At 37.8% G+C, this 121,896-nt stretch overlaps 1 protein-coding gene across 2 annotated transcripts; it reads left to right on the top strand.

Moving 5' to 3' along the window:
- The first annotated feature begins 4,256 nt into the window (after nt 1-4,256).
- On the top strand, nt 4,257-70,507 carry DTWD2 (DTW domain containing 2). Of its 2 annotated transcripts, none has more exons than XM_068177230.1 (6): nt 4,257-4,433; nt 28,209-28,299; nt 34,275-34,369; nt 43,788-43,977; nt 64,676-64,804; nt 66,935-70,507. In XM_068177230.1, exons 1-6 carry the CDS (start codon nt 4,270-4,272, stop codon nt 67,103-67,105), a joined length of 840 nt encoding a protein of 279 aa, XP_068033331.1. In that variant the 5' UTR covers nt 4,257-4,269; the 3' UTR covers nt 67,106-70,507. The 2 variants fall into 2 exon arrangements, with proteins under 2 accessions (XP_068033331.1, XP_068033332.1); XM_068177231.1 differs by lacking the exon at nt 4,257-4,433 and adding an exon at nt 23,684-23,715.
- The last annotated feature ends 51,389 nt before the right edge of the window (nt 70,508-121,896 follow it).

The raw sequence follows: 121,896 nt of genomic DNA, 5'->3' as shown, positions 1-121,896 counted from the left end.
AGCTCTGCAGAAGACTTTTCATCAGGTAGAATAAAGGCATAATCACTGCTGCAAAGCATTTTGGACATGATTGCACAAATTTTAGTTCTTGGTTCAACAGAAAAAATATACAAAGGAAGAATATGCAACAAACTGGATGTTTTTATTGCTGCTGCTGTTTCTCTAGTTTATGTAAAGGACATTTCCAAGCCCCCAGTAGTAACAAAAATAGCTGAAAAGAATTCTCCATTTCTCAAGTCACTTGCTGTCAGTATTTACAAAGCAGTGATTTATCATGAATGACAAACAAATCCAAAGCCTTTAAACATAATGAGTAATGTCTGAAGCCCATAGGTGAAAAGATTGGGAGATAACAACATGCACTGTACATAAATGTTACACAGGCCTGACCACGTAATCAGTTTTTTAATACTGGATAGTTAAATCTTTGTCATTGCTTGTTTCTTTTGTTCTGATTTTTTTTTCCTTTTTCTGGTGTGTGTTCTGTTTTGTTTGTTCGTTTTGTTTTAGTTTCTATTTTTTGTTCTCTGAAATGTAATCCTTAGCTGCCCAGGCAAACAAGTAAAATGGGGTGCTTTACTCCCATCCTTTGTGTTGCAAATCTGTTATTGAACAGAATCTTCTGGAATAGAGACAGGCACAGGCAGTTTTTGCCCTTAAGTCTCACAGGATCTCTCTGCATGTGGAAAAATACAGTACCTCCAGCAATAGTCACCAAGTCCTTGGTGGGAAGTTGGAGAGGATTATTCTGGGCAGCTATCTGGTCTCACTAAAACATTCTTTTTCCTTCAAAAAGGCCTGTCTTGGGAAACAAGTGGGCTGACAAATCAGGTCAGTACATGCTTAGGTCAGACAAAAAGCAAGCTCTTCACCAAAACTCAACAGTTTCTGGTTTTGAGTTCAGACACTCCCACACTTCTCCTGCACTGAGCTCCATTTCCACCCTCTGTGGTATTTACCAACATTGCTCTGGAACCCCCTTATCTAATATATTGTCTTCCATATTGCACATGGGCTTCTGTTTGCACATGTTGCCAGCTTAGAAGGTGCTTCGTTGACACCATTGTGCTGTACAAACACCAAGGTGTTTGTCTGTCTTCTGTTGTGAGGCAGTGAGGCAGAATCACACAACAAACAAAAGCCTTCTTTTTCATGGCGGCCTTTGTATAAGCATCTTCCAGTTCACCTGTCTCAAACTTGTTCCCCTTGGCTCACATTTCTCAGTGCCAGTCAGTTCTCCAGGCTCATCTGTGGTGCCCTGAGACAGCAGTTTAGCTCAGCATGGCTTCCAAGCTCCCAGCTCCCACTGCACTTACGCAGACTGTGCCTCTTGCTGACACCAGTGACTGCAGCAAGACAGCTCAGGCAGCCCCTTCAGCTTGAATGCTGGATCAATCACCTGAATGCATGGACAAGGATGGGGATGGACAGGAATCATGAAGCACAGCTACACAAAATCAACATTTGTGAGATGCCATGAAGGAACACTCTGTACAAGGACACAGCTTTTACAAAGAAAACAAAAGAAAAAATATATTGTATCCAGTAGGATTTCAAATTACTTATGCTGGTATTTGAAACTCTGAGTCAAACCAGGCAGTAGAAACATGGGACTTGGAATTAAACTGGCTAAAGCTCCCTGGAAACTACACTTGCCATTTGCATATGCTTCTTTGAGAACTGCAATCCTGACAGCTTTTTCACATCTCTTAAAATAAATGTATATTAAATTTGAACTTCTTGGCAAGGAAGGGATTTTTGGTGACTTGTAGCAGCAGGAAATGTAACTTGTTCTTACTCAGTAAGGGCTAACCCTAAAATAAAATAAATACTAAATTGTAGACTAAAAGAGAAATGGTTTATAAAAGAATGCAGAAGAGATTGGACATGCAGAAGAATGGTACTTTCCATAAAATTTAATGGACTTTCCACACTACAATGAGTCACTAAACATGTGACCACTTATTATCCCAAAATGGAAACAGTGCAGTACATCCAATGTATTAAATGCAAGCAATAAGCTCCCAGTCACCCCATCATTTAGGTCTGTGAATTTACAAATTGTACATTGGTCCAAAGAGATGCTGCGAATTCCTCAGGTTTCTAATATGATAGTGGACATGTTAATTTGCACTCAAGTCTGCACATCGAATACTCAAGCTACTAATGCATTAAAAAGATAGTGTGAAAATAAATACCTATTAGCCTGCAAAAGATTATCAAGATCTGCCGTAAAATATACTTTGCTTTTTGTCTTAGACTTCAATATTCAGTCATTTTTCCTCTTAAATCCCTCTTTATTCAAACAAGATGCTTTGGCCAAAAAATAATGCTTCCAATTTTTAAACATTAGTATTTAGTGTTAAATTTGTAGTTTTTTGGCCTTTAGTGAGAAAAGATGCTTTGAAACAACATAGATATAGCAGAACCTAGCTCAGTTTAAAAAAAAATGCTAGGGTTCAGCTGGCTTTTAATCCCTTCTACTGTTGTTGGCAGTCCAGAACAGCAATGTTCTGCTAACAGGAACCCCCTGTCCTCAAGCCTAGGTTTTAGTCATGGTCAGGTTATCCTAACCTTATCTCATGTTTCCATTTTCCTTCAGTTTCAACTGACTCACTTTGTTTTTCAGATACACGCATACAAAAATATCCTCTCTCTGCTGAACCTCTCCATATTCACTGCCACATTCACCCATTTTCTTGGCAATTGTTACATTTATTTTGGGCATCTAGCTGAAGATCTATTTTCTTCTTTTGTGTGGTTCGACCAGATCAGTTTACAATGGTTTACTTTCTTTCAAAGCTGATTATACTTAGCAGAGCAGATAAAAAACTCAAGTCTTTGAAGATTTGTGGAAAGCTGTGAAGACATATCCAGGCTGCTGCTGGTAGCCCTGCATGGAGACCCTTCTCAGTAAGGTGGAACTAGGAAAGTAGTCTTTAATATTCCTTGTCCTGTTCACTGCAACTGTGATCCTTCTAACAATAGGCCTAAATAAGCTGTTTGTAGGTTATAACAACTTACCCTGTGATAAGGCTTTCAGCTTAACTTCAGCCTTCCCCACCACCCACATTAGTCTCCCTGTCCTAAAGTAGGTGGCCTATAATACTAGCAATAGATAACTTTATAATTTAGAATTTGCATAGAGGGATTTTCCTTTTTAATCTAGGTTTTTTTAGTTTTGTTTGGTTTTCTTTTTTTTTAAATTTCTTTGGTGGTTCTTTTTAATAGTTTTTTTTTAATTTACATTGTGCAAGTATATAGCCAGCTTCAGAATCAATGATCTCTGATTTTTTTTCAATCTTGTGAGGAAAATTTATTTTAATGGCTACACAAGAAAATCAGTGTATGTGTACCTTGAGCTACAAATAGAGTAGTACAAAAACACACAACCTAAAAGCAAAACTATGTTAATATTGTGCATTAATCTAATAGCAGGAGGCCTGAATTACATCAAATGGCTCTGATGATTGTAAATACGTAAACACAATACAGTTTGTTTTGGATACAGAACAGAAAACAGGAAATAACAGAACCGGCCCACTCATCTGCAGATGCTAATTTTAGGAGAGCATCTCCTGTGTGGAAACTTACCGGCTGCTATATACTGCAACAGCTTTGGAGTTGAATTTCATTGTAGTGTACAGTGGACTCCAATATATGTTATTACGTCTACAGTTATACTGTGGTCATTAAGGTAGGTATGTTAATAACATGTCTACCTTAATGACCACAGTATAACTTACATTTTGTCTTGGGCTGCAGATACTCTCCCGGAGTTGTGTGAGCCCAAGACAGGGTATAAGGGATCTAGGGCATTGAACTTGGAATAAAATATCAATTAAAGTGGTCAGATAATTACTTAACAACCAGAAGTCTGTGATTCAAAAAAAAAAAAACTGTATCAAGAATTCACTCTCCCACCCGAGTGTCACTAGTAGCACGAGGAGCGGGGCGGGGCGCTGTCAGCCCCAGCCCCGGGCCGTCGGTCGCTGTCTCTCGGCGGTGCCGGTGCCGGTGCCCGCGCGCCGGGGCGGGCCCACGGGGCTCCGCGCCACGGCCGCGTGCTGACAGCGCCCCCTGCCGGTGGCGCCCGCTGCGGCGCGCGACCTGCTCGCATTGGCACCGCCCTAGTGGGCGGGGCTCCGCCGGCGCTTCTATTGGCCGTGCCCCGGGAAGGGGGGGGTGCCGCCTCCTCACGTGAGTGGGGGCCGTGCGCTCTCCTGCCCGTTGGCGCGCCCTGGCGGTCGGCGGTCTCGCCACGCCGGCATGGAGGGCAGCGGCAACGGCGGCGGCGGGGCGGCCCCGGCCCCGGCCCCGGCCCCGGCCCCGGCCCCGGCCCCGGCCCCGGGCGAGGAGGGCGAGGGCTGCGAGGGGCTGTGGGAGCTGCCGGTGGAGCGCTGCGAGAGGCGGCCCGTGTGCGGGCGCTGCAGGTGACGCGGGCGTGGGGCCGCGGAGGTGCCGCGGGGCCGATGGGTCCCGCCCCGCTCGCCGTGAGGCGGCGCTGAGGCCCCGGGCGGGCGCGGGTCGGTGGTTCGGCGGGGACTGAGTTGCCCTCAGGGACACCCGCACAGAGCGGGTCGGTGTGAGCGGGGTCTCGCTCGCCCTGTGCGCCCTCCAGCGCCTGTGGCATCGCACAGTCACGGAACGGGTCAGGCTGGGAGGGACCGCACCGGGTCACCTGGTCCAAAGGATTGCATCCAGGTGGTTCTTGGATATCCCCAGTGACGGAGACTCCACAACCTCTCTGGACTATCTGTTCCAGACACAGTGGAGGTGTTCTTCCTCATGTTCAAGTGGAACTTCGTGTACCTCAGTTTCTGGTTGTTGCCTCTTGTTCTGAGGCCATCATGTCCTGAAAGCATGTGCACACCTCTTGTGTAGCAATAACATAACATCAATTAACTCTATTGTCCAAGGAGTCGGTAAATGTGGTGGGGAATACCTAGAGGCTCAACACACAGAGAGCGCTACACCTTTTATCTGTATGCTCACCTTTGAAAAGCAAAGGAGAAAGGGAAGATGTGTCCCCTCAGTGCCATGCAGCAGGACACATGAGGCTCAATACATCTAGGCAGTCTTTGGTGCTTTGTCAAAAAAAAAAAAAAAAAAAGAGAAACTAGCCTTACCTAACAGCTTTACAGCTAATTTTGAAATCCATTTAAGTACTGGTTAATACAGCTTGTGAATTCAGGTGTCTTTTTTAAGCAGGCAGTGACTTACGGTCTTACAGAAATACCTCACAACTTAATTTTATACTTACATATGTATGTCCCTTTAGTAAAATGAGTGCAGGTTCCTGAACTGAAATGCTTGTGCATACCTGCCAGAAAAAAAAAGTTTCTCAGCACCTATACTGAATCATCTGTTCTTGGTCATTGGTGAAACGAGTGGAAAGGCATGTAATTTTGCTAACAGTGTAGTTGCAATCTCGAAATTTCAAGTGTCAGAGTTCAGAAGCTTATTGCTGATAAGTTTCCTATATGTAAGTTGTAATAAAAAATATGTACTGTGCAAGTCATAATATTTGTAAGTGTTCACTGTTAGAAAAAGTAGTCATAAGCAATAGTTGATGCTCAAAGATGAAAACCAAGCAGGTGAGTGACACTTACCTTTTGCTGCCCTCTTTTTCACCAATGACTTTTAGCTCAAAGAACTTCTTGAGCTGGATGTGGTTCTGTATCTAATATCCCCTAGTAAATACAGGGTTTTTTTTAATGTTAATTTCTCCAGTCCCCCTTGAACCCATGTAAATTCCATGTATCAGCAACATCTGGCTAGCAAGGACACACTACAGGCCTACAAACCACAGTGGGGAAGAATTAACTTTTAGTTTGACTGTGGCTTCTACCTTCCTCCCTTGCACATATTATTCCAGGTATGAGCAAGCCAACTGGAGATTTATACCTTGGGTGATGTGTTTCTGCTTATATTTATAAGGATTCTTCCTTATCCTATAGCTGCTTAGTTTCCTAGTAACCTTTTGTGAACTCTTTTGGAAAGCCAAAGTTGATTTTTGTCAACTGCAGTGCTCTTACCCCTGTATTTATTGACTCTTTCAGAGAACTTAAATGGTTCTGAAAAGTAGGGTTTCCTTTTCCTAAAGCCATGCCAATTCTTTTCATATAAACCATGTATTTTGGTAAGGTTCTACTAACCATATTTTTATTTTTAGTTTCTGTTCACATTAGCAGGCTTCTTTGTTGAAGGTTTTTTTTTTTTTAATAGTTGCTTACTGCTCAGCATTTCTAGTCCTTACATATCAAGGAATTGGCTGAGTAAGAGTTAACCCACTGTCATCCTTACTGAGCTTTTTAATGTTGAGGTGGAGTACTGCCATTGTTGTTGTTGTTTATTTTGTTAGTGTGTTTCACAGTATCTACTGCAGGTCCTTAAATTTTGAACAGATTGTCTGATGAGTTATGTACAAAAATGGTTTCTAGGATAGGTATCTCTCTGTTTTCTTTCAGAGTAAGCATGATGCAAAGTATTTGTCCAGCTCCTCATTACCATGTAGAGTATTAAAACATCAGCTTCCTAAAGAGTTGTGGATGAATTACAGCTCCTTGTGAGGAGCATGGGAGCAATGTGCACAGACACTGAAAGAAATGCAGGGGCAGAGAAACCAGGGAGAATGAAAAGACCACAGAGCTGCTTTTTAAGAAAAAAGGAAAATGTTTGGGGTTTCTTTTTTGTGGTGGTGACAATGCAAGACTAAATTGTACATTCAGTGTATTTTTGCACTGTATCCTCTCCATGCTATTCTTCAGGATTATAGCTAAATTATGCTCTTCATTGATCATGACTTTCTGTGGCATGGCTTGGAGTTGAAGTGGGTAGTGCTGTAATTTAGGGTGCCTCGTGGGAAGCAGTATTACCCTTAACAGTATTATGTTGATTGGGGCCAGGTATATTTAATTGACTTCCTCAATTTTCTGAACTCTAGATTTTGTCATAAGGTTCCTTAATGAATGCGGTTTAGGTCTGAATTCAGTACAAAAGCATGGAAAAATGGGTTCTCTTTAGCATCATCTGGTGATTCCTCAGGGCAACTGACTTGAGGTTCTGAGTTTTTATAGAAATGACAAGACAGCTGATTGACAACTTGCTAACAAGTGCTCAGTCAGTCAAGATGTGAAATAGAAATGTGGGTGTAAGGTAGATAAGTTTTCATTTTGGATAATGTGAATGTTCACTTGTGTGTCCTGAAGGAGCAGGATGTTTCTAAGTGTTACGTGTTTGAGACTTCCTATTGCCGGTGGCGGTGGTGGGGAAAATATTAGCATTTGCAATAGCTTATGGGGGAGAATTTGAATGAAATAATGTAATACAATTTTACCTTTTGAAGGTGTTGTGTGTGTAAGTACTAGTTTAAGAAAAAAGTTTAAAATGACCCTGCTTATGATTGGTGTTTGAGATGGCAAGCAGCTGATGCAAATGAGGTATGTGCAGTTGACTGTTTTATTCTTGAGGAAAGAATTTAATACATAGTCTGTCTGCCAAAACTTGCTTTCAGAAGTTAAAGCCCCACACCCAAACATTTATTTAGGAGAATAGGCTTAATATAGTTTCCAAGTTGCTATTAGCTTGAAAAAATGAAGTAATGTAGGACAGCAATTTTATTTTGTGGTGTGATGCTGATAGTAATTTAACATTTTGAAATTGTGAACTTCTGTGGGTCAGATTTCAGTGTTTTCTAGATACATGGTGTTCTATTAGGGAAAAAGCCTTTTAGTAGTACAAGAGTCATGAATACACAATTGACTTCTTGCTACAAATCTTGACTGTACATATGGAAAATTCCATTGTTATGGGAGAACTTCTGGGTAATATTTTCAGGAGAAATTATGACTTTAAACTTTGAGTATTACCTATCATCTCTGAACATTGCTAGGTCTCATGTAGGCCATCACAAATACCCACTGATAACAGTCCTCTATATTTGCAAGACGGGTTTATGTTGTAAAGTTAGGTTAACAACAGCTGGTATTTTCTCAGTTCTGCTATTATATATGCTGCACTGCTGTACATGTATTTCAAGGGTGGGGGGCAAGAAAAAAGAGTAACATTAATCTGTTAATATAAGTACCCCCTTTGCCTATAACTAAAATAATTACAGTGAATTTGAGTGCTGTGAGGGCTCTTGATAGTATTGATAATTCAATGATGACTTGTGATGACATGGTGCTGCTTCATATTTTGAGGAAAAATGTAGTGTTCTTATATAAATGCCACATATTTATTAATAATTTTGTTATGTCATATAAAGGCTGAGTCTGAAGAAGTAATTGGGCTTTCTTCAGCACAATAAATATATGCATTTGCTTTATAGCACGCTGTTATGGTATTTAGTTGCAAACATGAATTTTTGAAGTTTGAGTAACAATTGCAGAAAGTGAAATAAGCATGCTTTAAGTATTTTAGCCATGGCTGTTGCAAGAAAATAGCTTTGTAGCCTTTTATTATTTGTACTTTGGGATGATTTTTTTCCAATTGGCATGTTTTTGTTATTGCTGTGTGGAGATGAATACCCACTTCCTATGAGGACATAATTGTCAATTACCACCCTAACAGTCTGACATACTCATCTGGGACTGTAGCCTGGTCACTCTGTCATGTCAACATCGCTGACATCACAGAATCTTACATACAGAATGGGTGAGGTTGGCAGGGACCTCTTGAGATCATCTTGGGTCCAGGCCCCTGCTGAAGCAGGATCAGCTAGACCAGATTGCCCAGGATTGTGTCCAGCTGGGTTTTGAGTATCTCCAAGGATGGAGACTCCACAACTGCTCTGGGAATTTCTTCAATGTTTGACTCCATCTGTGTTCAGATGGAGTTTCATAGTTTACCTGTGTGTTTTGCCTCTTGCCCTGATAGTGGGTGCTGTTGAGAAGAGCCTGACTTCATTCCCTCCTGTCAGTCATTTATACACAGGCATAATGTCCTCCTTAGCCTTCTCTTTTCCAGGACAAAGAGTCCAACTTCTCAGCCTCTTCTTATACAAAAACATCCCTTAGTCATCTTTAACTGTGTGCTGGACCTACTCCAATTGTTATGTTCAGGGAAGCCCAGATCTGGACCCAACACTCCAGACATGTCCTTAGTAGTGCTGAGTAGAGAGGACGGATCACATCTTCTGACCTCCAAGCAGCAGTGTTAAATGCAGCCCAGTTTGCTGTTGATGGCCTTTGTGTCAAGGGCAAGGACAGTTTGCTGGCTCATGATTAGCCTCTCTGCTAGTTTCTTCTCTACAGAGCTGTTTTCCAGCTAGCTCTTTGGTTCCAAAGGATGTATTGGTGCCTGAGGCCGATCTTCTTTCTATGCAGGGCTTTGCATTTACCTGTGTTGAAACTTCATGCGGTTCCTTCTAGCTCATTTCTCCAGTCTGTAGAGGTCTGTCCTGCCAGAGGCCAGTATTCCCAGATAGGGTTCTTTTAGATGTGCACTGTCCATCCTAAGTTACCAGAAGGGAATGCATGAGTTGAACCCAGCTAAAACTCATTGCTCTTTTTGAAGTTCATTTTGTGTTTGTTCAGCTTTTGTACTATGCTAAGCCATGTAAATAATTCTTCTATGCTGGTCTGGCTGGGTCAAAAAGATAATTGTCTCTATTGGTTTTCTTGGGGTCAGGAAGATAATTGCCTCTATTGATTTTCTTGGTGGAGGCCATTTACACAAGTAGTTGATCCTCAGAAGTTTATCTAAAGCAAAGGCCACCCTCCAGTCCCTTTGTATTGAAATAAGTCCAGCTTCCTTTGTGATGGCCAGGGTGACTTCCTACATTTTTTCTGAACTTTTTTCTTGAAAGAGTTATTTTATCATCAGTCAGACCTCTGGATGGCCAGACTGCCATGTACTAGCCACTCCTGTCAGCTGTGAGCTTTCTAAGGGTATGATCTGTCCCAGCATACAGGTCAATGATGAAGAGGTTAAATGGTGGTAGCCCCAGTATAAGTGTCTGGAGTACTCCGCTAGCAGCTTGTCTCCACCTGGACTTTATCCCACTGGCCATGCCCTTAGCACCCGGCTGTTGAGCCAGTTCTTTTCACTGTCAGTTTATCCAGGTGAAACTTTATCAGATTGTCTAGGAGGGTGAGACACTGTCAGAAGAAGTATCAAAGCTGAGGTGAACAACATCTACTGCTTTCCCCTCATCCACCAAGGTACTCACCTCACTATAGAGGGCCATCAAGTTGATTAAATGGAATTTCCCCTTTGTAGATCCATCTGACTACTCTCAATACCCTTTTTTCTTTTGTTTGTTTAGAAATGGTTTCCAGGAGGAATTTTTCTACTGTCTTCCCAGGGGTTGATGTAAGGTACTGACCTGTACTTTCCTGGACCTTCTTGCAGAGAGGAGTGATATTTGATTTCTTTCAGACTTCAGCAACCTCTCTTGTTATCTGGAGATCATCAAAACTGTCCAAGAAGGATCCAAGAAGGATCCACTGCATGGCAAGGCTGAACGATGGCAGCAGCACCACTGTGATTCCCCTGCAGCTCATGGTGAAGACCACTGTGAGGCAGGCTGTCCACCCACAGCCCATGGAGATCTGTGGTGGAGCAGAGCTCCATCTGCAGCTCTTGGAGAGCCCCACAGCAGAGCAGGTGGATGCCCAAAGGAGGCTGTGATCCTGTGGGAAGCATGGCTTCCCACAGTAGACTCCTGGCAGGACCTGCGGACCCATAGGGCAAGGAACCTGCATGGGAGCAGGTTTGTTGGCAGGACTTGAGACCCCATGGAAGGGATCCACACTGTTTCCAGTTCATTAAAAACTGCAGCCAGGGGAAGGAGTCATGTTGGAGAAGTCCGTGGAGGGCTGTCTCCTGTGGGAAGGGATGCTGGATCAGGGGAAGACTGTGAAGAGTCCTCCCCTTGCAGAGAAAGGAGTAGCAGAGACAGTGTGTGATGAAGTGACAACACTATTGAGGGTAGAGAAGCTGGGAGCAAAGTTGAGCCACGGAAGAAGGGAAGGGTGGGGGAAGGTGTTCTTAGGATTTGTGTTTTGTTCTTGTTGTCCTACTCTGATTAATAATAAACTCATTTCCCTAAGTTGAGTCTTCACCTCCTATGGTAGTTGGTGAGTAATTTCTCCCTGTCCTTGTCTCATCCCATGAGTCTTTTGTGATATTTTCTCCCCCTGTTAAACTGACAGAAGTGCTAGAGGCTTTGGTGGGCATGTGGCACCTATCCAGGGTCAACCCACCACTGATAGTAAAGAGGCAATGGTGAATATGAGATCTGTCAGAAGAGCACAAATAGCTGGTAATAAAGTTTTGTTCTGAGGCAGAAACTGCTAGAGATAGTAATCTTTCGTTAAGCATGAATCTGTCTTTACAGTTCTTAATCACAGTCAAAGGTTATGTTATGGAGATGCTATGTAGTGTAGTTTATGTGGCTATCTCTAGAGTGTCTGCAGCATCAGCGTTTGCTGAGAAAGATATTTTGGTAAGTAGTAGTATTTAGCAGATAACAGAGCATGTGTGAAAAGTGATTATGTTGATGAAATTAAGTCTTATATTTGCTTTAAGATTTTTGTAGAAGGACTTTGGAAGTGGCACACCTCCAGTCTGAGGCCTGGGAAGAGGGGATTGCCTAGAAGGGAAGAACTGGAGAGAGGAACTAAGTTATTTAAAGGTGTCTTCAGGTGTTGCTTCTAATAGAAGAGCAAGTAAATTGTTCTTTGTGTTCCAGTATAGCTGAAGGAATCAGAAATTACTTATCTCTTAATAGATTTTTGGCCTATGAACTGAATTTTCTTTCTTGTGCCTTTTTCATTTATTACTTTTCAACAAATATGGTGCCTTTGCAATTCTATTGTATCCTTGTGTTGACCCAGTAATTGTTTGCATAGGTTTTCCAAAGTGTTGTCCAGACCTGGGGACATAATAACTGGAATGAGGCTTTTGTAAGCTAATTTTAACACAGAAAAGCCTGATAAAATGTTTGAGGCCCTTTCACCTATAGGTTGTATTTCTTGAAAAAATAGCTAGAAGTATTTGTCAAAGATTTCTTATCTCCTTACCATTAATGTATTGTATGTGTTTATTCCCAACATTCAGTGGATTTATATAAATAAGGAATTCATTAGGGTAGATGAATATTTTTGTTTCTGTAAATGTGGTTATATAGGCAGCTGAGAAGGTAAGAGAGGCCTGGGTGTCAGGTGTCTGACCCTTCTCTGGAGCTTTGGCAGCCCTGTAGCCAAAGTGAATTGCAAGACAGACTCTGCTGCCATGACCGTATTTTTTGGTTACTTGATTTATGTTTTCTTAGCCAGCTTGAAAGCATTTTCATGTGTGTTTGCATTGAGAGAGACGGAGCACTGCACTTAGAGAGCTAGAAGGTGAGTTAAGTTCTTAAGCAAGAAAGTGTTAGTGTTCTTCTCATTAAGAGAAGAACATTTCTGAATGGTTTTACAGCAGATTGCAGATTATTTTATCAATAAGTGCCTATTTTTGCAACAGCAGAAAGTTATTTTAAAAACTGAAAATTTATTTCAGCATTAAGTGGTTATGTTGATTTTCCTGTCACTGGAGAAGCAGAGATATTTATGCCATAATATATCAACTCTTCTGAAGAGGCTAAGGAATTTGAATAGGGCTGGGGGCGTGAATAGCAAAAGTATACAAATAAAAATTTTCTTCCATTCAAGAATTACCCTTTTTGCTTGATAGGCACAAATGTCTTTTAAGTTTTTTATTTATTTTCAATAGAAGATGCTCAAGGAGATTTGAGGAATGTTAAGAGAAGGTCTTGAAGTTGTGCACTTGGTAGTAAAAAAGATGCAGAATTTACCAACGACAAATTAAGATGTAACTTGTTTGAAATTGATCAACTACAATATATGTAATCTGTACTACATTTCAAGAAGAATAGCTAAAGGTAAGTGGAAAAATTATCAAGCATTAGATAGGAAGTTCAGTGCCTTTTATAATCTTAATGTGCTTCTGGTAATGACTGCTTAAAGCATTCTGCTTTAAATGACTGTAGTTTGCTCACTAAATTCTGTATCTTCTCTTGGCTAGAATTATAAATATCAAGCTAAACATTGGGGGTTTTTTTTCTGTTTTTAGCGGTTACTGTATATGCAGTAGTTTCTTGTGCTGCTGTTTCTTTGGTCTGTATTATCCATAAAGAGTGGTGCCACAGCTGTTGCTGAATTAAAGATTTTGTGACTTCATTGTTACTTATTTGTGCTACACTAATTTCAAAGGCATTTATTAATTTAATACTATATTGTGATCAGATAATGAGAAGAGACCTTTTTAGGCTGCTGGTTTTGTGCTTCAGCTGACTCGGTTAGCATACTTTTTGATCTATTGGCATTAAAAAGGGAAAAAGAATATGTCAGGCTGGCCACATAAGGTCTGTGGATAACTCAAGGTTAATAGGAGCACTCCCAAAGACAAGAACTGCATCAGAGTATAATCTTGTTAGTTAAAACAATGTAATATGTTTGATTGGCATCTCTTCTGTAATTTGACCAAATACACCTTTTCCTTGGGGATGGTAGTATATTGTAAAAGAGGTCAAAAATGTTTCGACATTGATCAAGCCTTCCCAGTTTAATTGTAAGGAATACTAAAAAATACCAGTGGTTATTTTTCTTGATTTGCTTTTGATTTTTGTAAACACAGCACAAAGTAAAAACCTAGAAAAATATGAATTTTACTTTCCAGTCTGTGGGGGTTACTAAAGTAGCTGAAGACTGTTATGCATATACCCAAATAAGAGTTGGTTTAAGTGCAGCAAATCCAAGTGCAGTTGGTTTAAGTGCAGCAAGTGATTTTTCATGTAATTTCTGGGGTTTACTTCTGATATTGGCATACGTAAATTTCAGTTGCAGTGTTATCTCTTTTGAGGGTAGCCCGCCCTGACATATCCCAGAGTTATTTATTATGTAATGTACTCCAGAGCTTGTCTGAGCACCCTGTGACTAATTGGTCTTAATTCAGTCAGATTCTTTTCAATTACCTATTGTTTGTTTTTTCTTTTTTTTTTTTTTTCTTTTTTACGTTTTCCCTCAGTTTGAGGTTTGTTTTTAAAAAAGTTTTCCTGTCATTTCAGGTGCATCACTCAAACCTTCTTCCTTTGTTGAAACAGTATGTCTAGAATTTCTTAGAATTTATTTTTCTTCTGAGTAGTCTGAGAATGATTTATCAGAGTCATCTGACTTCTTCCACCTGATTTTTTTCTGATTTCTTTTATTGATAATTTTTTTTGGTTTGTTTTCCCTTTCAGCTGTGATAATTGTTTGTTGGAGTGTCATTCCACCCCCCGATCTCCCATTCACTTTTATCCTTTGCAATGCACCTGTGTGTCCCTTTCTCATTTTTTAAAAGTCAAATAGTGTTCTGAACACTGGATTCAGTTTGCACTTGGCACTTTTATAGCTTTAACAGAATTGTATTTTTGCTTCACAAGCTCTGTTTTTCATCAAAATCTGTATTGCTTTTTGTTTGGCATAAATAATCTCTGTTCAAACTCCTGTATCTGTTGGCCTAGTAGTTGTCTCTGTTGTTACTAGAAGCATACCTGTCTTTTGGCTTGCAAGACATAGTCAACAGATGTTTTTTTCCTCCGTCTTTCTACATACAATTTCTGAGTTACACGAATTATGCCTATGATGTATGATACAAATTTTTTTTGAATTATTGAACTCAGTTCCTAAATCTGTTTAGCATGTCAATATGGAAGACTGCAGACAGTCTCTAACATAAGATTTTTATTTAATCTCAAATTTAGTTTCATGGAAATGTTCAGCTGTATTAGTTATATGAAGGGGTATGTGTCCTTACAGTACTTAATTTTTGTTTTCCTGTGAACATGTAAAGAAAATGGACCAAACGAGTTCTGGAGGCCTCATCCTATGGCTCTTCTGGCACAAAGTAGTAGATAGTAGGTAATCTATGCTGTAAAGTTAACATGAATTTTAACCTAGTGAATAGTCAAATACTTACTGTGGCTTATCTTTGTTTCTTTCTACATATATTCCTTAGTTTTTAAATATTAATAATTTATAGTACAATTTTCTGAGAACTTTTTCCTTTTTTACCCTTTTTTAAGCAGTCAATCAACTGTTGTCCAAAAGGCAAAAAATATTAAATAAAATTGACTATGCATGCATCCTACATTTGGAAAGAGCGCCTTTTAATGCACACTTTTATGTGAATTGACAATATCAGCTTATTCAGCCTTACAAGGTTTATTATAAAATACTTTTATTTTCTTATGATATCAGGGAATTGGCATTGTTGACTGTATTTCTGTTTAGCACTTTAGCACTTCTATTTATTCCAAAGTCTGGTTTACTGAAATTGAAAGTAGGCAAATTGTGCACTAGGAAGGGAATAAGTGGGTTAAATTGGAATGAATATGAAATGTTCAGGAATTCAATATTTTGATGCTTTTGTCAGATAATGGAAAGAAAATACTCCTTATCTAAAAACCTCTGAGGAAATCTACTGCCAGAAAAGTGAATTAGAGATAAGGCTAGTTTTGTTAACAATGGATTATATTCTTAAAAGCTGTGAAATGGTAAATCAAGACAGTGGTATTTTATAAAAAAGGAAGATCTGTAAAAAGGTGATTCAGAGGTTCTTAGAGTTTGCTATGTATGTGAAACAGTAGTGGTCCAATTCAATTTTATAATGTATGGAACTTGTTTTTCCTGGTATTTTTGAACTCAGTATTACACTTAAGCAATTTAGGAACAAGCCACCTTTCTCCCCTCACCCTTGATTTATTAGAATTGTTGGTTAGAAACTTCAGAATTTCTCCTTGGGCTGTAAAATCATTATAGTTTAAATTTATCTTGTTTTTAATAGAAGGTCTTGTTAATTGTACTTTCTAGTAGGAAATTTCTTCATTAAAATACCAAAGATAGATCAATGAATTCCAATTGTGCTAATTCTTCTGGAGATCTAAGTCAAATTCTCCTTGAGCATCAAAGTTCTTTTAAAAATCCTAATGCATGGAAAGCAGGCAGCTAATACAGTGTATTAAGTTGATTTTAAGTGCCTTTTAGAATATGTCACCTCCAAGTAGGTTAAAAAATAACCCTTAGTGTACACCAAGCCCACTTACACGTATGGCTGCTTCATGCCTTACAAAAGCAAACAGGGATGCTGATGAATATGTGCTTTAAACTCAAGTGGTTTTAAAGAGATGCTTCAGTAATGTATGTCTTTGGTGTTTATAATGGTGCAGTGGATATAATCTCTAAAAATCTATGAAATTGGTTATGCTTTAATATAATTCTGTTCTGAGCCACTGCTTTCATTTAGTATTCAGTTCACGTTGGCAAATGCAGATTTTGTAACTGTTGGGAGAGGAGTCAGGAAGAAATTTAGTAGGGGCGCTATTAGAGAACTAGTGAAGTCATGTACCACTAAAACAAATGTGAGTAGGGGACAAATGGAAGAGTAGCACGCCCTGCTTCGATAGACTGGTTAATGGATTTAACTGTATCTAGCCATGATGACAGGTTCTGGGTCTGGAGTAGGGGGTGGTTATGTTTGTCTGAATTTAAGAATATTAAGGGAGTGTTTGAGAGCTTTCTACGAAAGTCAAGCTGGAAAGATACAGACTAGGTAATAGGTTTATAAAATAAACAAAATAAAGAGAGCCTCCCGGTCTGTTGAACTCAAGCAATCTGCAGTTCAAAGTAGGAGAGGTCTTTGTGGGGGTTTATGCTACAGGCAGAGCTATTGAACATGGTCCCAGTACCCAGGTGGGCAGGGTGGAAGGCGTGGGCAGCCAGCTTGCAGGTGACAGCCATGTGGAGGGAGCAATTGCTGTACTGCAGGAGGTTAGAGCTGCCGCTCAGAGAGACACTGACAACTGCCTAGTCATGAGGAACTTCAGGAAATGCAGCACATTTGAAGCTCAGTTTCCAGGGCTAAATGAGCCCTGGTATCACTATCAGCCTGTGTTCTGGCATGCAAGGGAACTACTCCGCAGCAGAGATGGGCAGCAGGGCAAGCGTGGGCCGGCAGCATCTCCTGGTGGGAGAAGAGGCCTTGTCCTGTCAGTTTCAATCAGAGTGTAGCTGTGTTTCAGCTTCACAAAAAACGAATAAACTTTCTGGGAGTGGTTAAATGCTAGAGCTGGTTGCCTGGTGAGAATCTGGTAGGCTAACATCAGTTGGCTCAAAGCCTTTGAAATTATGCTTGCTTTGAGTCCAAAGCTGTCCAACTTTGAATTATTTTATGAGTCTGTTTATAGCTTTTTACTGCTGTGCTCTGTTTAATACCAGTGGCCTCTCAGACCATGATACTTTTATGAGCGTAAAATTAACTATTAACTGTTGTGTTCCTTCTTATTCCTGTCAGCTTCTTAATGAGGTACTCAAGTGCAGTCTAACCTCGTTTTTTTTTGTTAACTTTTATAAGCATGCTTGCTAAATATATACTGTACTAGTAATAAAACTAGTGTTTTCAAGTTACACAAGAAAGTTGCATTCATGCAACAGACTTCTAACTTTGTTATTTACAAGAAAGCATTATTGTGGGGTATTTTTTCCTAGGACCTGAAGCCCGTAAAGCACCTTGAGGGGTAAAAATCAATGTGGTTCTGAGGTTTGATGTGGTGACTGCTGTATTAAGCATTAAAAAGCATTTGTGCTGAATTGTTTGTTTATCTTAAAAAAGGATCATCCAGTATCCGGAAGATGCTTTAGAATGGCTTAATGAATTTGATGCCTAATTAAACAAAAGAAATATTCTATATTCTGTAAAAATCAACATATTTTAAAGAAATAACTGTTTTAAAATACATTTTTTTTTGCATTATATCAGGAAATGGACTGACTGCTTTTTAATAAGATAGATGCTAGATCAGAATCAGTGTATTTGACAGAAGTGCTGCTCTTCAGAAAAAGGACACTAGAGCGCAGTATAGCATTTAGAGTGCTCTCACAGCTAAGTGGCATCCGGAAGTCTGAGCAGAACATTGCACATAGCCTTTTTGGTATTGTTTTACATTGTTGAGTTATACTGAAGTTTTCTGAGTGTCTAAACACAGCTCCATTCTTCTACCATCTATGGCAGAAATTAATATTATACTGGAATACTTTAACTGAATATTCTATTTCATATTTAAGCATTTTCCCCATACAGGTTGTCATATGAAGCTCCAATAAATGTATTTTTGCTTGCATTCAGTTGAAGATAGACTGCAGAATCTTTCTTTTAATAGGAATGTGTAGTCTTTAAAGGAGTTTTGTCTGATAGACGTTGTCTACTTTCATGTTAATGCTAAATATAATCTAGGAAGGGAATTCTGCTGTGTGCTCTGTCTTACCATATTAAATTATAACAATTCCTTCATGTAATAGGGTTTTAAAAAAGTTTTTAAAAGAAATAAAGGTTAAATTCATAGCTGGAAGTAACAGGATATAGCATTGCTGTGTGGATTAAGAGACATAAGAATTTAGCTGTTTTAACTTCTGAGATATGTGTGGGCACTGATCCTGTTTTCATTAAAAATCAATGACAGAATTCCCATGACTTCATTTGGTGCAGAAGTGGGTTTTTAATTTAACTCCCTTTTTTCATCTGCTTGTTTCAAACTAGGACTCAGACTTGGTTTTGTTATTAAAAAATAAAGTATATGTTTCAATAGGTTCTGTGTTTAAAATACTATATTCGATAAGATGAAGTTGCATGAGAGACCTAAGTTTCAAATGTGAAATTACCTATTCCTTTTGTGGAGATAGAAAGGGCGGTTTTATTGAAACTTGGTCAACATATTTTGAAGATACTGTTGCTCATGCAATTCACACTTAAAACTGAAAAAACCCCATAAACTGGGACTTAGTGTTAGAAGTTTTTATTCTTGCCGGATAGATTTTTGCAATGTTACCCTTAATGAAAAATTGTAACCATCCTTTTTTGATCAATAGACAAGAAAGAACAACAGTGCAGTAAGATTTTAGGTAAATTTAACTTGAGATATGTAGACTGCATTTACACAGCTTCAGTTGCTGTTTGAACCCCTCACTGCACCTGGAATGTTCTGTCAGTGGCTCCTGTTAACAGTGTCTTAATCTCAGCTTCAACTGTCTCACTGCAGTTTTAGTTATGAACCTTTATTACACATGGGATGCTAAAGAACCTGTGTTCCCTCACACCAAGCTACCAGACTGAGAAGAGGGAGAGTCAGCCACAGTTTCTGAGAGTAATGTGTGGAGAGGCTCTTTGTGTAGGCATGCAAAGGACTACCAAGCCTACCAGACCCAAGATGATGGTGCTGTATTGTTGGAAATGTTTTCTTTTTTTCTTTTTAAATTTTTTTCCTCTTTCTTGCTTGGATTGGTGGGTTCCTCTCTTCCTTGGGAAATTCAGGACTTTTTAATGAGATGTTTTGGTTACACAGTCTTTCTGCTTTGTCTTTTCTTGTGGTAGCATCTGAGCTTGTGAAACAGATTGGGAATTATAAGCTGGCGATGTAAGACTTGAGTTTAACTTCTTAATGTCTCAATGGCACACTTTAAATGCCATTATTGCTTCACCTTCTTCAACAAATGTAAAGCTCTGCTAGCTGTTTGGCATCAAGCTTGTCAGGGTGCCAGGTATTTTGCCAGACTGTAGAGCCAAGATGCGTGAAAATGTCAACAATCTCAGGCTCATTAGTTTTCGGCTTTCCTGGCCTTTCTGTAATGACTGCAGTGCTGCATAAGCTAAATAATATTTTATTTATTTACTCCTATTAGTTCCAGTGGAAACCACAGCCAACTTTAATGTAAACAGTTAAGCTGTTGAAAGAATGTTCTCCTATTGATTAGTTAATTTAAGTTATTTACAAAGAAAGCTGCCTGCCAAAGTCTGCTTCCTTGTTACGAGTTCCGAAAATGATAGTGTGGGTATTTTGTTTTTTTTTCTTCTTTGCATCTTTTGTCTTCTAAAGCACTAGAAGATACTTGTTGTACTGGATATGTTTTGATTAGGCTTGTAAAGCTGCCATGAACATACCAGGCTGGGAAAAAAAAATCCCCAAACTAACTCATTTGTCATTTATTTATGATTTAATTGGTCAGGCAGAAAGGTTATTTGCCTTGGGAAATGGACACATGAGAACACAGCACAATTTAAAAGCCTTTAATAAGGTTTGTGCTGCCTTTGTCAACATTTTTGAAATATATTGACTTTTGTCTGTATACTTTCAGCATAAAAATATACAAAAGAGTGCTTATTAAGGATAGCATACCCTACAGGGGTCATACACATCCTGTACTAAAGAATCTGCTAATTTTGTTGGGTAACCTGTTGATTCCTATTGTAATGTCAAAGTCTAAAGTAAATGTCAAAATTAACTTAAAATTCTTCCAGTATAATTACATGTCACTGTAGTGTTATAAACTTCTCCATAAAAGCCACTTCACCCATAATTGGTAATTCTCTAGATACTACGTCTTCAATATGTGCTGCTGCTACTACTACTGATAATGAGGATAAAAGCTCTTGTACTATTTACTTCATGTTGAAAACCATTGTGAAAAATATGGTAATGCAAAATAGAAGTTCAAAATGATACATAAGCTACCAGACACTTGGAAGGAAAGATGCTTTTCTTCATTAATTTTAGATTTTTTTTTACAAATACACATTTTCTAAAGAGAAATGTATGTATGTATATATGTATGTTTATTTGCCTAATTTTTGAAGAACTGCACTAACTGATGCAATTTTCAAAAAAACAGGAAGGTTTTCTTTAATGAGAACTCAGAGCTTGTCATGAACCAAGTGACTGGTTCTGTCTCTTACTTCTGGAAAGTTGCCTTTTTAGTCCAGTTTTAGTCTTAAATCTAGGAAAATAATATCCTGTAATCTTTGTAGGTAGGGCTTCTGAAATATGTTGCTACTGTTGTTCAAATCTAGAGCAGTTGAACTTTGACTGAAAATCATTACAAGCTGATTGTTGTTTGGTGCTGAAGATGAAATGAGTTGGTGATGTAAATCCTGTTTCTAGCAGCTGGTTGTCAACAGCTGAAAACTTAGCTGTTTTTGAGATATATTTGTTGCTTTTTTTTCCCCCAGTAAGATCTCAGGTCATGATCCCTGAAATATATTGGGTTGCTCTGAAATAAATGTTAGAATGAAACCACATATAGTCTCTACTCTTGTTTTCAACACTTACATTGCTGAGCTTTATGTTCTCTTGCTGAATGTAGGAGCTGGATAATGGTCTATTGCTTCTTTTTTTTTTTTTTTTTAAATAGAGATTTGTGCCAGTAAACCATAATCAGAGCAAGTGGGTTAAACATGAGGTTCTGTGGTGGAGAGCTAAACAATGAATAACAGGTACCTGGGGATCATCATAAATACTGGGCACCTGTAGAGTGATATTTCTGGCTGATAGGAATAGTGGTTTTGTGATTTTCTGAACTAAAAAGCGTATCTTCATGCTGTAGTAACTTTTGATAATGGACAGCTTTTTATTGCTGTGAATTTCTCCCCCTGCCCATTATGTGATGTAACATAATGTTAATGAATGTAATAGGTAATATATGTAAATAGGTGTATTCCTTGATGCCTCTGTGAATTAACTACTTTATTCTTTATTCAGGTTTACTGAAGTCCAGTGCTCTGGGCAGAGGTGCAAGATTGTTTCGAATTTACAAGAAAGCAAAGTTTTCAAATTGATTGACTATGATGGAAAAACAGAAAGAGGGGCAAGGGGTCTATCTTCTCACCATACCATGTATGAATACCAACTCTTAGCAGTTCTCCTGCTCCTACATAGAATCTGAGAAATCTGCAAGAAATTTCCTAAGTGCTAGGAAATAGTTCTGTGATCTCCCAGCTGCTCACTAGTAATAACTCTGTTGAGAGGCAGGGAGCTCTGTCTCCAGGTCCCCTTCTGAACCTCTTTCTGTACCTCTTCTCTGAAGTATCTCTGCCTCCTCCCATTGCCTTTTCCCATTGCTGTATCTCTTGACCGCATTGCTCTAGTGGGATTCTAGGTCCATCCAAAGGCAGTTTTTGTCTAAAACTACTGCATTGTTTTTTGAATGCCTCTTTACTCTGTGACCAAGTTTGCTGAGTTGATAGTACCTTGTGGCAAGAACAGATGTAATGTTTTATCAACTGTACAACTATGAGGAAAGCGCTTTGGAAATAAACTTGTTGAATACAATGGTAGCCTCTATTTAATTGGTCGATTTTATGGTCTTGTTGGTTTGGAAGTTTGTGATACTGCCTTAAATGTGTTCTGGTACAAAATGCTAAGTTTAATCTGGCATATTTTAGTGAATTTAATATTTAGTACTGCAAAGCCTTTTCTTGGAGCTAGATAGAAAAGTCTTGGAACCTGTACCAGAATATATTACAGGTTTAAAGTGTAAAAGGAGCAAGATCTAGAAGTTAAGAGATAAAATTAGGCTTAAATTAGATTTGAGGGATAAATTCTTTGCTGTGAGGGTAGTGAGGTGCTGGAACAGTTGTTCCAGAGGAGCATCTCTACAAGCGTTCACGGCCAGAACAGGGCTTTGAGCAACCTGATCCTGAAAGGTGTCCCTGACTGTGTCTGGGGAGTTGGAATGAGATGATCTCAAAAATCTTTTCCAACTCAGGCCATTCTGCTGTTGATCCATTGAGTGTTGATCTAAGTGAGTGTTTCAAGGAGGATGCTTATTTTTTTCCCGGCTGGTACTCTGGAGCAGTAAAAGGACGAAGCTGATAGTGATATGGTATTATATGAAGTCCTGACATTCAAACTCGGGGGCCTCAAGCTCTTTAGCACAATGAACATTTGATGTGCATTGGAAAATGATCTGCAAAATGAAGAGACACCAAAGGACACCATAGCTCTCTCATGATAGCATGAGAGCTGTGGTAGAACTTTTCATATGAATTAGAACAAGTATTCTAGATTTCAGATCAGCTGAGTTAGTTTATTTCTGTGTTCTGTTGCTTAAAGTTGCTGTCTTTATTGTGTTGAAAAGGTTACAAAAGCTTTTGTGCAGGATAACTACATTTTCTTTAAATAGTTACCTTTTTACACCTGAAGGCAAATCATTTGCAGAATAGATTATTTATATTGTTGGGTAACATATAAACAATTTTTTCCATTATTGCATGTAGTAATTTCTTTGAACAAAAGATTTCACTGTGATTTGTATTAGATACTTTTCCTGTGCATACACATTTAAGTGAATGTTTTTACTTTGGGAACAGAAGTATGTTCCATTAAATTCACTGGTTACACCATTAAAAGACTAAAGTGCTGAAACAAAACCAACCCATACACCTGCTTTATTTATTTATAACTTCTTGTGGGAAGCAAAATTATAGCAATATGCTTTTTTTTTTTTTTAAATTTCTTTTTCCTTTCTTCTTTGCCAGGAAGCTGGTGTTACACAGATTATCAAGTGGAAAAGGAAGTCCTCTATTATTTTTCTTGATACTTCTTTCACCTGTGTTTCTGATACTGTGTTTTATGTGGCTATTGACTCTAATGAAGTTTGTAAGGATTTAATTTTACATTTTTATGCCTCATGACCAGTGACTTTTTAATTTTTTTAAAAGAGTTGGAAGGAAGAAATGGGAGCTGGAACACAATAAAGTCAGAGTATGGATCTTCAGTGCCTGATTTTTCTCAGGAAACCCCATTAAAAATAAGGCTTGAAATGTTGCTTGAGTAAAGAATGTCCAAAATAAGCCTAGAAGAAACCCAGACAGTGCTGATGACATGACAAATTACTCCAGGTATTTTTGATCTAGCTTCTTAAGCACTCAGAGTGCACACCAGATGTTTGTGTAGTGTCATAAAAATGTTCTGTGTTTAATTATTAGTAACACTTTACAACTGATCTGCATTTCTGAGAACTGCCTGGTATTAAACTGCTGTTTTCACAGGATTATTTATTGAAAGTTTGTACTATTAAATGTTACATCATATTAACTTCAGACAGTGTTTTTTTTCTAATTGTTGGGTTAGGATTGTTTCTTCCTAAATGCATAAGTTTATACATATCTATGTATAAGATCTACTTATCTATGTATAATCCACTCTTTCTTTTATGTTCCCTCTATAGCTGTAGTGGTTAAGGTGGAGAATGCAAAATGTTTTCTGAAATCAATTTTTAGTTTGTGTTTGTCCTTTAACATAAAAGTAGCAAAAATAGCATTAGTTTTCAAATTTTTAAAAATTAATGGGTTTCTCCTTTTAAACTTCCAACCCTCCCCCCACCCCCCAGCTTTGTAAAACTCCCGAATGTTGTTTTAATACATGGGAGTAATGGACTTGTGTCAGTATAAAACAAACATAAAAGCGTTAGTAGTATAAAACAAACATATGGTAACTTGTGGCTTTTGTTCAGATTTCTCAGGTGGGTTTTGACCTTGAAACCATTGGTGTTTTAACAAAAACATTAGAGAAATCTAATTTACTTGAAGCAGCCATTTCTGTGTTGGTAGGCATGTTTTTTTGAAAATGCAGTCTGTGGCCTGACCTTGGCAATATGTGTTGGAACATGAACATGTTGCTACAAGTGTTAGTAGTTAATAAACATCAGCTTCTTCCTTATTTTAATATTGGAAGCATTGTTTCTAGAACATGTGCTTGGCACACTTAACCTCTGTATGTTTACATAGAAACGTCTACAAATGCTGAGCATAAATCTGCAGCTCTTAGTTTTTGCTTACTCTGGGTTTAAATCCTTGAATAACTTTCCTGTTGTTTTCTGAGTATGGGTATATGAGTACACTCACTTGCATTCACAGAATGATGCTTGTTCTCAGAAGAAGCCCTTTGACATGTAGCAAGGTAAAGTTCTGGAGCAAGTTGCAGTAAAATAATACAGAGACTTGGAAAGAGCTCCAGAATTAGCTCACTGTTTTCCAGACTATGGCATATTTACTTTTGGAGTATCTCTGCCCAGAAACTAGTAATCACACTAAACCTGATACCACAGTCCCCTGTCCAGATTCAGTTCTACTGGGAAAATAGACTTAATGTTATTCTGATTATCATTAGTTGTGGTATAAATAATGGAAAGAAAGCTATGAGGTCAGTACATGTACATGGCTGTCTTTTTCATATGGAACATTCTTGCGAGATACGGAATTTTTTTCTTTTTTCTTTTAGCCATGCCGTTGTGATACGTTACTTCATCATAATTTTTTAGGCTAGAAAAGCTGTATTGAAAAACAGGTAGGAATCCACTGGGTATCTCTGCACTGTGCTGAAATCGCATACAGGAGAATAATACAACAAAAATTATCCTCTGTAAAATCCTAATCTCAACCCACAAACCTTTTCCTTAATATTCTGAACACTACCGCTCCTGCCTAGAGCTGATTGCTCATTTGATTTCCAGAAATGAGAAAAAGATGATGTTCAGTGTTAAAGAAGTTCCTGGTGCTGCTTCTTTTCTGTAATATCAGCTGTGTATGTAGGGCAAGAATAAAACAGCAGCTTTAAACAAAAGAAAAAGACTAAATGCCTTTTCTGACTAGGTGGCCTTTCTCAGAGCAAAGGCAACTTTTATGGGGGTGGAACAAAACTTGGTTTGTTCTGCAGTGCTTCCTGTCCCACAGATATTGACTGGTAATGTTGGTTTCACGAATGAATAATGTTGGGGTTTTTTTGTCTCACAAATAACTGTTAGGTTCCGAAGTAAAATTACAGAAGTAACTCTTGTGCCCTCATGGTGGGGTTGTAAAAGTATGTATTCAACATAATTAGGTACCTAATTGAGTGCTTAAAGTGCTTAAGTGATGTATATGCATATATAAGTAATTAAATTACATTGGGAAATTCTTTATTTATCACAGTCTGTGCTGTGCTCCCTACAGATCAAATTATAGGCAGAATTTCTTTTGCAGCTAGTTGAAAATACTTAGTTTCCAAGTAATTTCCTTATTTTTGTTTGGGTTTGTTGATTTTTTTTTTCTGTGAGGTTAACAAAGCTTAAAAAGCTATCTGTGAAAAATCCAAACCAGTGTGGAAAATAGAAAAAGCATATACCAAAGGGAGACTTGAAAATAAGTTATGTCTAATGAAATTTGTTATAATTAAACACCCTGAGGTCAGAAATCACTGGAAGTTCTTTTGTGTGCTTATGAGAGGTAATGAACAGTGTAGCTCATGCGATTGAAGTCAACAGCTAAATGTTCTGGAACAGCTTGCTTTAGTAGATTTTCATGCCTTCATCTCTCTTCAGCAGAAAATGCTATAATGGGAAGACCTTTAACAACTTATCTTGTAAGTGAAACCAGCTATTGGAGTGAACCAGCTCTTGGGGAGAAACCAAGGAGTCACACTGTGTATACACACCTGAGTTTCTGATAAACCTGATGATCAAAAAGAGAATGAACTTTGACTTAACAATCAGGGCACAGGCAAAAATCAATCTTCACAGTATTTGCTGCTTCTAGGTTGTTATCAAAACAAATTTTTGTTTAAATTACTCACATCTGAGAACATTTGGGAAAAAGATAAAGGTATTGCACTAGAGAATAACCCATCAGACCCGGAAGTGAGGTTATTTTCAGTTAATTTGCAATGAAGGTCCCTTGGGTAGCCCACTTAATGGTTAGGTTACTGAGTACTTAATTTTAGGCCCGATGCTTGGCCATTAATACAGCAGAATATGCCAAATTTATGCTGCATTAGCAAAAAGAAAATGCCAATACTAGAAGGAAAAACAGACAGCAGGCTGCTGGAATGGTACACCAGAAGAGTGTATCAGAATAATTTCCAGTTTGTCATTAGGTTGATGTATTGTGTGTGAGCCTTTTTGTTTAAATTTTTAACATTTATTTTTGTGGTGCTTATTTTGAGAAGTACCAATTTCTTGTTTTGCATCAACATTCTCCCCATTCTCACTTTGTATTGTGACTAGTATTGGTATATCCTGTGGAGAAGGGAATAGCCTCTGTGCCTCAGTAGCTGGGGCTTGAAGTACAGGTTTTAAATTAGCACAGTCAACTGATAAAGAGGAGCATATCAGTTCTTACTACCTTTTTATAATGCTGCCATTTACTATTAAATAGTATGGGGAGCAGTTATACTGGTGTGGATCACTGTAACATTATTTACTCCACCTGTCTGGGTGCATGCTCTTGTGAGTGAGCAAATTCATTCCCTGTCAGCCTTGTCTTGAATTTAATCTGAACCTGTCTTCAGAATTCCCTTCTTTGAATCACATCTGCTGCAGTGATTCATTGCTTACTGTCTCTCCTGTGTGGTCAATGTATGAACTGTTAACAGTAAAGGTTACAAGGAGAGTGCAGGTGAAATTGTGCTCCAAGTCCCTATCACTGCTGAAAATACTGACTTTATATGTTTTAAGTGTATAGAGTTTTGTTTGCAGAGATGGTGTGATTTTAATTGATGAATACATGTAGCAGTTTCACTGTTAAGAAAATTCTTCATTTTCCTGAGTAGTTGAATAATCTATGCAAAGAGCTAGAGTGACATCTGTCTATGCATGTGCACGTGAATGCGTTTTTTTCTGGAATGACAGTTCAATTTCTCTGTGAGAATCTTCAAGCTTACTTCTTTGCTTCTGTTTATTCTTGATCATCCACCACATCAGTTTCATACTAAGCATAAGTTAATTTCTTTAGACACTGTTCTTCAGCTAGTAATTTCAACAGCTTGAGATAGTACACTAAAGAATTTTAAATAATTTTTTTTCTGACTTAGATTAGATGTTCCTAATAAGGATTTTCTGTTTTCATTCTATAAGTCTGCTACATATTTCAGTATAGATGGAATTATAAAAAATTAAAGTACAGCATGTCTGGGTTTTCATGTGTGTATACTTCTAAAATGTTACATTCTAATCAATCATTATAATTATTATATAAATTGTGTTGTATATCCTATAATAGCTCATCATATTGTTGAAACAAACTTGTTAGGAAAGCACAAACAGACTTGCCTAATAAGGATATGGATACTAATAGGCTGCTCAACTTGAAGATGACAGAATAATTTTTAGAGTGCTGTAACCCTAACCAAACCACAGGAAGTGTCTGAAAACTGTTCTCAAAATGCTGTTTCAATGAAAGCCTTGCCTCTTTATTTTTGGAAGTGAAAGGAGTTTCAAACTTAAAATTACATGAGGTTTAATACAATGGTTAGGGGAAGTTCTTAGGGAATGTGATGCGTATTTGTGCAATGTAGTTATATCTTCTTTCATAAACTGCTGATTATTTTTATTGTTTTCTCACTCCCTTTTGCCGTGTAGCCGTCCTCAGAAGGTGTGTTTGTGTCCTTTCCTGCCTGTACATCCACTAAAGGTCTCCACCTGCTTGTATATAATTCAGCATCCAGCAGAGGTGAGTAAGGCTATGTAACTATGGGACTTGAGCTCTAATCCTAATGCAGCAAATGGTGGGCAGGAGGAAACAGCTGTGCTGTCAGTTCATTGTCCTGCTTCAACCCCAGCCATCAGCTGAGTACCATGCAGTGCCACAGTACTTGCCCCTCTGCCAGATGGGATGGGGATGAGAAGCAGAGGGAGAAAATGTAAAACTTTCTGTGAGAGAGATAAAAGCAGTTTAATAAGTTAAACAAAGTGAAATACAGGAGTAGTAGCTCTGCTACTATTAATAGTAGCAAGTGATGCATGATACAGTGCTTACCACCTGCTGATGCCCAGCCCATCCCTGAGCAGCAGTTGGCAGGTCCTGACCATCCACAGTTTAAATACTGGGCATGATATTCTATGTGTGAAATAACCATGTTTAGCCAGTTCAAGTCGTCTGACCTGGACATGCTCCCTCAATATTTCTTGTGCAACTCCTCACTGGCAGAGCCTGAGACACTTGAAAGTCCTTGGCTTAGATAAACACTACTTAATGTACTGATATTTTTGTTGCTGCTATCAACATTATTCTCATCCTGGATCCGAAACACAGTATTGTATCAGTTGCTGGAAAAAAAATTAATTCCATCCCAGCCAAAACCAGGGTAATCATATAATGATTTTTTTCCTTTTAAACTTCATGACTGAATGCCAGTTCATCTGAGTTGCTGTATTTGTTCAGTTCTTCTGAATTACTGTATCTTCTGAAATCACACCATATTTCTGTAATGCCATGCATGTATCTCAACTGTGTAGTCCTACTGGAATTGACATCTACTTATCTTTGTACAAATTGCACAAATGAAATAGCAGTATTAGAAAGTAACACTAAATAAAATAAAGGCACATGGGTGTGATTTGTGGGGTATCCTGTACAAGGCAGGAGTTGGACTTGATGATCCTCATGGGTCCCTTCCAACTCAGCATATTCTGTGATTCTGTGAACACAGTGTCTCACAGAGGTGCTTAGAGTTGATTCATGGAGAAATGTATTTTGATTACAGCAGTGGTCTTTTATTGATGTTAGTGTTCTATTAAAAATGTGAATTAAGCTGTCCATCTTAGTGATGACTATTTCCCCAAAGTAAAACTACAGTTCAGCTTTAGAACAGTATGTTTTGGTTTACCAATAGGAATACATACATTGATGTTTTTCTCTTTGGTTAACAGTGGAGGTGGATTATAAGGTGTTTAGAAATTGTACCACAGTTACACAGATCTGGGTAAATGGTGGATCTGCAAATTAGACTGTAGAATTCAGAAAACTGTACTCTCATGGTCCAGCTGTTTGCTTGACATCACACAGCTGCTCAGTCAACATACAAAGAGTTACTTCCTGAAGGAATTTAAGCAGAACTCAAAAATATCAAATTTTATAAAAAGTCTTCTCTCACAGGGAAATAAAACAGAAGCCATGACATGTTTGGGCCCTAAATGGGAAAACTGATTTTTAATGGACTGTGTATAATAGAAATACTCTTCCACATTACTTCCTTTTTCAAAAGTACCTAAATATACACTGAAGTCACTTGCTGGGAAAAAGAAGTTTAAAAATATGCCAGAGATACTGAATTGGCATTTAATTGTGTTGAATTTCCTGTTCATGGTGGAGAGTATTAGAAAAAGACTGAGGTTTTTCTGGATTTATACAGCATTCTTGTGTCTGTCTGGAAGGCTATCTACAATTTTTTATTATTTAGCAACCAGAACAGCTGTCTGTTACAATGGGATGCAAGTTTTCCATTACTCTATATTACATAATGATAATTCATAAAATAAACTATCATTGGAAGACCACTATGGAAACTGTCCAACTATATGAGGGCCCTTGGCTTATCAGAGATAAGTCCTATTAAATAGTAGGAAGCTAAGAACATCATCCAGTGATCTTTGGAACTGGTCACAGGTGGTGCTTTTGACTACATAACTGCAGAGGCATACATGACAAAAGGTAAGTTCCCTTTTCTTGTAGTTGCTCATACTCAAAATCCAATCAGTCTTGAAGGCAGATGAGCCTTTTGGACTGTATCTGATCCTTCAGTCTGCCATTGCATTACAGATAGACTCTTAACAGTCCGTTTCAAAAATATCCCATTAAACTAACCAGGTAGAGAATATCTTTCCCTTGCTGCACGTCATTCCTAACTGTCATCCACCATGTGCTTCATTGCTGGCTTTGGAAGTCTGCAGTGCGTTGGACTAAGCCTTCAGCTATGATCTAATGGTGCTCTTGAGACTAGTATTTAGGGAAGATAGTAATGTAGAAAGTCAGGAAAAACATTTACTATGTTCTGATTAATGTGACTAATGTCTTCACATTCACACTATCAAGAGGCCAAGCACCTGTGCACATATCAGGTATTGTGAAAGGGAGAAGAATCACTTGTGGAAGAGCAGATCACATGTGAGAAATTGTACTGTCAAACTTCCATTTTGCATAATAGCTACATGAATTATTTAGATTTTTATTTGTAGAGGAATCCAAGGATAATACAGCATTCCATGTTAAGGTGTAAATACTTGGTTTCAGATCAGTGTTATTGCACCAGCTCATCATGAGACTAATTTAAAAACTGAAAATATAGAAACCCAGCATCAGGGTGCTGGGTGCAAAGGTGATGAAATTATTTGCTCGGTCTGATTTTTTTTTCTTTGCTTATATGTAAATATATATATATATAAGTAAATAGAATAATTGTCATTTTTCCTTTTTTCTGCCTGCTGTTAACGATCCATAGGTCAGTGGCATAGCTAGTTGTACCAGCCCCTTTTTTGTCTTACCTTTGACTTTGATTATTCTTGAAGTGATTGCAAGTAGGATGTAGACCAAAATGTACTTTTCAAAACCTGAGTGATGTGTGTAACTCAGGACAGAACCCTGAAGCATAGCAGAGGGTATCTGTTTAAGTTTCTTGTTCCCTGCTTTCTTTTTGTAAGAATTTTCCATGTTAACCATCTAAGAAGAAAATTTAGACTGTGTGTATTTAATGATTTTGTATATTGATCTAATGCCAGTAATTAGCTTTGAGTTGCTTATTATAATACCTCTTCCATATAGTATTTCTTAGTGAACAGTAAAAAATGTGAGGGGGAAATTCTTTCTGTTTGCCCTTAAAATTCATAAGCAAACATGAAGGAAATGTATACCCACTTACTTCAATAAATATTTGTATTAGTTTGAACTGTTGTTTCATTGTAGATGGATAATCAAAACTATCACAAACTCCCAGAAAATGGAAAAAAAGCCAGTGCAAAAGTAAATTGCCTTGAGTCTGGCAGGAACTTAGCTTTTCACACTGCCGGTCTCAGAGATCTGTGCCCCCAGTGTTTGGACTACTGCTGAGCAGTGCTCCCTCAGCATCAGGGCTGCGCCTCGAAGACTGCCTTCAAAGGTCAGTAGCTTGGGGGTGGGCAACAGATCGGAGGGCACATATCCAGAAAAGCTAAGCTGGGCTGACCAGGGGGATATTCCATACTGTATGACAACACAGTAAGAGCTGGCAGAAGTGGGTGGCAAATGGCATCTCTCATTGAGGCTTGTGTAGGAACTGCTACATGTAGCAGTACGTGAGGCCCTATTTCCCAGGAAGTGGTTGCACTTTGCCTGCTGATAGGAAAAGGAGAATAAAATATATTTATTTTCCTTCTGCCCTTTGCTTCTGCCTGTCAGATTCATTTACATCTTATTTCCCCACCCTATTCCACTGAGAAGAGAGAGAGGCTGGTGGGCTCTAAGAGGCCAACCAAAATCAGCCCACCATATAAGTCCTTTAGTCCTATTTCTATCTATGTACTTCAGTAGTCACATAATGAATAAACAAAGAGTTGCAATTGACTATTATGCAGAGAGTTGCAAATGACTATCTCTGAGGAGAACAAAGGAGAGTAACTTCTCACTTTCAAACCAGTAAATATAAAATTGCTGGTATGATAATGTTACATACAGACTGGATTAATACAATTTTTTTAATGAGGACAATTATTAACAAATTAAACCTTTTATAATGTTAGTTTGATTCAGGTCTTAAGTTTCTGTTCTCAATTCCTTTCTGCTTTGCATTTTATATTTTAGCTTCCTATTTATTTAGCTTCCATTGTTTTTAGATTGGAAAATTCCATTTCCTGTGTTAGTAAGAGAATGTATTTCTTTGATAGGAAAGGTAATTCTCAAGTAGGGATATGACATAGCAGGGAGCAGTTGAATAACTTTCTCCTGACTGATGACAGCTCTTTTGGTTTTGCTTATCAGAGACAAATAGTTGATTTTCTTCCAGTTCCTATATTACCACTTCTTAAATTCTTATGAAAAAGGGAGGCCTCTGACTACTGAATTGGAATGTTATTTAATTATGACAAAATAAAAACAAATAATACTGTACCACTGTTGGTGGCTTATTCTGCTGTGCTGAGGTAGAAGAAATTGATGGCACTTTGAAGTATATTTCTCCCTCCCATTGCTGGCACTTCACTCCCAAGTTACTTTGATCATCATCTGTCCCTAGAAGACATCATGCTGCTGCTGCCATGAAAAATGACGGTGGATGTAGCAGTACAGCTACTTCTTCAACTCCATGATGTTTTATTTGTAGAGGATCAGTAGATAAGGTTCAGAAAAAGCAAAATTAATGGAAATTTTAGGTAAGAGTAATAAGTCTTCAGAAAACTATTTTAACAGTACATTGGTAGCAAGACAATGTGAGAATGCAGACAGCTGCACATTGATATTTGTGGAAGTAATATATACCCAGAATGAGTTAATCAGGGCCTCCTGTGTTCACAAATACTCTATTGTTGAGATACGGCTCTTAAATCAAAAGGTAAACCAATCCCTGCACCCCTACCCCCGGGTTTCATTCATTAATCCCATTTAAGGACTGATGTTTGGATGTTCATTTTCTGAATCATCTGACATTCAGGTTGAGAATATTGTTAGAACTTACTTATTTTACTGGGTTTAAGGCTTTCATGATCCTTACCTGACATCTAGTGTCTTGCCTCCTGCTAGATTCAGCTAATAACCTTCCTTTGTTCATCTCATGACTAAAAAACTGAAATTTCCATTTTTGTTGTTGGCTTGCTGTCTTCACTAAGTGCAAGATAAAACTATTCATTTGCTTCCTTGATAGGAAAACAAAATCTGACATCCCACAAGCTGAAGCTCAAATTGTACTAATTATTGTCTAGACAAAAGTTCATTGTCAGCTCTGCTAAATAAAGCACAGAAATATATTGCTCTGTTTCAGGAGTAGGTGGTTTGCTTCAGCTGTTACTACTTCCTTCTTCCTCAATTTTCTGAAGTCCTGCTTCAACACAGGTTTCTTTAATGCTCTTTGAGAAAAGAAGAGCTCCTGCTCTCCACCCAGGCCTGGTGGACACCTTCCTCACCTGTGGCACAAAGATGTATTCAGGTGCCTTGTCACCCCAGCTTGAATGGCATGAGACAGAGTCTTTGTGGCAGTGTAGGTGTCATTATCCAGGTAACTCTGAAATGAAGTGACAGCAGTACATTTGCATTTCACACTCTCTCTTTTTGCAACTCATGGGGTTTTTTTAGCATCTGCTTGTGGAAATTGAGTCCTACCTTAGTTTTCTACTTATCCTGATACTATTTCATAAATGCTAATGCTTTTTTTGCCCACTGTTTATTATTCTATGATTTTCTCTGAAGTTTTGTTACTGTTTTTTATACTGATAGCCTAATTCAGATTTATGATGATGATTGTAGATTAATTGAGACTGAATTCAATATTGTCAATCAAAACAATACAATTTGAAGCATCAAGATTGGGGGGGTTTGTCCTGAAGATTTTTTGTCCTGTTACCTGCGAAAATTTTTTCTCTGTCTGTAGTCAACGGAGTTAGAAAAGAGATAGAAAATGAAAACATTAACAATTCATAGAAGCCTTTATTGACTTTATTCAAAAGTAACTTTTCTTTTTTTTACAGGAAAGTCGAGTGTTAAGAACAGTACCTTTGCTAGCAGCTTGTCTCCCTCCAGACAAATGTAAAATTTTGGTTGGCCGACGTTTTAACGAAGATAGGTGAGCAGGATTGCCTGTGCGTTTTCTGGTTCTCTGTAAATTATAGGAATATATCTTTCAGTGTCTTTTTAAATAGCCAACAGCGTTCTTAATTTTTATTTCAAGTGTGCACACTCACTTTTGATATAAGCTTCTGATTTCCAAAGATTGTCAGAAGCACTTGATAGTCTTCCTTTAGGTTACACTTTCAATTCTGTGCTCTTGGAGTGTTCAGATGGCTGCTTTCAAACTCTTACCTGTTTCCAGTTCTGTTCTTTCCTAGTACTAGGTCTGTCTTGCTATTCTGTTTTGTTCTTTTTTGATTTGCTTTATGTGACTAACCATTTGGTGTCACTGAAGTAAAACTAATAGTTTTTACTCAAGTGTGAGAAATTGAGAAAATAGCCTTGTGGTGAGAACTCTTTAAAATTTGAAAAAAAAATATTCATTTTTTCTTCATCTTAAAATTAATCATAAGAAAAGAGCTCTCAGATTTTTTAAATTATATTTTTTCTAATATTCTGATACGTTGGAAAATACTGCTTTCCCATATAGCATCTTTAATCTTGATTAGATGAAGCTAAATCTTAGAAACGAGGTCTTGGTGCAAAGCCAGTGAAGTTTTACTACATACATTTTCAGTAAAGCAAATAAGCAAATAGAAATTGCAAATACTTAAAAAGGAAATTAATTGTTGAATTTAGTTGAATCCTTAGAGGAAACTCTCTGTAGAGTTCAGTGTACAAAAATGTTGGAAGGAAATACAGAATGAGGCTTGCGCATCTTTGTGCTGCCTGTGTATTAGCTAGAAAACATTAAAAATACATTACTTTTCTTTCAATCTTCTATGATAACTCTAATAATTACCTCAAAGGTTTTAAGCTACAGGGAGATTTTACTCCCTTTGTGTTAAACCTGAAAATTAAGCATCTTTTCAATTTGATACGCATCAGGTAGAACACTGTCAATACAGTCTGTGCCTAGTAAATCTTTGAATTCTTTTAGAATTGATGATTACAATAATAAAGCTGCTTCAAGTTTGAATCCAGAGATGTTTCTCTAAACTAGAGGATTGTCTTCAGGTCACAATGTCTTGTGGAACATCTCAGCCTCAAACTCTGTTAGATTTTTGTGCTATAAACCGCACTGGAGGTGGTGATAGAAACAAACATTTTCATTAGGTTAATATGGATTTTGGTGATCTCTGTTACCCAGGTGTGGGGCTAAAACGTAACACTTTCAGCATCTGCATTGTCTGCTTTGTACTGTACGTGTAAGACTGTAAAAATTGGGAGTGCTCGTTACTGAGTTTATGTCAACCTTCTTGGGAAGAGGGAGGAAGAGTGATGGACAAGAGTTACAATCCAGCTTTGCAGTGTGTTATTTCTACATGTTTTTTCTTCTTAGATATAAATTAATTCAGTCAAATGTTTTAAGCAATATTCCTTCCTTGTAAAAACAAAGGAACAGACATTTTGCAGACTTGTAGAAACATCTCAGTGTTTACTGTAAATGGGAAGGGCTGTACTGGTCCTTAATCTTCTCCTAGGGTGAAAGTCCCTGCTAAAGGATCTTGTGAGACTTCTAAAACCTCATAAATTGCAGTGCTTCATCTTACATTTTTTGCCACATCAAACTAAACAGGATTTGTTTGTTTTCTGGATTTCTTAAAAGCCATGCTGTCTGTAAGCAGTTTGGTACCTACTGTACAGGCAACTTAATCAACCTTGACCCTTGTCAGGGCAAGACTTCTGTCTTTGATACTTGGAAGAAATAAATTATTACAGAATGTTTGCTGATATATTTTAGAAGTATCATTGTTTTGAAGGACATTAAGTCTTCAAATTTGTTGACTTGGCCAAGTGATAACCTGGATGGTTTCCCATACTCTTATAAATAATCATAATAGAATGGTAGTGGAAATATTTGTATTACTGGGGGATCCAGGAGCTCTTGGCAACAGCTCTGAAAACTCAGAACACTTCTAGGCAACCTTTGTGAGCATAAGTAATGGTCATTATGGATTTGAGTGAAACCTAAGCCATGTGCAGCAGTGGAATTTCTTTGGAAGTCTCCAGCACAGCAGCTCTAGCAGTGGCATGCCAAGCAGCAAACTAACAGCAGTGAATCTGTAGCTGGCAGAGGTTTGCTTTTAAGGGCAAGTGTACATACCATCTCAGCTGGGTAGCTCTCATTACCCATCACTTGAAGGGGAAGGCATGTTTGCTGTCCAAGTGTATCTTGGTTATTTTTCCTATGCTTTGTAATCAGCATCCAAAATGCATGAGAAGAACAAAGGGATTTTATAAGGAGCTCCATAATTGGGTCCTATGGAATAATTGGCATGACCTGAATGAAAGTGTAACATTTAGATGTCCGGTGGTTATGACAGTAAGACTGAAAATCAGGATTTTAACTTTTTTTGGTGTTCAGATGAAAGAGTAAACATAAAGCACTTTTTTGATTTGTTTTGTTTTGCTTTGCTTTGTTTTGTTTTGTTTAGAATTTCCTCTACTCAGTTCCTTCTTGGGTATACTTTTTTCTTGTGGTTGAAAACTGACATACAAACTGGGTAGATTACATTTACCTTATTCTTGATTTGCCTATATTGCAGAAAAGCTGAAGAACTAAGTTTGGAAAGTCTTTCTACAACTTGGTATCTTCAACATATATTTGACACCATAATGGTGTCAATTATATGTTGAAGAAGATGAGAAAGGATTAATCCAGTTTTTTAAGAGCTAGTATGTGATTTTTTTTCTAGTCTTCTCTGTTCTTCCTGCAATCTGGCATTTTAATTCTACTGGAACTGTGAGGTGTTTGCATGGTGACTTGGCTTATCAGACAGCATTTCTCAAATAAAAGACCACTTCTATCAGTTATCTAGATTTTTTTAACTCCAAATAGTCAAAGACTTTAACTCTGAGCTTTTTTATGGTATTGATTACATTAATGTCAGATACTGGGTTTTCTTAGATGTACTAAAATGATTAAGCTAGAAGTGAACAGTTTGGCATGAGTACTTAGAGCATGGTGGTATTGTAAAAATAACACTTTTGTGAGTTGTTAATATTTGCTCTTTTCTTTTCCTTCAATAAAAATTGAATATTATTGTTAATAGACATGATGTGGTGAGCAAGGGAAGTTGAAATATACAGAAGTGTGGGGGAGAATAGAGGGGTAGCTAGGGCATCTGTTGTCTCAAGTCAGTAAAGTGATTACTTATTCTGAATACAAAGTTAAGGTATAATTTACATAGCTGGATATACACTGTACAGTATGGTTTTCTGAAACTGCAATTACAAAAGCCTTTACACTTGAAGAATATCTATTAAAATGCTCTCTACAAAGATACAGAACTTCAAAAATGTGAAGTGTAGTAGGATGGGCAAAAAAAGTGCTAATGTCTTTTCCCTGGATTGTTCATAAACTTGTACAACTGCAATATATTAAAGCAGTATATTTGCTATTCATTATGGAAATGTTAGGGCAAAAACAGCTATTGTCTCTTATGCATGAGTAAAATACAATTTATTGGATTAATGCTCTTTTTAGGCTACTAATAAAATTCTGTAGGCAATTGTTTTTGTATAATAATACTGTTCTACTCAGAAGTAATTTTGGGTGTATATTGAACAGAGATAACAACTGTATCTAATATCTAACATGTCAAAAGTTTGAATTATTTTGGTACCAGACTTTTATAAACAACCTTGTCACTATAGTTTTTAAGTTTAATTTTATATTTTGTGACTATTTGGATGGGGTGATTTTGCCTTTATTTTATTTTTCTGGGAAGGTAATCTAATTCTCAAGCCTTCCCTCCTTGCAAATATTCACACTTTGGTGATTCTGGATGCTGTGATAAAATTATAGATTCTAATGAAGGATCACTTACAAGACACCAGATGCAAATATTTCTACATCCACCACTTTGTTACTTAGAACAATTACAAATTTATGTACACTGGTCTCTGAAATCAAACCACACAAAGTGCTGGTTCTGCACCTGGGATGGGGCTGCTCTGGCTGTGTGTGTAGACTGGGAATGAGATGCTGGAAAGCAACGATGTGGACCTGGGGGCCCTGGTTGATGGTGAATTGAACATGAGCCAGCAGTGCCCTGGCAGCCAGGAGGACCAAACGTGTTCTGGGGGCATCAGGCCAACATTGCCATTGGGCAAGGGAGGGATTGTCCTGATCTGCTCTGCACTGGGGCAGCCTCAATTTGAATATTTTGTGTGTAATATTTTGATATTTGAATATCGCCTCAATTAAGTTTTGGTCACCACAATATAAATGACATTAAGCTGTTGGAGAGTGTGCAGAGGAGGCCATGAGGATGGTGAAGGGTCTGGAGGTGAAGCCGTGTGAGGAGTGTCTGAGGTCGCTTGGTCTGTTCAGCCTGGAGAAGAGACTGAGGGGAGACCTCACTGCAGTTACAACTTCTTGTGAGGGAAAGAGGAGGGGCAGATATTGATCTCTTCTTTCTTGTGATCATCCCAGGGGAATGGCCTGAAGCTGTGCTAGGGGATATTTAGGTTAGATATCAGGATAAGGTTTTTCATCCTGAGAGCACTTGGGCACTGGAACAGACTCCCAAGGGAAGTGGTCACAGCACCAAGCCTGTCTGAGTTCAATAAGCATTTGGTCAATACTCTCAGGCACATGATGGTGTGTCTCTTGGAGAGTGTCCTGAGCAGGGACAGGAATTGAGTCAATGATCCTTGTGGGTCCCTTACAATTCTGCATATTCTATGATGTTATGGTTCTGTGATTCTATGAAATATCAGTATATTTGCCAGCCCTCCTGCAGTTCAGTAGTTTAGATCAGAAGTTAAATGGACCAGTTGGGAAAATTTGTAGTTTCACTTTAAAAATAATAAAATGCAACTTGTTTCTGTTGATTTTGTAAAGCTGTTTAAGGTGATTATATACAACAGATATGGCACTTTCTAGTGCTTCTTCACAAAGAATAATTCTTACTATATCAAATATCAACTAATGTAAAACTGTTTACAGGTTATGATTCTTTATTCAGGTAACTTTTTTGTGAGCTTTTTGTGTCCTTTGGTGTCATTAGGCTATCAAACTAAATTTATGCATTTTTGCCCCTTCAATCAAGAATGACTAGATGCAGGCAGAGATCATCAGCCTGTCACAGCTTTTGTCATTCTGTGTGTGAAAGTAATTAGTGCTGGTTAACTGAACATGTGCTAATTTCCATCCGCAACTGTAGTTTACCATGTCAGATTTCAGATTTCTCAATATAATTTAGATAACATTCTCTCTGGCTATTTTTTCTTTGAGTGATATAGACTTCATCTTTGCAGGAAGTCCAGAACAGTTCCTTTCTCCCTTCTTACACCTCCCCTCTCCCTCAGCATTTGTGCTCTCCCCAGGCTGCAGTGCCTTTCTGGGCATATTCACAGGGTGCACAGTAACTCTTGAAGCTTGCTTACTACCAAAACCTTGACATGAACCCAACACAGTCTGTGTCACATATGGGAAGACCTTCTCAGTCTCTACAGCTAACTGAAAAGAGGTTGTAGTGGGATGAGTGTTGGTTTCTTCTCTGAACTAACAAGCAACAGACAGAAGACATAGCTTTCAAGATGTGCTTCAATGAGAGGTTTAGATTGGAAAATTTCCTCACCAAAAGGACTGTCAGGCAGTGGAACAGGCTGCCCAGGAAAGTGGTTGACTCACCATCCTGGGAAGTATTTAAAAGACTTGTAGATAAAGAGTTTGGGGATATGGTTTAATGGTGGACATGGCAGTGTTAAGTATCCAGTTGGACTTGATTGTCCTTGAGGTCCTTTCCAATGGAAACAGTTCTATGATGATCAATGTGTTAATGTTTCTGTTCTTAAAGATTATGCTTTACATGCAAAGAAAGTAGATAGATGATAAAAAAGTAGGTAAAACAGAGGCACTCTTTCTGTCAACGTCTTATGCTTCAGTCCTAATCCTAAGAGCCTCTTTCTGAATGTGGAAATGACAGAGGGTAGTTACCTTTTTTTTTAATGCATTTTATTACCTGATGGAAATTACTACCTTATAGGAATTACAGCAGTCCACAGTCTTCCAAGCACAGGAGTACTGAGGGAGGCAGAGCAGCCTGGTCTAGTGGGAGGTGTCCCAGCTTGTGGCAAGAAGGTTGGAACGGGGTGATGTTTCAGGTCCCTTCCAAGCCAAGCCATTCTATGATTTTCTGATGATTCTATGATCCTTGGATGAGTATGTATTGAAAACCATTGTTTTCAATTAGTTGTCAACTAAAACATCAGTTGTGGTGTTCATAATACGAACTTAAAGAGCTTCATAATCAATACGGATTTGGAATAGTTTTACGAATTCATTTTTTTAATCCTCTAAGAGGATTTAAAATCTCTTCTGTCTCAGAATTAGGATAGTTTGCTCTTTGAAGACTTGGGTTTTCAAGGCAAACATGAAAATAATGACAAGTTTTCTAGGTTTAAACCTTGCGTACTAGAGACCATGTAATGGGAAAAGCCCCTTACTTTTGATTTTATGTAACAAGATTGTTGTTTAAACTAAAATGATACCAAATTACTATAGTGTAAGTAAGGTTTAAAAAAATAGTGGGCAGAGAAGTTTCCATGTACTTCTGTTTGCCACAGCTTTATCATACAGATTTCCAGTTTCTATTTACAGTTATTTTCCTGTTCATTTGGGAAAGACAAATCATTATGTTTTGGTTTTGTTTATTTGTTTGTGTGTTTGTTCTTTGTAGTAAATGATGTTGACAGGAAAGAAACATACAGTGTTGAATCAGTTTGGACTTTTTGCTGGAGGGAGGAGGCTGGCAGTGAGGGTGGTCAGGTGGTGGAATACTATCTCCAGTCTTACTGGTATACTGAATTCCATTCCACATTCATTATGTACATTCTGTATGGTCCCATTTAAGTCTTAATCTCAGGATCTCAATGTCTTGCACTTCAGTCCTGTCTGAATTTAACATTCTCAAAATTGTTTTTTTACATGCTTCCTCAGAGAGTGATAATGGAGTGCAGGTTTAAGTATGCCTCTATATATATAAACTCAAAATCCATTCTGAACCATTTCTTTCTTCCCTAGTTCTCCCTCCTCCTACCACTGCTTCCCCCTACAAATACACGTTATTCTTGCTTGATTTTTGGAGAAGTCGTGCAGGTTCCCAGTTCCTGGAACTTAAAAGCTCCAGGTGACAGTGACAATAGGGATTCCTCAGTGTGAACTTATATATTTACAGCATGCCTGTGTCTGTGTCCATGATCTTGCACCTAGTGGATCTTGATAGGTATCATGAAGAGCCCACTTTATGTGCTGGCTGTTGTTAATCCCATTCCAATACACCTAAGGTGTGCTTGCTTCTCTTTCTACTTCACGGAGTTTCAACTGCATGTAGCTCTTCTCATCTTACCAAATCAGTTACACCTTATAACCACTGAGGTACTATGTAGAATTAAATTCTTATTTGATGTCGCATACTTTGGACAGTCAACCCTTGCTTTATATTTCTTCATGCTTTCTGATTGAGGTGAGACTGAAGACTGAGAAATGAGTTTCAGACAAGTAATGCAGTCTTTATTACAAGATTAGCCTTTTCCTGGGTTCTCCCTTACCAGTTTGCTTGACTACTCCATTCTGGTGAGACCCCATCTGGATTACTGTGTCCAGCTCTGGAGCCCTTAACACAGAAAAGATATGGGCCATGGACATGTTGGAATGAGTCCAGAGGAAGGCCATGAAGATGATCAGAGGGCTGAACACATCTCTTATGGGAAAGGCTGAGAGTTAGAATTCTTCAGTCTGGAGAAGAGAAGGCTCCAAGGGAGAACTTATGTAAGCCTTTTGGTACCTAAAGGGGATTTCAAGAAAGCTGGAGAGGGACTTTTGCAAGGTCTAGAACAAGGGAAATGGTTTTAAACTAGAAGAGAGTAGTAGGTTTAGATTAGCTACTAGGAATAAATTCTTTACCCTTATGAGGGTGAGGCATGGAAGCAGGTTGCTTACTTATGGCTTTGTTGGCCCCATGTCGGGCCTCCCCCTGGGGGCTCCCCTGACAGGGGAGACTCTCCTGGAACAGTTTTGTGTCAGGAAAAGGAGATGCACAGGACTTTCTTGGTCTTCAGCTTCTTGTTTTATTGTTATCAAAACTTCAGCACTCTGTCTACGCCAGACCTTGCATGCACGAAAACAGCACAAAACTGGCTGACAATCTCATGTTACAAGGCCTTTTAAGCCTAATCAAAAGCTAAGTTGCCCAATTAAGAAGTGACACCTAGATTATTTTCCCTCCTAACCCAATAACTGACCCCTAGAGACTTGCAATGCGGATTTTTCTACCCAATTACAAGATACCACCCAAACCCATGAAGAAGAAAGAAGAAGGAAGAAAAAGGAACATGAGACAACACCCTATACCCTGTATCTTGTCCCCATCTACAACATACTAAAAATCCTAAAACCTAAATTTCTCTCCCAAGTGACATACTATACTATTCTCTATAATTGATTTCATGCTTTTGTGGTCTCTAGTTTATTTTGAGGCTTTGGAGGCTTTCTCCATGAATGAGGGTCAAAGTCAGTGCTTCCCTGGGAGTCAGAACCCCTCAGGGCAGACTGAGAAATATTCCCGTTGCCCTAGGTTTCCACACTTACTAGAAGCTGTGGCTGCCCTATCCCTGGAGTGTTCAGGCCAGACTAGTTTAGGCTTGGCTTTTGAGACCTGGACTACTGTTTAAATGACAACGTCTTTCACAGGTTTTTATAGACTAAGACAGTGGTGTCCCGCAAAAACTTCAGGAGTTTCCATGTACATTAACTGTACACTTAATAGACAGTTGTTACTCCTGTGGTACCATTGACAAATGTAGAAGCCAACAGGAAGGAAGAAGAGAGTGTAAAAGTATGGGAACTATAACTGTACCAGTTAGCATAAGTAGTAATTAAAAAAAACCCAAACCAATGGAAATTATAACATTTTCAAAAGTGTCCTGTAGGTGTGGACCATGAATTGCTAATATGCTCTATATATAGAAGGTTAAAAATGGGATAATTGCAGTAATTTTATGCCAAGTGTTTGAACAAATTTTTCTAGAATACATGTATTAAATTTTGGTAAACAATTCAAAATGTCTTTGGCTCCAATACTCATTAGACTAGTGATTAAGCATTGGAAAAGATATGATACATTGCTTTATTCAGCTTTCATTGGTCACTTTTGTGGTTTTTTTTTTTTTTGACTGCCCCCACTTAGAAGCTGGGGGAAAACCAGCAACTTCTGAAGTGTTGGAAGGTGAAAGTGATAGATGAGAAAGAGACATTCTAAGGAAAATTTGGTGGAGATGAGTGGGAGCTAATATTTGAAAGTATGTGTATGTCATGAAATCTTTCAATAATTAATTTAATTTTGTGTTTCTGTGCATTGAAGGCATCCTGAATTAGCAACTGTGTGTAGAAATCCCAATACTCTAATTTTGTATCCTGGAGCTGAAGCAACAAATTTGGAAGAAGTTGCAATGATATCTTCTAGTCCATCTGTTACGATTATCATCGATGGAACATGGAGTCAGGCTAAAGATATATTTTACAAAAATTCTCTCTTCCGCCTTCCCAAGCAGGTGAGTTATAAGTTGTAAAATAAAAATTCAAAATTTGTCTAATAGATGCTTACTTCTGATCAATCAGAAAGGAGTGGTTTTAACAGCTTAAGCAATTATTTAAGCAATCTGTAAGTTTGTAAAAAAGATGATTGTAAATACTGAGGGTTTCTACTTTCTCACTTGAAATTTGCTTTTCTTTGTTTTTGAGTTAGTGTATGTAACTTCATAGTGAATCATTGTTTTACAAAATTGAAAACTAATTTGTGTAGAAAATTTTAGTATCTTGTTTAAGATTTTAGAATACATAGATTGAAATAAGCGTTTCTTTTTCCCCGCATAAGTATTTTACATTGCAGAAATAGGAACGCTGAAAGTTGAATTTTCATCCTCTTAGGAAAGGGTCACACTCTTCTCATATGTGGTCTCCACCATATTAAAAATTCTGTCTCAGGTAACATGTTACAAATACTGTCCATTTGACTGTATGAATAATTTTGTGTCTATATCTTAAGTATTTTCATCAGACTAGGATTGTTTGTCTACATTAAATTTTTTGATAAAGCTGCCATTTTTATTCAGGGACATAACTGAAAGTGTATTTTAGAAAAAATATTAATACCAACAGTTTTACTAATGGAAAAAAAAATCCCTTCATCATTGGATCATAATTAGTATCTCTGAGACTGCTAAAATATTTATTTTATTAAAATAATGGACAGCAAACTTATGGAACATTTTACATACAAGTAATGCTTTTAAAAGTATTAAATCCTGCCTAAGGCAAATTGGAACTGATAAAGACTTTGAAGTGATAGAACAAGTAAAGATAATGTAATGAAAATGTGCTAAGATACTACACCAAAAAACTCTTGCAAAATTGAACAGTAGTGTTGACTATAATGCATGAAACCTTATTTAACAAAATTAATAAATATATAAATAATTTATATTTAAAAAAAATCCATAATACCTAGTTTGTTACTTTACATTTATTTTACTGTTGCAGTAGATTTCACCAAGATATTAAGATGTATCTGTCCACTACAAGAAATGAAAAAAACATTTCAGGTTTACAAACAGATGTGTTCCTATCATAGGAGGTTATTGCACCACAAAGACTATATATAAATCACATCTACATGTGATTTTATAGACACATAATTTGCCCATAACTGTTTTCTGTATGTTAAGATGTTTTGTACAAAATTTTATAGCTGTAGGAGCAAATTTAGGTGTAGGGCATTAATCTATAACCCTCTGTACATGAACATGGATAAAAACATATAAAGATGTGACAGCCCAGAGAGATTTTCTGGATGGAAGTTGATAACTGGGTACTTCCCTCCCTGCAAGCTGGCACCTCTGTACAGGGTGTAAGACTTTGCAGAAGTAACGACTGGATGTGGTTTGTCACTGGGGTAAGTCACAGACTTCATTTCTGAGGAAGTTCAGAGGCATTGATTTGTGACACAGTGATGCAAAGGATCATACTTCAACCTCTAGGGAAAAACATCAGCAGACAGCATGAATATAAAAATATTCTTAGGAGATTTGCTTCTTTGTGCATACTTGAATTCTGTATTGCATCGATTGCAGTCTTTAACATTTGCATTTATTCATCAACACTCTACTTCTTATCTGGCCCCTTTTTCTGCCATCCCTATCCTTCTTTTGAATTGGAATTGCTTTGCTGCTCTTTTTTTAAAGGGTTTAAATCCTTGAATACAGTGATACAGTGATTCTTGAAGTATTAAGTTAATAAAAGTATTAGTTTTTTCTTAAACTATGGTAGATGGTTTAATCCATCTGGTAAATATATCACATCTAAAATCAATATTTGGTTTGATTTTATTTTATATGCTACTTGATACTTTCTATTATTCAAATCACATGGATGTGTTATGGTGGCATTGTTGGAGTTCCCAAGTACAAAAATAGCTTCCTGCAGGAAAAACTGTTTTCCCATGTTGAAGTGTGACCTGGCTGACTTCAGTCTCTTAGATCAAGTGTATGGGTTACATTTAGTGGTTTAACTGTTATTTTAGCTTTATTTTTCCTGTGCTGTGCCAAGTTAGAACTTGTTCTGTAGCTGCAAACAGTCACCTGTGAGACAGGTAAGGTTCAGTGAAGACACCCACTGAGTGCAGAGCAGTACAAAGGCTGTGTTGGAGCGCTATGTACACACCTGCATGTTAGACTAAGTTTGGTCATTTACTGTTGAAATTAGCTAGAGGCACCTGTGCAGCCCCTAGAAACCTCTTAATGGTTAAAATTAGCAGTAATGTGGTAGACGGTAGTTATAAAACTGTCTGCAAGTAAACACCAGCACTGTTAGGGTCTAAAGTTTGTTCAACCTTTGGCAATGTTCTGTTTCATCTTTCTCACTGAGCTAGATATAATGGCCAACACTTTAGGGTTTTTCTGGCTTTTTACTATTTCTACATTATTTCTGGTTTTCTACATCATAATTCATATTTAAATGAACTATGTAAATGGTTCTCTATTTGAAAAAAGCTTTTGCTGATCATATCTTCAAACTTTGGGTTGGTATTGCAATTTTTTGAGACAAAAGTAAGTAGAATATTCCTATATTTGAAATTCAAGAAGGCAGGCTTTGGCCCCAGAGAGAGAATGAGGTGGTTATGACAACAGCTATATAGAGGGGATGTTAAAAGTGAAGAGGATGTGATACCTATTGGCATTATCTGTAATACAAAAAGAAACTAGACTTATTCAATAAATGGTGATTTGTGCTTTTAATCAATATTCTGGAGGTAGAAAAGAGATGTTTTAGTAATGAAGAGGTTAGCAGTTCTTAACTACAAAGACACAATAGATTGGAGGCATTGAAAGGAATATTTAATTGTATTACTTTACAGCTTCGCTGATTTTGGGTAATACAAACTGCTATGTTGAATGATTATTAAGATACTGTGGGATATTTTAATAAACTTTGCTGTTGTTTTAAATTAGTATTAAAATCTTGAGATCTCCAATAAAAGCTGTGTTAATTAACAGCTCAGTCAGCAGAGCATTTTTCCTTGAAAAAAATGTTAAAAGAAATTTAAATTGCGCTCTTCCAGAAAGCCCCAGAGGAAATACATATATATGAATCTAACATATTTAACTTTGTCAGAAAAATGCAAATTTATGTCTTGATCCAGAATCATTCTTCTGGTATGGAATTTTTTTCATAAATTACAAAGCATGAACTCAGACAAACTTTTTAGCAAAAACCTATGATGCACTGGGCTTAAGGTGACTTTACAGAATAAATTGGATTGGAAAAGACCTTTGAGATCATCAAGTTCAACCTAGGACAGAACACCACCTTGTAAACTTGTTGGCACTGATACCAAACACCACACCCAGTATTTCCTTAAAAGTCTTTTCCCCTTCAGGGACAGTGACTCACTCCACTGCCTTTCTGACCAGCCCATTCCTGTGCCCAGTCACCCTTTCTGTAAAAATAATCCTCCTAATGTTCAGCCTAAACCACCCCTAGGGCAGTTTTAGACTGTGTCCTCTTGTCCTATTTTTAATTGTGTGGGAGAAGAAAAGAGCCCCACCTGGTTACAATCTCCTTTCAGGAAAGTTGTGGAGAGTGATAAGGTCTCCCCTGAGCTGCTCTTCTTGAGGGTAAACACCCTGAGCTCTCTCAGCTGCTCCTTATATGACTTTAATAGTCTTTAATATGATTATTACATTGATTATATAGGGTACTCCATGAACTAGTACCCTCTGGAGAAGCACATTATCCCAGGCTGTTTTGCATAGCCACAACTGAGGAAGAGGTCTGCAGGCTTTCGTGCAACAACTGCCGTTGCAGAGGGGATATAGAGAAGGAATTCACTTACCTTGGAGGAGTTGATGCAATTAGTTTGAGAGAAGAACTAGCCATTTGGCACAGTTCATGTGGTGGTGTATTGTGTGAAGCAATCACAGGCCACTGTGGGTGAAGCTGCTTCTGTTTATGCGGAGATAAGCAGAGCATAGTGGGAAGAGATGACTAAACTCATGCTTTTGGCCTTCTATTCCTTCAGCACCAAATAAGACTTGAAAAAGTTAACCTGAAAACCATATATATAAGAAGAAGACAATCTATCCCAAGTGCTTATTGTTTCATCGGAAGTAGGCAATACAGAAATAATTTTTATTTATGGATATCTGGATCACTGTTGTAAATCCAGGAATCTGCTATCCCAAACCTGAGTGAATTATTTCTATCACTTGATATTGTTTTCCTTTTTTAAAAACCCAGTGAAAATCTTTGGGTTATCATACTTATGCTGGATAATTGTAGAAAATAAATACCCATCCCTTAAAAATGTATGGAAAGTGCTATGCAGCGGTTGTTGGCTTTGCTGGCTTTTCTTTGGAAGGGATGGGAAATAAAGAGAAAAAGTTTACAGGCACTTTCTGGATAGTTCAGTTTTCTTCTTTCTTATTGTTTTTGCCATCTTCCTGGTCTTGTGGCTGCCCAATGTGCAGCCAGCTCAGAACAGCTCCCTCCTTCCCCACTCTTGGGGTATTTTGAGGATATCTTGTTGTGACATTGAGGCAGAGCTGGGTTCCAGGGCTAAATGTGGTGGGATCTGAGGAAGCATGTGATTGTTCTGAGGCTTTGATGGGCTTTGCACTGAGCCCTGTGCCCACTGGTGGGGAGATTGGTCATCTTTTAGATGAAGGCTTTGAATCCCTTGTTTGTTGTATGTGTTTGCCTCCCATCCTGGACCTCCAAGATCCATGCTTGTCCCAGAGGTACAGTGCTTCTTTCTGTGTGAGGCCATGTCCATGAGTCCTACTGGCACACATCTGTCCTTGCTCACCTGTCATCTCATCTGGCTCAAACCTGGGGACAGGACAATAGGGTTCTCCCCTTGCCTTGTCTGCCCTTCTGGCAGTGACTAAGCCCTGAGGGTGGCTCAGTGCTCTTTGGGGCACACTGGCTCTAATTCAGGGCTCAGCAGAGCTTTTGCACCTCTTGGATTCTGTTTTTTCCTGGTGCCCATGTGCTCCCTTCTCAGGCGAGAGGAGGTTTGGGTCACGAACAATGCATATTAATGTGCGTGATGAGACTGAGCAGCGAAGGCACTGGGAACTGCACCATGCCGTGCTGATGCCAAGGCGACTGTCCCTGCCCAGATTCTGGAGCAGCTCTCACCACCTCAGTGTCATCACATTTTATTTTGAGAATATTGAGGGGTGGGAAGAAGAATTCATTTTCTGGTATTCACGTACAAATAAATAGTTTAAGTGAATGTGGAAAGGTGCATGGAAACTGTATTTCCCTCTAATTTTAAGCTGAGGCATCAGCATTGATCTAGCCAACAGTCAAGAAAAATTCTATTTTAGACAGTCAGTTATGGGGCAGAAAGTGTAGTTCACTGTTAATTTTTTTTGCTTTTTCTGCCTATGTTGTTATGTGTTACATTTTTGCCTAATAATCTGTAATGCTTTGACATTTTGTAATGACAAAATACTTTGTAAATATCTCAGAAGACTACAGAAAATTTTCATCAAGTTAGTGTTCCAGTTTTAATGTTACCATTTGCACAGACTGCTTAACTTCTTGTTTCTGCCCTAACTCACTATTAGTCTGAATGGTGTGTCTGCTTGTACATGAGTGGGCTCAGTTGAAGGTTGGGGGAAGCTTTATATTCATTGTGACTTTTTAATTTTTTGTTGATGCACTCTTCTGCTACTTAATGGGCATAATAATGTCAGAAGCATTGTGTCAACAAATTATCCTATTTATGCATTCATCACAGCTATTATTGCTATTATTCATATATTCAACACCTCATTTTCTTTTCCCATCATGCCTTCACAATTTCTAACACATCTATTTTGTTTTCCTTATACTTTCTTCACTGCATGAAAATTGGTATCATCATCTGAAATCTGGTTTCTTACAGCAAATTTTTAACCTTTGAGCTTTACTGTTTAGTTCAGCTTGCACTGTGTACTTAAATCTGCTTGACTAGTCATGAGCATTTGTAATGTATGCTTGTATTGTCAAGCACTGGTTCTCAAGCAAGTTGATATTCTGATATCCAACTTTAGATTATGCTTGGGGTCTCTTGCTCTTTCTCTCTCTTCCTTCTCACCCTTCCTTCCCTGAGGTGGAATTTATTTTCTAAGCAGCTTTCTTGGAGCCCAAGATGTCACTTCTAAAAGAATTTGACAGATCTGTCTGCAGTCCTGCTTGAGCTTTTAAAAAATAAGAGGTAGTTTTGAGATGAGGGAATCATCAGTAAATCTGACTAAATGTAACTGCTCTTTTAACATTTGAAAATAATTTGCTTATTTCTTCTCCTGCAAGAGAATTCAAATTACCATTTTTTGAATTTATAGCAGAACCATCCAGAAACTGCAAGAATGTATGTGTAAAGACTAATTGTTATTCAGAGATTTTCACGAACACTGCCTATACCATCATTTTAGTGAACATTTAGAGATTTGGAGACTAGAGTTTTTTATCAATACCAAGAGCATCTATTTGCAGTAACCCTTGTAGAAAAATAACCTTTAATAGAAAGTATTTCAACTGATGCAAAGCAAACTTTCTATAAAATCATTTTTACTGAGGGCCATGTAATTAATGTAATTTAAAATTGTAATTATAATTTTGTTGATTTATTTACATATCTGCATCAGAAGAGTGCTAATCTCCTGTGTGTTAGACTGCATGATATGTATATAAGGTGATGCATGACTTTTCTAAGGAGGAAAAGTTATTCCTCCAATACTCAAAACTTCCAGGGCAATTGATGCAAAGGAAGTTCTTGAAATAAGGATAAAGTATCCAGAATGATCTTTTGGCCACAAAATTTATGTTCAGCTCTAGAACTGTCAGTTTTCTGAGGACAGTCGTGTGTCCATGCTTTCTTACCCAGTCAACAGTGAAGACTCAGAAAGTCTTAACATCACAGTTTAACACAGTCCCTGATTATTGCATGAATACTTCATGTTGTTGGCTGTGTTTCTGCTTATCTTTTCACATATCTAGGTACACTGCAGTAATACCAATAACTTGGCAGAAAATCTGGTTAAGAATAGGATTAGGAGATCCAGGGATATATGTGCAGTATTGATCTAGCTCAATGCAACTGTTGAAAACAACTGACATATCTTATAAGTCTACTGAAGCTGTTTACCCATCTGCTTCATGGCTCCTTCAGAAGCAATCTGACTGAATCAGTGTGCAGAGGTCACTTTTTGCAGATCCCTCACCAAATACCCTCAATAGAACTAAGTGTCATACAAAGAAATGCTGTCTTGTATCAAAAATGCTGAACAAGGCGCCAGTAATTGGTCTGTTTTCATAGTGATTGTAATTTTATTTTATGGTTTGTAGAGAAATTGTTAGTGGAGCCTGCAGTGAATCCGTGTTGTTCAACATATTCTGAAGTAATACTGCAGGTATAATAGTTAAGTGACAAAATGTCATCATGACAGTAAGTTATTGAAAGTGGTAGTGATAACTCAGTGGAGAGTTCTGTAAGGAGTGTGAATTTCAGTAACTGGACATTAATACAGCACAGAAAATTCACTGGAGATAAATGTTAATGAAAGCGTATTAAAAAACTGGTTTTTTACATCTCTTAACTGGGCAATTTACTTATCAGCAATATGATTTTGGGATTATAATAATAAATTTGATGCAAACTTCAGTGCCCAAGAGCTAGATGCACATCTGCTTGCTTGAATGCAGGCATGCTGTTCCTCTCAGGCCTAGAAACCTCCTATTGAAGTGCATAAAAATTCACAAACAACTAGAGGAGAACTCAGGTATCTAACTATATTATCTATGTACATTTTGGAATTTTCATACATAGAAGACAATATTTCAAATCCTGAACCAGATTTGGAATTGTTAAATTGTCATGCATTTAGGCAATACCATTGATGATGAGATTTTTTTTCTGCATTGAAATCTTTGCACAAAATACACCTGGAACACTTCTTGTAGTAATACAAATTTAAAAACTGTTGATTCAGTACAGAAATTCTTTTAATTGTTATTTGTAACTGGGATTCCAATTTGCTGACCTTCTGTTTGGTAGTAGTAATCCAATATGATGGCTGATCAGCTTTATGCAAGACTCTCTCTTAATATGCAGTCTTTGTAGATTTACTTCCATCACATGTAAAGTAATACCTGTAAAGCCCCCAGAAAAAGGTTTGACAAGCCTCTTAAAAGAGGGGCTCACAGTTTTTCACATACTTGGAGTTAGATGCATGGGAGAAATGCTGACAAGATATCCTCAAGCAGTCAAACAAAAAAGATAGCTTTAATGGCAACTTCAGAAAAGCAAAGAACTGGCAAAAAGTTTAAAACAACATACAATCAACATAAAACACTTCACAAAGCATTAACTTGATGCCCCATTCAACTTAGCAGGCTCCAAGCCCATCCAGTTTTTTAAGTTTCTCAAAACTCCAGGAAGAGGAAATTAGAAGATGAAAGAGAGAAAGACAGAAAAGCTGTAGAAAACAGCATACACTTCTGGTTTATGGTGTTCAACTGATAGGAAGTCCAGCAGGATAGAGAGTCAAGATCTGTGCTTGCTTCATGTCCTGGCTGAACTACCCTTTAGCTTTCCTGTGCCCTTTCCCCAGGTGGGACTTCCCTCATCTGGCTGCTCTGGGGTGAGACTGGGGCTCCAGGACCAGGTGTGGAGTATTGCATCTGTCATGCCAGAGACTGGTGGCCACTGTAGGGCTTGGGTACAGGCCCGGGGAGGGGGGACATGTGTGGTGCAAGGCATTGCCTCAACAAAGGCAAGGCCCAACCTGCCCTTTATCCCCACATGTGCCCAAAATGTTCCAGTCAGCAATCCGCTCAGTCTCTTGGATACGCTCTCCAGTATTTATTTGTACCTGAGTTCATTGCAGCTCACCTTACTTGCTTTTTACTGCCTTGGCAATTAGTTCAAGGTCTTCTGTAGTGTATATAAAAATTTCTCTTGCAAGTTGTAGAACCATAGAATGGTTTGGGTTGGAAGGGACCTTAAAAATCATCTAGTTCCACCCCTTTCTACAATGAAGGGGCTACCTCAGTAGACAGGGCTACAGGAAAGTGCTACAGGTGTCATCTGTCTGGACTCCTGTAGAGCTTTTGACAGGGTCCCCCACAACTTCCTTTTCTCTAAAATTGGAGAGAGATGGATTGGATTGTATACAGTTAGATGGATGAGGAAGTAGGTGAACAGTCACATCCAAAGGGTAGTGGCTTAGTGAGGGTCAATGGTTCCAATGGCAATCAGTGGCAAGTGGTACCCTCAGTGGTCTCTACTGGAAGCAGTGTTATTTAGTATCTTCAGTAATGACACAGACAAAGGGATCAAGTGCACCCACAGCAGATTTGCACATGACTACAAGCTGAGTGGTGGGATGCCACTCCTGAAGGATGGGACGTCATTCAGAGGGATCTGAACAAGCTCAAGAAGTGGACCTATGGAACCTGGCCTTATGAGGTTCAGCAAAGCCAGGTGGAGGGGGGCTGGACTAAATGACCCTTGAAAAGTGCCTTCCAATTAAACTGTTCTATGATTCTGTGAAAATATATACATAAATAAACCTGAGTTTTTTGTCTTCCTATGTATGATGGGCTTTCAGCTCAGGTATCCTAGCCAAATTTTGCCCAGAGTAGTTAAACATTTTCTTAAATTCAGTTTTCCCCATTTTTCCTATTGAATTTATTTACTTCATTATACAGTCTGATGGGCTTGAAATGAACTAGAAAAAATGTGATCTGCTAGTAGGCGAGGTAAATGCTACCATATGCTTACTTTCTTCAAACATTTTTTTTAAACTGTTTGCTCATATTTATATGAGATCCTAGGAATCCTGTGGTAAAATGCATCATCATTAAGCTGTTAAAATAGGTTATACATTTGCTGCCTATTAAAGGTAAACATAATGGTTTTGAGGCAAGATCTTCAGGGTGATTTATGAACTTGTTTGTGGCAATAAACTGCAAAGTTTCAAGGTACCACACAAATGTTTTTACTCAGCACTGCACTTGTCAAAGGGTCATTCCTGCTGAGTTTATTTGCTTCCTTCTGTCTGGCCTTTTTGTGATATTTTCTCTGCATAAGGTGGGTACAGTCTGCTAAACATAATTCTGTTTGCGAATAATATAATCAGGTTGTTAAGAACACTTACTGTTAAATTACAATACCATAGTACTAAAAAAAACCCTCAAAATGCTTCACTGTGTTCCATACAAAAGAAAAGTGTACAAAAGGTGTTACCAATGATAAGAAACTGTGTTCTTTGACCTCATAAACTGGTTAATTAAAGCAATGATGCCACTTTATAGTTGATGTGCTGTCTTCTGAAAAGGCCCTATAAATTTGAAATGTCAAGGTTATATGCTGTCTAGAACTCCAGTCAATGGAAGAGAACTTCACCAATTTGTCAGGCAGCGGGTGCTTTTCTTATCCTCAGCTTCTGAGAAACATGGCCCAAAGCTGATACAGTTTGGAAGATGGTGTGATTAAATATTTATTAAACACTTAGACATTTCTATTTATTTTCAATTATCCACTGACCATCATGTAATATGCCGGAGTAGTTATCAACACAAACTGGTCTTTGAGATTCCAGAGTTTTGATCTTTCACCAGTCAGTCACATTAACATCTGTGTTAAGAATTCTTTGCAAACTTTCCTTGTTGCTCTTGTCAAAACTTCATGTTGTGCAAAGTGAGTAGCACTTACTGGATTGTGTTTGTGGTTTCTGTGTTGCCTCTGCTGGGTAAGCCTGGATTCACATATGGTATGGGATGTCTGAGAGTAAGTCTTATCAAACAGCTTGCTTGAAACTCTGTCATTATAGGGATTCTTCGGCAGAGCATTCTAAACCCTCTTCTGTAGGAATCAGTGAAGGGACATGCCAGTTATTCTCAGGATCTCACTGAGCACTAAGAAAGAAAGAAAGAAAGGAACTGCTCATGGAGTATGGAAAGCAAGGGACAAACTCTTGCCACTCTTTTTATTTAAAAGAAAAGACATTAAAAAACCCCATTATTCTAGGGGTCTACCCACTTTTCAATTGAAGTGCTGCTGGAGTTACCAGGTAGGAGAGTCCCATGGGTTTCCTCTGAAGGAAGTCATAAAATGCCACCTGGTTTAAAGCAAATTGTATGGCAGATGTGATGAAATGATAAAGTGTCAAAAGATGTAGGACACTGAATTGTAGTTGGCTGTAGGGTCTTCTGTCAGCAATTCAACTTGCAGCAATACCAGAACTATCAATACAAAATTAATGCATAATTTAATTTGCTCAGCTATGCACTATACATAGCTGAGAAAATGGTGAATTTAATTTTTTATTTTTCTATTAATGATGGGTAAAGTCATGAATGAGTTAGTGGAGAAACTGTAATGGTTTGAGGTTCATTGAATAGTTATACTTTTTAACAGTAAGTGGGGTTTGTGATCTAGTCCTCTGGTATATTCAGATAATAAAACATTATTTGGGAATTTGACATTTTCAAGCCTAGAGGATTAAGAAATGAGTAGCATTTTGTTTCTGAAAGCATGTTCAAAAATCAGAGGAGTTTCACTGATAGAGCAAGCCGTTACTCTAAAAGTGTACTATGCCATTTAGATAAATTCCTTCTAGAGAAAGTCAAAACTTCCTTCTAATGCAGTTAGTGCTCACAGACACAAGTGTTATACAGTTTATGTTGTATAGCAAACTGTCCTAACACTCTGAGAGTGGATTACAATTAATGTAAAAGTAGAAATATAAAATCATTTGTTCATCTTCACACAGAAAACACCCAGAACACAAGTAAAAGCAAAATATCAAGAGTCAGTATTGTCATCTGGCTGTATCTTAATTGAGTCTTATTCTGATTACTCTCTGAAGTTTTTATAAAATCTCCTATTCAATGAGTTCAGGAGATGCAGAGAAAAATACTTTTTCTTATCTCCACAGTTACGAGACTTCAGCAAGTGTTTTATGAGGGCTAAATAATAAATAGTGCCAAGTAGTAAATGAATTTTTTTACAGTCTACTTTTACCTTTATGCTTTGCTCTCTCTATTTTTATTTGTTGCAGATTACAATTTGCACGAGAGAAATTCAATACTAAATTTTGCCATAGAACCTAAATAAATGAACAATGCCCAGTTTAATTCTGCAAGGGAAAGAAGTATGGCCATGAAGGAAGAGTGCAGGTGGGCAGGAGGCAAATTAAAACCCAAGGCAACAAAGGCCAGCCACAGTGGTTGCAGCAGGAAAAACTGTAGTAAGGCTGGTCCTGGAAAGTATTGATTCAACCATCCATCCATACTTATGGAAGAAAAACAGTGCATTTTCACTGACTTGTTCCAAACACATTTCTTATCTATCTGTGTATGACACTGGTGATTTTACTAATAATCCCACAGAGTAGCCCACTTGTCCTCAGAGTGAAGGAGGCTCTGTGAGCCTTGATAGTAATTTTTTGTTTGTGTGTTACATTGGTTTTTCTCCAATTGTGCAATTTTTGCAGTAGCAAGAAAACTTGTTTTCATTAAGTAAGTAGTTCTTAACCTATCCTGTGTATGGTGACTTGTAAGATAAACATAATAGTTAACATCTGTTACATATTGTGAAATGTTTGATGTGTTAAGTTTTTAGCTGCTGTCTTATAACAACGAAAACATTAAAAAAGTTTCGAACTCAAGACAAAATGTTTTATGCTAGGACTGTCAGAAATTGCTGTTTGAGAAAACTGAGATCAAAGGGAGAGAACTGGGGATTATTTTGGGTCAGGATTGCAGGCATAGTTGAGATATGATGCTGAGCAATCAACAGTATTTTGTCCTTGAACATGTAGGTTAATTTGAATTACACTGGTCACTGACATTTTTCTGGTCATAAGTATGTATTTATTACCTCTCAATACAGTGACATTTTCGTTGTGACTGAAAGGTGTGAGATGATTTACCAGATGTCAGAAGTGTATATTTCTTTATCCTTGGTGTCATGTTCCATTGGGGGGAACTGCGAGGAGTTCTTTTAATAATGATGGTTGGGAACAAAATTAAGCTAAGCAAAGCAAACATTGCATCTGAGAACCATTTCTGTGTAACAGGAGAGCAAGATATAAAGGAGTTACTCTACCAAAGAGGGCTAGAGAAGACAGAGCAAGAGGAAGAAAAGAGTGAGAGGAAACAGAAGGAAAGAGAGGGCATTACCACTGGAGGTGGGGGAGTGCTGTCGATGTCCATGAGGCACGGGCTCAGGCAGGGACACAGAGATGCCTCAGGCAGGTCGCTGGTTAAGGGCACAGGGAGGAAGGGCAGATGCGAGGGCGAGCAAGAACCGGTGAGGGCAGGAGAGCCAAAAGGCTGGGCCTAGGGCAAAAGTGTAAGGCTCAAAAAGCACTCGACTCAAAAGCAAGTTTTGACAAGGAAGTCTCAAAAAGCAAGTCTCAAAAAAGCCCCTTGAATCACCAAGCCTTAAAAGCAAAAGCACAGCCCCAAGCCAAAAGCCCACACTCAAAAAGCATGTTTGAAAAGAGTCAAAAGGCAAAGAACAGAACAGAGCCACCCAGAGCTCCACCCAGAGCTTCTTGTGAAGTTACTTTTTACGCCCTGGCTCCTCCCAAAGTCCACCTGCTGACAGGAGACCATTGGCCCAATGTCCCAGGGCAGTCCATTGGCAGAGACCTTTTACCGTCTGACTGGAGAGTGTCTCTGGGGTACAGTGTTTGCGGTGTTCCCCTGCTGATTGCCTGTCCCATGTGAGACATGAAATGGTTGCTAAGCAAAGTCTCCCCAGAGACAAGGCTTTCCTCCATCTTCTCCTAGCTGCCTTCTGGCCCTGTGCAACCTCTCCCCCACATGCCTCTGACAACCATTGTTGAAACCAAACAAAACTGAATTGATGCCTCACACTTGGGCAGAGGCTTTGCTTTTATTTTTTTTTCCTTTTCTTTCATAATTCTTGTCAAACCCTTCAACAAATGTCTGAATATCCAGGTGCTAGAACAGTACAGGAGCATTTGCAAATTTTGTACTGTTGTACCCATGCTGATATTCTCATGGGATATGAACATTTTGTAAAAAGTAAACTGGAAATATATTTAATTTTGATTTAATTTGCTTTCAAATATTAGATTAATTTAATACTTTTTTATTCTTTTACTCTTTCTTTTCATGTTCCCTTCTGCCCTTGCCAAAATTATTCTCAGGAGCTTCTTCTGCTGTTTTTCCCCTATGCAAGGAATTGCTTACTGCTATTCACGTGCAGTAAGAAAACAAGAAATTACATAAAGCAAAAATAATTAGTAGGTTCCAAAGAACAGTATCATTGCATTGATGCTACATTTTTACACTGAAGTGTTTAATTTACATTTTCAATTTTCTGATATTTGCAAGTAATCATAGTTAAATGGCTGTGACAATACAAGTAATTAATTTTTCTTTCTTCATTTCATGACCCCATTCTCTGTGTTTATACTCTGCTCACTGACTGAATTTACTTGCCACACTTTCCTGTTGCATTAATTATTAAAAGAATAGTGCATAAAATATTGAACTGTTGGCTGACATTAATTTTTAAAATGTAAGCAGAGCAAGAGAGATATTACCAGAAATATTTTTTAGATTTTTTCTTCTCTAAATACAAAAAAAATACAATGCCTGGAAATTAACTGGAGATGCATAGTCATTTTACGAAGTGGCATGAATAGCCTATATGACATGTACTTAAATATGAGAGCAGAGCAGAGGGGCAGAATCCCTTCACTCGCCCTGCTGGCCACGCTGCTTTTGGTGCAGCCCAGGACACGTCTGGCTCTGTGGGCTGTGAGCACACACTGCTGGCTCATTTTCCATCAGCCATCCCCACCAAGCCCTGCCCCACAGGGCTGCTCCCAATCACTTCTCTGCCCAACCTGTGGGTGTGTCTGGGATTGCCATGACCCGGGTGTAGGACCTTGTGCTTGTACTTCGTTGAAGTTCTTGATGTTCACAATGTTCCACTTTTCAAGCCTGTCCAAGGTCCCTCTGGCTGGCATCCCTTGCCTCCGGCATGTTCCTGCCCCACACAGCGTGGTGACATCAGGGAGCTTGATGCGGGTGCTCTCAGTGCCACTGTCCCTGTCACCAACAAAGGTGTTGAACAGTATCAGCCCCAGTACTGACCCTGAGGAACACCGCTGGCCACAGGTCTCCGTGTGGACATGGAACTCTTTGCCAAAACTCTTTCCATACAGCGATCCAGGCAGCTGTTTATCCACCAAGTAGTCCATCCATCAACCCTATGTGTCTCCAATTTAGAGACAAGGATATCCTGTGAAACAGTGTCCAAAGTTCCAAAGTAAGTACAGGTAGACAGTGTCAAATGCTCTGCCCTTGTCCACCAGTGCTCCCTTATCCACCAGTAGCTCCATGGCAGAAGGCAAGATTTCCCCTGTTAAGCCATGCTGATTCTTTCCAATCACCTCTTTGTTTTCCATGTGCCTTAGCATGGTTTCCAGGAGAACCTGCTTCATAAGCTTGCCTGGCAGATGAGACTTTGATGTAGATCTCCAGATCTTCTGCTTTCCATTTTTTCAAAATTGGGGTTTCTGTTTCTCTTTTTCCAGCCATCAAAGTCTTTAAAGTCATGCTGTCATGGATCGAGGGTTTTGTGACAGCTATCTACTTTTTCAGGCTGTCCATTTGTGACAGTTGCATGGCAGTTATTCCCTCCAGTATTTTAAAAAGAGATTGCTCTTAAGATGTCACTTTAAATTAAAGCCAAGGTTTTGAACAAGATAATTTATTTATATTCTTGATTTAAATTTCAGTAGCATGCTGAGACTAAATTTACTCAGCCTGTCTTTTCTGGCATAAAGGTAATTTTACTTAACTGCATGAAATTTCTATAAGATACAGAAAACTGTTTTGGCTTACAGGTAAAAGGTGTTTGTGCAAACTGGATACTGAGTGAAAGATCTTCCCCTGCCTGTCACCGATATTCTGTCTGAGGTTGTTTTTACAGTATCTTCCAAAGAATGCTCTTACTGCCTTAAGCACCTTAAAAGCAATTTTTTCTTAGCTTCTAGAAGGATGGGCAAGATAGCAGGATGTAGTTGTACTCCTTCTGAGATTTTTTTTTGTGTCTTTTGAGTTAAACAAATGACTAATTTTTTTTTCTAAAAGGTATTTATTAAAGTAGTAGAACATATGACCAGTAACTAGTGCCTGTGTTAAGCAGGATGACAGATGGTACTTTTCTTGAAAACTAACTTTTCTTGAAAAGTTAAGCAAATTAATTCCCAAGCTGACATTCCGATTTTCAAAAGACACTATCAGCATTAAGAGGAAGGGATCTTAAGTATTAAGTATTTTATAGAAGCCACAGAAAAGTATATTATGCCTCTGCCTTTTTTGAGATGCCTGTAGAACAGGAAGAATTGTTTAGTGTGCCCTGTGAGACAGATGGACTAACTTTTTTGAATTCTTGGTGATGTGTGGAATTATATTTTAGTTAAATGGTATGCTCTGTCTCACCCCTGGAAAATATACAGTTTATTCCAAGCCTGTGATCCTCCCCTGCAGTATCCTGTGTCTGTAATCCCATTGGCCCGATCTGTTCCGTGCCCACTTTGAATCTCCCTGTTCAGTGTGCCGGGGGGGACGGTTCTCTCTCTCTTCGCCGGCTCTCCTGGCTGGTGCTCTCTCAGCCCCTCTCTCCCCCTCCCCTTTCCCCCCTCACTCCCCTTTCCCCCCTCTCCCTCGGAAACCATGCTGCCTCCCGGGGGCAGGACCCCCAATAAACCCTCATCTAATGAGCACCCCCAGAAGCCGTGTGGAGTCTCCTTGCTGCCTGCTGCTACCGGCAAACTCACAGCTTAGGGGGGGCCCCCGGGGGGTGTCCCCCCCTGAAACACTCTGCAACAGTGATGCATTATTTTCCAAGTATAATTTTGCATAAGGTTGGGTTCTCTTTGGAGAGTAAAGCTGGTGAGAGTAAATCTTCTAAGAGTAGTCACGGCTGCTCTTTGATGAAGAAATTAACATAGAAAAACGTAGAAAGATGCTGATATTAAGGAGAGGACTTAGAGCTTTCTGCTAAACCTCCAGTTCTATTATTTAAAATAAAAGTAGAAATCAGTTTCCTGTCTTTACTGACTTAAATTTTTAAAATTTCAAACAGTAGGTCTTTGACCCCATCAAGGCAACACTTTTCCTCCCATCAATTTTGAACAGCTGAACAAGATCAGCTGGGTCTTCAGTGTCCTGGAGCATGTCCAAGGAAGACTCAGGAAGAAAAATTCTGCCCCAAGAAACACTGAAGGGTCACAATTTTTATTGTGGTTCAAATCCTTCGTAAATGCTCAAAAGTTGTAGCATTTGCTACGGGAATGGTGCGTTGGCAGATAAGCCAGTGTTAAGTTAGTGTAACAGTTTGTGAGAATTGCTGAAATTCAGGCTTTTGGAAGCAGAAGTCTTGATTTACAGATAGAAATGAAACTTTATTTTATGCGTTGTTTCCTACTTCATATGGCTTTGAAATTAAGTCCCCAGACTCCTTCACACTTACAGAGAATAGATACACTAATTTCAGTGTCTTGGCTGAATTCCAGTGAGTAATTGCATTCAAATTATCTAAATTCATCTCTAGTTTGAGTTGGTTGAGATAGTTTCCATCTTCTTTCTTGCTATTTTGTTGAGCAATATTAAATTGGCTGCTGTTTTTTCAACTTGTCATTTCTGTATTTTGTTAGAAACTGATATTATTCCAAAGTGTGCATATGATTTTCAAATTACTTTGAAGCAAAAACAAACAAGATGTTGTATTGTAGTAGCTATCATTTTATGGAGAAGTGCTTCTAAAATACCATAATTGTTATTTTGAAATATATTTAAATAGGATATTTCTGTATACTCATTTTGAACTGAGATTGTGAAGTCTGGTGTAAGAGATAGTGTGATTTTATTTAAATTAATTGTATGAATATTTCTGTAAATATGAATTAAATTTGTTCACCTGGATTTCAGATACACAGGTGACAGATAAAGAATTAATGCACATAGGTAATGCAGAAACTTGGATGAAATTGTTGCAATACAGTATCTGAAATTATTAACTGCACGAAAGACAATGCAAGTTTAGACCTCTTGTTGAAAAATGAAATAAGTCATCTTCTTACCCAATCAAGTCTGAGGACAAGCAAATGTTTCATATGTCTAGGCATTTTTTTACAACAAGATATCTTCCTATGTCTGGAATATTTAGTAACTATACTAATTTGTTTTGGTTTCTATATTGTTTCTGCTCTATTTTATCATTCAGTTTATGCTCAGAGTGGGTATTTTGTGTTTTATTGGTTCAATAAATGTACCTTGTTTCAGATGTGAGCTTTGGTATGTCTATCCAATTTGCAGTAGACAAAGACTACCCTGACTGTATTTCAGGTGACTAGGGATCTTTTATTTAGATTGTGCTTCTTTAAAGAGTATGGTTAAATGCATGCTGAAAGAAGCCTAAGAGACAAACTGTAGCTGGCAGTTGTCTTGATCAGGTATTCTTCCTCTGATCTCCACCACTCTCTATGGTATTTTAATCTTATCCCAGGGAACATGTAGTTTTTCAGAAAAATGGATGGGGATACTTGTTTCCATCCTTTCTCTTTCTTCTCATGAAAGAAGAAACTTAGTTGCTGCTGCTGTTGTTGTTAGTACTAGAAAGTTGCCCTTTTGTGTCTTGTCAGTTGTTTGAGAGCTGCAGTTACAGCTGCATTTAAGTTTTGGCACCCTGGTTGTGTAGCAGTTTGCAGGTCGCTTTTCTTTATAGAAGTTGTCTTGCAGTCATTGATAGGTTTTCTGTCACTGGAATGTAGATTATTTCAAATGTTTTTCAGCATGAAACCCAAGGAATGAAGTATAGAAACCAGCAGACAGAACTATTCCTAAATCCTAGGAAGAAAAGCCTCAAGGTGCTATCTAAGGAGGAGGAAGCCAGTGGGCCTGCAGGTGCTCCATCAGGTGGTTTTAACCTCTAGAGAGATACTCCATGAGGAATGTAGCTGTCAGCTGTTGAGAAAAATATGAAAATATGTCTACCTTGCTGCTCAGGACGTGTTGAAGAAATGATGGACTGAATTCACCCTGTTTTTTGATACCTAGGTAGAAGTTTCTAAGCAGGGACCACTTCTTCCATCATAGTTTTCTGTATACTTCAAATAACTACTCTGTTGTGGTGAAGATCTCTACATGGTCACAGAGAGAAGGCATAAAACCAAAGCAAACCTTGAGGAGTAACAAATTAAAATACTATCTTCTTTTTCTTTTCATTACCTACACTGATGTCTAAATTCTGTTTTTTTCCCTCCTAAGTAATTTTATTCTCTTCTGGTTTTTCCCTACCAAATTGAAGAAGGTAGGTGAGAAAGGCTTCATTTTCCTGAATTTTCCTATATTTGCGTAAATTAAGTTTTTATAGCTGTCTTACTTGTCCTTTCCAGAATGCCTTCTGCTCTTTTCTTGTTTCCTTTTTTTTATTTTACTATTTTTAATTTCCTTTAAATTGGGATAGGTAAGGCAGTGGAATTTCATCTTACTCATTTATGTCTCTTCAGCAGTCTGGAGTTTTCATTTTATGAATAGGATACCTTGAACTTTAAGGAATTGGTAATTGCTTGTAAGAGAGATGAAGGAAAGTGAAATAATTCAAATAAAAGGAAAAACAAGAAAAGTGAAGGAGGAAAGTATTGAATAAAGTGAGAAATTATGAAAGACTTCTGGCAGGTAAATTGGGAACAATATTATGGCCACAGAGATCACTCACTCATTTTTTCAAGAAGAAGAAAAATAAAAGACAGTTGATGGGATGAGTTTAAAAAAAGAAGATTAACTTACTCTTTTATGAGGATGTGTCTGGGATTTTTTTATTGCACTAAAATGTTGTTGGAAAAAGAACTGAGAATTTTTGTTGAAGAATACTGACACTGTTGCTAAAACATTATTTGTTTTGCAAATTGCATTTTAGATAGGTGTGGAGATGGAATAAAGAAATAATATCTGAATTTTCACACGGAGTCAAGTAGTGTAAATTCTGTGTTGTTACAACTACTGTTTAAAAACCTGGTAAAAGCTTTTGGAGCTGTTGGTTGGAATAAATTTCCTTTTCTTAAAATCGTTTAATTTGCAAGATAGTGTAAAAGTGTTTATCACTTCAGGCAGAGCCAGTAAATTATTTTCAGACATGATTTTGTTAAACAAATAGTTCTAATTGCTGACCTAATGCATTGTGTGAATAAATACAGTTTCTAGAAGTCAGATTCAGAACTTTGATCAATAATATTTTGCCAAGATACAAAGTGTTAATGACTATATAGCTACATATTGTAGCTTGCATGTGTGTGTGTTTAGAGTAATAAAAAAAAGCATCAGTGAATAATTCTATTTTTGTTATAGCATATCTATGGCAACTGAAATCAGTTGCTAAAATTTCACTTAGTCTTTTTCTAACAAAAATTGTATTTCCTTTCCATGTTCATATAGTAACAGATGTGCAGTTTTTGTTTGTGATGGTGACTCACTTCTATTACACTGAACAGTAGCATGGCATTGGCTACTGGGAGACTAAACAGCAAAAAGAAAAGACAAGTGAACACAGAGGGAAAGGGGATGTGTTTTGTTTGGTGTAGAGAATAGGTATCTCATGTTACCCATTATCCTGGCCTGTTTATTTTACTAGAGTTTGCTATTTTTCAGGTGCAGTTAACACCCAGTATTTCAAGTCAATATGTAATTCGTACACAACCAACAAACACCTGTCTGTCTACCCTTGAATGTGCAGCTGTTGCTCTTTCCATCATGGAAAAAAATAAGAGTATACAAGAGGTATGTAAACCTAAATACCTGAGTTTTTCTTTTATGTATGGTAGAGGGGCAGCAAAGGTACTTAGCTATCAATGTAAAACTTGGCAGTTAAAATCTTAATGACATTTGTAATAGTTTTGTTGCATAGCAAACTAGAACAAGACTGCAGCAGTGGATACCATTTTTCATTTATTAACTCTGGAGTGTTCAGATTACTGTGACTCCTTCATGTTGTGCTCCAAAAGCGAACACAACAAAGTGATCTTTAACTCTGAAAAACATAATTAATTTTGTGACAGGAGATGAAGTATGTTACTGCATGGAAAGAAATAAATTGTTTTCTCCAAAAACTAGACAGCAGAGACGATCTGAATACCCCCTCACAGCTATCTTGAAGATTAAATGCTTTTTAAAGCCAGGTCCTCTGATCTCCTGCACTCCTCAGCCATGGAATTTAACCCAGAGGGTTATGTCTGCCTACCAGCCAGCTCACAACTCTTACATGTCACTGAAGGAATTTGGGACTTAATAGTTCTTGAATATAAGTTTATCCCAGGTCAGAGAATACTAATTGGACATTAGCCTTTCCTTGTAAATTGTGATCCCACTAGTCTGTGATGGAAGAGGTCATTAAGAAAATAATCCTTTTTAATCTTTTGTTGCTGACATTAGTCATATCAATTTAATAAGCCCTCTGAAAAACACCTACAAGTACTTTTACACCGCAGAGCCAAGTCTGCAATTCAATTGTGTGCCCAGAATTTAGTAGTGAATGATCTTGAAAAAAGATTTAAAGCCCATCCATGTATCCCCTACATGCTAGTCTTCACCCTGGAGTGCTCATACTGCTCTCCATCACCTAGCTAATATTTTTGAAATCAAGATCTGCCTACTAAAAAAGGTGCCCAGGTCAAAAATTTCTCCTACAACTAGCATAATATGTAGTATGCCACCTCTGTGTCTGCTTCTGTGACACTAGACTCACCTTAATATTAAATGAATTGGATATAAAACTCAGACTTGAACAAAGTATGTGGACACACAAGAAAAAAAGGCTCAGAAATTGGAACTCCAAGTAAAGATGGTTTTCAAGAAACTTGTGTATATATATGGGGTTTTATACTTACCTTTTCCTTTGTTATGCTAAGACAACCTATTTTTCCTTCACTAGGACTTTTACAGTGAATGCTTAGTTAATGTCTATAGTTGCCAGTCCTATATTCTGACTCACCCTTACTACTGAGAATTGGCTCAGCCTACTTCTCAAAGACAAAATTTCTGTTTTCTCTAAGCATTGCAGTAGCCAAGAGCTACATTCATGCATTTTTTATACCATCTCTGAACTGAGTGCTATTTCCAGCTTATGAGATAGTGAACTGAAGTTGAGAGCCATGGAAATGAAAAATGTGCACTTGGTTTGATACCCAGTATGTCACTTGATTTTCCTGTGTGCTCTTAAGAGTAATATTTTTCTCAGTAGAATCTCAGCTCCTGCTGACTGCAGTTATACATGCGATTGCTTTACACATCTGCACATGGGCCCCCCCGACTTAGCCAGGCAACCAGAAAATGAAGAGTCTACAATTAGGAACCACTTGAGATAAATTTGGCTTGTGTGGCTTCATTTATCCTACACAATACCTCTGCGCAGAAGCATGGACACAGTTGGGTCTCCAGGATTGCAGTTCAGCTGCTTTGATCATGAGTCCTTCCTCTCTTCCTAAAACCCTGCCTCAGGGGATTTTTGTGCAAGCAGAAACAGCTTAGTTATTGTGACTTATTTTATTGCAGCTTGTTGACTGAGCCACAGTAATTAATTGTAGTCCATTGCTGAGGTCAAGTCAAAGCCATAACTTACAGTAATGTGGCTGGGGCTGAAGTCAAGATTGAGTGGTTCCAAAGGAAGGAGTGAGGGATGGCACTACGCAGGTGGTGTATGACTGCTCTGTGGTTCTTTTCAGTACATCTTCTATTCAGGTCCACATTTTGTGTCTCCAAAGGTTATATTTTAATGACATTTATCATCCAAATTCTATTTTATTAGCATTTTTAAGTAGTCATTGACTAAAAAAAAGGGTAATAATTGATGTCTCTAAAAGCTTACTAAAAGCTTGGGGTTCTTTTGTCCCCCACCCCTTCATGTTTCTGCAGACTATACTCCATCCGCTTCAAGCTTTATGCTCTTTCCAGCTTCAGCATGGTGCCCAGATCCATCACAGCAAGGAACATCTTCTCAAAAATGGCTTATATAACAAGCCCATGCCAAAGAATAAACGCAAACTCAGAAGAATGGAGCTTCTGATGAATAATGTTAAAATATAAGAAAACTGTACTGGCTGTACAGTGGAATTTATTTGCAGCTAGCAAATGAATATGAATCTGGATTTGATCCAAACAGTTGACTATACTCTAATAAAACAACTTTTAGGCCCTGTTTAGGCAAGAGTTTATCTACCAATGCAACAAACAGTAATGGAAAAGCTTTTTCATTTATGCAGTAATCCAGGAGCCTTTGTTCAGATGAAGGAGGAGCATTCTCATTTTCTGTACAGAAGAGGAAGAAAACTGAACATCATTTAGATTTACGTTATCACTTGGGTGTCAGATACGATCCTCAGTATGACTGGATGAATTTATTTTGGAGAGGCTTTTACCAGTACAAAAAGACAAGAAATATGAATATGGATGTGATGGAATGGTAAGGCTTTAGCAGTTAGAATTATGTTGAATTACTAAGGAGCTTTTTAGCGTCAGCATCTAACTACAGTAGACTTTCAAACCATAATTCCTGATATTCTTTAGTTCAGATGAACATAAGGCATGTTATTTGGACAGTTCTTTCTAACTTTGAGATTTTTATTTCTTCTATTATTAGAACTCCTTTTTTGTAAATTTACATATATTTTACAATGCAGTCGGGTTTAGTTTCTCTCAGACTTAATTTTTAAATTAGGTCTGCATATGTTTTTACAAGAAACTGAGCAATTCTGACTTACAAAAAGAAAAGTAGAAAAAGTGATTTTTGGAATTATAACTCAGGTGCTTTGCTTTTACTTGAGCAAAAATTAGTCTTCCTCAGATGGGGAGATCTTGTGGATATAAATACATCATACCCATACTCTGACATACAATGATTATGCTACTAAAAGGATTAAACACGCCCAGTGTAAACTGCTCTGAAAGAGGTATGATGCGATGATAAATGATTATGTCTGGTTACAACCAACTAACATAATTATAGATCCTCTAGGCTTCATGTGTTTAGTTTTTCACTTCTAACAGTGATATAAACGTACCTCTTTCTAATGGGAATTGCTAGAAGCAGAAGAATTAGGTATTTTAACAGGCTTTCTGAAATAATATTTCATGATCTGGAGGGAGAAGTAAAGTGAAGTAAAGGTTCTGATAATCCTTTCTTCTACATAAATGCTTCCTGCATTTAAGAGATTAAAATGCTTAATGTTTGTCTTTACTATCAGTTCCCCTCTAGGTAACAACATGAAACTAATTGGGTACTAATTAATCTTAGAAAAATATATTTTTTCTTTAATTTATGATCTGTAAGACAAGAAACTACAGAAGTGGGGTGGGGGCAGGATGAGGGGATGTGTAAACACAACTAACCAATATTTTACTGAAAGCTTTTCTGCAATTAATAAGAGAGGTCAAAATTAGGTCAGAGATTAGCTAAGAAGTTTTAGTTAACCCTGAGCTAATAGTGACCTTTTGTTTAGGCATGGATAAACAATATAATTTGACTGGCTATGCAAGCAAAGCTTATATAACCTTTCCCTTTTCTCCCGGTCTAGATAAATCCTGTATCTCTCACTAAATTCAGCAAAGCTGAATTAGTTTTGACAAATCTGAAGCAAACCAGTCTCATATGATTAATGATAGTGTAGATGCACTTTTGTTCACATTGGAACAGAGAAAGGGCATGTTTATTCCTGTAGCACACCATTCTCCAGTCTAACTTGGAGTCCCAAGTTGCAGTCTTGTGCAATTTGTGTGCGCAGCCTTGTGTGTGATGCTATGTCCAGTTTCCTGCTGGACTGGTAATCTTCTTTCCCTGTGCCGTGGGACATGGTCGATAATTCCTTGAGGAAACATGGGTGTCAATTAACCTTTATTGTTAATATCATATTTACATATATGGATGATGCTCACATTTAATGTTGTATACATTAATTTAATTTACCTTATTTTAAATTAATCTCAAACAGCAGTGTATCTTTTGTCCGACATTGTGAAGTTTATTTTCCTAGGCAGAAGATTAAATGTGTCTTTACATAATATGTGACTTTATATTATAGAGAACAGAAAGAAATTTGTATTACAGCCTGGGATTCATAGCCATCTGCAAAATGCCTTAGAATTACAGGATCAGAGAAATAGTTGCCTTAATTGAGTTATAATTCTACATTAAATAGTCTTGTACGTAGAGTCTGTGCAGAGTTTTCATGTTTTTCAGCAAAGGACAAATTCTGCACAGCTTACAAAAAGCACTTTTTAGCTTTGTTGATTCCTCTTGTTCTTTTAATTTTGCTCCTGTGAATAATAGGATTTTGTAGGATCTCATGCTACATGATGATGCTTCCATGGATGCATGGAAGCCTTTAATTGCTGATTTCCTTTGTTATACAATACTAGATTGATTAATATGCAACAGTTACTGAAGAAATTAAAAACAATGCATTGCAAACCTCCAGGCATTTTATTTTTTTGAGTTTTTTTGTATGTCCCAGCTCAGCTATAATGTAATGAACATTTAGGTGCAGCACAGTAGTCACATGAAGTTCAGTTTCAGATTTGTTTGAAGGTATTAAACACAAAATACAGTATTTTTAGGTGAAACTTGCATGATTTTAAAAATATGCACAGTGTAAGAGAAGAATTTAGAAAGTTTGTTTTTAGGTCTTTTGGATTCATAATTTGCCAATAAATACATTAACTTGAAGAAATGAATACTCTGAAGTCCAAACTCTTTTGACAGAAGCTGTGTGTGATGAAGTAGCACTCTCTGTAAGCAATTTCATTAGAATGAATTTAATTTGCAATTTTACTTTTCTGTAATGGTAAATCTGTTTCATTTTTCTCTTACCAAAAGATTAATGAGTGAAACCCACCAGTCCAACAAGATATTGATTAAAAAGGAAGGAATGTGTTTGCTTCTCATGTTTGGTCCTTTGTCCTTGTCCACTTTGTACTTCCAAATGTTGCTACCAAAATGAAATCTGCTTTCTGTGTGCCGCAATCTCATGTGTTGGAAAACTGGTGGCATGGATAGCAGGCTTTTGAACACATGCAAATATTTTTCAAAGGTGAGAACTGTTAATTCACCATATTTTCATAGTCCGTAGGAGTAAGTCTATGAAAAAAAACAAGGATGGAAATGTTTTAAAATAAGAACACAAACCACACCTCCCCTTTTGTTTAGAAAGCTTTCTTATTAAAGAAATGCTCAGGACAAATATAAATGTATTTTTCTTCAACACTGTACTTTTGTTGCCCCATAACCCCATACTACCAATAATTTACTCTTTTATTAGTTTTTCTTGAGATAAAAAGGAAACTTTTCAAGTGACTTCAAAAGAGGCAAAAATTATTTTAAGACCATTTTCTTCTCAACTGCTACATTAGATAAAAAATTGCTTATGCTGCATTATTTTCTACAAGTACCCTGCTTGTTTTGAAATTTAAATAAAAACTGGACTTTTTAAAAGATAGTGGTTCATGCTTTTCTCTTGATGTTTGTGTGTTTTATGTCTATATACATGAATGCACATAAATTATATATTTGTTTCTGCCTCAAAGCAATAAAATATCTGTGGTATGTTCCACTGCATCTCTACAGAACTGAATTTGTTCACATGTGCTGATATTACAAATTCTAGTCCTTTTTTTCTCTCTTTTTAACACCATTCAGTCAGTTAATGAAGAGATGTGGCTTTGTGTATGCTATTTGAAGAAATGGATTCCTTTGTTATTCATTGAAACCTGCATGAAGACTGAATTGCTGTGGCAATTTCTCAAGCATTTTAGTTTCAGAGCCCTCTTCTCTTTTTCTGCAGTGGTGGCTGACTCCTGTTTGGTACCACACAAACATGCATATCTTGCCACACTGAAACAGCACCCAAGTGCTGTGTCTCCAGCTCTGTGCCCTAGTAGGTGCAATGAGATAACCATTCTATTTCTCACCACAGTTCCCAGATTGCTATAATCAAGTATAAAAACCAAAAAAAAAAAAAAAAAAAAGAGAAAACCAAAATAAAAGACCTGTGCAGCCATTGTGCAGCCATTTCGTATCTTCTAAAAAATGTACGCTTCAGGGACTTTCATATTGCTTTGGTTATGGGGTTTGTTCCTTGTATTCCAATTCACAATCCTTCTAGACTCTAGAGCTGCTGCTTTTGTCTCATAGGCACAGATAACAGGCAAAAATAAAAAGGAGAGAAGTGTATGTGTTTTAAGTAGGATGAGAGACTGTCGTGGTTTAACCTGACCCAGCAGCCAAGCCCCAGGCAGCCACTTTTTCGCTCCCCTACCAGCAGGATCAGGAAGAGAACTAGAAGGCTAAAAGTAAAAAAAAGGCATGGATTAAGGTAAAGACAGTTAAATAGGGAAAGCAAAAGTTGTGCACAGCAGCGAAGCAAAATAAAGAACTAATTCACTGCTTCCCATGGGCAGGCAGGTGTTCAGCCATTTCCAGGAGAGCAGGGCCCCATCACATGTAAGAGACTTGGGACTTGGGAATAAAAATGCCATCACTGTGAACATCCCTCTATTCCCTCTTCCTCTAGCTTTATGTGTTGAGCAGGATGTCATGCAGCCTGTAATATCCCTTTGCCTGGTTGGGGTCACCTGTCCTGGGAGTCTGTGTCTCCTCCCAGCCTCCCATGCCCCCCCAACTTCCTCACCAGTGTGGCAGTACAAAAGCAGAAAAGGCCTTGGCTCTGTGTAAGCCCTGCTGAGCAATAACAAAACATCTCTGTTATCAACCCTGTGTTCAGCACAAATCCAACACACAGGCCTGTATTAGCCACTGTGAAGGAAATTAACTCTACCACAGCCAAAAAAAGTACAGAGTCTTAGGTAAAAGTTGTTTCTGTTGTTAGGGTATGTCTGCTACAAAGCTTGGTACTTGTCATTGTGGCTTGGTGTTCCACACAAAACCAGGATTGTCCTGTTTATGAAGTATATCTTAGGTTAGCTGAATTGGTTTAGTGGTTTAATATTTACAAAATATTTCTTTGAATCCCATTGTATTTCCTAAAAGATGCTAACTACTTTTGTATGTGAGAAGGTACTTCTGTCACTAAGCAGCAGAATTGCTCTACCTATGGGACCATGGAAGCAGTAACTGAGAGCCTCAGTAGCTGTAACTGAAAGATTCTTTTGGACTTGAATGCTAAGAATTGCTCTCAGTAAAGAGAGATATGAAAGAATATATACAAATAACTTAAAGCACATGAAGACATACAAACTTCATGTGTTAATGGAAGAGAACTACACAAATATTTTGCAAATTAATAAAATATAAACCATTGCCTGCTTATATACGTGGATGGAAATATAGATAATGTATTTGCAAAATGCATTTTATTGTTTATCACCATATTAAAATACACCAGAAGTAAAAAAATCAGAAGTTTATCACCATTTAAAAATACATTTTAAAACAAAAATTAAATTTTCTGAAACAAAAAGTCTTGCTTCTAGTTGCTTGTTTTCCTTTTATTGTTGACTCATATATATATGTATATAAAACGCATAGATAAAAGTAAAAATAAATTTCTAGTTGTATTTTTATATGTTATTTTTAAGAGATTTTAAGATGGATATACTGAGAAATGGATCATATACTTGTCGTGATTAAGCATTTGCAGAACTGAGGTCACATACATTAAGTTTGATTTTTTTCCATAATTACCAGCAGAAGGTAATGAGGAAAAAATTATACTGTTTTATATTAATGTTTCAGCTTATGGTGCTTCATTACACTTGAAGTAGTCCTCTAAGGGATTTTAAGTTCATCCAAAATCAAGTTCCCTATTTTTTTTCAGGGATTAGATAGGATGTCTTCAGTCAGTGCTAGATGTGCTGGTGTATGCCAAGTGTGGAGTCAGTATTGTGGGGAGCACTAGGTTTAGATGAAAAGTTCATTCATACAATTTTCCCTAGAAAGATTATGTGGATTTTCTTTTCATGGCAAATTAAATTCCAAACAGTAGTGCCTGGTTTGCTTTTTTCATGTTTTTTTAATGGGAGTTTAATAGGGCTATACATAACTGGAAACTTATTGGTCATTCTCTTTCATTCTGAAATGTATCAATAATGGATTAGTTAATGAAAGGTGCTGGTAGTCAGATATTTGCCAAAAACAATGAACAGTTATGGTCTGAGACCCTTGCCTTATCCAAAGACATTTTCTTTCAGTTCTTTGAGCGGGCATTTTTAGTAGATAAAATATGTACTTCAGTTATCTTGAAATTGTTGTGAGATTATCATTCTCTTGGCTTTGTTCACCTGTGTCATGCCAGACAGACAACAGTTCTCCCCTCTGGGGAACACTTACCTCCCTCTGATCAGTGAGAGTTTCTTTAGCCCAGCAAGCTGAACCTACACCTCAGCCTGCAAAACTAAATCCTCCCTGCCTGTTCAGACAGCAGTGATGTTTCCTTTTGACCCTGTTGTTACTATGGAATTGCACATGATATTTTGCAGAGCTATTCTGGTACTCTTGGGGCATTATGTGCTTTTGATATGAGAAAGATGAACATCGGTTTCTGTTGCAGTTACTGTTTACTAGGGATTTATCTGAAATGGAAAAAAAAGTCAGTATTGTCTGATAATAACAGACCAAATATGAAAGCAAACTTTTAAGGGCCAGATTTTATACTTTACCTAGGAGCTCCTAACAGGAGGTCTTTGCTTGTATGCCCTTCTCAAGATGCATGGAAAATTACAGCCATTCTGTTGCAGAGAATAGAAAAACAGTTCTTTCTATCTCTAGAAGCATGTATCACTTCAAAGATGGGGGAAAGGGGCATGACTATAGTGTAGCTCAAAATTGTAGTGCTGAATATCACAGCTTTAAAAGTGAATCTGTGCATGGATGCAGCCTCTTTTTAGGATATGTATTCTTTAACTTTTTCAAGGACATCAAGAGAAATGTAAGTGTACTTAATAATCAAGCAAGAAACATTCACTTACCTGTCAGCATTGTTGACCTTAGACATAAATTGCTCTAAATTATTCCTGTTGTTTTCATTATGTGTGTATGAGAAGATGGTGCTAAGTTAAAGTGATAGTGAAGTTTGAGGAGAGGGAATAGAGTATTTCTGGTTCTTTTTTTAAATATCAAAAATTCAGAAGCACAGGAAAAATTGTTAGAGGAATTGAATTAGATGTGGAGAGCTGTATGAGTTACAGAATAAGAGAGCTTCTGTGTCTTGATTTGCATCTGCTCTTCCTAGCACCTTGAAATCAGAAAAAATTGTAATGTGAATTTCATAACATTTTAGAAAATTTAATAACATTTTAGATTCAGTCTTGTTCTTTATATTGTTGAAATAAATGATTTTAAAAAAATGTCTTATGCTCCCATTTTCAGAGATAAGAACTTTTGTGAAGTTTTGGAGTCTATTCTAGTGATTTGGACTAAATTCACTGCAAGTTTTATTGTTAGCAGATTTTTTTTTTAGTTACGAGGGTTTTTTGCCTGTAAAACACTGAGTATATTCTGTCCCCAAAATTACTGAAGCAACCACAGAAGACGGAAAGCTAGTTGCATGCTGTATACGTTTTCAGCTTTCATGATGAAATATCATCCTCCTGAAATAATTGTATAAATTATGTCTATTCAATATCAACAGGTGGGTTTTATTTCCTTTATAAGTTCATCCAAAATTACAGTCATATTAGTGCCTTTATTTTGAGACAATTACTACTTCATAAAAGTAGATGTTTGCAAAGTAGTTACTTATACCAATTTTTATTTATATAAAAATGTTACTAATATCTACCTATTTGTATTTCTTCACTAATTCTTAGGAGCTTTGTCCTCTGTCCAGCAGGTTATCCATCTTCAAGTCTAAGGTTCTGCTCCTGATGTGTGGCAAGTAATCCATGATCATGAATAAATTCTTCATTTACTACTTCTTCACTACTTCTTTCTTGGGGGAAAAATGCAGTGCTTTTGATTAGCAATGGAACTTAATAAAGGGGAAGAAATAAAATATGACAGGGTTGTTCTGCTGAGTGATTCTTCCAGTTAAGTTGATGATTTCTACAGGAACATGCCTCATTAATAATTCAGGCAAGATGGAAGCAAGTGCTTTGCTGGCCAGTGATTCAATGAAGAAATCGTGTTAGAACCAAAGCATTCAATGTAAAATGCATGATACTCTTAATGCTTATGTTTAAGTATTAATAAGTTTCATCCTATAGGATAACCAGGGTGCAGTAGGGTTGAACCCCAAACAGGATTCGTGTATATCACTTCAGGAGCTGTCACAAATGCTCTGTTTTAAAATGGAACGAAGGGGAGGGTCATTGTTGTTTAACACAGCAGCAGGCTCTAGTTCTCAGGCAACCTGAACTGGTTTTCAAAAGAGAGCCAATATTTTACAGATGGCTATGAAAGCTCTAGTGAAGAAGCAGTTACTCCACTCAATGTTGCTCTGCTTCCCGAAGAGTTAAATTTCTTTGAGTAAACAATCTGAGCAGCAACACAAGCAAGCTTTAATAGAAACATCTTTCAAAAACGATCTATGGTAGTTCATGTAAGAAATGCATAGTAAATACCAACTGTTGTTTTAATTTCCATATTCATTAAATAAATATATTTGTTATACAAATATGCCTTGTGAATGCAGCCAGTGGATGCTTGAGTTATACAGAGGATAATGACTTTTATCTGAGAATCTTTGAAGAGTTTAAAGAGGTTTCTTAATTTCTGCATTTTCTCTGTGGTGCCAAAACCTGCTAACTTGCTTCTTATGCTTGAAAAGGAGTTTTTGAGAAGTTAATGGATTGGTTGTGCCAATCCAGTTTGTTTGTTCCATTAGTGCTGTTTGGTAAGGCTAGAGTTCATGCTGCATTATGAACTATTTGTGTTGGAGGCTTCCCTGAGGAATGTACAGCTGGAGACTGCCTTTTGCTTCTGCTTTACCTTCACAATGGCATTGCACTTTGGCATAAGGACTCCACTGCAGCATGTAAAATTTGTTTAAACATCCCAGAGCTGAAAATGTGTTATAATGTGCAGTGGCATTCAAAATTTCACTGCAATATCTGGATAGTTGCTGCAGAAGTTCTTTTCTCTTTCTTAGCTATGTTATCCCAGAAGTCCTGCCAGCATCACTAACAGGCTCAGTCTTGGCTAGCAGTGGGTCCATCTTGGAGCCAGCTGGACCTGGCTCTGTCTGACATGGGGGAAGCTTTTGGCACCATAGTACAGAATCCTGAAGCTTCTTCCTTTCCCTCTCCCAAACTTGCCTCAGAATTGCAGTACTGTGTGCTTGCACTGCTGACAGCACAGCTGCAGGACAAGGTTCCCAGTCCCAGAGCAGCACATCCATGAAAAAAAGACCAAGTTCAAGGAAAAAAATGCAGTTTTAAGGAGTACAGGGACAGCTGAAAAGTGGCAGCTCTGTTGGGATTTGAGCACCTGTGGTACCTTTGTACTGCAAGAATGTGGGTAGATCCTTACTCAAAAAAACCCACAGATGGTCTGGCAAGGATTCCATGATTAGGACTTCAGAGCAAGACAACCCCCCCTCAAATCCTGGGACCATGTCAGTGTGACCCAAGGGGAAAAAATCCTTCCTGACTGCAGAGGCAGGGCACCAGTGGTATCATGGTGCTGCAAGAGCAGCTGACAGTAAGTTATCCACAATGGCCCAGGGGGATTTGCCAATCTGCTGTGGGGCAAAATTTCTTCCTAACACCAGAGCTGCCCATTTCCTGAGCCTGTGAGCAAGCCCAGACCAGGGGCTTCTCCTGCTGAGCCACAAGCACCCAGGTAGCTCCTGAGCTGAGCACAGTGTGCCATCCACCTGGAGGAGTCTAGCAGAAGCCTTCCCCATTAGGACCTTGGGAGAACCCTCAGCACGGGGTTTGGGCACTCTTGCAAGCCAAACTCCCTTGGGCTTATGTGAGCAGAGGGCAGCACCCTAGGACTTGCTGTGACAGTCCTTGCAGTCATCTCCTGCTCTGCTCATGCTGCTCATTAATCTCACGAGTGTGGAAAAGAGCCTGTCCAGCCTCGAACCTCTGCAGAGTCACCTTTCCAAACAATGGCCGTGGCTTCTGCAAGAAAAGGCAGTCAGTGCCTCAGGCACGTGGAGAGCTGCTACTCTTCCATGCAGCACTGCAAGCAACAGGCCATGGCACAGGTCACTGCATCCAAGACCACCATAAGAAGTATGCAGTGGTACTGTTAGAATGAGTCCAGAGGAGTGCCATGAAAATTACTGGAGAGCTGGAACACCTGTGCTATGATGACAAGCTCAGAGTTGGGGTTGTTCAGCCTGAGGAAGGAAAAACCTTCAAGTACATAAAGTGACAGCATCAGGCACAGCACCAGGCACCGCACTGCCATCCAGATGAGGGAGGGGACTGTGCTGCTCTGCTCTGCTCTGCTCTGTGTGGGAGCAGCCTCACCTCATGTGTTGGGGGCTGCTTTGGGTGCCACAATCTAAGAAAGACATTGAGCTGTTAGAGAGTGTCCAAAGGAGGGCAACCGAGACTGTGAAAGGTCTCAAAGGCAAGATTTATAAGGAGGAGCTGAGGTCACTTGGCCTGTTCAGACTGGAGAAGGCAGCGGGAGATCTCATTGTGGTTTACAACTTCCACAGGGAGGGCAGTGGGTTGTAGGTGCTGATGTCCCCTGTCTGGTGACAGTGATAAGAAACAAGGAAAAAGTCCTTCCCTGAGAGGGTGGTCAGTCACTGGAAGTGGTCATCCGGTCAGCAAGCCTGACAGAGTTCAAAGGGTGTCTGGATGACAGGTACATGGGGGTTTTTTTTAAATGTAGTCCTGCAAGGCCTAGGTATTTAGACCCAATGTTCCTTAAAAAGGTCCCTTCCAACTTTAGGTATACTACAGTTACATTATTCTACTACACATCTAAGGTAATTGCTTGAAACACCACTAAACACTATTTCCCCATTACTTGGCAATGTAACAGCTTTCTGTTTTTAAACAAGTTGATAATTTGTACCTGGCAGCTTTTGTTATGAATAGAATTAATTGTGTCTAGTTCTTGCATACTGTCCTTGTCTTTTGCAGTGTGCCTTTTAGGATATAATAGGTTTAATTAAACCTACTCAGTTTGACAAAACATATTTTAATGATGCTCTGTAATGCCAGAAATTTTGCATTTAATGGCACTTAGAGCATATTGACACACAAAGCAGTTGTGACATGTTTATATTTCAGTATTCCTTGAATCCAAACTCTGTTTTAATAAAAAATGACACAGTATTTATTATGCTATGATACATAGGTCATTGATTATTAAGGATGACATCATTTCAGGAAAGTAGATGTGATTGCTCTGAAATGTAATGACTGTTTTAGAAGAATTATCTATACTTCATGCTCCCTATGGCTTTTAATTTCCTTTCAGTTAATTAACTTTAAAAATATTAATTCCAGATAGCAGGCTAGATTCAACTACAAATAAAACCTCAGAAATATGGGTTAAACCAAAATAGGTCACTGTATTTTGTTCCTTAAGTCTCAAATTTTACATGGTTGAGTTGGGGTGTCTCATGCAGGGCCAGAAGCTGGACTCGGTGATCCTGATGGGTCCCTTCCAACTCAATGTATTTTATAATTCTCTGATTGTATGAGTTTTAGATAAGTATATAGGCAAAAATATTTCAGGAAACATTGTAGAGTAATGGTTTTTCTTGAGGAGTGAGATGCTGTAACTGGCCATGTGTGTGCACGAGCTATGATGTAGAATAGCTAACAGTTAAACATGGTTACAGTGTAAAGTAAACATGGTTACATCCTGTGGCTGTGCTTTTCAACCCAGTGAGCTGTCCAGTTAGCCTCAAATGCTCAGCTTGTTCTTGCAATAGTACAACAAGCTAATTTCAGTACTACAAACTGATATTTTTACTGGTGCCTTTTCCTATTCTCTTAATAGGTTTTTGTCTGTGAAACAGAAATCAGGTCTGCAGTTTTGCTAAAGGTTTCTCGCTCAAGCCGCAATTTATCCTTGGCAAAATTGTAATTCTCATAAATCGCAAACAAAGTTTATGCTTTACAAAAACATGAGATACCTACAGATTCCTTTAGGAGCACTTAGATTTTGCAAATCTTTCATATTCCTTTGTTGTCTTTTCCTTGATTTTCAACATCTCCTTTATGCTAGGAATTACATTCTAACCTCCTTTGTGTCTCTCTTGACTTGCTCTCTTCCCAAATTAGAGCATATGCCAAACCACCTCTCTGAAAGGTTGCATTTAAATATATTTCCTTTGGCTTTTGTCTGACAAGTTGCCAAAAAAGAGAGTACCAGTTTTCCCCAACTAATAAATTAACATATTCTTTCTCTTATTTTTATATGCCTAACTTTTGATTGGCCAGACTTGAGAATTACTTCTCTGAATCTCTGAAATTTAATTGCATGTAAATTAGTTCTTTCATTTGCCTGAATGTGCTAACCACTTTCTATTAACATTGCTTTCAAAGATCCATTTTCTTTGCTCCAAAGACTTCATATCTCAATGTGAGTTTACAATATTTTCTGGTTCATAAGACTGTATATTAAACTAAAACAGCAACACAAAATTGGTGCTGCCACGGAATCTGTTTTGTACAAACAGATATTTAATTTAAATATGTTTAAATTTGCTCTTCAGGAATTTCTCACTAATTTTCCCACTTGGGACCTCTTAGGCCTTCATGTATGTTAACTGACAATTTATCAGATAGTAATTTTCTGTAAAGCACTAAACAGACTATAAAACACAAGAGCCAGCTCAAAATTTGTGAAGTGTATTATAGGTGATGTCTATGGGTGAGTTTGTAAAGTTGCTCTTTTGTCTTTTGTAAACTCTGTCCTGTATGTTGGCACACAGCAGGCCTTGGCTTTGAGCTGTGTCTGCTTCCCTTGGTGAGGAAGCTCTAGTGTTGGACATGAGCTCTACACAAGCTGGAACTAAACCTTCTCTTTTCCAGTGGGACACAAATGGTGCATTCTGCAGGGACCCAAGTCTGCTGTGGTAGAGATGCAGCTGGCTTGCACAGTGCTCAGTGCATTTAGGCAGACAGATGTAAATATTTACCAAAGTCCTGCAGAGCTTGTCATATCTGTTCAGTGTGGTCAGAGGAAGCCTAAGTCCTCCTGGTGTCACCTCCCTGAGCTCAGTGAGCTCTGTGCAGACCACAACCACTGCCGTAGGAAATACTTGATCCTGCTGATGTGTGCAACAGGACTGCAGGGCACAAATTATGTGTGAGAATATGAACTTCTCCTCTTCCACTAATTTTCCTCCTGGATCTTTGTAAAGCCTCTTTGACAACGAGATAAAGATGGTGATGGCCAGAGAAAGGATATCTTAAGGCATTCTCTGGAACATAATTTTATTTTAAATAAAACTTTACTGCATCAGAAGTGACTGTAGTGTCACAAAACCAATGTTATTCCTTCCTTGGTAAGGAGTTTAAATGCAATTAATATTTAGTAATTACTGAAGCTGTATTTTTTTGAATTTGCCTTAGTGTTTGTTAATTTTCTGTCTAGTACAAACATACCATCTTTCATTAAAAGGAAACTTGGGCTCTGATTTCTCAAAGATCCCAAGGGAAACACTTTTGAGCACTAATCCTACTAAAAGTAATCTAAACTAGTAATTTGATTTAATTTGTAGCTGTGGGTAATAGACATGCAGCCTTCAGATGTTTGTTTAGTTTTTGTTGATGTTATTGTATGAGCAATTTTTCAAATGAATGGAAATATTTATGTAAAAGTTGTCTGTGCATGACAGTGCTAATGTTACCAGACAAGTGGCTGTTGTGAATTCCCTTAAACTATGTAGGAGTTAGCTCAGGAGAAACTTAAAATTTGTGAAAAGTCTTTAAAACCTGCCAGTGGACCCATCTAAAACTAAGTGGACCTGTAGAATATACTAAATCTGATCATCAGGAGATAAAAAGTCTACTTATTTTCCCTTTTCCACTGTTTCCTTCTAAAATGTTTCTCTTCGTGGCAGCTCATAAATGTAGTAGGCTTGTCAGTGACTAAAGGAATTCCATTTTCCTTGGCTTTTTTTTCCGGTTGATCTAGATGGCCTTAAGTGGCAACATAAACATTGTTTTAATAGTCTTTGGAAGCTGTGGCTACTTGCTTGTGGACATATGTGAGCACTTGAAGTATTGTTTAAAAATCTCGAGTTCATGGTGTGTATTTTAAGTGTCCTGCTCTTAGGAATGTTGAAAACAGATTTTGGTTTTTCAAATGAGTAGCCTGTTGGTAAAAGGACTGATAAATAGCAAATAAATTGATTTGCCTCTTAGGGAAGGACTCTTGTGTGGTGATAAAAAGCATTGTTTAGTCCAGAAGTAGCAGTATGACACTGGGGGTCATAGAGATGGTTGAGAAGCAAAATTGGTCCAAGGGAAATATGTTAGCAAGGCATCAGTAAATGTGCAGCTGGGAGGGAAGGAAAATAACTAGTAAATTTCCCAAGAAAAAGAGAGAACTTTGAAAAAATGTTGTTAGTGGTTTAGACAGAGAAAGTACTAATATAACAATGGGGAACTGGAATGAATTTGGAAGTGGGTTTTCTAAATTGTATGTTGTATTTGCATATGTAAAACTGCATAAACATTTTTGTGTTTGCGTAAAATATTGTGTGTAGTTAGAGAAAGAGAGGAAGAATGTGTGTTTTTTGTTACCAAACTGTGCATAAATGAAGACTAAAATTTGGCTTTGAGTTTTCAAGAACCGTTTTTTCAGCCTCTTGTTCTATTGTTTTTAGTGCCAGAAAAATCCCTTTACAGAGGCTGTGCTCTGTGGTGCACTCTTGGATGAACTTTTTTTTTAATATATTTTCAAACAGAATGCATTAGTGGAAACCCTAGGGAATTGCTTTGCTCACAGCAGAAATGCCTTGATATTTCTGTGAATGCATAAAGCGTTACACACAGAAAAGTACAGAGTACAGTACACAGAAAGTACAATTTTGGAGTTTGCCTCAAATTTTATCCTCTTTTTTTTAATAATGATTTTTAATTATGTCTGTCTTCTCAATCTGAAAATGACATAATAATGGAGTTTGATAGCTGCTCTCCATTTTCTAACTTCAATGAGTGTAGTTGGAAGGGAAGAGCATCATAGAGCCTTCAGTAAAAGAAAACCTACTGAGCCTTTCATGTCCAACTACATTTTTCATTGAGCCATGGATGGAAATCTGTGAGGTATCTTCTGGTTTGGGTTCAGATTTTATTGGGTACTAGCTCTTGCAGGGAGATTTGGGTGTATGGAAATCTATGAAAATCCAGCTGTCAAACAGTACCTGCAACCACTGTCGAGCTTTATTTCAGTTAAAGCTCAGCAGTGGCGTCCAAACTAAAATGCACACACAAGTGTCTTGGATAAAGGAGGGGCCACCAAGCAGCAACAGCTGTTGCAGATACTTATCAGTGGTGAGAAAGATCTGAGACCATTCCTCTGAAGACCATTTGTAGGAAATGTGTGGGAAAAAACCACCAAACCTTTAAAATCCTGAAGCTATATATATGTTTTTAAAGTGTCTGAATAATTATGTAAGAAAATCCATAGAACTAAGGTGGAAAACCGTATTTTTAAGGCTACTTAGGATTTTGAATTATTTATTCTGGGGAATGGATCAGGAAAGTTTTGACACCTTGATATTTCAGGAAAACTAACAATGATTTTTTTTAATTTCTAAAAGAAAGAATACATTTTGTCTGAGGAAAGCATTAGGTTTTTTTGTGTGGGGTTTTTTTGGGTGTTTTTTTGTGTTTTTTTTTTTTTCTTTTTTTTGTTTGTTTTTGTGGTTTTTTTACCTCTGTTTACAATTCTATCCTTGTTCTTTACACAAGAGCTGTTTTGCTGTAGCAACTTTACTAGGACACAGTAGAGTTCATACATAGCTTGTAAACAACATTTTTTGTCTTTGTAAACCCTTCAAACTGAAAATTTTGTCATGGTTGGATAGAACTGCACATTGCAGGATCAACCATTAGACCTAAAGATGGACTAATTAGATGTTTGCCTTTTGCTACATGATATTAAGACTTAAATTCTATCACACCTAAAGTTCATGCAATTCTAGGCATCAGTCGATTAGATAGAGGAAAACCAGGTCAATTTCATTAGATCCCCATGACTCAGGTTGATTATGCTGAGAAAACACAGGACTTCGTGCTTTAGTGGAGGATTGGCTTTTGTAATTGACTAACTGTTGGTCTGTTGACCTTCACTAATTTGTAGTATTGTCTGTCATTCCTTATCTGCAGTCAAGTGGGGAGGTTCATATGTAAACATCCACATTGTTAAGGTCAGGGGGTACTGCATCTGTCTTTGTAGCCAGTTCATTTTTAATTGTGTGTACAGCCAGGCTGCAAGCTTTATGCCACTTGGTTCTGCATATCTTTCTGAAAATCTGCAGCTCTTTTTAGACTGTCGTGGTTTTAATAATATGAAATGAATAATGTAAACAGCTATGGATCACTTAAAACCCTCGAGAGTGTCTTCTGTTACAGTGCCTGTGCTGCCACAGCACTACAGGAGGGTGGCATCCCCTGGGAATTAGCTCCATCCAAACGAAAACGACACACTGGTGTGCCCTGGGTGGTGTGGTGCTGTATCACAGAGGTCCTGTTGTGGTTGCTGTGGAACTCTTTCCCTTTGGGGTATCGGTGTAGGGGCTGAAAATGAGAAAAAACTGTCCAAAACTTCTACTCCAAAAGGTTGCATAAATACTCTTGTGTTGTATTTACCAATGTTTCCCAATATGTCCACACAAAGTGGAAAAAAAGTGTAAATTATTTCTAAGGCATGGTGAGTTTTCAACATTTTTGGGAAAATACTTATTTAGCCTTATTACCAATGCAGCATTTACATGTTTGCAATTTTTAAATATCTTGTCAGTCCTATTAGTTAGAAGTATGGGGACAAAAGTGCTCTAGGACTACTGTTATTTGCTACTTTCCATAACATCACATTTCTACTGCAGAATTCTTGTATTTTTCTGCCTCCTGTATTTTTATTACCTTTAAATTGTTATGAAGTTTCAGTTCTGCTGTGATATATTCCATATCCTGATATATTTTAACACAAGATATTTTTGGTAGTAACTGTATTAAATGTCCTTATTCTAATTTCATCTCTTTGTTCAACATAGCAAGTTTTCTATTTCAGCAAGTGATTCTTCTTCCTTTGATGTTTCTTCCTTCAGATGTTTGTATCCAATTACTTTCTTTTCCCCTCACTTCACCTTGGCTAAGGTGGCATGTTGTAGATGTCGGCGAACCCAATGGGAAGAATGATGATGTCTGATTTATTTCAGAAGGCTGAATGATTTCTTTATTATAATTATGCTGTGATACATTAATATACTATATAAAAGAGGATACTAAAAACTACATGCTACTCTCTCTAACTATCATATCTAACTCCCTCACAACTCATGACCCTGTTCTCCAGAGTCCAGACACAGGTGGATCTGATTGGCCATCAGGCCCAAACAATCCAGCGTGTTCCAACCAGGCTCTAGGTAAACAATTCTCCAAACACATTCCACAAGAGAAAAACAAGGAGCAGAAATAGAAATAGTTTTCTCTTTCACTTCTCTCTGTGCACCTTTATAAAAATCCTGAGAGAGAGAAATGTGCTTGCCACAGTGGCATACATGATACTCTTTAAGATTTTTTCTCAAATTTGTCCTCAAATTTATCCTCTAGCCTCTTATGCTGATACTGCTTAGCCTAAAGCTATTTTTTTTCAGTTGTCTAGCTAAATACAAGAAGTCTTGGTGCTATCACGTTGCTAGCAGATGACTGTTCTTTCTCTGCCCTGTAATGAAATGGAGGACCCATACATAATCTTTTACTTCCCTGCTCTATGTTCTTGTGAGCTGTCCCATCACAATCTGCATTTAATTAGTGTTCTGAATTATTTTCTATGCAGAGGTTCTAGTTTGACTTTTTTCAGGTTGATTTGGAATGTAATTTGGTTTTATCCCAAAGCTCATTGTTTTTGAAACAGTACATGTATGCATTCATAACCCCCACAGGCATTGTATCAGTCAGGAATAAAATTGACACATTTTCTTCCTGCTAAAGATTATTAATGAGAATACTAAATAAGTGTGTTTTTTCTAACTGTGATTTGAGCAAGAAGTACGAAACCAAAGGGAGTGCATGCTTCGAGGTCTTGTTGTGAAGCAGTCTTGAATGTATGGAAAGAAGATTAGTGTATTAATGAACAATCAGCAGTTTCACTTTGGCAAAAGTCAATGAAAGTGTTTTTAATGACAGTGACCTACCTGATCCTCCCTCCAGCACTGTTTCTGCAAAACGATCTTCACAAGACAGTGCTAACATGTACAGAATGCTGAGAAGCATTAAAACCCATCCTGCATGTCGTGATGACTAATTGAAAGGAACAGCTTGATAAATTTTCTAGTTCGGTTGTCTGGCTTTTGCCAGAGAAACTGCATTTCTGAAACACAGCAAGCTGAGACCAAAAAGTTGTTGCCTTTAGCAGTGGATCTTTGATCTGGCTCTGACTGTTGTTGCATAGCTGTGAATTCCTCAAGGAATGAATGATGAAACAAATGATGAAACATCAGCTCTGGGCTGTATTACTTGCAGATCAGGATGATGGAGCAGAAAAATTATCAGTGTCCATATTTAACCCTGCAGCTGTGTTACATTGTGCAGCGGCTACCTGCCTCGGCCACAGGCGGATGAGATGCGCTGGCTAGCACTGCTCGTATAAGGCCGGGTGGCCACCACGAGAGTGGGCACTCCAGGGGAAAGGCCCTGGCCTCCCTGGGTAGTGCTGAGTGCTGCGGCATGGGTCGCGCAGCTTAGATAGCTGGAACAGGCTGGGAGGAGGTGAAGAGAAGGAGGAACGGACAGTCGTTTGCGTGCCCAAAGAGTCTTTATTCCCCAGACAGAGCAGGAACAAAGATCCTCTCAGGGTGGGTGAAGGGACGAATGTCAGTCAGATAAGGGATACAGTAACTTAAATATGGAGTGGATGGACAGGGGTGTAAACCTGTCCTGTCTCATCCAATAGGGACAAACTATGAGGGGATTGCGTAAATCATAACAACTAATGACAGCATGACAGGGCTGGGTACAAAGCCAGGGGACAAATGGACAAGCTAAACTGGGGTGATTGACACAAAGACTCCTGGAAGAAAGTGGGGATGGTCACAGGATTGACAACCAGAGGGGTGTTAACAACTTTGAGTGGCAGAACCAAACAAGGAAAGAGCAGGGAGGGGTGAGGAGATTGACAGTTCCCTGGGGAGCCAAGTGGGGAACTTCTGGGGTAAACAACTTGGACTGAACCAACTGTGAGGGAAGGAAATGGAGGGGATACATGGGACATACCATTCTAAACTAACATAAAATGACTACCTAAACCTAGCTTTATGAACTTAAAAACACACCACAACAACATTGCATTTCCTTGAGCACATGCTCGTGTTTATTCCTTGCATTGCTTTCTTCAGAGCAGTGCTGTTTGTGTGTTTGTGAACCCTAACAGTGATGTCTTCTTCAGTAAGATAAAGTGTCCTGACTGCCAAGCAAGTGTAGATGAAAGAAAGAAAAATAATTGGTGCTCTTGGGAAACTGCAGTAAAATACTGTCCTCCTGTGTCACATTTCTACATTTAAGAGTGCTAAAAAAGAGCAAGAATTCCACAGTTATCTGTGAGCTCAGGAGGTGGTTGCAAGATCATCAGTGTAGGATGTTGTAAATTCCTTGTACAGCTAGTGGAGAGAAGGAAAATATTCCAAAGGTTTGTGTCCTGACAGTTGTGTATAAATTGCTTGTACTTTCTTGGATGTTATTTTCCTACAACAGCCAGATATTTATCTCCCTGCCTTAGTAACACTGCTGTAGTGATGTGCAGATTAAGAGTGAAAGGAAATGAAAGCAAGGTCAGCCCCCAAATGAAAAAGCATTCTGTTTCAACAAGCCCTTTTTTTCCTGGACAGAAGGGAAGCTTTTTTCCTTTAAACTATGCTTCATCTTAGTGACAAGTGACTGAAACACAGAGCAAAGCAGAAAGAGAGAGATGGATAATGGGGTTAGTTCAATTTGGCCTTTATTTCCAAGGTTCAATCAAAAAACTGACTACATGATTTGAGGAGAATTGATTTGTTGTTTTGTTTTGTTTAATTTTTAAAAAATAGTAATTACAGTTTATAAGAACCTTGTCACAATGCCCTACACTTGGGAAACATTGTGACAGAACTGGGTGCAGCATTAGTACAGTTTGTAAAGAAATAATATATTATTTATACAGTTCATATAATCAAGAATAATTTCAAAGTGTTTTGCAAATAACGGTGGCTTGTATGCAAACCTACACAGTGCATGGCATAGGCCAAATGACCTGTGACAAGACACCATATTTCAAAATTACTTTGAAATTGCTGATAAACAAAATTGCCTTTCTTAGATCTTGGAGCAAAGGTGGCTGTAGCTAGGGGAGTTGGAGAGTCAGGAGTTTCTCAAGAGATTGGTATCAGGACTGGGAGGAAGGAGTCTATGTGTGTGGACTAGTGGGGAATAAAAACTGGATGGGAATAAAAGGCTGATATTTAGTGTTAGAAACTTGGGAGCATGTGATGTCAGTGTGAGTAAGTGACATGCTCTTCTCAGATAAACCTCCTAAGCCCATTTTTCTGATTCTTATCACATTGATTTATTAATTTCCTACTGATGTTGATTGTTGGTGCTGATTTTTCCATCTTACTGTCTAAGATATTAGGAATTTCAGGAAAGAATATTTTAACAATGTTCATGTTTTTAAGCCAGAGATCCCCAGCCTTTTTTACATGGAGACAAACACTGATGCACTGATGGACATGCATTGATGCACACAGAGCATTGGATAAGTCAACGTCATAGCTCAGAAAAGAAAAAAAAATCTGTAACAATTGAAAATTTGAAGGGAGATTATGAGTGTAAAAAGGAAACTTCAAATGTACAAGCAATTTTTATTGTAATGTGCTGTTTTTATGTAAGTGTTGTCTGTCTCGGCTGCAAGTCAGTGTACAGTACAATGAAATAGTGCTGCTTGTTTAAAACCCAGGGATTAAGGCTACTGCTCTATTTCTCTGGCCTTCTCATCCATCAATAGAGGTTTTGAATAGAGCATGCAGCCATGGCCTTGCCTGAGGTATTTGCATGAGAGTGGGATACTTTCTTTTCACAATGCCAGAACATCTCAAGCTGCTGAAGACTTGTGTTGAGGAGATATTAGATGCTACTGATGGCTGTAATTATACATGGAGTTGTAGCTGTGACTTTCTACTCTCCATGGACCTGTTTTTAACTAAGTATGGTGCTTTCTTTAGTTCAAATGTCCACCCTTGTCCAACTTGTGCCTTGTCCAACAGAGTTGAGTGGAGCTGATAAGTAGGGTGATCTGTTATCATATTTTCAGTTTCTGTTGACTTTTGTACTATAAGGGCTGCTTGAAACAGGATATCTTGAAGGTGCATATCTTTCTTGCTTATTCCAGTTTTATGAGTAGAATCTTAAAATTTTTAGTTTCAGTCTGAGTTAGCAATGTAAAATGCCTGTATTTGTCCTAAACATTTTCTCTTTAGTTCATGTTTCAGCAGATACATAGGTAAAAGCAGCAACCTTACAAATTTCTGTTGAAAGAGGCCCCAAATCCTTTTCATTTCCATCTACTTTAGGGTCATAGTCCTATATAAACAAGATGCAGAGTTTCAAAGGCTTCAGCTTCTCTGCTCCAATGTGCTGGTCACCCAAAGACATTCACTTCACTCTTACCTCCTATCTCCAGAATAAGAATGACTATGGTATGTTGGCTTACCTGGAAGCTGAGGTCATGATAGTAATCAAATGGAAAAAAAGTGTGTAAATATCCTTCTCTCCCTCACCACAAACCTGTATTCAACCTGTATTATTTAATGGCCTGTTTTACCCCATCATGTTGGTAAAATCATCTGTGATTTCTTCTTTTAGATCCTTGACCTTCCCCATGAAGGTTAGACTTTACAGGATGTGGCAGATCTTGGCAGAACAGAGATCCCCTTAGTTCAGTACTGACAGCTTACTGGGGCTCTGTAGTACCTGTCCCACCTTCCACTAGACCTGTCACATTCCTTCTGTGCTGCATCCAAGTTTTCCTCTGCTTCCAAACTACAGAGGTCGAGGCTGAAAATACAGTGTTGTTTTTCAGTCTTTACCACTGGTGAAAAACAATTAGTAAAGTACCTGCTTGGATTAGGATTGAAGGAGAACCTGTTTGCTCTTTATTTACAGGACTGAGGAAGGCAGATGGGAGCCAGCCTGGTGCTGTGCAGTAGGGTTGATTAGCCAGGAGGTGGCAGCTGAAGTACTCCTTTGCACTTGGACAAAAACCAGCCTGTAAATAGTGCAGATCCTGCCTCTCTGCATGGGAAAATGCTGTACTTCATTAAGGATGTGCTAAAACAGAAAGGTCCTAATGAATGTGTGGTTTTATGCAATCACCTCAAGCAGCCCTCAGCTTTTGCATTAATTCTGAGTATTGTTGTGCAGTGGCATTTGCAATTAATTCAAACGTTGGAAAAAAGCACTTCTTTGCCTTTTTATGGCTGTGTCTTTTCTGACTGACTTGAAAATTGCTAGATAAATGCTGAGTTTTGAAGGATGGAGAGCCTGTTTTAATTTCTTTGGTTGTTTCCAGAGGCTAATGTCCAAATTTGTTGCACTTGGAGTGCCGCAGGTAGTCAGAATATAATGTTCCAAATGGAAATGATTTTAATGTTGCCAGCTGGGTGTAAGTGGTGTCAACTCAGCTTCCCCATGACTAACAATCTAGTCTATATATAAATAAATAGGCCCAAAATGTCTATTAAGTTTGCAAGGTAACATGAGTAAGGAGCAATCAAAACACAATTCCTGAGGTAGCCCCTGGCTATTTTATCCCTTACTGAGTAGAAACTTCATATTAGAGGTTGTTGTCAACCAGCCAGTTAATCTTATAGAGGAGATGGCTGTTTCAGATGCTGGGGTTGAGTGCTTCGAAAAGAAAAAACTACAGCTGGTCTGACTTCTTTTTATGGAAAGAAATTACACAGACAGCTGGAATCATAGGTGTTTAAAACATTTTTCACTGTTACTGAGATGCAACAGCTAGCTGAGGATTCCTATTTTTGACTAAATGTTCAGAACAGGCAGTCCTTCAATTGTATAGTTTTTTAAAGGAAGGTTTTACAATTGAAAGATACACTTTTATTCCCTATTAAACTCAAACTGACCAAAACCAACCAACAAACCCAAGAAAGAAAAATGAACAAGAAATGCCACCCTCCAAAACACCAAACCAAAACCACTACTCCCTCTGCCCCACCTAGTCCCCCCAAACTCCACCCAAGACAACAAACCAAACACCAAACCAAACAAACACAAATCCTGGTGTCTGAATTGGAATCTGTGCTTCTCCACTGGTCTGAAGGCTATCACAGTGCTGATAGGGACCTACAGGACTTTTGTCCTGTAATGTCCTGAGTGCTTGCAGCTTCAGGTCCTTTCCCTGTACACAGAATGAAGATGTGTTTAAATCTTTTATATGTTGGAATAAGATCTCGTTGGAGTAAGATCTCTTTCTGGCATACTTGTATACTGGTGACACACCTGTGCCACCTTGTTCTGTCCACTGAAATGGATGCAACAACAGCAATGCACACTTGGAGAACTCTAGTACCCAAGGCATCTTTCAACAGCAAAGTCTTGAAAGTGTCTGCAGGAATGTTTCAGTTCTTGAATGACAAAGTGGATGCATAGCAAATGTTGCTCACTCGATGCTAAGTTTCATAGGCTGCATACTTTTAAAAAGTATTTTTCTACTTGGTGAATATTGGTAGCAGAATAAATACTTTTACATGAAACATTTTTTAAAGATGTACTGAATGTACATCTTTACAAGATGTACATCTTTTAAAGATGTACATAATGAACCTGTGTAATACTACAGCAAATTCATGAAACTTGCCTTCACTACATCTTTTTTGAAGTATTCTCTCTTCCACTGAGGTCATCCCTTGTTTCCTCCACTCTCCAGTCTAATGGGAAAAAACCCAGTAAAATCTCCTCCAAATTACCCTCCATGTTCTTAGCCTAGTTAAGAATGTCCTGATGTCCCAGCGGGATGCAACTTCAGTGCAGCCGCCATCAGCTGTGCTTTGTGCAGAAGCTGATTTTCTGTCAAAGCCACTGGACTGGGGAAGAGACAGACCGATACTCACATCCCATACAGCCTGCTCATTTCTGGTGCTGAAGTGGGATTTGTATGTGAATCACAGGTTTTCCAGGGGATGAACTCTAGCTCCAAGGCACTAGTCCTAAGATGCTGGAGACTGTCCATTTCTGTGCTGTTGTGGCATTGGTGCACAAGAGAAGCAGATTGAAACAAAGACGTCACCTAGAAGCACTGTTGTAGCCAGATACTCGTGTCTCATGTCATTTGCATTTGCAAGTTTATAGCAGCAGAATATGTTTCTAGTAAAGCTGCTCTTGATCAGAAGATTTCTTTTCTGGACTGAAAAACCAGCTCGACTACTGGTTATAATTTTGAATGATCTCTGCCCCGAGCGGAAAAACAACAGCAAAATTTATAATAAAGAAACTTAATTTCCTAGGTTGCTTACTGTTGAAGTTTAGTTTACTTTATTTGATGAGCCAAACCTTATTTTATATTTAAAAATTTCCTGCAAAACAGTAACCAGTTCCATGTAAGCTCTGCCAAAGCAAATATTCACATAATTTAGTCTTGTGAGGTAAGCTGATATTCCATACACTTTGTTTCTAAATATGCTTTCTACGTCAAAAAAACGGTCTGTATACAAGATGAGTTTTCAATATCTATGCCTTGTGGCAAAAGGCAAAAAATGCTTTGAGAGCATTTATTGCACTCATTTCTGGAGCTTACCCTTACATCAAACGGTTAAATCTCTCTTTGGTTTTATTTTGTAGTAGGTAAGGGGAAATAGAAAAAAAACACCTCTGCTTATGTTTTTGATGTCAAATGTGCTGTGATAGAGTTGAAATGAAATAGTAAATAGGTTAATTAAAACTCTTGACAGAACAGAAATCATGCTATTTGTGATATCCCATATGCTGAGACTATTGTGAGAGTAATTGGAAATTGTGATACCTTATACACATCTTATATTTGGAAAAGCCAGGTAATTTCCTTGCTAAAATGTACCTATGCAAAATTCTCATCTTTTCTTCTGCAGCTGTAAAAGGACCAACTGAACAATGAAAATGTACCAAACACTGTGTCATGGAAGACTACTTTGAAAAAGAAGGCACTGAAAGTGTTATCTAGGCAGGGGCATCCACTGTTCCTGAAAGCAATTTTGCCATTCTGCAAAGAAGGATTTTAAGAGTTTTAAGATTAGGAGTAAATTTTTCCTGCATGACTTATTACTTGTGGCCTTTTGTAATATCCCTTCAGCAACTGCTGCATGACATGACCTTTTCAGCATATTTATCAGTCTCAGTTGTATGGATGATGCAGAGTTGCAAATGTGGTTGCTGCGGGAGAAATGACCAACTCAAGAGGACTGTTCCAAAATCAGGTTTTGATACAGGTGCTTTGGAAGACATCTGACATTTGAGCAGTGTATCTTACTCGAGTGATATGCTGACTTATTAGAGTGGTTTTCTGATACTCCCCTGTGACATTTATGGCATGCATCTATGAAGCTTCAAATATTACAGTATATCATCATATCATTGAAGTCAGTGATCCAACTGTTTATTTCAATGGTACATGGTTAAGGCCTAGATATCTGGGTGAATTGCTGTTCTGATTTAGCATTCTGCTTTTTACCCTTGAAGGATCATGCACAAAAAAAACCCCAAACCAAACAAACAAACAAAAAATTAATTAATTTCTATCTTACTGAGTTAATTCATTTACATAGAAACTAAGAATGTGTCTGTGTGAGTTCATGTGTTGCATTTCTGACACTGATTGATAGATTTTACACACTCAGATTTTACAGTCTCTCTGCCCAAATTTTCAGCTATTTCCCTGGCAGATATGAATAAACAAAGAAGGATTGCAAATTATGGGCAGATTGGGATGAGATAGGACAATGTCACAATCCAGTGTTTGTGATATTGGAAGGAAGAATAAGATACTTAATCGAAAACCTCACTTTAACCTCTAATTTCTAATAGTACAAGGTTTGTATATAGTATAAGTGACCTAAGTGCTACTTTTAGAACCTGTTTTAAGTAGCTTTTGGATAAACATGCTACATTTCTGATAAATTATATAGTTTCTTGATGTATTTCTATTTCTCATTTTCTTTTTTATGATTACCCTGCAGGACTTCAAATTTCTGCTGTGACTCAGTTAATGTCATTAGCACCTGTTTTAGATACTGGAGCCTGTCTAGGGCAGGATTTTATTTCATAGCAGGTGCTTCATAACGTGGCTGTCAAATCTGGGATGTGACCAGAGAATAAATTCTCAACTGTGTGTGTTCCTAGAGCTTTAACTTAGCCATTTATATCCTCTTTACTCACTGACTTCAAGTCCCTTATCTCAGAGGTCTGTCAAGGCTCTTCCCAGCCAATAAGATGGTCCCTCAGCTGAGGTGTGTCCCTGCTTGATGTTGGGACTTGATGTTTTGGGAAATGAGACACTGTAAGAAATTAAGTGAGTGTCCTTTGAAATGCACAGGTTAGGGAATCCAGTAACTCAGTTCTACCCTAGGGGTACCCTTTTGCTCCTGTTGATCTCTGATGGCTGATGTCACCTTTAACTGATTCACTGCTTACAGAAGGGAGTTCCCAGTTATTGTTAGCTCCTTCTACATCATGTTATGTAAATGGATGTGAAAATGAGCAAACCTGGCTTTGATTTTTTGTTTATACACTCTGCCAGTGGTATGAAAAGAAGCAGACCTGCCACTGTTTTCCAAAATACCTGAGATTCCCCAGTCCCAGTTTACAAGAGAAGTTCAAGTGAAAGAAATCCATGAATACGTGACAAATTTATGGCTCCATGAGGTGAAGCCCACAGAGAGGGAGTTGTACACTGCTGAAAATGTATATAATGATCAAGTACAGCATAGGGTATGTTTAAAGAATGACTTCCTGTAAACTTTTATTGAAAATTCCTCTATTTGTCCAGAACGGCTCCCTGAGGTCTCTTTCAAAAACCTTGCCAGAAGTACCAGATTTGAAAGCAGACATCTGATTCAAACATTTTGCAGCTCAGAAATTGAGCTATCTCCTTAGGAAGAGAATAATTTCCATAGGGACTTAGCTTGTGGCATAATTTGAATTATGGCAATGATCGTCTTTGGCTCTTCCCTGTTTAAGTGATGCATACAGAGCAATTAATTCTACAGCAGCCACCAATATTTTCATTGGCTAGACGGCGATAGAGATGCATCAGAAGTCTAGGAGACTACACTCAGTTGAAATCCCCAAATTACAAACTTTTTGGGAACACTCTAGTTAATCTTATGGTGAGGTTTCCTGCCCCCTTTCTACACCTTTTCTTATGGTGAAATGAGTTTTGCAGTTCTGGTAGATGCTGATCTGGGCTAGTGACAGAAACATTGCTGAAGTCCAGGAAGGGGAAGAGGGGAAGGGGAATGCTGGGGAAGGACTAGAAGAAGAGTGAGAGGAGATTGTATGTTACTGTGCTGCAGTATAGAGGTGAATTTAAGGAGAAAGACTACAGAAAGACATAGAAACTGATAAAGCAAATTGATCTTTGAATTTCAACATGGTGGCAAAACCAGATTCAAACAGATCTATTAAAAAAACAAAACAAAACAAAACAAAACAAGAGCAAACAACTCTGCTATTTTTAAAAATTTATCTTTACCTTTAGTTTTTCTTCATGTTTCTTCTTTTAAATTCTGTTTTGTTCAGAACTATGTGAATATATCCTCAAATTTTGGATTTTGCCATTCTAATCCTACAAATCTATCTCTCAGCTAAGCATTAACTACTCAATGAATTATCTGTAAAGAAATCCAGAAGATTTCAATGCAATAAAACATTATACTCTCTAGATCATATTATGTAGGAAAGAAAATTGAACACTTGGACAAACTTCAGAATTTATAATGGATTTATGTGTTTTATAACAGCATTTGTAATTTGTTATGAGGTTTTCATTTATGTCCTATATATCATACAAGAAATAGAATGAAATCATAGAATATCCTCAGTTAGAGGGGACCCACAAGGATAATTGAATCCAGTTCCTGGTTCTACACAGTACAGTCCCAAGAGTCAAGTGCTTGAGAGCACTGTCCAAATGCTTCTTAAACTCTGTCAGGCTGGTGCTGGGACCACTGCCCTGGGGAGCCTGTTCAGTGCCCAGCCATCCTTTGGGTGAAGAACCTTTTCATATCCAAACTAAACCTCTCCTGGCACAACTTCAGACCATTTCCTTGGGTCCTGTCACTTTCACCACAGATAAGAGACCAGTGCCTGCCCCTCCTCTTCCCCTCATGAGGAAGTTGTAACTGCAGTGATGTCTCCCCTCAGTCTCTTCTTTTCCAGGCTGAACAGACCAAGTGACCTCAGCCCCTCCTCACACGGCTTCACCCCAAGGCCCTTCACCATCCTCATGGCCTCCTCTGGACACTTTAACAGCTCAATGTATTTTTTGTGTTGTGGCACCCAAAACTGCCCCCAGCACTGGAGGTGAGGCCACCCCAGTGCAGAGCAGAGCAGGACAATCCCCTCCCTTGCCCAGCTGGTGATGCTGTGCCTGATGCACCCCAGGACACGGGGCCCTCCTGGCTGCCAGGGCACTGCCAGCTCATGTTCAACTTCCTAATGACCAGGACCCCCAGGTCCCTTTCTATGCAGTTTCAACTCTTTTAAAATAAAGAATGCCACTCCTTTAAGAAATTTGAAAAGTAACTTTACATTTATTCACTAACCAGAAAAAATTGTAGATCATGCTAGATTGAAAAACCTGCCTAAGAACAGCTGTCAGTGGTCAGATGCAAAATTTCAACTACCTTTTTCCCTTTCCCATGAGACTGAGAAAGGGGAAAGTTAATGAATATAAATTATAATGGGTTCGGTTGAAAACAAATGGCTTAACTGTGGACAGAGTACCAGTCAAAAAAACTAATGCTTTTTCCACACCCTAAAGCTTCAAAGAAAAATATACAGCTGGTACCTCTATATATGTAGATGAAGCTGAAAATGTGGTAAGTGAAATGAAATTAGTCTATTGTGTCCTACGATGTTTAGTGCCAATATGGCCATTGGAATTTTTATTGAAATGTTTTTGTCTTTTTCTGATTTTAGTCCATTTGTTGTCAACAAGTATATTTTGAGATTTATATGTTTAAAGATGGCAAAAAGAATGGAAAGGACAAAGAATGTAAATGAGTTTGAGATGCTTGTGACTATGGGGTAGAGAAGACTATATACAATTATTTTGTTTAAACATGGAGAAGTCACAGCATAGAAATTTCAGTGATTTTGTGCAAGTATTTTGAGGAATGTATGAGACTGAATAGCTCATAGTCCCAACTCTACAGTCTGTTCCAGTGAAGCTCCAGTCCAGTGTCAAGAATGAGGCAATAGAGTTAATTTAATTGAGCAGTTGAGTGACTTTCTATTTTAAAAAGTGTTTTGCCAGCATCAGTCTCTTTGATCTAAAATAACACCCAATCCAAACAGTTTCCATGTACCTGAGGACCCTCTTTTATGTAATAGGACTACTGAGGGTTATACTGCAAGGTACCTCTGGCTGCTTTATACTTTTATGTAACATACAGGAATCTGAGCAGTTTAAACACGTCACAAACATAAAATGGGCAAGGTCTTATTATCCTCAGTCACAGGTGCTGCATTGCTTCTACACTGATAGAAAGCAGCCATCATTTTCCCACAAGGGAAGAGATATCAGGCAGACATGAAGGATCCTCCCCAAAGTCTATGGTACCAAATATGCATCACAAAACTCTAAATTTTGTATCTCTCTGCTGCTACTTAGTAGTTGGAATGTGTTTGTGCTGGGGAAGTCACCTTGTGAGGTCTGAAGAACTTGTGCTCAGTGTTACACCTGCAGTCATTGTGTGCTTGCAGAATATTCCAGACTTGTACACATAAGTCACAATGAGCCACAAACAGCAAAGCTTAGCACAAGCCAGTTGTTTCTGTTTCCTCATGCAGAGCCCTGAGGGAGTCTGGGCACAGAATAACTAATTGACAGAGTGCTTTGATGATCTTAATACAAGTCCTTTCCCATGGGTAACTTTACTTTTTCAGAAGTAGTACCTGAATTCTGTCTGAAAATTTTAATGGGGCTGGTTTCTGGTGTGGTAACATTTAAAATGGTACATGAGAGCAAAGTTTTGTTTGTTTTATTTCCTGACATCTCTCTGTGGGAATTGCTATGAATGCAGCTGATTATACTAAACCAAATTTTCCTGCCCCTGCTGAAACTCTTTGGTAGGTTGTGTCTAAAATATTGTGAATACTGCTTTTACACTCATATCTTTTCAGATTTACACTTTATACCACTCTTTCTTTACTGTGTTGTTTGGCTTGCTAACCTTTTTCATCCTTAAGGTAACCTAGATAGAAAGAATGATTTCTGACTTTGGGCCTCTAGAAAACAATTTCTGAACTTTTCAGCATGAATATGAGGAAGTAGAACTGTAGCATATGAAACCCTTTATGGGCTAGATCTTGACAGTATTATCTTTCAGGAAGAAATTAATGTGTTCACTACCATAATGTGCTGCTGTCTCTGCCCCAAATTCTATTTTTATTTCAGTTCTCCTTAGCAGAACAGAACAATAATAACACATTAATTTTACTTTTTTTAAATATTTTTTTTTTTAATTTGAAATATTTTCTAGCCTAACTCCAAAGATCAAGCTGCAAATAGAGATGAGGTCTTTGTAGAACAGCACCTGCTGATGTTCTGTGAGGCAGCTTTACCTGTCCTGAACCTGTTAGATCTCTTAGCAGTACTACCTTACTCCTGCCAGGTGAGAAGTGAGTGGTTTGCAATTAAACCTGACTTTTTTCCTGGCCCAAGTTCTTTATTTTGTCAAGTCTCCAGTTTTCTTGGTTAAGCTTGACACGCCTTTTAATTAAAAAAATACCAAACAAATCACAATTGAATTTTACAGTCAAAAACATTGAAGGGGTTGCCCTGACTGAGCCATGGCCACAGAGGAGATGGGAGCAGAGCACCTGGGGGCATTCCTGCTGCCTCCAGTCTGGAAAGAGAAACAGATGTAGTGGAAGATGTCATTGCACAGACACAGTGGTGCTCACTGTGTTGGTGTCTTGCAGCCAGTCCACCTGAGCTGGCACTTCATTTGTGCAGAACTACTGGCTCAATCCTCAAAATGCCAAAGACTGATTACTGTGAACTCCTTTTTGTTTTCACAGGAGTGAAAATATTTGGAGTGATAAAAGACATCTTCCCACAGAGAGATCATGCAGAGTCACAAGCACATCTATTCCCACCCCCTTCACACTGGATGGGTCGGGTTGAGTTGGGTTGCGAAGGACCACAGTGGGTCATCTGGTCCAACCTCCCAGCTCAAACAGGGTCAAACCAGAGCACATGGCACAGGATTGTGTCCAGAGAGCCTTTGGATTTCCCTAGAGAGAGACTCCACACATCTCTGGGCAGCCTGTTCCAGTGGTTGGTCACTCACAAGTAAAGTCTTTGAAGTGTTCCACAAGTTTCTGAGCACTAATGAGCCAAATGCCACTAAGCTCCTGTTAGATTATGCAAAATCCATGTCCTTGCACAAATGGATTGAGCCACATGGCCTAGCTAAGTTCCAGGAATCATGATAATGTTATCATTATACAAGATGAAAACCATGAGGAAAATTGGTGGGAAAAGGAGAAGCATTTTTGTGCAAAAATGGATAAATAGAGACAAATTTCAGTCAGAAGCTGTTCCGCTTTTTATCCACAAGGGAATGAATCAGCTAAGTTGCACCTAATTTTTTTTCCAACAAAGATAGTAATTTTTTTTTTTATCAGATAACACCATATTACACTGAAGAAAACTTTTCTTCCAGTACCAAACAATGATTTCATTAGAATTGCATTTTAATGGAGAATATGTTAGTTCATTATCAAGTATTTTCTTTCATGGTTTGTGTATTCTAAAAACACTCTTGCTCTAGAAGGTTTCTTTTCAGATTCAGGCGAGCTTTTTGAAAAGCTTTTTGTGAATATACTCTCTTTTATTTCATTAAACTGTCCCTATTTGTGTGATCTAGACAGCAGTCTCTACTGAGGAGGGCACAGTGTGCAGTGGGATCTCTTACTGTCAAATATCTGGAATTCTGTACCATTATGCTAAATGTAGAAAAGAAGATAATGCAAATTTTTTTGGTTTTGCTGGTGATTTTTTTATTTTGTTTCCACAAAATGGTAAATAGTTGCTGTAGGTGTAGTAAAACCAGGCAGAACAGAATATGAATTTTGTTGGTAATAGAAAAGGACCCAGAGGTTTTGGGATGTTTCTTTGAGCAGAGGATGCAATTGTATTAAGGCAGGACTTCATCAGTTGACCATGATGTGAAGATAGTAGGTATGTGAGGAAAAGCAGAGCTCAATACCCTAAAACTTACCTTGAACTGAGCTTCTACTGCTTCTATTTCTTAACCAAGGTGGTTATGATATTTATTGACTCTGCATATTAAATTAATCCCTATGAATTTCAGTTATCCTTCATACTATGCTACAATTTGGCTTCAGACTCATAGATTGAATTTGTTGTTTTGTCTGTACATTTGTCTACATTTGTCTACATATTTCTTTCTTTCACAGAAACTTTGCAGGTTAATGCAGCTGTAGGATACTTACAAGTAAATAAAAAATAATACAGTGCACTAGCTGTTAAGGATTTTTTACAGCTAGTTGAGCTGAAATGGGATCAGAAAAAGTAACTGACTTAGTTTAGGGTCGTCAGGGTTTAGGGTAGGGAGAACATAAGTATTTAGCCTGAATTATACTTCTATATGTATTATATGATCTATCTCTCTATATCTCTATTTTGCAAAGTTTTGCCTGGCTCAGGATATTGATCAGAGTAATGAAGCAACTATCCTTTAGCCATTCTTTGAATAAAACACTGACTGTAGTTGAGCAGGGATGATTTTTATCCAAAATTGTGTTAGAAAATTATATACCTTCCAGTATGTTACACTTAGATGTTCCTGATCTCTTTCAATGACTTAAGAGCTGTTGAACTTCCTGACTGATATATTTTTATCATCGTTTGATTCCTTTTTATTTAGGCAGCTTTTGTCCACATCATTAGTCTAGTCTTTTCCACTTGCTCTGTGAAGATTTAAAGAAAAAAAACCCAAACAAGCATAAGGAAAAAAACTGTCACTGGCATGGCTTTCCTAGCTTTACTGAGAGCAGTAGGTATTATCAAAGGGAAAAGGGTGCTCATCTACACATCCTACAGTGTCAAGGAGGAACCTGTGATAGAGTGAACATGTGTCCTGCTTTGGAGACAAACACATCCTGCCTCTCCTACCCTGCCACAGGATCAGCTCACATGATATCTGTGCAAAGGCATCTGTCAATCTCTTTGGTGTGAGGGAGGGCTGTTCTGAGCCTAAAATGAAATAAAATTGGTTCAAAGGAAATGAAGGGGAAAACTGGAAGAATCAGCTCCATTGAGGAGTTTTAAATGAGCCCTAGGGCATTGTCACTTCTTTTGTTTACACAGAATGAGAGATTGTTGTTGTTGTTTGGAGAGCTGTGCTGAAGGATCTGGTCTCATGATCTAGAAGATGAAAGATCTGTGGTTTGCTTGGCCCTTAAGACTCTTGCTTCCTGCCTCTGATTTTCTGCAGCTGAAGGTACAGGGGAGTAAGGCTTTCTGAAGAAGGCTGTTCTCTTAAAGAGAGAAACTTGTAATTATTTTTGATGAAAGGATTTTAAAAGCCTTCATTAGAGGACCACTGCAGAATGGTTCTGAGTCTAAAGACAGAGGTTACTTTCTGGTATTCTTTACAATCTTCTGGCTCCTTCAGGTTTCTGTTTTTTTTTTGTTGTTGTTTTTTTTTTGTTTGTTTGTTTGTTTTTGTGTGGTTTTTTTTTTTTGTTCTTTTTTTTGGGGTTTTTGTGTGTTTGGCTTATTTGGGAAACTTCAAACAGTGTGGTGTCTCTGAGGAGGAAAGGGAAGGAGCAGGTATTGATTTGCTCACAGGCCAGCCCTTTATTTTGAAATAGTTGTGTATAAATACAGGAAAAGGAGTTCAAGAGCCTCTGCCTTCAGATAAAGCTGGTTGTGGTCAAAGGAGCAATCTTCCCTCAGACAAATATTGCTGAGGAGTAATTGTTAGCATTGTACCTATCAAGCTGAAACTGGTGCAGGGCTTTCAGATCTGGTACAAAACTTCTACTGCTATCTAGTTAATACAGACTGGATATATCTAACATAATTTTGGTGTTGTTTAATTCCCACTGAAAAAATATTCTCTTTGAGGATAAGCTAGAGGATGAGTTATATTTTACTCAGTAGATAAAATGTTTAATTTTTTCTAAGAGAAAGTATTTGTTTCTACAGAAAGAGTAGAAGTTACTTTTCTTGTTGTGAAGTACCTGTAGAGCAAGGAGAAACCAGTCTGTTGAGCACAGATCACATTCCACACAAGAGGAAAGTAGGCTTTAGGGACTTTGAAAAGAAAGATATACAAATAAAACAGGAACATGCCTTTTGGAAAAAAAAAATTAAATGTTGCCCAGTTGAAAATGTTCATCATTAGCATCACCACTGTGATCTTTTAAATCAGTCTCTAATATATTTCCATCATTTATCCAATGCACTGTTTTTGTCATAAGATAATACCTTGGGAGTGTTTGCACAGCTATACTGACAATATAATTGTTTATTTGGATTCTTCTTGGGGTAATATAGTATCTTGACTAGAACCATTAATAATCATTTTAACAGTATTTGTTTCATAATTTTAGTTCACTGCAGAAGTAAAATAATTCAAGAGCAATTGTTAGACTGGAAATAAATTTAAAATCTTCTTCAGCACCCCATTTTAGGATTTATTCTAATTAAAATAATAGAAATATTAAACATGTGAGGGTAAATCTCCATTTTGAATACTACTATCTTTATTCCTAAAAAGTGAGTGAAGATTTTTTGGATTTATGCCAATATTACTGAAAGATGAGCCCTGGCTTTGATTGAGTCTTCTTTGTCAAGATTTATAACTTCCTGGTGTAGAGATGAAGGAAAATGGATATTTTTTTCTGATGTCCTTCTGAAGAATGCTTTTACTCTGATTACAGTGTTTCCCCCAAAATTCATAATGCTTTGTGAGTTGAAGCAGTGCTTCAAATTCCTGGCAATTCACAATTGTGTATTTGGGAGACGGGGCCCTCAGTATTCCCAGATCTGTCTTCCCTGGCAGCAAGTTATGCTGTCCAAGTAGAATATTTAACATTCATACATTAAAATTAAGAGGTCTAGGAAATGTCAAAAAAAAAGTATATCATATATGGCAAAGAGAAATGAAGTCTTGCATGGTCAATAATTAAAAATAGAAATTATCGCTTCACAATATTAAAAAAAGAAGCTCAGATTTTTAATTTCTTAGTTTAAAACAACAAAAAAGTAGCTTTTTCCCTGCAGACTCAGAGATTTCACTGCAACAGTTTTATACAACACTTGCTACATGGTAGCTTTTTACTGGAGAGAATATAGACTTATTCTTGAAAGAGTTTCAACAAGTCATTTCCTTAGTTGTTCTCTGAGGTATTCCTTACATCCATGAAGATTATTATGAACCACAAGACTAACATTTTAATTTTTGTCCATTACTGCACTCCTGAGACAAAATGCCATAGCAACAAGGAGAATGGCAGTAAGGTCATGTGCTCATACCATGCTCGGCTGTGCTGTAGTGTACCAATATTCATTGCTAGATCTTACTATTATTTACCTCTGGCATATATAGTTCCCTGAGACCCTGAAACTGAAAAAACCCTGCTTTTGGCAAGTGGCAAAGTCTAGTCACTTCACACCTAAGATGTGGTGTTAATAAAGGACTAGCAATTTTTTTATAAAACTTTATGCAAATGATTCAAATTTGATTTTTTAAAAATTATTGAGAAGAGCAATAAAGTTTTAATGATCAGCTATGCTGTGCATTATCTGTGCACAAAGCAGATGTAATGATGCTTTATAAATGCTGAGAAAATTTAATCAGTGTAGAAAAAAATATAACGAAATTGTTTAAACACTGCAAAGCTAATGTTATAGTAATTAGCTCCCATTGAGCAAGACATGGTGCATGTTATCTTAGCTGTGTTTGATTATGATCCTGCATATGACATCTTGTCTTTTCTTAATACTACTTCAATATAATTTAAAAAATTTTTAATCCTAAACCCTGTTAAAAATACAAAACCAAGCATGGCATCAAATTCAGTTGTTCTTCCTTTCCTTTTCTAACACAATCTGCATGAAAGTCTGCTCTGATTTACTCTGGCTATATATAAGAAGGCTGCTTGAACACCTTCTGCAAGAACACTTGTGCTTGCCGAAAACATGGTTCTGTGGAGGTTGTGGGGGATTATTTCCCCCTGAAAATAATATCTGCAATATTACTTGTAATGATACTCATATTTTTAAAAATGTACTTGTAGAAGGTGGATTGGAGTATACTGAAGTTTAGCTATGTGTTTTTGCTGAGATTTCTTTTAGATGAGTATGACATGGATTTCACCACTTGTTTGTCTCAGTTCTTCACAGCCTGTAGGGACACTTTTTCACTGGATGCTGTATGTCAGTCCCTAAAATGAAACATAATGAAAATTCTAATCATCTGTTCTTTTACAAACATAATGCTTGGATGTAAATAAACAAGGCATTTTTATTAATCTTGTCTCCTGATAATTATTTTTAGGAGCTGATTAAGGCTTTTGCATTAGGAACTTGTCTTAAAGTCATAGAGATTCTGAATTGTGGCTGATGTCTTTTAATCACATTGGACCATAAATGATAGATGGAACTGAATTATTTTTAAAACCTTCAGTCAATGAGACTTAAGGTTTTAAGATGTGTTCAGCTCCTACTGAACACAGTCATGAAGGACTTATGAGAGTTGAATTAAAAGCCATTAATGGAAAGTTTAGAATCCACTGTCTCATAATACTGAAGAGCAGAACAGGACGAGACTGTTTTGCAAATGCTAAGAAGAAAGAGTAGACTCTAAAAAAAAAAAAAATCTCCCAGTAAATATAACGGATAATATAAAAGTGCAAGTGGACTACATACCACTATGTAGCAAATTCTGTATGCTCAGGTCTTCACAAACACCAGAAGAGTAAAGATTTATTTCTCACTTTCAAGAAGCATGCAAACCATGCATGTATCTGCCTTCTTTCTCTAACTGAATAAAAATAGGTAATTGTTATAAAACATGAACCTTGACTGGAATTTTAGCTAGTAATTTTTGTATAAGACCTAAATTGATATTGTCAAGGTAAAGTCTTCTAATGGCTTTAGAGTCAGTAAAAATTTAATGTGATGAAAATAGCAAAAAAGAGAAAAGATCTTCGGTGAAATATTCCAATTTTTACTTGTGTGAGTACTTGAAGGCTTTATCAACTTTGTAACAGTTGCACTGTGGATTTTGGAGTCCGACTATTTCTAATTAGTCTACTCACACTTTTTTATGTTTTTGATTGATCACTCAATTTTGTGGACCTGACATTATATAGTTTTTGAATCCTAAGATACATAATAGTATATGTTTGTACACTGCATATATATTGTTCAGGGAAATTGCCCATTCTTTTTGAATTTTTTGGATAATTTTGCAAAACTTTGATTCTATTCAAAGAAATTAAGAACCCACTATTTCAGAAAGGAGTGGCCCACTGATCTCAGGTCTAGCTACCAGTTGGTACAATTATTACTGTTGGCATAACCCTAGAAATGAAAAATGATTTGGGGCTAATTTGAGAAAGGAACAGGTGAAGCTGAAATAATTTAGGAGCAAGGAGAAAAGGAACAAGTGCCAGCTGTTCCAAGAATCATTGGCTTGTATCTGTACAGCATATGAAAGACAAATCATAAGTGCATGATTTCATCATCTCTGTGGTGAAGGCTTTGCCTTCAGAACAACAGTACACAATTTTTGTTGTGAGTTTTTTGGTTAATAAAGAGGATTGGGTTATGGCTCCTCCTGGAGGATTCTGCAGAGTCAGAAAAGAAGCAAAGACTTGGCTTTCCTCCAGAAATGCTTTTTATGTCATGGAGAATGTTAAGTCGATAGCCTCAAAGCTAAATTTAGCTGACAGTGAATCTAACTAATATTCATTTAAAGAGAAAAAAAACTCACCATACAAAAAATCTGTATGCACTTACCTAAAAAAATCTATATACACTTACATCGTTAAAAGGTATGATTTTCCTTAATTAGTTCTCATGTTCTGTTTAAAGATTTTTCTAAAATCTGCAAGTTGCTTAATGCCTTCTAGCTTTGTGAAAGTTAATATTATGTCACAGTGATGCATCCTGCTTTGTTCAGAGACTACACTTTGGACTCACATCTGTAATTGCAGCCATGACATGAAGATACGGGGCAAACCTTATAGGCTGATTTATCTTTGTCAGAGGGGTAGCAGTGCTCAACACTGAAATTCAGGATATACGTGACTCTAAATAGAGCAATTTGTCAAGTATTTCATCGACACAAATTGAAATGAAACTGAGTTCTCAGACTCTAGAGGTCACTTTGCAACAGGAAGAATTCATTATCTATGTATACACAGAGGAAAACTGTTCCACAGTTGAAGTTAATTTGGGAGAGATAGACGTACACACATAAAATTTAAAACTCATAGGTCACACTTTCAAAGTAAAATAAAAGACCCTATAGGCTCCACTATTCCCTCACTAATAGCCCATCAGTTCCTCTGAAAATAAAAAAAAGCAACTGTCATCGTAGTGAGGTCTGTAGAGTGTTTCAGACTCTTTTCATTTACAGAAATGTACAAATTACCTGCTTCAAATCTTAGATGAGGCAAATGCCTTCTCATGAATGTGTATTAGAGTGCTGCATACATATATACATGGCATCCCAACCTGTTGTATGCCATGGTTGGTTCAGTTAGGGGTTTTAATAAATTTTAGTTAGGTTGGTTCTCTGTACCCCTATTTTCCCCTCAAAATAGTTTGCTCCAAGCTGTCTGCTACAGGAGCTTTCACCTGTCAATCTTGTAACCACTCCCTGCTTCCTCACAGAAAGTTCTGTGTCAATCACCCCATCCTTGCAATCCCATTTGTCCCAGAGCGCTGTACCCACCTCTGTTATGTTCCCGTAGGTTGCCGTGGTCCATGTCACTCCCGTGTCGTCTGTCCCCATTGGTCGAGGGGCGCTTCTGCCCCCGTCTACCCACCCCCTATTTAACCCCATGCTTCCTTTGTTCAATTGCCATTTTGTCCATGTGCGCGACCAGGGAACGCCGCGCCGCTGCGACCACCGCTGCGGCCACACAGGAAATAAACAGTTCTCAGCCTCGCGGGACAAGGTGTGCCTTCTCTCTCCCTTTGTCTCCTCTCAGCGTATGGCTATGAAGGCGGCAAACCCACATGGAGGCTCAGCTCTAGAGCTCCGCACACACAGCAGCCCCGGTCTCACCGAAAGGCAGCGCCACTAGCCGGGTGCCCCATGTCCGGGACCGGGGCAAAGAAAAACCAAAGCCACACCAGCCTAAGAACGGTGATTTTAAAGTTAATGTATTTTATTTCACCTGTGGCCTGCTTTCAAAATTTATTAGAGCTGTACTCCTCTCTTGAAGGTGTACTTACATTCAAGCCTATTACTTCAGAAGCCTGATTAAAATCTTTCCTGGGTTAAAGCACAGCTGTCAAGAAAGAAGAAATCTGCTATGCAGAAACAAGCTCCTCTTTAATTTGCACAGATACTGTTGGGAGGTGAAAAATGTGTGAGAAAAGACAAGGAAAGAAAATAAGTAAAGATAAAAGTAAAAGGGGGTGAAATACACATTTAGAGCTGCAGGGAAATTTATCTTGGGTGAAATACACATTTAGAGCTGCAGGGAAATTTATCTTACATGTGCAGTGTTTTATGGCAGGGGAGCAAAACACTGCTGGTAGGCTAAAATTGTTGGAGTGGGTGTCTGATCAGCAGTAACATCAGGATGGTCCCAGTGGTGGAGGTTTGCCAGAGGGGAGGAATATTGCTTTCCATTGCAGAGTTTCAGCAGTACTTAGGCTCTCTTTTTTCAAATGCTGCAAGTTGTCTCTTCTTTTACTTGTGAGGCCACTCTCTCTGGTTGAGCATGACAGTACTTCACGTTCACTTTGCACATGTGTGGAAGATCCCAGGTGAAGGAGGATTAGTACTCAGGATTTATTTTTCTGCAGTGGCACTTCTTAAAGGCCACTGAAATTAATGTGCAGGTTTCTTACAGGATGAAAAAGAAACAGATTGACTAAGAAATGAGTAATTTGAAAGCAATGAAAATTCACCCTAAAAGGTGGAAATATGTTTACTTTTGTCTCTATCTAGAAAATGTTTGGTTGAAGCATCTACTAGAGAGATAACTACAGATGTGTGGTATCCAGATGCTTTAGACAAATTGAAAATTTTAAAATATTAGGACCACTATTATCCTTTTCTATGCTTGGTTTTTCCCCCCTCTATAATAAGTTTCAGAGATGATAATATTTCAGGTTGTACTTTGATAAATATTAGTCTAATGAAATTCTTGGAAAACTGAGAATTACTTCAGGAGGATTATTCACTGCTCTAAATAACTGTATTTTCAAGATAAATTGTCTCTTCTCTTATGTTTTTATCTATCAGAACTTCACTGATATCAGGGACACCACTGCTTCAACTTGGCTGTTTGCCCCAATGCAGGGTGCTGTGCTCTGAGCATCAAGGAAAGTCCCCTGGAAAACAAGGCAGGCTTGACTGATAACTTTTATTTCTTGAGAGTGTTCACAGTAGTTTTTATGATCTACTAAACTGCAAGTATTTGTTGGGACTATTTCTTAATATTATCATCCGTACATCATATAACCTCTTATTGTAATGTGTCTCAAAATTATTTCCCCACTAATTCTTTACTTGCAGAAAATCTGTTTAACTGAATCCTTTCCTGTCAAAAACATGCTTTCTGATTGATGTTTGTCACTGGGAAGAAAGCTTCCTTTGAACACTCTTACCCTGTTCTGATCCTGTATATGTTTCTTAATATGCTCCTAGTGGGTCTCCTAAAGTTTTTGTATTGTTCTTAGTTCTGAAACACAGACAGAACAAAGCTCTGGTTTGCAAAGAGCAAGTTGTGCCATAAGCTGGAGGAGACAATGTTTATTTTAGAAATGCAAATTCTTGTGCTATGTAGTATTCAAGCAAACAAAGGTTTAAGAGATATTGCCATGGGTAGCTTTAAAAAACATAAAATTGTACTAAAGTGACAGTAAATAGTTATGACTAAATTAATAGGCTAGAGATTTCTAGTGATAAAAATGACAAACAAAATTTGCTCAGCTTGGCTAGGAATATTTATTCTTGTAAATGCACCGCGATTTAACCTGTGAGTAAAGTAAACACCTGATGAAACAACAAACTTATTAATATTGAAATGCCTGATGACTTGTTATTTAAAATACTGAGAATGCAAAAGAGGACTTTTATGCAGTAGGAATATGAATTTCTCTTCAGTGAAAGTCTTAAATTATACTTACACAATTAGGCCAGGTTATTCAGTGTACAGCAAATTTAATCAAATTGATTATTTAAATAGGAGCAAATTACAGACAGCACACTGCTCTCTGTAGATAGATTTGAAATTGAAGAAGGACAGCAGAAGAAAAAGTGGACAACTGTTTTCTGAGAAAGAGAGAAGGTAGGAAACATGAAGGAGATCAGATATTCATTCTGACAAGTATTCCTCAAGATTTGGGATTGTGGTCTGCATTTTAGAATGATCTAGATTAATATGGAGACTATTTGAAAAAGCCTTAATGATGTAGTTCAGAAGAAAGAGTGCTAGAGCAGCAAGTCTGATATAGACTAAGAGGCAAACCAATTTGTTAAATGGAAAAAAATCTATTAGTTAAAAATATTGTCCACAAATTTCTATTCAATTTTGACAAATTGCAACTAATGAAAAATATGCATATAAAAAATAGAAATAAAAATTCCGTAAAAACAGGCAAGTGAAGTTGTAAATCCAACTGGTGAGAAATCTTTTCCTAATACCTGGTTGGAACTATTTGTCAGTACTGAGACATTACAAGCCAGTCAAGTTCATTGGCTAAATTATGCTAAGGACATTTGGATTAGTTTAGTGATACACTTAGGGGAATATGGTGTTGTGATAAAACCCCTTTTCTTGATTACATGTAATCAATACACCAATAAAAATAAAAGGTAGAGCTGTAATAATTATGGTTAAATATTGTAAATTTGTAATTCTGGGTATATTTAATGATTGTTTAGTCAGAACAAAAAAGAAGGATTACTGTTCAAGCACTGTTATAAATATTTAAAAATGAGACTTTTCTGTTACTGTGAAATTTCATTTTGGAGGAGAGATACAAACAGTCATTGTATAAAAGTCATTGAAGTCCATAACAATTACTGATGATGTTTTTCTTTCCCTAATGATAAAACATGAATATGTTTGTCACATTTAGAGCCCTAAATTTATGGATAAATTTAATAATATGACTGGATTGGAATTTTGCTGGTAGTTTCTAAATCAATCATTATTATCTGTTTGCTTTTATTGTAAGGAAAAGGGAAGACACCAAGCAGTCAAATAGTTACTTTAGGTTATAAAAAGCCTTCTTTATCAAAGATAAGTATAAATAAAATTCAGATGGAAAAATGTGAATAAAAGTTTTGATCTTACATTTTATGGGGAAGAGAAAAAACTGTGATAATATGTCTGAGGAAGAGCTCAGCTTTAATGGAGGTTTTCTGTTTCAGTGCAGAAATAAATTTTTCAGCTAAAACAATCAAAGCATTACCTAAGAGGGGAAATATGAATGACTATAAAACCTTAAAAATTAGGGTTGTAAACAACACTCTTGAGGGAGTCTAGAATAATTGTTTTAAAAAGGACGAGAGCAGAAAAATATTTAAAATTTCCTGTATATAATAGACAAAGGATGGCAAAGACCATTTATATAAGGGGGTGTTAAAAGACAATACAGGGAATAGACAAGTACTAATAACCATTTCTCTTCTGTATCTGAAAATAGCTGATGTGCCACTACCACATGAGAATAACATAATGCCTTCTCATCCACTAAGGAGTATATTAATTAACAATGTTTAAAGATAAACACTACAGACAGAAAGCCTGGATGATTTGCTACACTCTAATACCAGTGGTTAAGATGTCTTTCTTGCTAACATTAATATCTTATAAATGTGAAAGATTATAACAGTTCTGAGAGGTATTTGATGTAGAAAAGCATTGCGTGGAAAACTTGTTAAACTGTGCTCAGCCTTAGGTGCTGAAATAGGAAGGCCTGATACTGGATTTGATTAAACAAAACTGTAAAGCAGTAAGTTTCACATTTTTCTATGGAAAACAGGTCTTGTTCCAGTAGATTATAACTTCAGTTTCTTAAGGTAACCTCATAAAAACTATCTCAATGGCATTCATTAAATGAGATTCCATTTTTAAAATAACACTAAAACAATATCAGCAAACCAAGTGTGTGTTAAATAAATTGTAAAAAAATTGTTGACTGTAAGATGATAGAGACTGCAAGAAGAGTAAAAAATGGATTTAGTGACTCTACTTTGTATTATTTCAGCATATTTGATTTAAATACAGACAATTTCTGTATTCCAAAGGAAAAAAAAAAGGTGTAAAGAACGAAACTGAACTTGTTTTGAAAAAAATCTGAATGTTGCAGACAACATGAACTCAGAAGAAACTATCAGTGAGTAATTCCATCCCTAAAACATCTGTACATGCTTTTCTGAAATGAGTAATCTTGAGTGGGAGAAAATGGGAAGTGTATGTCTGGTTATGAAACACTGTGTATTGTACACAGTTCTGTAGTCCGGTTCTGAAAAAGGAATTAAGAAATAAGGAACAATAGAACAAAATTCCATCAGGATGTGGAATCTAAAGTGCATTAATGTGAGAGCCTTTACCTCGATACATCTAGATATCAAAGAAAGCAACATAATGAGAGAGAACAGCAACTTCCTGAGAAGGAAAGGCAGAGTGCTTAACCCTCATGAGACAGACCAGAAGGAAGAGCAAATGTCTGGAACCAAAAGTAAGAAAAATTCAAGTAGGAAGGGGAATTTGTGTCTTTGAGGGAGGGGGATGAATCACTTGGAGAAGCTGTCAAAGGAAGTGTTGTTTCTTTTATAATACTCCCTATCCTGCTGTTCTTGGCTCTAGACTGAAAGACTTTTTAGAAGATATGCTTTAGCTGGACACTGTTTAGACTTTAAGATCCCTGATTTTAGACTTACCAGGTCAGCTAGATAAAATTTAATGGTCTTTCATTCAAAGGGAGTGTGCTGTATATTGAAACAATCTTTATCTGCATTGATACCCAAAACAGAAAGAGTACCTCATGCTGTCAACTCCTCTGCTTCTATGAAAATAACAGAGGACAATACATTAATACCTCAGAAATTAGGATATTGGGTGTAGTAGTTACTTGAGGTTCTCACAAAATGTAGTCCTCTTTCATCACTACTTAATATTGTTTGAAATCTTGTCAGGAGCACACAGGCTAAAAGCCAGCCTGAGGGCCAAGCTACAAAATGTATATATTAATCTCTGAACTTTTCTGTCTATTCCTTCTGCCTGACTGTAGTTTAAGGTCTTGCAAATAATAAGTGCTAAAATATTTTGGGCAATTTCTTCTTTCTATTCTGCTTCATGTAACACAAGAGCACAAAAATTTCTATAGTGGTGAATGACTCATACTTTACCCAGAGTTAACTTAATCAGCAGTGACTAAATAGTGAAGATGCTGCACATTGGTTTCAATGAAAGCAGAGATTTCAAAATTACCTTCCCAATTCCTATTAAAAAAGGAGTAAAGAAAATTGCTCTCCTACTTTGACTAAAATGGTCAAATGCTAAACAAGAATTTGCATTTTTTTTGTATTTGTTTTCTTGAAATGTAAGAAAAAGCAGTAGTAATTTTCCTGAGTTATCTCATTTATTCCTATGCTAGCTACAACTTATTAAGTATTACCAATGGTAGGCAAGAAAATGAAATGTTCCTGTAAATTTCAATTCATCAGAAATTCAGGTTTCAGAGGGTCAATGATAGAATCTTACATGTTTGGCAGACATAAACATAGCTAATCAGTTAATGCAAATTTCTTCATTGTTAACAATAAACTGTCTTATTGCAATCCTACTGTTTTGCAAATACCTTTTCCAAATCACTTCAAGAATGAAAGTAGTTATTTTTTTAAGCTATAGAAGATGTATGTTAAAAATGCACAGGAAATAATGGGGGAGCACAGTACCAGTTTAAGTACAGACTCTTTTTGAGTTGATTTTTTTTTACTTGCTCACTTGGCATGTTAAGACCAATTTAGCAAATATGTTGAGTGGCATTGGTGTCAAGAGGTACTATATTAATGGTGTTCATTCTGTCAGTATTTAGTATGGTAGGTACCCTTCAGAGTGTCTAAAATGTGTGCTTGTCCAATTGAAATGGTGGAAACCAAAAGAGAGCAATGGGATTTGGACAGCTAGAAAGCAAATGACCTAGGTAATGTGAGCAGGGCTTCACAGTGGTTAGAGTCTTAATAATTTTTTTTTCTTTTTATTGAATTACTGTAAATCTTGGGGAAGGTTTGGAATTTTGTAGATGAAGAATTGCTTCATTGTGACTGAGGTGCTAGTGAGAAAGAAGGCATACATAATTCTCTTTCTAAATGGAATCCTCATTTCTTTAATCACAGATTCACCAAGAACAAGAAAAGGAGAAGCAGGAATGACCTCTGAACACCATTGTGCTCAGAGGGCAGATTTCTTACTCTTTGATAACTGGTTTGTACCACTGGCTTTCAATTTTAGGGTGTTTTTCATGCATTTCTTTTGCATCACTGTTATGAACTGGCCCCATTTTTATCCTGGGGACTGTTAACTCCACAGATGTTGAATGGGAACTACTGATCTTATGTCTATTGTCTGAGTCACCGTGTAATACATTACTTGCCACGGAACTCACAGGACACTGCTTTCACTAATAAATAGCTAATTGCCTGCAATGCAGTTGGAAACTTGTTTAAATTCAAACAAAAAAATTTTGTATGTTCTCAGAGGAAAAAACTTCCTGAGAGGAAGCCACTTTGAGGCTCTTTAGATATGTAGGGAGATACTGCTCCAGTAACCCTATGGAGGCTTGAACCCAAATTATGGTGTACTCAGAGATGCAAAGACTTGCTAAATAAATCGGAGGCTGGATTTATCTGCTCAGTCTTGGAATTCATAATTTTACACTGCTTCCAACATCCATTTCCAATCTCTGGAATGATTGATTTGTCTTTGTTCTGGTCCCAGCAGGGTTTTTCATGGAGAAAGCATATTTCCCAATAGTAAACACAGCTTCAGGCATATATAAAATAAAGCACCTGCCTCTGAAGAACATGAGAGATCTCCCATCACTACTATAGGATAAAAAGAAAACAATCAGCCCAAGTAAAACGTTCATGTAACAAGTCCCCATAAAAATTAGCATTCCTATTCTAGAATGACTGCTATGTCCCACCTTACACCAATAAGGACAACATAAGTAAAATGGTAGCATGTACATTAGATGACCCTTGTGGAAGAAAATCTAGTAGGAATATTGTATATTTTTTTAAACAGTATCAAGCCAACAGCTGGTTGCAATCATAATTATGGCTTTTTGTATTGTAGAACTGGGACTCACCAAAGCAACCCATGGCTCGCTGACATTTTGGGCACTTATTTTTTTCAGAGGCCCTGTTTTTTTGGAGTAGCTCAAAGCAGAATTCTGCATTCAGGCTGTAACTTCTGGTTTAGGGAGTTTCAAATGGAAAGCTGTGTGTTGAATATGAGAGCAATAAAACACCTCCTTTCTTTTTCTCATCTTTCTTGTAATGTCTAGATGAATATTTGTAAATTCCTCTTTTTGACTGAAGAGAGTTTGTGCTAAGGAGGTGTGGAGTGATTCCTCATATCATTGCATCTAGTTCAACCCAAACACTCAAAGAACTTTGAAAAAAAATAGTTTAAGATTGATGTCCTGTTACTGTTAATACATGGTAGTAGGTATGAAAAGGTCAGGAAAATGGGTGAAATGCATGTTTCTTTCAAAGGCGCCAGGGTAGGAGGTGATCAAATGCGCTGTGAAGCCAAGTGGTGCAATGGCATGAGAAGGGGGTAAGCTGCTTGTAGAAGAATGAGAGGGGTCAGATGCAACACCAACCATTGCTGCAGTTACTGATGTGTGTCTGTTAAAGTGGTGCTCCCTTTAGGTGTGTCCTCAGACCACCATGATGCAGAACAGTACACAATGGCAAGTGGCACAAAGAATGTTTAGGCTGCACCCTTTTCCAGACCACATCAGGAGTTGAAAAGCTGAAAATTTATAAGCTGCAGGGAGGACTTCAAATGGCTGCTTTAATTAAGATAAGCCCATGTACAAAGAGTACGTAGCTTTATTACATCCCTCTCTGCAGAGTCCGGACAGGCTGTGCAGTGAAGGGAAGGAAAGAAACCTCTTGCAGGAAACACTGCAATAGAGATGTGGCTATTTCAGCCTTTGCCATGGGGACCTAGATTACATTTTTCACAGATGATTGGCACCTGCTCTCTGTGCTTGACAGAGACCTTTATATTGCAGGGAGATCCTTGAACTCTGCTTTCAGCATGAGGCTCTATAGAACACTAAGTACTTTCTGAAATAAGGTTTCAGTTGTCTTATATTGAGCATTCACACGAAATGGAACATTCTGACCTTGTTATTTCAGTAAAAGGAGAAATGCAGTACCAGTCACCTCACAGTACTGGGATGTTTGAGAGATGTACTGAATACTGTTTGAAAACTATTTGACAGCCTAAAAAGATCTAGACAATAAATGCACATATGTTGAACTGTGTTTTGTTGTAAATTTGTACCTGTTATGTAGAGCCTCTGTGGCTGAATTTGAGCATTTAGGATGCCCACAAAAAATAATCTAAAAGTAATCCCTTCTTTCAAAACACTTATTTTATAAACAGATAGATCAGGACTTTGCTGAAAAGATTTTGCTTTTAATAGACTATAAAATCAGCTATTGTCATATAGACTGCTGACTCTTCTAATTTCCTTGTTTAAATCAAGCATTGTTTTGCAACTAGAATTTTTTTTTGAACAAGGGAGATTCACAGAGGTGGTATTAACAAGGACTAGTTCAACTAGAAATATACAATAAAGCTTAATTAATGTGTAAAGCTCACAGAGAAAATCACTTCTTCTAACTGCTGTATCATTAAGATTAGAGGCTGAAAAATCTTCTTTCCTGAAGGTTCTCAAGATAAAAATAAATCTGTGAGCTTTACATCTTTCATTTTTCATTTTTATTTCCATTCAGTTTTACTGATTGAGCACAAACTGTAGGAACCCCAAGTGTGTGCACACAAATGAAAAAATAAAATACCTTTTTTTATAAGCCTCAGAAGCTTCAGAGAGACTGTATTACTTTCACTCAGCAAAAACTACTTAAAAAAAAGAAGATAAAACCATATTTGATAGCTGCTGAAAGAGGGAATAATCCAGATACAGACATTATGGCACAACATGCCATGCAGTTTCAATCTGCTACACTTCAGTAGCACATCAGTCACAATGAGCCTGTTGTGAAAGGTTTTCTCCTATTATTATAATTTCTAGGAGACCCCTGGAGGCATTGGGAAATATGTATATTTTTGTGTGAGAGAGCGTGAACAAACTGCCTTTGCTATAATCTGAACAGTTGTTGATTGATAATTCTTATTTGGATCCTAAAATGGAGATTTCCCAGCTGTGCTTGATGAGACTCATCATCTCATCTAGTGCCTATAGCTCCTGAAAGACTGTTCCAAATCTCATCAGACTGGAAACATGAGATGGGTGGACTAGGTGATGCAAGTGCACACTCCACAGAGCCCTCATTCAGGCATTGTGTGTCAGCATTTGCCAGCAGACAGCATTTGGAGTCAAGTTAGAGACAGACAATGACAGATTTAGCATCTTGCTCCAGTTGTAAAGGCAGACCAGTGCACATGCACAGACATGTAGTATGAGGAGCATGCTGAGGATCTGCCAATGCCTCCCTGCTATAAACAGCACCTGTGCTGCCAAATGGTGGTGCCACTCCATGGCCAGCTCCTTCACGCTGCTTCCAATTTATGAAGCAAATCCCCAGGACCTAATCCCTCTTTCTCTGGGGGTGATTGGGTGGGAGAATTAAAAATTAGGATGCTAATTCCTCATTTCATGTGAGCAATTTGCTTGACCACATGATGGTGTGATCAAGCAGGGTCTCTGCTCAGTGAATAAAAGCCATTTGATTTAAGCAGTGGGACGAACAACACACTCTATTGTATGGATCAGCCTCCTGAGTCTGGCTTACCTAGAGATTCAGGATAAAGATTTCTCTAGCCTTATTTCTCTGCTGTTCTGAATTGCCTTCAGTCAAATCTTGCCAGTGATACAGGACTGAGAAGTTGTTCACATCCCTCCAGTGCAAAGACCCACATTTTTCTCATGTCACATTTTTCTGAGATCAAGTCAAACTCAGCTGGAAACATCAGATTCTTTTCTCCTCATCTTGCCAAAACTCACTTCTTAATATCCTTCATAAAGCTTAAGTTAATTTCCATGGCTTGCCATTATGTGAGATGTTCTGCTATTTTATTTATCCTTAGAGGTAATAAACAGGAAATGGCAGTGATATTTTCTTCCATCTCATACCCATGCTGCTGTGGGACAAAATGCCCATGAGAAAAAGAAGCCCACCAAAATTGCCCTTATGCCTGCTGAAGCTGTTGATACAGCCTGCCCAAGGCACTGTAAGAACTGCCTTCCCAGGTTGAAGTGTAACTATGAATTTCAAATTGGCCTTTGCATGTGGATTTACTGTGCACTAGCAGTCTATTAAGACTTCAAATCCACATATAGACCTCCAGCAATGAGTTAACCAAGCCCCCAAGCCTCCAATGACTTATAAATACACCTCTGCTTCAAGAAAACTGTAAGGAGAAATACCCTATGCTAAATGTGGTGTATGTGTTTTGTACTTTGCTCTCTCATAGTGGTATTAAGGGAAAAGTAAGTGGGAAACTGGGTTAGAAAATGCCAAAGTGGTGGTTGCCTGGGGAACTTGAATTCAGCTCTTTTTGCAGTGCACTCACGTCAGTCTCTGAGCACACTAATAAATAGTTTTTTTTTTTTTTCAAAATTTATTTGTTTTCAGCATGGAAAAAAGCAATTAGTATTTTACTGTTATTTTCTACTCAGAAAATATGACTAGTTATTCTGTAGCTGAAATTAAATTTTAGAAATTACATAGGAAACTTCATCCTTAGTGTATATAGACAAAGTGTTAAGAAACAGGGAGAGCCCTACAATAAGAAGTCCTGGGTTACCTTAATGAATGAGAATCCTGTGAATTATTTTACTAATAATGTTGAGAAAATTACAGAAATTTTTAGATTTTATCTGCATTTTTTTCTTTAGCACCTCATCTATTGATTTTATTCTTGATCATAATATAGAAAAAAAAAAAGGTTAGTATTGAAAAATAAAGGATTGGTATTTCATGGCTTAAAAGAAAATCTGGAAACTGTTATCATGTCTGAAAACTGTTATCACGATGTTATCTGAAGTTCTACAGTACTGCCCTGGTGTACGAAGGAAGGTGTGCCTGGAGTGTCTGCTGAGCTCAGTAGTAACTTCATCTGCAGGAAGGCTACTCTTTACAATGTCAACCCAACCACCTGCTCTAGTCCAGGCACTTCTCCTGCAGCAATGCAGCTCTAGGGGCAAAATCTAACTATTGATTATGTAACAGTTGCCACTGTGGCCTGCAACAAGGTTTTTGTGGGAACTGTACTCTTGCAGTTTGGCCTTTATTTTTGGTGCCTTTTCTTGTCTTTACACCCTGAATGCCAGCTCTTTTCGCCTCTCAGATCTCCCAGATAGTCTGGTCAGTATGGTCCAGAGCCCATTCATTTCTTTGGGATCAAGGCAGTGCCCCAGACAAGCAGAAGAAAACAAAATTGATCGGCACCTAAACCAGATGCATTTTTCCTTTGAATAAATGATCAACAAAATTACTATATCTTACTTTATATTAAATTTATTTGTGCAGACATGTATTTGTGTTAATGAGCTTCATTAGATTGATGAAATAAATTGCAGGATTTCATTGAAATTAGAGCACATAGAATTATTCTGAGATCACGCTGTCCTTCCTGCCTAGCTTTGTGCAAGCCATAAGTTATAATAACCAACAAATTTTGCCAACAAATAACCAACTCATGTTGGCTTTTGTTATTTTCCCCCTCTACTAATTTTTCCACAGGGTCTGTAGAACCTCACTATTCTACTTTTATCACCAAGCACAAATAGCTGTGGAGAAGTGTGCATCTTTCCCAGAATAGTCTCACAGGGAGATTGTGTGGGTAGGTGAAATATTTTTTTGAGATATTTTTTGATGGTTGTGTTCTGCCAACTAGCTCATCTCTAAAACTTTTTTCAACATATTTTTCAATCCAAGGCTTATTATTTTTAATTGTCAAAAAAGGTTATGTGTGTTGCATGACAGGATCATATTTACTGTTATGAGAGAGCCACTCTTATAGTAAGAGTCACATTAAGGTACTTGTTTGAGACATTTTTCCAAAAAGAAAATGAAAGACATTTTATGGTAAGTGGTACCTCTGAAAACTCAGAAGACATCTGTGATGAGCTGCTCCCGGTTGCTGTTCCAAGTAGATGAGGTCCCTGTTTATGTCATTTTCTGTTCAAACACCTGGTGGTTTTAAGAGGTTTTTGGAGAAAAATAGTTTTCTTCTCCTGTGCCCAGAGACCACAAGGAGTTTCTCTCTCAGAGAAAGCTGTCACCCAGGTTGTTCTGCACAAATGGAAAGTAAAGGGAGACAACTTTTGCCTGTATGGCATAAAGCCAAGTGCACCAAAATATGGTACTGTGATCCCTGGGTGAGTCACAGAATTGCTTCTGCCCTGGCTCTGAAACTCTTTTGTAGACCTTGAAAGAAATTTCTTTATAAATCCTTACCTACTCCTTTGCCTTTACTACTCACAATTTTCTTCCTGAAGCAGTTTAATATTTAAAAAAAAACTGTGAGTACTTCTTTATAGGAGACCTATAAAGGAGATCTATTTCACAGATGCAGGTGTGCACTGTCCCTTGTGTGGCATCTGAATGCCCTTTACTGACTAGAATCACGTTTTAATGCATTATCTAACAGGCAGCAAACACCATTTGCTCCCATGAGGCTGTTACATTCAACCAGCTTGTGTGTAATGAGCAAGGTGGCCATTAGTTTAGGATTCTGCTCATTGCTCTGCTCTGATGAATACAAACTGCCTGTGGTCCTCAAGAACATTACAAGTATTTGGGAATTGAATATTGTTTACATAAAGAACCGTTGTAAAACCTAAAGATGACAATATATAAAGTCAGGCTTTTTTTACCAGTCAGGCCAGCTAGCTGGGGATGTGTGTGGGAAGAGATAAAATGAAGAAAAGGATAGGGCAAGCAGGAGCAAAAACAATAGTTCCTTTGTGCAGATGGTTTTTATGAGTATTGCTGTCCAAACTTGGTCTTTGTTCAGCTTTAACTCTTTGTTGCTTTTATATTCATGAAAGACAAAACTACATCTTGAATCAAGAAAACATCCTATTTTAGAATGTTTCATAAGACTAGACTTATGTGCAACTTTTTCAAAAGATCTGAAACATATTCTTACAGAGAAATAAATGTCTAAGTTGTGCTGTCTAATTCATGAATCTTAAGTACTTGCTGATCTGTTTTCACTAAATGCATAGCCAGTCGTTGGCCCAAGCTATGCAGCAAAATCATTAAAGTTACCGAGGTCATATGGTTGATTGCATTCATCCATTTCTGTGAGCAAACCAGTATTATATGCAAAGGGAGGCAGAAATTAACTGGACAAGAAAAATAATTTCACACTTTGCTTAATAAACATATATAAAAAAGAGTCCATTGATTCCTATATTTCACAAACCAGAAGACCATTACCAGCTCTTACCTTGAAGGTTTTGGTGTCAAGATCACTTCCAACATTCAAAGTGACTTTCTGAGCCATGAACTGCTGCAGAGCAGCCTCATATCATCCTTGTAGGAGAAGGTGCCCTTTATTTATACAAGATGAGGCAGGAAAATTTTTGCAGACTGCCTGACTTTTGAATGCTGCCCATTAGAGAGAGAAATTTTCACCATTGTTTTCAAGATTTAACAATAAAATTCAGTGTGGACATGAAGAAGTTGATTAGTAAATCTTGGATTTGCTTTTCTTTACCTGAGGCCAAATCACAGACCTCTTAAGACAGATGTGTGTGTGTGTACATGCAGAGAAGAAACTGAATCCCTCACTTGTTGCAGTTCTGTTCTTTTTGATTCTGTCAATGATTTTTGTGAGGAAGCAAAATCTAAAAGTGATTTGAAGTGGATAAAGTTTCACTGTTTGAACTCAAGACAGCTGTGAAGAGTTTGAAATTCTGTCTTGTCTTTATGAGTATATTAAAGCCAAGTAATCCCAACTAGCAGACTTCCAGGTGCATTTTGTCCTGACTCTTACCTTACCTTCGTGCCAGCTTGACATGGTTTGCTATGGCATGTTATGAAGGAAGCCTGGAGACTGCCATGTGCAGCAGTCTGCCTCCTCACTCTGCCATGGCTGCTGGGGACTCCACACTACTCACATTTGCAACTCATAATTATTATTTCACAAATGTCCTTTAAAATGTGACGTGTAGTAGTGAAAATAGTAATAGTGTAATAGTAAAAGTGAATCTTGGAACAAATCCAGCCATCCTGCACAGAGCAGACACATTCTAAGCAAGAAGACCTTAAGAAAACTCTGAAGAGAACAGTCTTAATTTTTTATATCTGTATAAATATATAATTTCAGTGAATGTGGTGGCGTGTGTCTAGATATATTCTTATGTGCATATATATATGCGTATATGCTTTTTATATATGCATATATATAAAAAAGTATAGGTCTATCTTCATGTGAATACTTGAGAAGGAACAAATGTGGGGATATTAAATTAGGCAAAAAGGTCAAAGGTCAAAGGTCAAAGACCAAACATCTCTGTTCAGACATTTTTGCAGTTTCACATTTTGGCTGTTTGTCTTTAACCTTGCTAATTAGTTTATGCCTCAAATTTTGGATGATGCTTCAAGGATTATCATGGGAAAAACCATGAAGAAGTATAACATGGAGTTGTCAGGAACTAGATTTAGTTGATCTATATAGTCTAAAATATTATGCAACAAAATATTCTTATTAAGAAGGATGTTCTGGTGACTTGAGAGAGACTTCACACCAATGATGTTTTTATGCCTGTGCAAAATCAGAAATTTTAAATGCTAAGTTAAAGAAAAAATTAAAGGAAAAGTAAAGAGAAAGGAATAGTTTGGTTGAATGCTTTTCCAATTTTCCTTATCTCCTCTGAGCAATTGTGGACCTATTGCTTTGGTTTTATGTTCCACTTTATAAAATATAAAGACCATTTCAGACACTGGCTTTGCTGGTTGAGGACTCCATTCCTGCATTGCATGTCCAGCACACTTTGCGTAGGGCATTAG

Source organism: Anomalospiza imberbis, chromosome Z, assembly GCF_031753505.1.
Source record: "Anomalospiza imberbis isolate Cuckoo-Finch-1a 21T00152 chromosome Z, ASM3175350v1, whole genome shotgun sequence".
Classification (NCBI taxonomy): Eukaryota; Metazoa; Chordata; class Aves; order Passeriformes; family Viduidae; genus Anomalospiza; species Anomalospiza imberbis.
Note: the sequence above shows the minus strand (reverse complement) of the source record. Positions and strands in the feature narration are given on the sequence as shown.

Excerpts from the sequence above, each read along its gene's own strand:
- DTWD2 (XM_068177230.1), top strand. The coding sequence starts at position 4,270 with ATGGAGGGCAGCGGCAACGGCGGCGGCGGGGCGGCCCCGGCCCCGGCC. Across the intron at positions 34,370-43,787 it reads CGACGTTTTAACGAAGATAG|GCATCCTGAATTAGCAACTG; the intron begins GTGAGCAGGATT and ends TGTGCATTGAAG. Across the intron at positions 43,978-64,675 it reads TCTTCCGCCTTCCCAAGCAG|GTGCAGTTAACACCCAGTAT; the intron begins GTGAGTTATAAG and ends GCTATTTTTCAG.